General features: G+C 42.8%; 2 protein-coding genes and 1 pseudogene across 3 annotated transcripts; all 3 read right to left on the reverse strand.

Annotated features, from left to right (window-relative positions):
• Nucleotides 1-65600: 65600 nt before the first annotated feature.
• On the reverse strand, nucleotides 65601-98131 carry LOC147459303 (uncharacterized; annotated as a pseudogene). Its single transcript, XR_015187848.1, has 9 exons — nucleotides 97796-98131; nucleotides 97640-97717; nucleotides 67231-67415; nucleotides 67006-67125; nucleotides 66875-66931; nucleotides 66713-66775; nucleotides 66577-66639; nucleotides 66480-66497; nucleotides 65601-65897 (listed from the first exon to the last, which is right to left on the reverse strand). The product of XR_015187848.1 is annotated as an uncharacterized LOC147459303 (transcript).
• LOC147459304 (uncharacterized) lies at nucleotides 88967-90606 on the reverse strand. The gene is made up of 3 exons (XM_086510595.1): nucleotides 90418-90606; nucleotides 89430-89491; nucleotides 88967-89259 (listed from the first exon to the last, which is right to left on the reverse strand). The coding sequence occupies exons 1-3, from the start codon at nucleotides 90604-90606 to the stop codon at nucleotides 89202-89204; spliced, it is 309 nt and encodes a 102-aa protein (XP_086366721.1). The 3' UTR covers nucleotides 88967-89201.
• A 723-nt stretch (nucleotides 98132-98854) lies between the features above and the next one.
• Nucleotides 98855-100276, reverse strand: LOC147459305 (uncharacterized). Its single transcript, XM_086510594.1, has 3 exons — nucleotides 100088-100276; nucleotides 99100-99161; nucleotides 98855-98929 (listed from the first exon to the last, which is right to left on the reverse strand). The coding sequence occupies exons 1-3, from the start codon at nucleotides 100274-100276 to the stop codon at nucleotides 98872-98874; spliced, it is 309 nt and encodes a 102-aa protein (XP_086366720.1). The 3' UTR covers nucleotides 98855-98871.
• Between the last annotated feature and the right edge of the window lie 43903 nt (nucleotides 100277-144179).

Here is a 144179-nt window from a genome sequence, read left to right on the forward strand (position 1 = left end):
CTCACCAAAAAAAACATAACTCATATATAAGCGGCTCGGTTAACTCACGACGTCATTTGGTACTCCCCCTAGGTAGCACCCCTACACGCGTAGGTAAAATCGATTATGGAAGGTTTAATAACTCGCATACCCAAGGTGATAACAAAGACCTTAATACATTTATCATCAAGTTTTATCAATATTTTCAATTGTTTAAGTGGTTTTTTCCATCCGGTGAATCAATATAGTGGTTCTCCAAGGAGCTTGGGGTCCAAAATTTTGACAATGCAGTGGGCAGCAAGCGATTTTTTGATCATATCTCTTATCTCGTGTGCAATTTTCACATGAAATCTTAAAAGAAAATGTTCTAAATGATGTTCTTTATTTCTAATATAAAGGGTTCGGATTGATTCATAACGGTTTGTGAGTTATGACCAAAATAGTGTTCCTACCTTCTTTATGACGTGAACGAAAGTCCTTTTTACGCACGTATGTGATCATAAATACATCATGCATATATCAACATGTTAAACATGATGAAATAATCATGGGGAAACTTCATACGTACTCAATAATTCCATACATGCACTCGTATATAAAAAAACAATCACCGAGAGGGTAACTACTCAGAAAAACAACATAGCGAGAGAGATGATGATGACTATGGAGTTTAGAGCTTCTCACTGTGCTTTACAATCGATTAGGGACTGTCAAAAGGATTCTTTATTTTTTACAAGAGAGTGGTGATGAGAGTTATGTAGAGGTATTCACCATGAGAGCTTCCAGAGAGCACGTACATCGTGAAATGAGAGAGGAGATAGTAAGCAAGTAGAGTGAGAATATCCTCCTCCTCCTCCTTCTTCTTCTTCCTATTATACTTCCCGTATACAAGAGAGAAGAGCTTACGGAGATGGTGATGAACAGCTTGCACCACTCCGTATAATAGATACATATAGCCTTGCAGTAGTAGATGCAATAGATGGCACTGAAAACTGAGGCTTGCAGGTGATTTTATAGGCACTGCAAAAGGCTGAAGTAAGCCCTAAGCCACCTACTAGGGCCCCCTTCTTAGCTAGTAATAGCTCCATGCTTTTTGGAAATTTTCTAAAAATATGCCTTTGCTTTTGGTGGTCAACTCTCCCACTTACCATTCAATTTTTACAAGAAAACTGACCAATTGAACAGTATCCGACCAACTAATGAAACCGTGGCTAGACTGTGCCACACCGTGATGTCCTGACATAATTATGACCTTCTCGTGCTACCCTGGCATATTTACGGTACCGCTTCTTATAAAAATTATTCCCGTAAATATATATATATATATATATATATATATATATATATATATATATATATATATATATATATATATATATATATATATATATATATATATGTGTGTGTGTGTGTGTGTGTGTGTGTGTGTGCATATATCGTTTGGTCTCGTTTTACCTTCGAGTGGTCATTTTTAAATTTGACGGAAACTAAAACTAATATTTTATGTTTAGGTCATCCTATAGAGGTTGTGATAGCCGCTACAGTGATCTTCCTGCTTAAGGCATCGGCCACAAGATTTTCCTTCCCAGGTTTATATTTGATTCCAAAATCATAAATTTGCATAACAACTCCATTCATATTTGTTGCCGCATATTAAGGTCAGGTTGGGTGAGATCCACTTCAGGCTTTTATGGTCGATATGTAGTTCAAATCTCCTTCCAAGAAGATAATGTCCCCATACTTTACAGCATGCACAGCGGCCAATAATTCAAAGTCATGTGTAGGATAATTTAACTCATGTATATGTAACTTACAAGATTCATAACCTACTGGTTTTCCTTCTTGGGACAGAACGCCACCGATTGCTTGTCCACTTGCATCAGTGAGCACAATGAATGTCTTAGAGAAGTTTGGAATCTGTATTGTTGGAGCATTCATCAAATCTTCTTTGAGTTTCTCAAAACTAGCTCGCACACGTTCATCCCAGGTAAACACTTTAGCCTTCTTAAGTGTATTAGTCAATGAAGATGCAATCTTAGCATAGCCTTGAATAAATGTACAATACCATACTGTTAAACCAAGAAATCCACGTACTTCTCGTATATATTTTGGTGTAGGCCAAGCTATACCAGCTTCAATCTGACTTCGATTAGTAATGTGGAATGGGGTGGTCGGAGAATAAGGTGAGAGGAGTGGTGAATGAGTGAGAATGGGCTTGCTACTCGTGCATGTTAGTAAGGAAGATAATGAGGTAGGGGAAACTTGCGAGTATGCTCACTTATCATACAAGAGGTGGCGAATCCGCACACCTCAAGATGGAAGTAGCAAGATGATAGAATATGAGAGGGAGAGAGAGACTGTGTGTGTATGGTGGCGAATCCGCACACCTTTACATAAGCAGAAAAAAAAAGGCAAGGAACAAGCATATACCATACTCACAATGAGATGTATCCAAAGCGACACAAAGTATGGCACCGAGATGGAGTGTGTTGATTGCTTGCAAAAGATGAATACAATAGGTAGCGTATGGCAGGAAACTGAGAAGGGGACAAGATTGTAGGAGGCATAATGGAGAGATGGGAGTTGATGGCGAGGAATATCATGAGTGTGTCCCCCCTTCTTCTTCTTGAAATTGTGCCTTCAACCCTTAATTACAAGTGGTGTGGAGGTGTGGTGCTCATCTTTTGTGCATGGTGATGGTGTTATGATTATGTGATTAGGGTTCATGCTACAAGCATGTAGCACAAGAGTGTGTATGGATAGGTGTGTGTGTGTGTGTGTGTGTGTTTTTAAGTGAGCTCTCATGGCCTCCTTATATAGGGAAGGAGGGGAGGATTTAGCAATATTTCTATTTGAGGTGAGTGTCCCACTTTGGTGACTAGGAAAATGGGGTGCATGTGACTGTGGCTCCCATCTTTTCTCCTCATTATTTAAAATACCAAAGTCAATAGAGAGAGAAGAAGAGTGAATGTGGGTAGGATGTAGAGGATAGGAGATATTTACAATAGTCTAGCTTTGGCTAGACTTAAGCTTATTAGGGAGAGAAGAGGGAGGTAAGAAATTTACAAGAGAGATTGTCAAAGGTGGATAGTTGTTGATGAGGATGGATCCTCCAAAAATGGTGATAGAATCACTCTAGACTTGCCAAGACCTCATTAAAAGAGCCTTGTCTCTTGTAATCATGCTTGAAGACTTGTAGAACCATAGCCATTCTAGAGGGAAGAAAATTGGGGATGGCTTGTGTCACCATTACACGAGAAAACTGGGGTCCACTACAAAAATCATATCTCCGTGTTCATAACTCCAAAAATTCTGAAGAAAATTGAGCTAAAAGTTGAGATCACGAGCTACATCTTTCATGTTGAACGCTCCTTCAGATTCGGGGTTCTTCTCTACTTAAAAAATTCAGCCAAATAATGTATTATTTGTGGCTGCAAAGGTCTTTTGGTGGTCCCCTTTGAGTGGACTTCTCTCTTGCTTTCAAGTGTGAGCTCCTTCATGTGTATGAAAACATGACCTAGAGTTTTGAAAAGATTGGCAATCATCTAGATGGAGATATTATTGAAATTTGAAAATGAAAACTAGTGAATAAAATATTTGGTAGGGTGGATTAATATATATATGCATGAAAAATATATTAGAAAATAATAAAATATATAATGTAATTTGGAATATATATATTTAATATTTAAGGTCAAAAGAGAGATCAACAAAGAAAGCTTACTTATTTATTGTACATCGTGATTGATTTAGCATAAGTCTTATTTATTTAATAAAGGCTAAAACGTTTGTGAAAAAGGGAAGAAAAAATCAAAAGTAACTTATATAATAGGAAATATTTTTGGTAAAAGAGAAAAAAAATATGGGGGGTTCCCATGCATGGAAAAGCTTGCCTCATTAGCCCTCCCCCTAAGGCTAGAGGTATTCATGCCTCTAGCTCTGTACTTGAGCATGTTGAAATAGAGTAGGATTTCTCCTTGGTGGCTGGTAGATCCTTGTAGGGAATAATGGATCCCTTGGAAGCATGAGGCTCCCCAAAGTTTTTTTCGGTGTCCACCTGGGTCCCACACTATGCGTAAATCCATTGTATGCAATAATGCCTTCTTCATAAGATCACACTTAAAATGATTCTTGGGTCCACAAGCTGCACAAGAATTAACTCTTGCATAAGTGATAGAAGGTATGGAAAGAACTTGATCAGTCCTTGAAAGTATTCCAAAGTGGGACCATGCATGGCTTCCTCGTCCAGACACATAGCCAAAAGGGAGTAAGAAACCATAATCCTCATATCTTGCTTGTCCTTCTTCATGCCAAATTGATAGAGACCTGTTGCCCACATGGATAGATTGCATGGTTGATGCCTATTGCACAAGAGAGCCCACCATGTACAAAAGATAAACTACAAACCACATTTTGAAAAATGACTCCATGTTCCCACTAGTATGCAAAACCATTCTTCCTTGATTGGTGTGTCCTAGATTGATTCCACTGGTTGTTGATGTCAATCCTTCCACTCTTGTCGCAACCCAACTTAAAGAGATTCCCAAATTAATGTTACACACAATTTTTACAATTAGAAAGGAAAACCTAAAGTGCCAGTAGACCTCAATTGCATTTCTCTGCATGAGTCTTTCTCTTGAAATGACTTGCCAAGTGGTCGTCAATATAGCTTTTGGTCGTCTTCCACCAATCTCGTGCCATAGGGGTAGTTGAAGTGTCTTCACCACTTTCACCTGTGGTTGCAAATTTGAAGGGTCCACCTTGTTGTGGTTGAATGTGAGGCCCATTACCTCAATGGAGCTATCACTTCCTTCACTCCCTGTTGACTCCTCCTCTGAAGTGGTTGAAGAGTCACCACTAGAAAACTCATCCATAGAGGTTTCTAGATCCATGTCACATTGCCGACCTATCTTCATGTCTTAAAGTATTGGCCTCCCTTTTGCATCCTTCATCTGGATTATGCCGGTGTCCCAGTCCTGCTTAGCTCTCATAGCCATAAGCCAAGGCCTCCCTAGAATCATAGAGTAGCCCTCCCCTTTGTGTGGCATGACAAAGACGTCCACGTCTACCTCGATGTTGAATGCCTTTATCCTAACTGCATTTTTGACACAAACACATTGAACTTTTAAATTATTTGCCATTTTGGCTTGGCATGGTGCCGGCCAACTCACCTCTAAACCCAAACGGTGCATCATTTTTTCACTCATGATGCATATTTGTGCGCCACCATCGATGTAGATATTGGAGATGTGTTGCCCTTTGATGTAAGCATCCATCACTGGTAGTATGTCATCTAGATTCCTCCCAGAGATAGCCCCAGCTATCTTTGGCTTTGGTCGTCTAGCGCTAACCATCTTTGTCCATTGTCTCCTCACCCTAGGTGCTAGGTGGAGTAATTGGGGCCATGTGATTTTTGGGCCTTGCACAGAAACATTTTGAACCAAATCATATGGTTTAGAACATTCACCCAAAGAGAAATCTACAATGTCAATTTTACGTCGTGACTTGGACGGCTTTTTGCTAGATTCCCCTTTAGTCTTCATCTTTTCTTCCTTTTGGGAAGATTCACCTTGCGTAGCGCGTTTTATCCCTATGGCATCTACTGCTTTAACCTTGGTCTTATCCTCCTCCACTTTCTCCTTTCCTCGACCTTCAAGACTGATGACGCTTACTGTTCGATTGCCAATTGGTGGTGGGGGTAAGGGTGGAATGAGAGGTTGTGGTGGTGGTGGATGTGGTTGAATGGGTGGTTGTAGGATTTGCACGGGTGGTGCTTGTTGTGGTGCCCTCAGTGGTGGTGGTCCTGCTCTCGATGGCGAAACTTGGTTTTGCATGGCTTCTCTGTTGAAATTCTGCCTCCTTGGGTGTGGACAGTAGTACATGCCATGACCATCCTCCCCACAATTGTAGCAGTGGTATTCTTGGTTTTGCCTTCCTTGTCCTCTTCCTTGCTCTTTGTTGCGATTGTGTGCATGCCCTTGTTGTATCAAATAGACTGAAAGATTCTCAAGTTGATTGCTGATTCAGTTGAGCAGGTCTTGCTGATCTTCAATTGGTTCTTGTGGTTGAATCCTCTGGGCGGCTGTTGTAGGTGGTGCTAGAGGTGGTCAGGTCCTAACGGCTTCCTCTTCATCAATATTCCTGGCTTGTAGGCGTAACTTCTTGTCTTTAAGGCGGGCCACTTCAACTACTAGCTCATACGTAGTAGGAAACCTTCCGTTCACCTTCTCTTTAAGAGTTGGCCAGCCACAAACCGATCCTTCTTTAGGAAATCAAGTGCCCCCTCATCCTCTCTTAGAGATGCAACCCATACATAAATCTACAAACTTTGACTCATATGATGCGTATTCCAGCATACTGCCCTGCTTCAACTCTGTCAACAATTTCCATAACTTCTCTGATGTTGTGCCCTCTCCAAAACGCTTGACAAAGGCTGCTCTTAATAAGTCCCACCGTTCCTTGGTTGCTTGTGCCAAGGCATTGTACCATGATCTTGCCTCCACCTTCATTAGAAGTGGGAAGATGCACAAGCGCGAAGCATCATCATCTCTCACAGAGATGACACATGCTATTTCCAAGTTTTCTAGAAAGTCTGCAGCATCCTCACCCACCTTACCAGTAAAGGTTGGAAATGCTACACTTGCCATTGTGAGAGTGAGAAAATTAACTCGACTTAGATTTTTTATTTTTTATTTTTATAGAGATTCAATACATGGGTGCTCGGTGGATGGAAAACATACTATACAAGGATGAAAATAACTACATCAAAAGACACTTCATGATTAATCATAGGGAGGATAAAGGGTAGAGAAGAGGTGTTTATCTTTTGCAGTCATTCTCTACCAAACATGGTTGTAATGATCTGCTGAAAAACATCTTGCGGTCCAAGATTACTTTGATTGATTGAATTCGTTGTGGTCCGTAAGTTTGGTTCCTTGCAAAAGGCTGATGCGCTGGGTCCATCACATGATAATTCGGAAAGGCTCTCTCCTTCGTGGTGGAAGGTTATAGTCGGAGGTGTAGAGCTCTTGGTAGTCGAGGTCAAATTTATAGTACCACCGGACAAGGTTGTCTTCATCTTCTAGCTCTAGGACTGCCCCTCTAGCAAGCTCTTGGAAAATCTTGAACTCTCTCTCTTTGAGCAACTTCACTTTCCTGCAAGATAGAGTGCCATCTAGTGTATACACTGGTGTGATGAGGTAGGTGGTGAGTCTTACCACTTGTATTAATCCAAGTTGGATGGATACATAGCAAGCTGTAAAGTCGTCATCATAGCCTTGATTCACAAGCAACAGCCCTTGAAGGTGGAGGGTCTTTGTCTTTCCGCCAAGCAAAACCTATGTCAAAGACCTTGTCGATGACAAGCTCTGCCACTTCACTCAGTAGACGAAATAGAATCCATGCTGCTGTTTCTAGTTCCTGGCTCATGAGATGAGAGTGAGGTATAGAAAGACTTTGGAGGATTTACCCTTTTGTTTTGGAGACGGGGTGATTGTTGGCGCTGGAAAACCCTTGAATCTTTTGATGCAAGGGAGACGGAGGGACCACGTTGTCGAGAAATTTGCGGTCTTGCCAGGAAAGCACCGGGCTTATGGCTGTGAGAGTTTGTGAGAGAACTCAACAAAAACTATATGAAGGAGTTAAACCATAGATGCTGTAATGGAATTTGCCTATTCAATTTGAGAATAGCGGAATTTAATGAGAGTACTTTCAAGAAATGATTTTGTGAGCATAGCGGGTAGACATAATTGAAGATAGCAACATAATCATAGCAATTAGTTAACTTGGCATAGACAATACTTTTGCAAGAGAGAGAGTTTAGAGAACATGACAACAATTGAGGACCGGATTTATGTGGAGCCGGTCCCCCCTCCAATAGGCATTTGTATTATGATTTCTCCCATAAAGAGAGACTTGTTACAATACAGTCTTTGTGTTCCTTGTGACCTAGGTGATGCCATGAAGATGGAAGGCTTCATGCACCACAAACATAACATAAACTTGAAGAAAGCTTTAACTATCCCAAGCCTCAGTCCCAAGACCTCAAACACCTTCGAAGGTGGAGAGAGCTAGCAGGGAATGAGGGTAGGGAAGAGGAAGAAGAAACATTTCGTGGGAGAAAGAATTAGTTCCTCACTTATCATACTCTTGTTGCTAGCATACATAATAGCATAGTAATGAAGAAGAAGGAGATGGAAAGCTTAAGCATTGAAGCATGGCTCTTGGTTGGATTTGCACTCCATAGCCAAGAGTGTTGGTGTAGGCTCTCAACCTCTACTTGCTTGGAGAGGGAGCTCTTGCACTTTGCATATCACACAATGAGAGTGCTTGTGAGTGTGTGTGGGTGAGTATACCCCCTAGGCACCCCCCTAGCTTGCTTGGGTCGACCCCCCCTTGTAGCTCATGCCTGAAGCTCATTGGACCCCTCCAGGCCTAGCCAATCACAAGCAGGAGCCATTACAAGCAACATGGGTAGCCTTGGGACAAGTGTCCCCCTTTCCCCTTTGAGAGAGAGGACTTGATAAATGCTAAAACAATTAGATAATTCATGTAATTTATCATTGGACCCCTTTGAATCCTAGCCAATAGGCTTCAAGCAACACATGAAGGTAACATGGGTAGGGGCCTGACATGTGTCCTTGCTGCCTCTTCAAGATGGGCTTCCCTTGTGTGTGTGAGTGGGTGTTCTCTCTCTAGGCCCTAGGAAAAGGGCTCGCCCCCCCTCTTGTAGGAATGCTTTTGACTTTTAGGTGATCAAGCACCTTACTCACCAAGCATGACAAAGCACTTGAACTAGGGGGGTTCCCACAAGCATCTCAGGCAAGCTTCTCAAGGCACCTCAAGTACTTTAATCATGCAGCAAGTCAAGCACCTCAAGCATGGAGCCAGTCAAGCACCTCAAGCATCTTAATCAAGCACCTCAAGCATGAAAAACACCTCAAGCATGACAAGCACCTCAAGCAGGACAAGCACCTCGAGCTTGGGCCGGGTTCCCACCTCAAGCTCAGCCCTAGCTTACTTAAGGTCAAAAGGACTTTTACACACATTTATTGGAGGTCTTCAATGAAGCTAACCCTAAGGTCTTATGCTCCAATGGTTAGCCTTGCTCTTTGATAGACCATCTCCCTTTTGGGCCCCTTTACATTGGCCCCGTGTTGAGATAGATCTAAAAGCACATACCTATATCTTAACACTTGTTCCCGTTTATTCTCCCACATTAAGTGATCAATTTAATATGAGAAAATCATTTGGGTTAGTTAGATATTAGATTTTATGACAGATGCCATGAAGACTAGGGTTTGGAAAGAAGTGCAATCAAACAAGACTCACTCTTTCTCTCTTGCACTCACACACACAAAGAAAGAACACAAAAGAGAATGTCAAAAAAATACGAAGATGAAAACATCAAGGCTATGGTCATATCGTATCATGGGTAATATGAAAGGGTTAATGGATGAGTTAATGGCATTCAATCTTGGCTGACCAAATAGGCTACGAATTGTTCTTTGGAATTGTAGTTTTGTGCTTACCATAATATATATATTTTGTCTAGTGATTGGGATTAATTGTGTGTACAAATCCTCTTGGTTCATAGCAAGATAACTACGCTTACATCAAAAGAAAAATTATAGTCTATGAGAGGTAGTATGATGGGATCCGGTGATAGAAGTATTTCATTGAGCCTTTCAAGGTCGAAGAGAAACACTATACATTGTTGAAAGTGTATTTTACGGCTAATCCAAACGTTAATTCTAATATATCGTACAGAGTGAAAGCGATAGAAATGATCATCATGTGGGTTATTCATCTAGGATAGTATGTGAGAAATGTAGATATGAGAGAAGTGCAGAGATGAGAAGTTTCCCTCCCAAGCCCTATTCTTGCCCGTAGGCAATAAGGATACTGCGGGGAGAGATGTACCTGTAGCAAAGAGAACCTAGAGAGGATGAATTACTAAGAATGAGAGAGATAGGTTTGGTTAAGGAGATGAGATTAGATACATATATATATGTTGGATTAGAGATGAAAATGAAAACAACAAGAAATCAACACATCTTACTTGAAACCCTTTGGCACCGTTATTGATGGGAGAGAGAAGAAGAGGGGAGAATTCAACGTTGATTGATACGCCAAGTACAACACCTTCTTTGATTAGAGTTGATCTTCCAAGGATAGCGTACAAGAATGGCTAGTCTTCCTCTAGGAGAAAGTGTAGGCTTGGGCTTATGTTAATGGGGCTAAGTACAATTAGGCATTACTACTCACTCCCTCAAGAATTCCTCTCATCAATGGCTTGAATGCTTGAGTTCCTTTTCAAGGAAGAAGAGGTCCCCTTTTATAGGTGAAGGGAACCCCCAAGGGTTTACACAAGAAGAGAGGAGCCAGTGTGAATAGGAATTGGAAAAGTTGGAAATGAGCTGTCCCTGCATGATGTGGGCAGACTAGGGTCCAATATTTTGATCATATCTCCTCAAACATGGCTCCAAATAAAAAACTAAAAATATGGGCAGAAACTTCAACTCATTAGTTACGATTTTCATTTTAAAATCATTTTCCAATTTGGGTTGGAACCTTGTGTAAAAAATTCATCAAAATAGGGTCCATTTTTGGCAGCAAAAGTCTTCCCGTGGTCCCCTTAGCCTAGACTTTCATTTAATTCCAAAGGACACCTCATGCCATATGAAAGCATGACATTGCTCCTTGACAAATTTTTGTAATCATGCTTGCAATAATGCATTAAAATAAGTGTATCTTTGAAATCATGCCACCTAGTGTCCCACTAGGATTTGATTCCCTCCTAGTAGCTATTTAAAAAGAAATAAAAGAAAAGTATAAAAAATACATAGAATATATATATATTGGAGTTTACCCTAGATATAGGATCTAGCTAGGGTGTGAGATGATAGTGAAATAGTAGAAATAAAGAATCAATGCTTTTTGCCCCAAGTTAAAGAGGCGGAGCTATTGATGCTTTTCCCATAGTATTTTCTGATGGTAAAGTCAGGATAGGTTACCCTTGAGAGAAATAATACGATGAGATAGAAGACTTATTATTATACTTAAATATGCATATGAACAGTATAGGAAAGATAATTATGTATCTAAAAAGTTAGAAGATAGATCTTGTAGCATGCGTTCCCACTATGTACGTGTCACAGCACGACATCCACCCCCTCTAAACCTGCACATCCTCCGGTATGTGCCACATTATTTCTTTGTAAGATCAGCCCTGTTGTACATCTTCCTTGCTTTCTTCTTCACTGGATGATTCCAAATCTTCATCTTCACTTTGATCTTTATCTGTGTTTTGCTCTTCTTCCTCATCAACATCTTCTGGATCATTGTCTCCTCTTCTCTTAAACATTTTGATCCTTTTTCTGCAATGGGAATCTTTACTTTTGTACCATCTAGTTCAAACAAGCTGTAAGTAGCATTTTCATGCACATGCTCTACAACATACGGTCCAAACCATCTTTTTGAAAACTTACGCATGACTGTGTGCTGGTTATCAAGGCTACTATCATACACCAAAACCCAGTCACCTTTGTCAATTGCTTTGCTCCTGAGTCGATGTCGCTTATCAAAGTATTCCTTGTTTTTCAACCTTGCATTTTTGAGTCGTTCTTTTGCAGCTTCAATGTCTCCAGGTCTTCTCTCTAGCTGCCTTATACGCAGTGCAAGGAGATCTTCCCTGCTAAGCCCCTCTTGCCAAGGTAGTACATTCCATGTGGGAATTGTATCTTCAATCGGCATCACTGGCTTTTGACCATACATTAGCTCCACATGCATGTAGCCAGTTACTGAGCTATGTATTGTATGATCAGCCCATAAAGCATATGGTAACAGTTTTGGCCACTCACGAACTCTTCCTTCACAAGCCTTGGCCAAAGCTTTGATGATAGGAGGATGCCCTCTTTCACTCTTTCCATTGCCTTCAGGGTTGTAGGCTGTGGTAAGAGAAAGCTTGATTCCTAATCTAGAAAAGAACTCCCTTGCTTCTTCGGCATCCAGTTCACCTCTATTTGCAGTGATTTTTCCCACACAACCATAACGACAAATCACCTCATCAAGAAGGAATTTGCACACAGCTTCTGTGGTTTTAGCTCTTAATGCTCTTCCTTCAACCTAGTTAGTTAGGTCCTCTCGTGCAAGAACCAAGTATCTCATCTGCCAGAGTCCTAGAGGCATTGTGACTAGATCCACAACCCATTTATAGTGCATGGCTAGTGGATATGTAGGGTGCAATCCATCACGATGTCGGACATTTGAATACATTTGACAAGTTACACATGACTCTACAAATGGAGATACATCTTTATACATACCCTTCCACCAGTATTTTTCTTTCAACTTGGAGAAGGTTTCCCACACACCCCTGTGTCCAACCCATAGACTCTCATGAAACTCTTGCATGAGCTTTACTTGAGTCTCTTTTTTACATATAACCCGTTGTGGTGTAGCACCCTTTTGTTTAGGATGCTTCCACAAGTAACCATCCCTCAAAAAGTACCCATATGCTTTCCTGCGTATCCTCCTGAATTCTTGTTCAGACCAATCATCCTGTTTTGTTAGAGTACTCAAGTAGCTTCCAATAGAAAGCCAATCACCTTCATAAAGATCTTTCAAGAAAAATTCAAGTGAATTATTCATGCAGACATTGTTACCTTTGACATGAGAGAGAGAATAGAACTTTGTACCTACATCATCTCCCTCATCAATCATTTGTGACTCATCTTCATACCTTGCCCTTGATAGCATATCTGCCACTGTATTGTCTTTACCTGCAATGTGCTTAAACTCAGGATTTAAGGACTTAATGTAGGCAATCTACCGCAACATAGAAATGTCTGGAGTTGAGCAACTTGTAATCATCCCAAGAAGTGGTAGACAATCTGTTTCTACAACCACACATGCACCAGTTAGGTACTCTTTCCCACTTTTCAAGGTTGTAACCATACCCCATAACTCTCTCTTTATCTGTGGATAGTTTCTTTGGCGGGCACTTAGCACCTTTTCTCCAAATCTTACCACATACCTGTGTCCTTCTTTGTCATCTTGCCCTATTGCCCATCCAATCCCTGTAGGACTAGTGTCTACTGTCACAATTACTGGCCTTTGACACTCATAGTCTACCTTTCTCAAAGTTGTTGCTGACTGGAGCAACTCCTTTAGCTTTTTCATGGATTTTACATGTGCTTCTGTCCATTTAAACTTCTGATTCTTTCTAAACAGCTGATAAAGAGGATCAGCTACATGTGCATAATGTGGAATCCAAATAACATAGAAGACACATGCTCCCAGAAACCTTCTAACCTCAGTGATGCTAGTGCACATTTCTTTCATTCTTTGGATGGCATCTACCTTTGTTGGACAAGGTTTCCTACCATATGGCCCGCACATGTGCCCCACAATAAACACTTCATTGACACCAAACATAGACTTTTTTCCTGACAATGTAAGATTCACTTCTTCCAACCTAGACAAAATTTTATCATAATCATTTATGTGATTTACCACAAACCTGCGACATCCCTTGAGATCCAAAGCTTCATCTTTGTCACTTTCTTCACATCCTTTGATAGGCAAATCATCAATGAAAGGTATTGTGATTTGAGGAATAAAGTCACGTAAGACCTTATTCATCCCATTCATCATATGCGCAACCGAGTTGGTTGCTCCCTGTGGCAAGGTACACATCCTTACCAAACCCAAAGGTGTCCTCATGGTTGTCAAGTCTCTGCTTTCGATTGCAAGCTAAAATTGATCATACCCTGAGTAGAGATCCCCCATTGAGTAGATTGTCCTCCCTGCAAATGCCTCTGCAAACTCATCCACAATTGGACTTGTACCTACATTTCTAATTGTCACCTTGTTCACTTGTTGCATATCTTGGATGAATCGTAGAGAACCATTCTTCTTCGGAACTGTGAACCACCCGTTTGAGTATGGAGCACAAGAAGGCTCCAAGATTCCCACTTTGATTTTCTCATTCAGTAGCTCTACTAACTTTGGCAAATGAGCCTTTGGAACCGGAATAGGCCATAGATTCCAAGGCACATGAGGTATTGTGAAAATCACCATAGGAGCTACAATAGAAGGATCAACACATCCTATCTCATGTGGCTCAAATGCAAAAGCCTTACCATGCTTTGGAAGCATTTCTTTGAAGCACTTTGTCTCCTCCTGTGTTAGAAACTCCTTGCGACCAATCTGCAAGTCTTAGAAAGACTCCTTTGTGAAGGTATGCCCAATCTTTTTAGGATTCCTCAAACTTGGTTGTAAAGAAGCCTGCTCAATCTTTTCCCTGTTGTTGGGTGGTAAGGGTGAAGCTACTGGTTTCACCTTCTTTGCTACACTCTTGTATTTAGTTTCAACATGGAATTCTGGGCCAACTGTTTGGCTTTCTTTAAAGGCTTCTATTACTTGATACATTTCCATAGAGCAAACTTCCACAACTTCATTTTCAAGATGCAAATTAGACCCCATTATAGCATCAAGCTCACCCATAGTATCTACAAAAGAAACTTGTTCACACAAACCCAAAACATTTTCAGTAGGCTCTAGCAACCCACTCTTTTTCATGCCTATTTGTGCATTATGCACATATTGCCTCTCACATCTCTTCAAATCTTCAAGTTTTGTAAAACATACTGATCCATTCTTTGTTACCAAGGAGCTCATTGAAAACGCTTCACCTATTTTTAAATCAGGCGAGACCCTTTTTCTTTCTGTACCACTGCAATCCCGCTTTACAATGGTACTTGGCCAAACCCATCATTTCTCTATGATCATGAAACTCTTTGCTCACCTTTGGTAGAGGATGTTCTCTGAGGTTGTCACGATTTCTTTCATGGTTTACACAAACTGTGAGAAATTGGACAGCTCGTTTACCATCTTTGCTACGTATCCTAGCATATGTTGAACCATCATCCATTACCTTTGTTTCCATTCGAACTCCCACAATGTAGGGCTGTCCAAGGATGAGATGATATGAAGATGTATCCTGTACAAAGAAGTTTTGGTCAATCTTTACATCACCTATTGTTACCTTCACACCTAGACATGCTGCATACAATTCACCGGATGAATTGTTTGCCACTTTTACCATCCAGCCATGATCTGTGTCCATCGGCATTTTCACTTGTTTTAGACACTCTTTGACATTATGTTTATTTGTGAACCATGGTCAATCAAGGCAACAAATGTCTCTTCAAGATCACCTACCTTGACCAAAGTTTCTGTAGTAGCCCTTGCCCAATGATTTCGTGAATAGTAACTCCTAGGAATATCTTCAACTTCTTCATCATCATTTGAGAAATGCACTTGCTTCACTCTCCCACTAGATTGGTAGCATCCTACCACAGCTCCATCATTCTCCTTATTTTGCAAATGCCCCTTGTGTCTTTGAGGTTTCCCCTTCAACCTGTGGACGAGAAACTTCATCAAGGGTTTGCCTCTTCCTCTTGATGATGTCAATGATCTCCTCATGGAATTCACGCTTTGCAATGCCAAGAACTTCTCCCAGAGTAAACTCAATCTTGGTATTCAAGATCCTTTCCTCCAAGACTTTCTTTAAATCTGTAGCAACCTCAATATCAAATTGTAGTTTATAAGTTGGGCCTTTTGTCTTACCTTTTGTTGGCTCTTTCTTCTTTCCTGTTGTAGACTCCTCCATGAGTACTTCAGGTGGAGATGCTCCTTGTGTTGAGGGTGTTTGAGAAGGCATTGAGTCGCTTCTTCCCCCACCTCTAGAAGCTCTTTTTGATGGTCCTTCATCAGCATTCTCACGTCTGCGCTTCTCTTCTACAATCGCCTCATTTTGTTGGCATTTTGTAATGTAGGCATGCACTGACAATGAGTCCACTGGATCATTCCATCCTGTTTCTAGACGTATGCAATCACCTGCTTCATGTAGAATATCTTCTGTAAGCTTTTCTTTTTTAGCTAATTGCATGACATTTGGCCAAATTTGACCATGATGGTCACTCACCTCTTCATCACAAAAATGTTCAATTTTTACTCCATAAGTAGCTGCCCCAACTGAAGAGGTGGCATGCTTGGTTGCCATATCTTCAACTAAGGTTTGCATTCCCCCCTTCCCAAAGTTAGTTCTCAAGGGTAGACCTGTCTCTCTTAAGTGGATTTTACCATCCTTAAAAAAGACAACATCTTTTGACAAAGCATCACTAAAATCATCACAATCCCTTCTTACATGGTCTGTACTATCACACCAAATACATCTATTAACAAACCCTTCTTTGGGCTGTTGTCTTTGCCTAGGAAGTGGCCCTGATGGTTGGCCTTTTTCTTCAAGCTTTGGAAACTTCACCTTCAAGTCACGCATTCCCTTCACAAGCTCATCTAGCATGGACTCATCAAACTTAGGAGCGATAAAAGTAGGCTTTACCATTTTGTCAGAAGTTGAGGTGGAAGGACTTGTAGTGTTTACTACCATCTTGTCCCTTCTTCTTTGTCGTTTGGCAAGCAGTGAGACAGCACCTTCAACCTCATTCCAGTCGGTCTTTAGTCCTTGCTCAGCATCTTTATCTTCAAGAAGAAGCTCCAAATTTTCTTGAAACTCTTTACCTGCAGCTTGTAAGAAAAGATCTCTCTTCTCTGCATCTAGTGTGGCCCTTTCTGTCCTAGTGAGTTGTGCATAGCGCCGCTCAAATTCCCTAAGTATCTCTGTTATTGATAGTCCTTGCTTTGGCTTCACTACCCATTCTAAGAATGTCCTTTTGGTCACTCTCTTCGAGTCCTCCATGAAATATTCCTCCTTTAAAGCTACTTTGAGTTCTTCCCAATTTCTCCCATGCCCATATTTAATTGCCCTAACATGCTCCCTAATTTCTGGAGCAACAACTATCTCAAAGCTTTGAATCATCTCACCTTCTTACACGCGATGCAACTCCATCTCCTTCACATACTCGCGTAAGTACTTGGTTACATCTTTGCCATTGAACTGATCCATTCTGTTGACGACCACTTGTATGGCCTTCGTTGCAAAAATCTCCCTTCTTTCAGTAGCATGTTGTTGTTGCTTGAACATTGCAAATGCTTGAAACATTTGCATTGTTTCTGGGTCAAAATGCATACCATGTTGCTCAACATGATCACCCATGGTTACCCACAAACTCTCACCCTAGCAGATTCACGTCGGGTTCACCAAAAATATGTCGAGAAATTTGCGGTCTTGAATGTCAAAACAATACGAAGATGAAAACATCAAGGCTATGGTCATATCCTATCATGGGTAATATGAAAGGGTTAATGGATGAGTTAATGGCATTCAATCTTGGCTGACCAAATAGGCTACGAATTGTTCTTTGGAATTGTAGTTTTGTGCTTACCATAATATATATATTTTGTCTAGTGATTGGGATTAATTGTGTGTACAAATCCTCTTGGTTCATAGCAAGATAACTACGCTTACATCAAAAGAAAAATTATAGTCTATGAGAGGTAGTATGATGGGATCCGGTGATAGAAGTATTTCATTGAGCCTTTCAAGGTCGAAGAGAAACACTATACGTTGTTGAAAGTGTATTTTACGGCTAATCCAAACGTTAATTCTAATAGATCGTACAGAGTGAAAGCGATAGAAATGATCATCATGGGGGTTATTCATCTAGGATAGTATGTGAGAAATGTAGATATGAGAGAAGAGAAGAGATGAGAAGTTTCCCTCCCAAGCCCTGTTCTTGCCCGTACGCAATAAGGATACTGCGGGGAGAGATGTACCTGTAGCAAAGAGAACCTAGAGAGGATGAATTACTAAGAATGAGAGAGATAGGTTTGGTTAAGGAGATGAGATTAGATACATATATATATGTTGGATTAGAGATGAAAATGAAAACAACAAGAAATCAACACATCTTACTTGAAACCCTTTGGCACCGTTATTGATGGGAGAGAGAAGAAGAGGGGAGAATTCAACGTTGATTGATACGCCAAGTACAACACCTTCTTTGATTAGAGTTGATCTTCCAAGGATAGCGTACAAGAATGGCTAGTCTTCCTCTAGGAGAAAGTGTAGGCTTGGGCTTATGTTAATGGGGCTAAGTACAATTAGGCATTACTACTCACTCCCTCAAGAATTCCTCTCATCAATGGCTTGAATGCTTGAGTTCCTTTTCAAGGAAGAAGAGGTCCCCTTTTAAAGGTGAAGAGAACCCCCAAGGGTTTACACAAGAAGAGAGGAGCCAGTGTGAATAGGAATTGGAAAAGTTGGAAATGAGTTGTCCCTGCATGATGTGGGCAGACTGGGGTCCAGTATTTTGATCATATCTCCTCAAACATGGCTCCAAATAAAAAACTAAAAATATGAGCAGAAACTTCAGCTCATTAGCAATGATTTTCATTTTAAAATCATTTTCCAATTCGGGTTGGAACCTTGTGTAAAAAATTCATCAAAATAGGGTCCATTTTTGGCAGCAAAAGTCTTCCCGTGGTCCCCTTAGCCTAAACTTTCATTTAATTCCAAAGGACACCTCATGCCATATGAAAGCATGACATTGCTCCTTGACAAAGTTTTGTAATCATGCTTGCAATAATGCATTAAAATAAGTGTATCTTTGAAATCATGCCACCTAGTGTCCTACTAGGATTTGATTCCCTCCTAGTAGCTATTTAAAAAGAAATAAAAGAAAAGTATAAAAAATACATAGAATATATATATATTGGAGTTTACCCTAGATATAGGATCTAGCTAGGGTGTGAGATGATAATGAAATAGTAGAAATAAAGAATCAATGCTCTTTGCCCCAAGTTAAAGAGGCAGAGCTATTGATGCTTTTTCCATAGTATTTTCTGATGGTAAAGTAAGGATAGGTTACCCTTGAGAGAAATAATAGGATGAGATAGAAGACTTATTATTATACTTAAATATGAATATGCACATTATAGGAAAGATAATTATGTATCTAAAAAGTTACAAGATAGATCTTGTGGCATGCGTTCCCACTATGTACGTGTCATAGCACGACAACGTGTTCGTAGTAGCTTCCTCAAGTTGTGAAGGCTTGTTGTGGGCGTAGGTGGAATAGGTGGCAAAGATGTGGACGTAGATGTAGAGAAGCCTGGTGCTACTTGAAAGACTACCGTTGTGAGAACACCTGTGCGGATGTCGAGGGAAAAAATGATGGCCTTTTCTTCACTTTGGGTTGCACTCATGTCGAAGGTGCGGTTTTTGGCTACAATGTGAGCATGATGCAGCTTGTGCCTTGCTTTTACACTTGCGGGGATGATGAGAAATGTAAACAATTTGAGTAGGGAAAGAGGGTCTTACCACTTCTTCTATGCTAACAATACAATACCCTGGCAAGAGTGTCTTGATTACTTGGGTCAAACCTGCTTAAAGCTCCTCCTCTTCAGTTGTCCAATTAGAGAATTCAAGAAGCCACTCGTCCATGAAGAGAACTAAACATGTCAGCCTTGTAAACTGAAGGTTTCAAGAGTCCTCCTCCGTGGGGGCACCAAATGAGAGGCGGAAGTGAAAAAATAGACCCGGTGGCCTCTACACCAAGACTATGCACAATGGCCTCATCATGGGGGATACACAATAGGGGCACCACCTAGCAAGATATGCCGCTAGGATGCATACATATACACAATGAAGCATGCCATGGAAAACAATTTCAAGATCCACGCCCAAATGTGGAATGGGGTGGTCGGAGAATAAGGTGAGAGGAGTGGTGAATGATTGAGAATGGGCTTGCTACTCATGCATGTTAGTAAGGAAGATAATGAGGTAGGGGAAACTTGCCAGTATGCTCACTTATCATACAAGAGGTGGCGAATCCGCACACCTCAAGATGGAAGTAGCAAGATGATAGAATATGAGAGGGAGAGAGAGAGTGTGTGTGTATGGTGGAAATCCGCACACCTTTACATAAGCAGAAAAAAAAAGGCAAGGAACAAGCATATACCATACTCACAATGAGATGTATCCAAAGCGACACAAAGTATGGCACCAAGATGGAGTGTGTTGATTGCTTGCAAAAGATGAATACAATAGGTAGCGTATGGCAGGAAACTGAGAAGGGGACAAGATCATAGGAGGCATAATGGAGAGATGGGAGTTGATGGCGAGGAATATCATGAGTGTGTCCCCCCTTCTTCTTCTTGAAATTGTGCCTTCAACCCTTAATTACAAGTGGTGTGGAGGTGTGGTGCTCATCTTTTGTGCACAAGAGTGTGTATGGATAGGTGTGTGTGTGTGTGTGTGTGTGTGTGTGTTTTTAAGTGAGCTCTCATGGCCTCCTTATATAGGGAAGGAGGGGAGGATTTAGCAATATTTCTATTTGAGGTGAGTGTCCCACTTTGGTGACTAGGAAAATGGGGTGCATGTGACTGTGGCTCCCATCTTGTCTCCTCATTATTTAAAATACCAGAGTCAATAGAGAGAGAAGAAGAGAGAATGTGGGTAGGATGTAGAGGATAGGAGATATTTACAATAGTCTAGCTTTGGCTAGACTTAAGCTTATTAGGGAAAGAAGAGAGAGGTAAGAAGTTTACAAGAGAGATTGTCAAAGGTGGATAGTTGTTGATGAGGATGGATCCTCCAAAAATGGTGATAGAATCACTCTAGACTTGCCAAGACCTCATTAAAAGAGCCTTGTCTCTTGTAATCATGCTTGAAGACTTGTAGAACCATAGCCATTCTAGAGGCAAGAAAATTGGGGATGGCATGTGTCACCAGTACACGAGAAAACTGGGGTCCACTACAAAAATCATATCTCCGTGTTCATAACTCCAAAAATTCTGAAGAAAATTGAGCTAAAAGTTGAGATCACGAGCTACATCTTTCATGTTGAACTCTCCTTCAGATTTGGGGTTCTTCTCTACTTAAAAAATTCAGCCAAATAATGTATTATTTGTGGCTGCAAAGGTCTTTTGGTGGTCCCCTTTGAGTGGACTTCTCTCTTGCCTTCAAGTGTGAGCTCCTTCATGTGTATGAAAACATGACCTAGAGTTTTGAAAAGATTGGCAATCATCTAGATGGAGGTATTATTGAAATTTGAAAGTGGGGTTGAGGTTTGAAAATGAAAACTAGTGAATAAAATATTTGGTAGGGTGGATTAATATATATATGCATGAAAAATATATTAGAAAATACTAAAATATATAATGTAATTTAGAATATATATATTTAATATTTAAGGTCAAAAGAGAGATCAACAAAGAAAGCTTACTTATTTATGCTACATCATGATTGATTTAGCATAAGTCTTATTTATTTAATAAAGGCTAAAACGTTTGTGAAAAAGGGAAGAAAAAATCAAAAGTAACTTATATAATAGGAAATATTTTTGGTAAAAGAGAAAAAAAAAATGGGGGGTTCCCATGCATGGAAAAGCTTGCCTCAATACCATTGTTGAGTAAGAGATCGGTTAGTTACAAATATTCCCATTTTGCTTTGTGAACTATTGCATTATTGTACCCAAAGGAGTTATCAAAGTAAGCAGATTCTTTTGGAAACACATCCGGTGTGTCCTACCCATCTGAGCTACGTATATTTGCACAATCTGTAGGGAACTAGGGTATGTTCTAGGAATTGTATAAAACTTTTACATGGTGAGGATTGTGGATTAGTGACTTTCCAAATATGTCAAAGAACAACTTCCAAGGTACTAGGTTAAAGGAATGTTGGTCGTTGATTTGGCATTGACGTCCCCATACATTGAACAAAACAATGTTGAGACATCCTGTAGCCATTATTAAGGGGTATGTTCCTAGCTATCCATGTTTTCTTTGTCGGTATCAAGGTAAGTTCATAAGCATTTATGTACAACACTTGGTTAGTGATAGAAATCTCCTATCCCAACTTGGATTGTATCCACTCAATGCTCCCAACGGGTGACGACAGGCAAAGACACGGCCCCAATTCCTGTGGGAGAGCCCGAAGGCCTTGGTGTTTTCAGAATTTCATTCTGAGGTCATCTCGGCCACCGTTCGGCTTCGACAAAGCTCCGCGTAGGCCATTTTCGACTACGTGGTCTTGGCGGGTGCAGATCTGCAAATTTGGGGTTTCGGCCTATGACTGCAAGTGCTGAGTATATCTGCACTTCTAGAGTGCTGATTTGTGGCTGTCTACACAACGAAGGACGGCTCACAGTTCTTGGAGGTGTGTCACATACGACACGGGCGCACCTACACACAAACTGTAGGCGACATCCCCTAGTTCATCAGGTAGCTTGTGTTTGCTGCTTGATATTCCAGATTTCATCCTGACATTGCAGGTACTTCCACATGGGATGTATTGTGAGAGATGATGTATGTCTGTTGAGGGTTTGCTGGTGGTTGTGAGTCACGCAGCAAACAACCGTCGCCGCAGCGGTTACAGCATATAGTGGGAAATTTATGGATGTATGACTTTGTGGGAAGTCTATGTATTGTCAGATTTACTACAGCCTTTGTTGAGGGTCGAGTGAGGTTTTATTGAGCTGGGGGATTCTCAAATGTTGAGATCCTTTCGGTGATACAGGTCTTGGAGCGATCCCTTGAGCACCCTTAGATAGGCAACTAGAATGTATTGACTGTGAGTTAGACAATTGGGATTGCATATTTGCTTTATTGCCGTTGAGGCATTGTCGTAGTCTATGCTTACAAGACAACGACAGGACAGTGAGAGACAGTACAGGTGCAGGACAGGTTTACCCGCAGCTTACAGTGTTAGAGAGACAGTGGTTTTTTGAGCTGTTTTTGAGTACACCAGAGCCATTTTACAAAGGAGACTCTGCCAAAATTTCTACAGAATCTGAAGCTTTCTTGGTTCATTTGACAGGTTGATATTGGTTCAGAGGTCAGTTTACAGGGGAAACTTTGACAAATTTTTCCAAGGAAAGTAAACTATTGTGAAGTGTAGTTATGGCTGTATCATAGGACACTGCTCTTTACAATATCAAGAAGCTGGATGGAACCAATTTCCCTTTGTGAAAGAAGAAAATTTGGCACGTGTTGGTACAAAAGCAGCAGATAAAACCTATAAAGCTCAAGGGGATAAAACTAGAAGATATGGACGAAGATGAATGGAGCGAAATGGATGAATTGGCACTTTCTACCATTATGTTGACTTTGGAAGAAAACTTTTACTTCAATGTAGCACACGAGATGTCGGCTTATGAAGCATGGACAAAGCTAAGTGATCTTTATGAGAAGTAGAGTGCAGCTTCACAGGTATACTGGCTTAAGAAGCTTGTTGACTTGAAGATGAAAGAAGGGACACCTATGTCCAATCATCTGAATGAATTCAACACCATCTACAGTCAGTTGTCAACTCAAGGTGTCAAGTTTGATGAACCTGTTAGAGCTATGTTCCTGTTGATCACATTACCAAAAAGTTGCGACACTTTTCTCATAGCTTTGAGTAATTTTGCACCTCCAGATGGTTTGACCATAGTAGGTGTAGAAGGCAGTCTGCTTACTGAAGAAACCAACAGAAGACAATGGACAAAGGCAAAGGAACAGCCTTAGTTGTCAGGGGAAGGACCAAAGAAAAGAACAAAGGTGGAAAGAGGAATCAGTCTCGTAGCGAGTCCCGCAATGCTAAAGGCAAGAGTGACATAGAATGCTACCATTGTGGCAAGAAGGGTCACATGAAAAGAGACTGCAGAGAATGGAAAGCAGAAAAAGGCAAAGAGAAAGATGAAGACCATGGTGAGAAGAACAAGTCCTCAGTGAAGATTCAAGAAATAAATGTGACAAACACTGTTGCAGAGGATGACAGTCTAGTGTCAGGAGACATCTACTTCTTGAAGAATACAATGGACTCAGCTCTTCTTATAGCATCTGATGGAAATGCACTGAGTGACTGGATTATAGACTCAGGGGCATCACTTCATGTGTCTCCAAACAAGGAGTGGTTTACCTCTTATGTGTGTTAAGTATGGAGCCTGATTTACCCTTGTAATTTTCTGTGGTAAAAGCGTACATTTGTAAGGCCCCCATTATGAGGAGAAGCCATCGTGCGTGAAGGAAAATCACTCACCGGAAACCAAAATTTTCACGGACAAGAATCAGGGGCAACTTTAAAGGCCTCGGGGACGGAGGCCCCCGAGACTTTTTTTCGCCGGAATATTATGGCCAGACGGCGGCCGGAAAGTAGTCGAAAAACAACCGGTCGGTTGGCCGGTGGCCGGTAGTCAATGGCCGATGGCCGGTGGTCGGAAGTCAATGGCCGATGGCCGGTGGTCGGAAGTCAATGGCCGGTGGCCTGTGGTCGGAAGTCAATGGCCGGTGGCCGGTGGCCGAATTCAAAAGCGGACTTGACTTCTCAAGGGCGGCCACACATGGGCGGATTGGAGGGTCCGATTTGGACTTATTCGCACAAGGGCGGCTACACATGGCTGTCTCTCATTAGAGAGGGCAGCCCTTTTGGCCTATAAAAGGAGACCATTTCTACACACATTTTATAGTGTGAAGTTGATGCAACAAGGTGAGTGTGAGGTGGTGAGAGTGAAGCAAGGCGGGAGCTCCATTAAGGGTATAATCCCTTTGTAAACTACTTCTTGTTTTGAAGTACTAAAGCCATTGAGTGGCTGCTTTCCCGTGGACGTAGCCCACATTGGGTGAACCACGTATATCGTGTGTACTCTCTCTCTCTCTCTACTCTATAATCTCATGTATGTAAATCTGTCTCTCTCCATTAAGTAATCTACTCAATTATCTATTTAGCTACGTCTTATTTCCTAACAACTGGTATCAGAGCAAGGTTTGCTCGTAGCTAAATTATCTCAAGGAAAGGATTCCTTGAATTGAGTGGGAGTTATGGCGGAGGAAGGGAAGCTCAAGATTGAGAAGTTCAATGGCAAAAACTACCAACATTGGAAGATGCAGATTGAAGACTATCTCTACCAGAAGGACCTCTATTTGCCACTAGGCGGTCTTGCGAAGAAGCCCGCAACAATGGCAGATGAAGCATGGATTGTCCTTGATTGAAAGGCACTGGGAACAATCCGGTTAAGCTTGGCGTCAACGGTGGCCTTCAATGTTTCGGAGATGAAGACCACGGAGGACTTGATGAAGTCACTTGACGACTTCTACAGAAACCATCGGCATCCAATAAGGTATTTCTTATGAAGCGCTTGTTCAATCTAAATATGGCAGAGAATGGTTCAGTTGCAGAACACCTAAATGACTTTAACACAAACATAAGTCAACTTCGATCAGTGAAAATCAATTTCGATGACGAAGTGCGAGCTCTCCTTATACTATCATCTCTACCGAATAGTTGGGACAGCCTTGGGGTGGCTATAAGTAATTCTATCTCTGGCACAAATACTCTTAAGTTTGATGATGTTGTGGGTGTTCTCCTAAGCGAGGAAATGCGAAGGAGAAGCATAGGAGAATCATCAAGTGTTGCACTATCAGTGGAAACAAGAGGAAGGCTTAAGGAGAGGTTCAAAAACCAAAAGGGTCGTGATCGCTCAAGGCGGAGCAAGTCACGCACAAAGTCAGTTCTTGAATGTTGGAACTGCGGCAAGAAGGGCCACGTCAAGAAGGATTGCTGGTTCAAGAAGAAGAAGGAGACAGAGTCTCAAGACAACAAGCCAACATCGGAGGCCAATGTGGCAGGTAAAGTAGAGCAAGATGCTCTAATTCTCTCATTAGACAATGTGTCTAATTCCTGGATAGTAGATTCCGGGGCTTCATTCCATGCGACACCACACAAGCAACATTTCCAAGACTACACCAAAGGTAATTTTGGGTATGTATACTTGGGAGATGATGAAGCTTGTGAGATTGTCGGCAAAGGTACAGTTTCTGTCAAAACTGCTAACGGAAATGAATGGAAGCTTAAAGATGTTAGGCATGTTCCTTCTCTTCGCAAAAATTTGATCTCTACAGGACAATTGGACGATGAAGGTCACAACATTGCATTCGGAAACAAACGGTGGAAGATCTCAAAGGGATCTTTGGTGGTTGCCAAGGGTGAAAAAGTCGGTACACTTTACTTGTGTACTGTTAGCACGCAACCTTGAGCTTGTGCAGCAACTACAGAAGTTGACAGTGCGGTGTGGCACTACCAACTTGGGCATATGAGTGCCAAAGGAATGCAAATCCTTCAAACAAAGAAGCTTCTACCAGGTTTGAAAGAAGTGGACTTAGAGTTCTGTGAAGATTGTGTTTATGGTAAACAAAAGAGGGTAAAATTTCAAAAATCAAGAAATGAAAGAAAAAATAAAAAACTTGAGTTGGTTCATTCTGATGTTTGGGGTCCTGCAAGTACACCATCACTTGGTGGCTCATTGTACTATGTAACATTCATAGACGATGCGACTAGAAAAACATGGGTTTATGTCATGAAGAATAAATCCGATGTATTTTCCATATTTTAAAGGTGGAAAGCCTTTGTGGAGAATGAAACAGGTACCAAGGTTAAATGCCTCAAATCCGACAATGGAGGCGAATATTGCAGCCAAGCTTTTAAAAGCTTTTGTGCTAGCAATGGCATTCGGAGGCAAAGGACAACCCCAAGGACACCTCAACAAAATGGGATTTCGGAAAGGATGAACAGGACAATCATGGAACGAGCACGAAGAATGCGGCTACATGCAGGCCTACCGCTTGAGCTTTGGGCGGAAGCTGTAAGTACGTTTGTGTACTTAATCAATCGATCACCCTCAACGGCATTGAATGGGGGAGTTCGAGAAGAGGCATGGACAGGTAAACCGGTGAATTATGCATTTCTCAAAGTGTTTGGGTGTGAGGCTTTCATGCACATAGATAGAAGCCTAAGATCAAAGTTAGATGCAAAGTCCAAAAAGTGTTTCTTCATTGGCTATGGAGAAGGAGACTTTGGGTATCGCCTATGGAATCCTGAAGATGGTAATATCTTAAGGAGTAGGGATGTAATTTTTAACGAAAAAAATATGTACAAAGATTACTTGGAAAGAAAACAAACAAAAGAAATAGGTGATGAGTACATGGAGCTTGAGGACGGTGAAGAATCAAGGATTGCAAGCTGTGACAATGTGCAACAACGTCAACCAAATGAGGAGCCTCAACCTATTCCCCGAAGATCTACAAGAGCAAGTAGACCTCCAGAAAGGTTTGTTTCTTCCTTCAACCATCTCTTGATCTCAGATTCTGGAGAGCCGGAATCATATGAAGAAGCTATGCAACATGAATCCAAAGAATAATGGACGAAGAGCATGCAAGTGGAGATGGACTCACTACATCGCAACCAAACATGGGAGTTGGTTGAGTTGCCTAAAGGTAAGCGGGCACTTCAAAACAAATGGGTGTACAAGCTAAAGGAAGAAGAAGGTGGGAAGAAAAGGTACAAGTCTAGGCTTGTGGTAAAAGGTTTTTCTCAAAAGAAAGGTATTGACTTCAATGAAATATTTTCTCCTGTTGTAAAAATGAACTCAATTAGGCTTGTCTTAAGCCTTGTGGCTGCTCATGATCTAAATCTCGAGCAAATGGATGTAAATACGGCATTCCCTCACGGTGACTTAGAGGAGGAAATCTACATGCTTCAACCAAAGGGGTATGAAGTAAAAGGTAAGGAGAAAATGGTTTGCAGATTAAAGAAGAGCTTGTATGATTTAAAGCAAGCATCAAGACAATGGTACTTGAAGTTTGATCGATGGATGTTGGATCATGGATTCACAAGATGCAACTCGGATCACTGCGTCTACACGAAGAATTTGGGAGATGGGAAATTCATCATCCTAATGTTGTATGTTGATGACATGTTGATTGCAAGTGCTAACATGCAGGACATCAAAGACCTAAAAGAGGAGCTGTCCAAATCTTTTTCAATGAAAGATTTAGGTGCTGCAAAGAGGATACTTGGTATGGAAATATCAAGGGACAGGACGAAGAAGACAATAAAGCTATCTCAAGAAGATTACATCAAGAAGGTACTAGAAAGGTTTGCAATGCAAAATGCAAAACCAGTTTCTACACCTTTGGCTGGTCATTTTAAACTAACGAAGGATATGTGTCCAAAGACACAAGAGGAGATAGCCTATATGTCTAAAGTTCCATATGTTGCAGCGGTAGGTTCTCTAATGTATGCTATGGTCTGGACAAGGCCAGACATTGCACATGCAGTGGGAGTTGTGAGTAGGTTCATGGACAACCCAAGTAAAGAGCATTGGCAAGCTGTGAAGTGGATACTTAGGTATCTAAAAGGGACAACAACAAATGCTTTGTATTTTGGAGGAACTGATATTTTTCTAGAAGGGTATGCTGATGCAGATATGGCAGGTGACAAAGATACTCGAAGGAGCACTACTGGCTATGTGTTCACGGTTGGAGGCACAATAGTAAGCTATGCTTCAAAGCTGCAGAAAGTGGTTTCACTTTCTACCACGGAAGCAGAGTATGTAGCAATGACGGAGGCAAGCAAAGAAATTCTGTGGCTTCACAGATTCTTAGAAGAGCTTGGATTCAAACAAGACAATTGTGTCTTGTACAGTGATAGCCAAAGCGCTATCCATCTTGCGAAGAACTCGGCCTTTCATTCAAGGACAAAGCACATTGAGGTGAGATATCACTTCATACGCACTCTTTTGAAAGAGGGACAACTAAAGCTAGGAAAGGTCCATACAAGTGAAAATCCTGCAGACATGTTTACAAAGGTGGTCAACAAGGAGAAGTTGAGCTTTTGCTCATCTTCAATCGGCATTCAAGGATAAGAAGCCAGAATGGAAAGCAGTCACAGGTTTGGTTTGGAGATCGGTCTCCAAGTGGGAGATTGTTAAGTATGGAGCCTGATTTACCCTTGTAATTTTCTGTGGTAAAAGCGTACATTTGTAAGGCCCCCATTATGAGGAGAAGCCATTGTGCGTGAAGGAAAATCACTCACCGGAAAACAAAATTTTCACGGACAAGAATCAGGGGCAAATTTAAAGGCCTCGGGGGCGGAGGCCCCTGAGACTTTTTTTCACCGGAATATTCCTTTTCGCCGGAATATTATGGCTGGACGGCGGCCGGAAAGTGGTCGGAAAACAACCGGTCGGTTGGCCGGTGGCCGGTAGTCAATGGCCGATGGCCGGTGGTCGGAAGTCAATGGCCGGTGGCCTGTGGTCGGAAGTCAATGGCCAGTGGCTGGTGGCCGAATTCAAAAGCGGACTTGACTTCTCAAGGGCGGCCACACATGGGCGGATTGGAGGGTCTGATTTGGACTTATTCGCACAAGGGCGGCTACACATGGCTGTCTCTCATCAGAGAGGGCAGCCCTTTTGGCCTATAAAAGGAGGCCATTTCTACACACATTTTATAGTGTGAATTTGATGCAACAAGGTGAGTGTGAGGTGGTGAGAGTGAAGCAAGGCGGGAGCTCCATTAAGGGTATAATCCCTTTGTAAACTACTTCTTGTTTTGAAGTACTAAAGCCATTGAGTGGCTGCTTTCCCATGGACGTAGCCCACATTGGGTGAACCACGTATATCGTGTGTACTCTCTCTCTCTCTCTCTACTCTATAATCTCATGTATGTAAATCTGTCTCTCTCCATTAAGTAATCTACTCAATTATCTATTTAGCTACGTCTTATTTCCTAACAATGTGACCACTAAAGATCATGTTAGGCTAGGCAATGGGCAGACATGTGAGATCTTAGGTGTTGGAGATGTTCAATTGAAGTTTCAAAATGGCTCTTCTTTCACGCTGAAGAATGTGAGACATGTTCCTGCAATTACAAAGAGCTTGATCAACACAGGTTTACTTGATGATGCTGGCTACGTCACCACTTTTGGACAAAACATGTGGAAGATATCCAAGGGTTCTATGACAGTAGCACATGGAGTAAAGTCTGGAGGACTTTACATGAGTTATGTATCAAATGTCTCTAAAAATGTAATCAATGTAGATGAGCAGCTGAACGTTTCTTTGTGGCATAGCCAGTTAGGACATATGTCCAAGAAGGGAATGAAAATCTTGTCTCGTTCTGGTTATTTGCCTGGTTTTTCATTTAATGATTTTGAATTCTGTGAACATTGTCTGTATGGTAAGCAAACACAACAACCACATAAGCATGGAAGCAGTAGAAGAGATACACAATTGGCACTTGTTCATAGTGATTTGTGTGGACCTATGCCTAACCTATCTCTAGGGGGAGCTTCTTACTTTATGAAATTTATAGATGATTACTCGAGGAAAGTATGGGTTTACTTTCTCAAGCACAAGGATGAAGCGTTTAGTGTTTTCAAAACGTTTGTGACACTTGTGGAGAATCAGAGTGGCAAGAAGCTTAAATGCTTACGCACTGACAATGGTGGAGATTATGTTTCAAAGGCCTTTCAAGACTTTTGTGAGTCAAAAGGTATAAAACGTGAACTTACTACTCCTTACAATCCTCCTCAAAATGGTGTTGCTGAGAGGATGAATAGGACCATACAAGAGAAGGTCAGAAGTATGTTGTCTAATGCACAACTGCCAAATGGGTTTTGGGCTGAAGCTGTATCAATATCTGTTCATCTTATAAATAGATCTCCTAGCAAGGTTTTACAGAAGGATTCAGTGTGGCAGAGATGGTATGGTCATGCAAAATGCCCTCATAGAAGCATCTCAGAGTCTTTGGCTGTGAGGCATATGCTCATGTTCCAAAGGAATTTAGGAACAAACTTGAGCCAAAGAGTAGAAAGTGCATCTTTCTAGGCTATGGTAATTCTGGTGAGATGGGGTACAGACTTTGGGATCCCGAATCCAGAAAGGTTATCGGCAGCAATGATGTTCACTTTAATGAAGCCAAATATCATTCTAAACCAGAGAGGGTTGAGGAGATTAGAAGAGTTGTCTTCCAAGAAGATGGACCTGCACGTGCAAGACAAAATGTCAGGGCTCAAGAGGACCAAGGACAGGATAGAGTGGAACCACAGGTTGTGGCTGAGCCTCAACCACCTATTTTGCGTAAATCGAGACGGGTCTCACGACCTCCTGATCGGTTTGTTCCATCTATGAACTATGTCATGTTGACTGATTGCAATGAGCCTTCATGTTATAAGGAAGCAGTGCAAATGAAGGACTCCGAGAATTGGCAATTGGCAATTGGCAATTGGCCATGCAGTCAGAGATGAGAGCTCTGCATAAAAACCAGACATGGAAGCTAGTTAAATTACCACATGGCAAAAAGGCTCTACCTTGTAAATGGGTTTATAGGTATAAGATCACCGCTCATGATAGTCAGCCAAAGTACAAAGCAAGGCTTGTTGCCAAGGACTTTAAGCAAGAACAAGGCATTGACTTTGATGAATTCTTCTCTTCGGTGGTCAAGATGACTACATTGAGATGCTTTCTTGCATTGGTTGCCAGTTGTTAAAGAGTCTTTATGGCTTAAAACAATCACCGAGGGCATGGTACCATATGTTCCACAAGTTTATGCTTTCTCAAGGATACAAACGTAGTGAGTTCGATCACTGTCTATATACAAAGAAGGATAAAGATGGCAGTTGGCTGATCCTTATTTAGTATGTGGATGACATGTTGATTTGCTGGCAAGCACTTGGAAGAAATTTCAGCTTTGAAGTCAAAAAGGAAGGATGAGAAACCAATCGTGATCCACTACCAGTCATCCATACTACAAAGGTCTACACAAGTAATCAGATATATACAAGTATGGGCACCTGAGCAACTTGTTACTGTCCTCAAAAATCAACACATGGACTGTGGATTCCAAAACAAAAATTTCATATTAATCCCATGGAGACCACAATTCCTAGAAGTGCTTCAAAGACACCACAACACTTGCCAGAGTCAAAACCCACTATAATGATGTGGAATCCTAGACTTACGACACAAATTCAAGCCAAGAAGCAGCTTCAACCTTCATTGATTCAAGAGAATGTTGTTGACTTACATCAATTGTTATATGGTACGTGCTCATTAATGTAAATGCTCACCCTGACACACACCACTACTCAAATTTTCACTCTTTTTGCACCACAAAATGGGTTGTGGGCACACACTTCCACTTCCACCGACATAGACACACGCAAAAAGCAAGGAAGAAGAGAGGGAAAGGAGGAAACAACACCAAAAAGAGGCGGGCAATGGCGTTCAATTGTCTCTTATTTGATTGGTCCCTTAGGACCTTTAATTTAGCATTTTTTCACTAGCTTGGAGCCCTCAAAATCAAGCTCCTTTCACTCTCTCACACTCCACTCCCCTGCTTTCACTTTTGACCCCGAGGCGGGGGGGGGGGGGGGGGGGGGGGGGGGGGGGGGCACTAGCGTTAGTGCTAGTGCCTTATGTTCCCTTGCCTTCAAAAAATGTTTGGGGGGATGGCCCCACTGGAGCATATCCCCAATTGAGAAATCTTGCCATGTCATCAACTTGCACAAGCCGCTAGAATTTCACCCTCTGCCAACGCGCCATCCACCACTGGGCCAAAAATGCCACCTGCAACACCCCGTACAACGCGCATGTAATGCCAAGGTTCCACCACAGGAGCACCCATAGCTCACAAGCTCAAGGGAGCACACTCTCCACTTCACACACCAAGTAATGCTCATGTTCTCGTGTATATAACGTGCACCTCCAAGGACCCACCTTGCATATGGGATGACCCTTGTGCCACGTGGAGGGCCTACGGTGCTCCAGCCCCTTAAGGTCCAAAAAAATCACCCCAAAATTTCTTAAAAACACCATTTTTTTCCCCAACTTCTACCTCCTGCAATTTGATACCTATTGACCCGATGATCAAACCGTGAAAACCGGATGGAAGCTCTTCTCCTTGCCTTCAAACTTGCCAACTCTTACCATCTTTCAACTTTCCCGTGCATGCAAGCCGCAAAAACAGAGGAAAAAAATTTGAGACCGCTTTGCCGGCAACTACCGTGGTCCAACTTCCAACTGGCATAACTTGATCTCACAGGACTTTTATTGTCACAAGCAATCAATTCTTTTCAGCTTCACATGATAAAGACCACCATCTGAAACCTGGTCAAAGCTCAAAAATATTCCAGATTGCACGACTACCAATGTTATCAAGTGGGTACACACTCGACCCTCGATAATACTTCAACTAGCTATAACTTTCCCTCTCAAGTTTTGATTAGTGAACCAAGAAGATTGGCATGCTCCACAATCGAGCTTTACAGCCTTATCAACTCACTTCAGCTCTGACCACCTGGCCATACCTGCCATGTCCGCCGTCGGGTATCCACATGACCTTCTAACTTTGGATAACTCTATCTTCACACCGTGGCTCATCTTGACGAGCCATCTAGATGGGCTTTTAGAGCATCTTAAGAAATACACTCCCAAGCATTATTATTGCACTTCAAACACTTCAACCTGCCATCCCAAGTGGCCCCCTTTGGAGCCTCTTTGACCTAAAAAGCCGCATATACCATACATTCTCGCTATCCTTTGCTTGCCCAAGTCCTCGATACTTGCTTAAGCCTTAGTCTTGCCCCTATATGCACTCATATCACTGCATGGAATCACTTCTAGATTTGTCTAACTTTGCATGTACCATCATTGCACAACCCCCAAACATTCATGTTTGACCAAAAGCATATTACAAACTTAAAAACTGACAACCCAAGGCATTTGCAAACTTCAACCATATGTACATGCTATGTAAAAATCTTTGTCTCCTCCACATACTTCATGATCTTAGGTGGGTTTCCCACCCCCTCTCGCTACAGTCTGAAGCACATCAGGCACCACTCCTCTATCAAAGTAAATCTTGAGCCACACACCATTTACCTTCTACCTCAGAAGCTTACCATTGGCCCTCACCAATTGATAGGTCCCATTTGGAAAGGTTTTTCTGTACCTTATACAAACCCGTCCACTTCTTCTTGAACTTATTTTGAAAGGTGAAGTACAAGTATCTCTTGTACTTCATCATTAGGTCTCCTTCTTCTATCCTTTTACTTGGAAGACTCTCATTAACCTTGGCCACTCTCTTCTCCCGCTGCTTCACATAGTATTTTGTTTCTGATTCCTATCTATTTGCAATGCTTTAAGATTGAGAGTCCTATCCTATAAAAACTCCTATGGAGTGGCATTGATGCACCACATACCCTTCAAAGCACCTAGTTGTGCATGCACTGGCAGCACTGCCTCTTTACCAGACCAACTCGAATGGAGTAAAGTTGGTTTCCACTTTATAGGATGTCCTCTTGTACACCCACATACACTTCTCTAGATTGACCTCTCAATTTGTCTCCTGCTTATACTCATACTTTGTTAGCATCTTAATGATTTTCCCATTGGCACTCTCCACAAGACCATTACATTGGGGATGATAAGGCAAGGAAAACCAATGTGAATCTTTGGCTTCTCCACCAATGCTTGCATAATCTTGCTCCTGAATCCTTGGCCTCTATCCAAAATGAGGGAGTGGACCAATGGCGTCCAAACCCCACTTCTCAAAAGAATTCTAAGCAAAAATGACTCCCTATGACTCGGCTACCAAACGCCTCTCTCCCATATTTTGACATTTATGGCAGGTCTTGCACTAATAGTGCACATCCTTTACTACTGAAGGCCACCAAAAACCCACTCTCAACACACAAAATAGTACGTCCATTTTCCCTTGGTTTTCTCTCTCCTCATGACATTGCTCCAGCACCAAGCTAATCTCTTCTTTATAGATCACTCTAATTAGCACTCCATCTCTGCCATAGGTCATCAAGTCCTCACCTACTAGTGTAAACTTGCGAGCATTTTGTACTATCCTCCTCCTCTGTAGCTTGGATAAACCTTGAGGAAATTGTCTTGTACACAAAAAACCTCTATCTCCTTTGATGAATGGAGATCCACCTTGTGTACCAATGGCGAAATATGTCAAGGCTCATGAAGAGGTGATTTCAAGGTTTAAGAACTATATAAAGTTCTGGCAAAATTTAGGAAATGGCTCAAATGTACCACGGTATTATAGACCCGTGATAGATTAATGGAGCAAGTTAATTGAAGAGATTGGAAAACCAATCATATTAGAGGGAGTCTTGTATGAAATATTTTGGCCAAAAACTCAAGAATTTGGTACAACAAGGAGCAGAACAATTCCTAGGCCTTGAGAAGTTGAATGACCATTTTTGTGGGCCTCATTGAGATAGATTTTTATCTCCTGTGAGTGGGGGTCTGCTCACACAAGCCATTTCCCGCAAACATACTTTGAAGGGAAGGGAACATAAGAGCGTTAGTGCCCCCCCCTTGGGTCAGAAGTTAAAGCAGGGGAGTGGAGTGTGAGAGAGTGAAAGGAACATGATTTCAATGCCTTCAAGCTAGTGGAAAAATGATAAATTAAAGATTCAAATAGCCCAACCAAATAAGAGTTACCAAAAAGGGCAGGGCTCCCCTATAAACCCCTATTTTTCATTATTGTATAGGTCTTTTTTCCCTACTGTAGGAACATTAAAGCATTAGAGAAGACAAAAGTGAGCTCTTGGGGCTGTTTTTTTGGCAAGCTCATCGTATGTGGTGTATGAAATCTAATGTACTCTTTGGTTAAGCAATTGAAATCCATTGCCCCCCTATTTCTAGTGTCATTTCCCCCTTCCCCTCTATTTTCCCTTGCTCTTTGCATGTGTCAATGCCAGTGGAAGTGTGTTCTTGTAGCTCGTTTTGTGGTGCAAAGAGAGTGAATATCTGAGCGGTGGTGTGTGTCGGGTGTGTCAAAGCAAGCATTGGTAGAGTAAAGTGTGAGCTAAATTGAATTCTTGATATGTTGAGAAGTGTGCACGCAATAGCAGGCTATGAGTGTGAATCCTATTTTTTAAAGGTGTTTTTGAGAGGATAGGGATGTTGTGAATGCCCTCAGCTATAGTGACACAAATGTGTGTGTTCCCAATTCCCCTCTCCATCTTCTAGTGCCCCCATGGAGGAGCACGTTGATTGATCCCAGTTAGACAAAAGGACACAATTTTTGGTGTTGGTCAACATGGCGTCTCAAAGCTATGGACAAATTTTCACAGGTGAAAAGATTCCTGATGAGTGGCCTTCTGCGTTTTTTTTTCCAAAGGGCCAAGGCGAATACTCCCATTCCAACTTGAAACACCTACATGTGCCTTATAATGCATCATTGGTGTCTCATCATGCATAAAGAACCTAAATTGAAGTGGCTTGGAATGACCAACAAGCATGTCTTGTCCATCACAAAGATAGCCATCATAGTATTGCTTAAATTTGGGGGTCTTTGTTGTGAGCAAAAATGGAGATGAAGATGAAGATGAGCTATTTTGTAATGTATCCATCAAATGTGGCATAGTATAGGTTTGTGTAGCTCTCAACTTCTCTAAAAACCTTTTGAAAACCTTCTGAACATAGCATCTATGTCCTCATGTATATGCCCAACCATTAAAAATCCTACCTGTATGATTTTGAAAACCCCCCTTGCAACAAGCATTGACAAATAGCCAAATTAATATTGATTCTTGTTTTCCCCTGCACAATTATCCAATTGTAGCATTGAGTTCTCTGGCAGCTTGCAAAATGTTGATCCCAATCCCTCCTTTAAAATTTTAGATGATTGCACAATGGGATCTTTTCCATCACTCAAGTTGTGGTAGTCCAAAGCTTCCCTCGAGTTCAAAGCATTTAGTAGTGAAACAGTGCCCCTCAAAAGTTCATTTGTTACTAGGTCACCAAGAGGGTGCTCATCTTTCCTCTCTAGGTTATGTAAGCAATTAGCAATTGAGCCAATTGTAAGATTTGGATCAACTGGCCACAAAACATTCAAGACAAAGTGGTTGTAATGACTTTTTCTCCATGTCCATGAGTGATCATGCCTATCAATGCCACCTGTAAATTGTATCCTGAATCCGCACCGTTAAGAACAATGTGTAGTCTCAAAATGGCAGTCTTCTTTTGATCCATCTTATCATGGATTATGCATACATATTTTTGTGGTTGAGTTTCAAAATATGTGCATCATGCATAATATATACTCTTGAAACTTTGTCGTTGTGCCATGTGAACTTCTCTCTCCCTCAAGAGAAGAGCTCTCTCCTCTAGAGAGGGCTTAGCTTCTAACCTTGCTTTGATTGAGATATAGATATTGCACTTAGAGAACTCACTTTTCTTTGTTAAATTGACATGTGGATACTCTTTCTTCCAAATTCTACCAAAAGAAGACTGGGATAACTTATTCTCATAGCCCATTTGGCCGAGTTTCATGTTTATTTCACTATACACTTGTTTGTATGTTGATGGAATCACTAATTTAGTCTCCCTTGAGCCATCTAGTAGTGTTCTACTTCTATGTGGCATCTTCTCTGAGTTGTTATCCACAAACTCATTTAGCAATGCTCGTGCTAAACTAGTATGTTGAAGTCATCTTCTCAATGTACATGTGTTCCCATGCACATAGTGGCGTACACCATTTTTGAACTTTTCCTTGTAGCGGTAAAATGATTTCTTTGGTATTCCATGTAGCTCATACCATGCTCTACATCAAACAATGGAGCCATATACCCTGAAGTGGTATTGCATCTTCTCATCTTTCTGATAGCATATAGAAGGAATATCATAAACATAATTAGTGCGTGCTTTTTGAGACTTCCCAAAATGCCAATAACCTTGTCACGATATCATGATCTACAAGCTGGCAACATTTTTTTGCACCAACAATCAATGCATGAAACTCTTTGAATTGATTGATTTCATAGATAAAAAGTATAAGTTGGTGTTGCTCTTGTTTTTTGAATCCTACTGATGAAAGTATATTGTCTCTTCCTTGACAACTAGACAACATTACTCCCATCAAGGTTTCTCCCAGCATTGTCATCATTGGACACATCCTCACGTCTTGTATGCATACCATCAATTGGAACGAAGCATTGTAAGGGGCTCCCATTCAAGATTTTGTCTGCTTGATGGGTCACTTTATCAAAGTGATGCTACACCCACTTTTGTCACATCCTCAATGCTTATATTTGCCCTTTCAATACCCACACCCACACAATCATGACCAAGTTCTTGAAAGTTGTCATTATCATGTGGAAATACATATAAGATGGTCCCTTCATTCACAATTTGCATCATTGTATCGTCCTTTAAAAGGACCCTTTGATGTCTCCAAGATTCTCAAATTGATGTCTCCAATTCTGGGCTTGTTACAGGTATTGCATCTGTAACTAGAGGATCAAAATGATCCCCTTCTTCATCATTATTGTAGCTTTCATTTGTGTCAATCAAGTTTCCATTTATTATAGAAGATTGCAAAAGAATCTTTGGCCACCGAATGGCACTCCATAATGAGCTTTGGAGAGATGAAGTATCCATTGTAGGAGATAGTAGGACCACATCCTTCAAGAATTCCTCCACTAGTGATGGATACATTTCATTGCCCTATATGTGTACCACCACAAGTGGAATCTAGATCTAGTCTACACACATAACCAATTCCAACAGTTTCATTGTCAAGGATCATATGCACTTTTTCCCTAGATTCAAAGTCCATCCTGTAAGTGAGAAGATGACCTTGTTAAATCCATATGTTTCATTGTCAAGGATCATATGCACTTTTTCCCTAGATTCAAAGTCCATCCTGTAAGTGAGAAGATGACCTTGTTAAATCCATAGTCATAGATAAATTACCTTTGATCAAAATTTTCATTCTCCATTACACAATATACATGAGGATATGAATACTATAAATCCACCATAGACAATGGGATGAGTGTCAATCAAGTCTACACTAAACAATTGGCTAATCTTGCTCTTCAATTGTCTCAATTTAATGGCGCTTGACTTGGATGGGTGGAGGACCTCAAGTACTAATCCCTCATGCTACAACATGCACATTATTTGCATAGGTAGGACAAGCGGTGGACTTTGAGATAAACAACCCATGGTGCAACAATGGATTGAAAGCTAGCAATCTTGTATCAATGCTCAATACCTTATTTTAAGAAGTGATAGCCCTTGCTCTTTTAATGGAGTCAATATTGGAAAAGTGGTGGACGAGATTGTGCTTACAAAAAAGAGAATCCCCTTGTTATAATAGAGCATAAATAGCACAAGTATTGAACCTATTTTTAATGCCCACTGCCACCAATAAACTATTGTAGGACCTGTTTATCAATGTCCAAGTAGCCCTTGAGGCTTTCAATGGAAGCAAAGCTGGAGAAGTCCTAGGTCTTGGAACCAAAACCCCCTTGATGTATTAAAACATACCTTGGATAAATGGTGGACCTATGTGTAATAACCAATGTCCAAGGTGAACTATTGTACACCCTTGCTTTCCATAGCAAGATTGGACAAGTGGTGGACCAAGTTTTGAATCTTGAGACCAAAAACCGCTTGATGTATCAAAGCAAGTGTTGGGTATTGAGACCAAAATATCCTTGATGTTTTAGAACGTAGGTTGGACAAGTGGTGGACCTAGTTCAAATGGCCAATCTCCAAGGTTAGGTGGACTAATATATTAGAGCATAGCTTGGACAAGTGGTGGACCTAGTTGTAATTACTAGTGTCCAAGGTGAACTATTGTAGGACCTTCCTTCTCAAAGCAAGGGTTGGACAAGTGATAAACCAAGTGGTGGATATCTAGAGCTGTAGGTTGGACAAGTGGTGGACCTAGATATGATGGCCAATGGTAAAGTAGGTGAACTACTATAGGAGATTTACAAAGCACGGCTTGACAAGAGATGGACCAAGTGATGGATCTTGATACAAGAACCCCCTTGATATATGGTTTTTCCACGTTTCAATAGAGCTTAGGGTTGGACAAGTGGTGGACCTATTTCAAATGGCCAATCTCCAAGGTTAGATGGACTACTACAAATTTGGACTACTGTATTAGAGCATAGCTTGGACAAGTGGTGGACCTAGTTGTAATGACTAATGTCCAAGGTGAACTATTGTAGGAACTTCCTTCTCAAAGAAAGGGTTGGACAAGAGATAAACCAAGTGTTGGATATCTAGAGCATAGGTTGGACAAGTGGTGGACCTAGATCTAATGGAAAATGGTAAAGTAGGTGAACTACTACAGGAGTTTTCCAAAGCAAGGCTTGACGAGAGCGACATCCAAGTAATGGATCTTGATACAAGAACCCCCTTGATATGTTAGAGCATAGCTTGGACAAGTGGACCTAGTTGTAATGCACAATATTTTATAGGTCCACTTGTCCAAGCTAAGTTAGAGCAGCACCCCACGCTTTTTTTTATAAAGGTGCTTCTTATATTAGAATTACACATGGCGTGGACTCTTCATAGCCAAATTGGATTGATTTTGGTAGCCTGTGAATTGATGTCTCACACTAAATTATGGTTTTAATTGCTTACGTGACATTTATCTAAACCTAATACACAGAAAGAGCATAAGCGTATAGCGGATCACACACAGAGAAAGAAACAGAGCATGCGAGCATTGTACACATGTAGAAACCCTCACAGGTAGGAAAGCCTCACATGAAGCATCACATACAGGTAGCATCACACACGAGCACCGCACATAGGCGACATCATACACAAGCAGCATGGCACACAAAGACAGCGCACAAGCATCTCACACACAAAAATTGCACACAGAGTACAACATTTTTGCGCAAAGTTTTCCCATGAAAATCTATCCAGAGTGCGAAGGAGACATCACACGCAGGCGTGTACGGAACACAACATCCTACATACAACAATCGTGTAATAGCAGGTTTGTCTCTCCCTCCCTCTATGTCTCCTTGTTTTTGGTGTTTCTCCCTAAATCTGTCACCCATGCTCTCTGGCCTCTTGTCTCATTGTGCAAATTCATTGATTTACATGTATTTGCCTATATTACATGCACATATGATGTGATTTATGCTTGTGTATGTATTTATGTGTGTTACTTCATTCTCAAATTCATGCTTGCATAATGTAGATAGATGATAAGATGCAGAAAAAGCATACATACATAAGGAGAGATAATTAAAACATTGAAATACTTGTAAACTTGAATAAGTGAATTACTTGTGTGATTTGTTAAGGTTGTTTATTGCACTGAAGTGATGGATCTTTTTTGAGTTTCTTTTCCTCTAATATGCTTGTAAATCTGATTGCAACTTTTTCTTCTCAACAAAAGTAGTGTAGTCTACATCTATGCCTATTGGACATAACTCATCTAAATGTGGGAAAACAAATAATAATACATGTAAACAAAAATGGCATTCTATTGGGATATAAAGAAATGGTTCTTTTTCTCTTAATGAATATATACACTAGAAGTTTCTCCCTCTTTGATAATCTAGGCTAAATATGGTGGCATTTTTCTCTGGGATATGGCTTGTGCAAGTAGTGGCTCTTGTGTAGGTTGGAAAAACGGTGGACCTTGAGGCAAGTAGATTATAAGGATCTCAAAACAACACATTGTATATTAATTCCTTCTTTGTGTATAGGTTGGACAAGTGGTGATTTGAGGTGAGTTAATTTGAATTTAGGCGGGATAGTTACATTGAACAAAGCTAGCTTCTACATGTTTTGAATTTAGTGGGGATAGTTACATTAAACACAGTTCAAATCTAGGTGCAAAATTTTAAATTAAGGCGGGATAATCAAAGAGCATTGGGGGTTATATTTTAAATTTAAGCCGTAAAAATTAAAATTGGGCGGAAATTTTAGAAATAAAGGGGGAGAATTTGAATTGAAGCGGGATAATTTATTTGAAGGTTGGACAAGTGGTGGACCTAGTACACAATGCAATGAAATATAGGTTGGATAAGTGGTGGACCTTGATGTACAACATATGATGTACAATAAATGTTTCAAATGAGCCTAGCTTGGACTCTGGGGGACCTAGCTTAGATAGGTGATTTTCCATGCTCCATTGGAGCATTGTGGAGCTTGCTTCTATCCCATGTTTCAATAGAGTTAGTTTGGACAAGTGGTGGACGTAGTTTAGACAAGTAGTAGGCCTACATTTTAAATTAAGTACACCTTGCATCTCTAACGGTTGGACAAGTGGTGGACCTTTGGATTTAGCCACACATTGTTTATGTAGCCTAGCTTGCACAAGCAGTGAACCTTTGCTTACCTCCATGTTTTAAGGTAGCCTCGATTGGACAAGTGGTTTTCCAAGTTCCAATGGTTAATAGCTTGGACACTTGGTGGAGCTTGCTTCTACCTTATATCTTAGTAGAAATAGCTTGGACAAGTGGTGGAGCTTCGAACTAAAACCACCAATGTACAACATACCATGGATTTTCCAAGTGGTGAGAAATAATATTGTAGCTTGGAGATAGCTTGGACAAGTGGTGGGCCTCATAACAAAATTCTCCACGTACAAGCACATCAAGGGTTTCCCAATTGGTGAGAAACAATATCATGGTTGTCCCTACCTTCAACAAGTGGTGGAGTTCTAGCTTAGAAAAGTGTTTTTCCATGTTGCAGTGGTGCCTAGCTTGGAGACATGGTGGAGCTTTCTTCTATCCCATGCTTCAATAGAGTGAGGTTGGAAAATTGGTTTCCCATGTTCTAATGGAGCCTAGCTTGGACACATGGTGGAGCTTTCTTCTATCCCATGTTTCAATAGAGTTAGCTTGGACAAGTGGGGGATCTTGGAGTAGAACTCTCTATGTACAACATATCTTGGGTTTTACCAATGATGAGAAACAATATCGTAGCTTGGACAAGGATAAACAAAATTTTTCATGTAAATTACACCATGATTTTCCAATTGGTGAGAAGAAATATTATTCAAGGTTTTCTGTAGCTTGGACAAGTGGCCGATCTCTGCTTCTATCCATGTTTCAAGGAAACCTAGCTTGGACAAGTGGTTTCCCATGTCCTAATGGAGCCTAGTTTGGACACATGATGGATCTTGCTTGTATCCCTTGTCAATAGAGCTAGCTTGGACAAGTGGTGGAGCTTGGAACTAAATCCCCCATGTACAATATATCATGGTATTTTTAAATCATGAAAAACAATAGTCTAGCTTGGAGGCAACATGGATAGGAGATGGACCTTGTTAAAAAATTATTCAACTGCAACATATTATGGGTTTTCCGATTGGTAAGAATAAATATTGTTTAAGATCTAACCTTAAAGGTTGAACATGTCATCCCCAACTTGGACAAGTGGTAGAGATTTGTTTTTCTCCATGTTTAAAGGGATCCTAGCTTGGACAAGTAGTTTTCCATGTATGAATGGAGCCTAGCTTGGACACATGGTGGAGCTTGCTACTATAGAAAATAGGCTGTACAAATGGTGGATCTTTTGCCATTTTCTTACACCTAGTTTATACATCTGGTACACCTTGTATCTCCAAAGGTTGAGCAAGTGGTGGCCCTTTGGATTTAACCACTCATTGTTTATGTAGCCTTGATTTCCTCCATGTTTGAAGGTAGCCTTGATTGGACAAGTGGTTTTCTAAGTTCCAACGGAGCCTAGCTTGGACACTTGTGTTAGGAATTGGATCATGCTATCTAGGGTGGATGAAAGAGAAACATGGTGCAAGTGTGTGAGTGTGTGTGTGTGTGTGTGTAAGCAAGAAACATGGTGCAAGTGTGTGTGTGTGTGTGTGTGTGTGTGTGTAAGCAAGATTATCACTCAAGTGTGTGTGTGTGTGTGTAAGCAAGATTATCACTCAAGTGAATTAGGTTCCAAGATAGAATTAGCTTCGACTCATAAACACAATCGTGAGTATTGACTTAGCTTAGCACAAGCTCATCGTAGACAAGCATGTAGTGCAAAACAGAGTTGTGTTTATTCATTCATGAAATGAGCTTTAAGTAGCTCTACAGCCTTGCTCCACAACATGTGGGATACTTCCACTCTTGTCTCTTTGACTCACACTTTAGGACAAAGCTCACATTTTACAATATTGCCCTTGAGGTTTGTACTATGACAAAGTACTGAAGATGCAATATCCACACAGGATGATAAGTCGGTATCCACACAGGATGGTAATATCCAGACATGCTGACAGAAAATCCACACAAGATGATAATATCCACACAGGATGATAAAGTCCACAAAAGAAAATAAAAGTCCTCCCCTACAAGTAGAGAGGCTGCATCTTCAAAATGGGTCTTCATAAAAGACAAGGTTGTCCTCCCCTTCATCTTCTTTGTCTTCTACCATGTGAGATAATCCTTTGATAGGTCTATTCCCTTCGTGGCTTTTGCTGCTACTTCTATTGCTGTTGCTTTATCCATTACTACTGTCTCCATTTGAGCAACATTGAGAAGGAGGGCGTCCCTTCTTACCACATTTGTTGCAAGGTTTTTTTGTGTAGCAGTCTTTCGCTACATGTCACATTCATAACACTTTCTTTTGGTTGATGATATCGATGGAAAATATCTTCCACTTGACGATGTTGTGATAAAAACCCCTCTTGGTGAGGTTAATGGTCCTTTTTGCTTCCTTCTTCTGCTTGGATTAAGTTGATGACATCTTGGAAAGGCCGGGCCGGTTATTTTTCTTCAAGAATTGTGACTAAGTGGTCATAAGAAGTTGGAAGTGCACTTAATAGTATGTCCACTTTGTCATCTTCTGGTACTTCGACTTGGATGTAAGTGAGCTGCATGACAATGCTCTTAAGCCTATTCACTAGGCTAGCAATGTCCTGCCCTTCAGTCATAATGATTTGTAAAGCTTTCTTTTGAGACTAACTTTACTTATTTTGGCCCTCGCTCCAAAATTAATTTCTAGGACATGCCATGCATCATGTGCATGTTTACATTCGTCTATGAAATGCATGTATTTGTCATGAAAGCTAGGTGATGATGATTCCTAACGCTTGTTCATCTTTGGCCAAATTCTATGCACTTGCTAAGAGCGTAGTTGCCCTAGTGTGCACTCCATCAAGTTTGGTTTGTTGCTCTAAGGTAGTGCTGATGACAGACCATAACTTTGTGTGCCATGTGTGAAATCCCTCCTCGTTGAATTTTTTTATTCCCTTGTCCCCCAGTTTTGCTAATAGAGGGGTCTTAGCTTAGGAGACTCTCCTAGCCAGTGTCTACCTCTTTACATGAGGGTGAAAGCATGTTAACGTGTCGCGCTTTTTGTGCTAGTTAACATATGCCAACAAGCACATATTATAAGAATAACACATGGATAGGACAGTCATGGTTTTTCAAGTGTGTGGGCCACCATCATGAACTATACAAAGTGTAATACTTGGACTTTGAAAAAATGAATCGTAATACTTTTAAATATCTAACAGTTAAGCTCAGTCGATTGAGGTAGTGGTGTAGTCATGAAGCATGTAGGGAAGCACAACGGAGGTCCCACAGGCTAGAGAGAGGGAGGAAAGCGATTGCGAGCTGGAAGCAGGTCTGTAGTCAGAGGCCAGCCATCAGCCCAAGTGGAGGATAGCTCACCACTAGAGCTATCCACCTCCGATAGCAATCTTGACAATACTCCACCGAGAAGGAAGTCGAGGGGCAAAGGTTCTATTGCTTCTCCTCTGCCCTGCAAAAGATTGAATGCTTCTAATTCCCAAGGATCCCCAATGACAAAGTACATGCATGCAGGGAAGGGGAAGCAAGACTCAGGTACTCTCTCTCTCTCTCTCTCTCTCTCTCTCTCTCTCTCTCTCTCTCTCTCTCTCTCTCTCTCTCTCTCTCTCTCTCTCTTCCTTCAATGAGGGGGCCACATTTGGAAGTTGTAAATCAAGCAAAGCATGACACATTTCTCCAACATGCCCCGACTACTAATCTGTTAGTGAATCCTCTCACCCATGAGAAAATTGTGTTGGTAAGCATATGCTACAATCAACAACGAGGACTATGCATTCAGCTTATATGCTTGTTTTTATAGTAGCCCCTAGCTGCAATCTGGTTGTGGATTCTCTCACACTAATCAGGTGCTTGTGCATTGCCTTAGGCATTCAAGGTGCATGCTTAGATTATTGCATCTAAGGAGAGCCCGTGCAATTGCCTGTGTATAAATTACTTGACAACCCTATTCTAGTGGGGTTTTGTAAGGTTTTAATCTTATAATCCTGTGTGACATGTTGCCTGCTGGAAAGCTCCCAAGCTGAACATCCCACTGCAAGAAAAGTTTTGTGTAATAGCAGAAGAGTTTGATGTTGTCCATGGCCTCTCCATGGACGGTGACGACGCCAGATTGGTGAAGTGGGAGCACAAATTTGGAGTGGTTCAGTGTATTCAGAGAGGCGAAGGATCACAACAAATATTTCTTCAAATGTAGTAGCATTCGTGGCGACATGTATGACCGAGTACTTCAGCTGCACTACAAGGTGTACCAGAAGCCCCCCACCAACATGGAAATTAATTCGGCTTTGCGAAGGGTTTTGTAAAACAATTTAGTCCAGTGGCAATTGCAAGTGGCTCAATCATGCAGTTCAATTGGGCTGAGTTTGCTATCTAGCATTTGCAGGACCTTCGAGAAAAAGGATACTACAATGCCCATGTTGAAAAGTGGAGGGAATACCCACCCCTCAAGTCAAAAAACAGAGGAGGGCTCCATGGAAACAAAGGATGATTGTGATGGCCAAGTATCTCCGAACGTTGTTTCTGCTGCCAGGGAAACACCCCTCTCTATTAACAGCTCTCACAAAGTGACAGCAAGCATGTCATATTTCAGGCTCTCTGAATTGCAACACATCATGAGTGCAAATGACCATCTCAAAAATCGACTGCAGGGGATGCTAAACAGTAGCTCAAGAATGCGGGTCAGGATCTTGAAGCTGCGAGGGTTCTGAAAGAAATCCATGATATGGTCAGCCTTGTAGTACTTGATATGAGACATAAGATTCATGATGTTGAGAATGAATTGCGGTGTTTAGGGCTCACTGAGAGTGTGGATGCAAGGAGAGAAATAAAGCTCAAGGTAAAGATCGAGACACTGAAGGAGACACTGGATGGTTTGGGGTTTCCTCACAGTGAGGACACCCCCACTGTTGTTGATATTGACATAACATGTCTTCATGTAAGTGCCGATAGTTTTTGTGATTGAACCTTATGTTTTGAATATGTGCACAACTATCCTATGTACTTACCATGTGATTGAACCTTATGTTTTGAATATGTGCACAACTATCCTATGTACTTACCATGCCTCTGTTTTGATTGGTTTGTAGATTAATGTGGAGGTGCAGGAAGCAAAATTGCACGCCTGTGATAGTCAATTGTAGCTGCTCATGCAGATAAGTAGGACGATACAAGGCTCCTTCATCCCCACTGCCCTATGCAAGATAGCTATGGACACTTTTATAGAGTGTATAGGAGGGGTACGCGATGGGACAACAAGCAACATGTGTACTAGTTGTGGTCTGCCACTAGAAATACACAAAATCAGTGCCATGGTCAAAATTCCATGTGAGCATACCTATCACCTAATCTGCTTTGTTGCTGCATGCTCCCTGGGGACCGAATGTAGAGCTTCCACCTGCCAGTAGAGGATACCAGTTGAATGGTGTGGCAAGGTCATAGGGCAAGGACCTCCAATCACACAGAGTTCTGGTAAGATAATGTTAAGGAACAGTTATCCAGCCTTGATTCCTACACTAGCCCTGTGTATGCTAGTTAGCATAGAAGGTATGCTAGTTATCTTAGTGGGTATGGTGTCTAGCATATTGTGTATGGTAGTTGTCAAACCTAGTTATGCTAGTTAGCATAGAAGGTATGCTAGTTAGCGTAGAAGGTATGCTAGCTAGCATATAAGGTATACTAGTTAGCTTACTGGGTATGGTATCTAGCATATTGTGTATGGTAGTTGTCAAACCTAGTTATGCTAGTAAGCATACTATGAGATATAGCTATCATACATTGTCATGGTGGTAAGCATACTGTGTATGCTAGTTAGCACAGATAGTTATCCTAGCTAACATATTGTGAATACTAGTTGGTACTTTTTGTATGCTAGTTAGTATATTGTGTATGCTAATAAGCATACCTTCTATACTAGTTAACAAAATATGCATGCTAACTAGCATAGAGAGTTTCCCAGCTAGACACAAAGTATGCTAATTAGCATACCCTGTATGTTAGTTAGCATTGTGAATACTATTTGGCATTTTTTGTATGCTAGTTAGCATATTGTGTATGCTAATAAGCATACCCTATGCACTAACTAACATATAGGGTATGCAAATTAGCACACATAGTGTGCTAACTAACATACAGGGTATGCTAATTAGCATATATAATATGTTAATTAGCATACTTTTTATGCTAATTAGAATACTCTATGATGGCTAACATGCATAAGCTAATTAGGAAAAAGGTATGCTAATTAGCATGCATAAGCATACCTTTTCTTATAGTTATCATTCTTGCATGCTAGTCATCATACACAATGTTCTAATTAGCATAAAAAGTATGCTAATTAGCATATTTAATATGCTAATTAGCATACCTTGTTAGCTAGTTAGCACACATGGCTAAACACAATGTTCTAATTAGCATAAAAAGTATGCGAATTAATTAGCATAAAAAGTATGCTAATTAGCATATATAATATGCTAATTAGCATACCTCTTATGCTAGTTAGAAAATTTAGTATGATGGCTAGCATGCAAGTATGATAACTATAAAAAAAGGTATGATAATTAGCATACTCTGTATGCTAGCTAGCATTTGGTGCATGCTAACAACCATTCAAAGTTTAGTTAGCATACCTTCTTTGCTATCTAGTGGAATGTGTATGCTTTTTAGCATACCTCTATGCTAGTTAGCATACATTAAGGGATAAGAATTAAGAAGAGAATTGGGTTCCAATAGCATTTGAGAAGAGAATTGGGGCCCAATAGGAATTAAGAAGAGAATTGGGGTCCAATAGCAATTGAGAGGAGAAATGGGTCCAATAGCATTTGAGAAGAGAAATGGGGTCCAATAAAAATTGAGAGGAGAATTGGGGTCCAATAGGAATTGAGAAGAGAATTGGGGTCCAATAGGAATTGAGAAAAGAATACCCACCATTTCCTATATAATCACCCCCTCTCCTTTGTAATTTTAGACACACAAATTGCTAAGCTACTTGCATACTTGCCACGCTCAAGATTATGCTTAAGTAAATCAAGCTTTCCATTAAACTTTTCTCTTGCTCTCTCCCTCTCTTGAAGGCCAAAACCTCAACTCTCTTCTTGTCTTGAAGGCCAAACCCTTGAGGGTTTTGTGAAGAAGCTCCTCTCTCCTTCCTCTTCATCATAAATCCCTTTCCTTCTTCCTTGAACCTCACATCTCTTCAAGAACGACTTCAACCCCATTTCCCTCTTGTTTAGAGGAGGTAATCTTCATTTCTATTAGGATTAATTAATCCATGTGTTTCAATACTAGGAAGGTTTATGTGTATCATTTTAGGTTTAAGCTTTAATGAAAACCTTGCAATTAGGGTCAAGTGATAAGAGTATCTATGCATCATAGAGTTAAGCTTCAAAGGTAGATTTTCTCTCATAAGCTAAGCTTTAATGGTAACTTTGCACTTAGATGTAAGCTTTAGTGACTACCTTGCATTTTTATGTTTAATCTTTAATGGAAAACTTGCAATTAAGGTCAAGTGATAAGAGTATATATGCGTTATAAAGTTAAGCTTCAAAGGTAGATTTTCTCTCATAAGCTAAGCTTTAATGATAACTTTGCACTTAGGTGTCAGCTTTAGTGATTACCTTGTATTTTGGGTTTAAGCTTTAATGGAAACCTTGCAATTAGGGTCAAGTGATAAGAGTATCTATGCGTCACAAAGTTAAGCTTCAAAGATAGATTTGCTCTCATAAGCTAAGCTTTAATGGTAACTTTGCACTTAGATGTAAGCTTTAGTGACTACCTTGTATTTTTAGGTTTAAGCTTTAATGGAAACCTTGCAATTAGGGTCAAGTGATAAGAGTATCTATGCATCATAAAGTTAAGCTTCAAAGGTAGATTTGATCTCGTAAGCTAAGCTTTAATGGTAACTTTGCACTTAGGTGTAAGCTTTAGTGACTACCTTGCATTTTTAGGTTTAAGCTTTAATCGAAACTTCACAATTAGATTAAGTGCTAAGAGTATCTATACATCATTAAGTTAAGTTTCAAAGGTAGATTTTCACTCTTAAGATAAGCATTAATGGTACCTTTGCACTTAGATATAAGCTTTAGTGATTACCTTGCATTTTTAGGTTTAAGCTTTAATGAAAAGCTTGGAAACTCATAAATTATAGGATGACCTTCTAGCTTCCTAAAATGGAAAGCTAGGTACCATAAGAAAAGAGTAGTTGTCTAAGCTCGATAGAAGTAGTTCAATTTTTGGTATTGAAGAGTATTTCTAAAGTTTTCCATTTCAAGTTTGTTTGCAAATACGGGATGGGGGAGATAGGGGATAACTTTGCGGAATTGATCTCCGTGTTGTTTGAACCGAAAACTCTACAAGCTTCCATGGAGATACCCCATGGATGGCAAAAGATTGCAAAAACCTCGGAATCGAAAAAACGGGGATTGAACTTAAAAAGTTGGCATTTCCAAAGAGACATTAACCATCAAATGCCTATGGCAAAAAATCGCTTGTATTTTCTAAATAAACTTGGCTGGTAGATAATTAATGAAAGTAGGAATTAAGGTTGATAAATGAATGAACCTGGAAATTACCAACTAGGAGTTAAAAAGGAATCTCGAGAGGTGATAGGGATAGCCCATTGCAAAACATAGATTTAACTAGGAGTTTTGAAGATTGTCTGGAAATGACCGGGAACCAAGATGGATCTTCTTGGGGTCAATTTGATTGAAAGGCCGGCCCATTGAGAGGATTCTCTTGGGGAACTTGTTGGAGATTGGCCTTTTTCGGCTAGGGCAGCGTAACCGGCAAGTTGTTATACCTAGGTTATTCATGCCCGAGGGATAAGGGATGAATGGGTTTGTTTTATTTTTTCCCGGCCGAGTGAAGTACCCGTGGTATCTTATTGGAAATTGGCCATAATACGGGTATGGCCTAATGCCAATAGTTGGAGGAGATGATGTGAGTTTAATTAAGGAAATTTGTTTGACTTGGTTGCTTAAAAAGGAACTGGAAAGGCTAGCAATATAGGGGCTATCCAGTGCATCTGTCACCAAATGGTGCTATACCTCTCGAAATAAAATGCTTAGGAAGGAATGATTAAATTACTTGATGAGCCTTTTCCAAACACTTAATTTTGGGAAATATTGTGGAGGTGCTGCCATTTTGATGGCTTGTAACCGATTATCTTGGCCAGAATGGGGAGGCAAGATGAATTGGTTGAAACTAAATGTGTTGCATGATTAGTTAGGAAATTAGTTACAAGCTAATTATAGCAGATAAAGAAAAGGAAATGAATTAAAAGTTTCTAAATAAAGATCTGGTGGAAACAACCATATGAATTTCCTTGAACGAGGGTATGCAACAGATTGCATGTTGTTTGATGATGTCTGATAGACTGTTGTCTTCCTGATTTTGTAGTAGTTAAGTACTACCTCGGGAAGGGATTTTCATGAAATGGTTTGGTGGGTGGGCGGATCCGGAGGGTCAGATGGCCGGATGTTGATTTAAAAATTTTATGTTAAACGCCAGGACTACGTGGGATAAAAATGGGTAATCGGGGATGAGCAAGACCAGGTAGGATTGCAAGATCCCTCTTCTTAGGGGAAAGTGATAACTGCTGTGCCTGCTTGTCATGAAAAAGGGGTTATCACCATGAACCAAGGGAGAACAAGAAAGCAAGAGCAGATCCTCAAGTTAAAGATAAAGAGAATCAAGACTAAGGACCACAATTCTGGGTGCGGAAAGCTTTCAAGGACAGATTGATTATGAGAAGCGGATAGAATCGTTGAATGAAGGGATGTACCCCCTTGGGTTGGCATTTGAGATCCTATCTAAATGTCGGTCCCAAGTGGGAGGGATACCTACAGATAGATCTACGTCATTCCCTAGAACGGCCTGGAGGACTAAGGGAGGTGAGTAGGGTCGAGTCTGGGTTTGGCCCTCACATAATTAGCATACAATGTATGCTAGCATAGATGGTATACTACTAGAGGATAAGTTATGCTAATAAACATAACATATCTGCTTATTAGCATACCATTTTTTTTTGTTAGCATATTGTGCATGCTAACTAAAATACACATTACGACAACTAGCAAAGAGGTATGCTAACTCTTTCAATCAAGTTAGTCCCTTTTTTCTCCCAGTTCTCGATCTAGATCAGTTCCCACGCGGCTTTTGACAAAGAAGTATAAAAGTATCTTAATCTTTTTGGAAAATATAGGGATGACGTAATTTGTTTTCCAAAATATCCTTGTCTTTTCATTCTGGAGTAAAGTATCGTTGTCCGCATGACTTCTTTGTCGGTCTTGCTTTTTCTAAATTATTTTCTAGGTTGAAAAAAGTTCTAAATGGCTCTAGGGTTTAGGGAGGGACCTTACAAATTAGTATACCATTTATGCTAATTAACATAGCATGTATGCTAATTAGCACACCAGCAATCATAAGCATACCATTAACATACACACAATTTTGCCTATTGACATTTTATATATGCTAATTAGCATACATTCTCTGCTAGTTAGCATACACACTATATTTACACTTCCTTGTTAGCATATTTTGTATGCTAGTTAGCAAACTAATCATGGTGGTTAGCACACTTTGTATACTAGTTAGCATAGTTAGCATAGACAATATGAATGTCTACAAGATATAGATGCCTACCATACATGGAATGCTACTTGTCACATTCTGCAAACAAGCAGTCATAATGGTATCGATGAAAATTAACGAGTGAATGGAATACACAGGTATCAATGATGCAGGATATGAACCTCACAAGACACCTGTCAATCAAAGGAAAGAAGAGAAGCTCTGTAATGATGAATCTGATGAGCTGGATAGACAACAAGAAAGGGCAGATGTAATTCCACAGCATGCGACAACGCACGAGGCTGCTGTAGATGGTAAAGAAATAGATGATGATGATGAAGATTTTATCATGATTACTCATCCCAAACCTAAGCCCCCTACAAATGATCAAACAAGAGTCTCAGAGGAAACAATTAGGAGTGTGCAGGAGGAAGGTAGGAGTACTCAAGAGGAAGGTTTCAGTACTGACACTGGGCTGACTGCGCAAGACGCCGATGATGATAGCCCTCTACAGGGTTTTGTAAACAAAGTGAAATTAAAGAGAAAAGGTGGCTTGGAACTGATTCTGGAAGAACCTGGGGACGAGAAATGTGTTGCCCCTCCGAGCACCATGGATGACATAAATGACCACAGCAGAGGTGAAAAGAAAGCCATTCACTCACGTGCTTGCAAGAAATTATGTTGAATCTTTTCCCTATTGTGTCCAAGTTATGTAGTGTTAGCAAGCTCCTCACCCTGTGGCATGTATCTCTCTAGATATTTGTAATGGAAAAACTCTTTTCAATATTATTTTACTGTGCAACAATTCAGTAGTTTTTGCTTGTCCTTTATGATGTCTTTATTTGATACCATTTCTATGTCACAGGGCAAGAGAAATTGCAGTTAGTTGCCCTGCATGATTTGAATTATGCCATTGAATGCAAAACCATACGAAAGCGGAATATTGCCAAGGCTAGACATCTACAAAAAGAAAAGCCGAGATTGAGAAGCACCTGGCTAGCTATCTTAAACACTTAACAAAAATAAATGAGTAATACTTCAGTTATGTTCATCCCTCGGGGGAAGTTATTTATGCTGAGTGGTATGCACTGCCATACCCAATATGTGTGCCAAAGCCATTGCCAGACGAGGGGCGCGCTTTGGTTCTTGATTTTAATGGCGTGCTTGTTCAAGTTGTAGAGCCAATGCACAGTGACATTCCCCCTAAACATGCAAGGGAAATGATAAAGTACAATGTGCAAGATAGGAGGTTGGTATTTTGTCGCAAAGAGAACCACAAATTTTTGGATTGGTGCCTCCATTGTTTCCATGTGTATATATGGAGCACCAACATGGCACTTAAAGTGAATGCAATATTAGAAACAATATTCAAAGAGCAGCGGGATAAGCTGAGAAGTGTTTTTATACACAGTCATTGTTTTGGCCAGCCTTGGTAGATATATAATAAGCCTGTATTCTTGAAGGATTTGAGATTTTTTTGAAAGAATTGCAACTTTGGGCCACAAAACAGTCTAATTATTGACGATAGTATGTACAAAGTGTGCCAAAACCCTGAAGGAAGTTGGCTTGTTACTCCTAAGATAGAGGATCAGACCAAAGAATGGACCAAAGAACAAGGGGAAAACTTCTTGATAGATACTTTGAGCAGCTGGCTGTTCCTATGGCTGCAATCAGAGGATCGTGCAGCGTATACAGCTGAAAATGCGTTTGATACTGCCCCAAATTTTATTTCACATCAAGTGATCAAGAAGCTGGAATCAGAAATGCATCGGCATACAGTAGCCCTGCGTAATGAAGCCATGCGTAGGAGACAAAGGGAGGCTGATGAAGAAGCTGAAAGACATAAGAGAGAGAGGCTACAGAGGGAAAAATTAGAGAAGCAGCAACAAGAAGAAGAAGAAAGAGAGTTGTAAGAACCAAAAGCTCTGCAAGAAGACGAATTCCAGTGAGACCCAAAATCTCAGCAAACAAAGAAGCAAACAGACACTGGGCAAAAGCGAGTGTACAAGCGCGCTAAACCACAATCCACTACAAGAGGTTGTGTGCTCTTGTGACGTTGTTACCGACGGAAATACATTGGGTTTTTATAACCCCCAGTGTCGCTAAAACCGTCGCTAACAGCATCGATACGGGAACGTCGCTATAAGCGTCGCTATAACGATCGCTATATGCGTCGCTATAAAGGTTGCTATATAGCGACGATTATAGCAACATTTGCAGGCCATCTATAGCGACGTTTATAGCGACACTGCAGAGCCTTATATAGCGACGGTCATAGTGACACGCGAGAGGAAATTTTTTTGGTGGCAAGGCATTGAATGCCCTGCCACCCATCAACCATATTGAATGTTTCATTAATTGATTCACCTTTGAAAAAAAGTGCAAAGGTAGATATAGACCCAAAATAGTTGCCCACAAGACAATATAACCATTAACTCCATCATCCATAGTATCTATTGTTTGCAAAATAAAGATACAAAACTGACAAGCGTGAATTGATGAAAGTAAATCAATGACAATTGTACACATCATAGGCAAAATCACTTGATTGTTAAACTTTGCAAATGTAATAGTTACAACACCATTGTCATTATTGAAAAAATATACATGTTTTTTAAAAAGACGTATAAAAGTCGTCTCATGATACATAAGCTATCACAAAAAGAGACTAATGCTATTTAGCTACGGCTAGACTGACGTCGTCTAATGAGACGTCTCATCGCATCTAAGCGGCGTATCTGTCGAATTCTGCAAAAAAAACAAGAAGACAGCTTTCTGTAAGTATAAACATATAGCGACGCTTATAAAACAATACAACAAATAGAAAAGAATAAACCCTAATACTAACCATGCTGCCGCGAGAACTCAGAATGTCCATAAGGGCATTTAAGCCCTTCCAGCCTGCATACTCGTGCTCGTACGGTGTGGGATCACGTCCTGTCATCGACCATTGTCAAAACATACAAAGAATCCATTATGTTAGAATTTAAAAATCCATAAACCCTAAACTATCAAACATAAAGAGCAATGCAAAAACACTTACAAAATCAGCCTCAAATGATGCCCACCCGCCGCTCCCCAAGTGGTGCGAGCTCCCTGCCTCTACTTGCGCTCTGGCTGCCTCCTTTTGTTGCTTCCACTTGTCGGGATTCTTGCGCGTTGCTTTCTTCGCATTCTTCCGATATTCTTTGGCCAGCCAATCTGGTATGTTCCACCCATGCTTGATTGCTTTTTGCACTGCGGTATGCTTGTGCTTGCAGTATTCGCGCATTCGAACCTTCATCATGTCTTCATTGAAGCGCTCATCCCGTGTTGGAGCAGGAAACTCGTCATGAATCATACTAATGACTCTGTCTTTTAAATCACTCGGTACTTCACTCCAGGTGTTTAGTATGTAGTGTCTAAACACCTGAGAGAAAAGACCGCACATGCGCGAAATCACCTTCTTGCCTTCATCATCCAAGATGATGCCGCCGCTGAAGTCGACGGAGTAAGGCAAGCCCTCTCGCCGCTGATGCATGAACTGGGTGTCCCGGCAGGGGTCTCTAGCGGCGTTTTGATGGGGATACGGACGTCAGGTGTCTCCACTGGAGCCTGGGCCCTGAAGCGAGGAGTGTCCACTAGAGTGATTCCTGGAGGAGTAGCTAGTGGTGTGTAGCCACTAGGAACGGCCGTCAACCGTGCAAAACCTCGTGTCGATGGCGATGTCGTGGCTGGCGTCGGGGCAGGCAAAGAAGGGGAGGGCAAAGAGCCTCATCGAACACAAGGTGGTGTCGAAGCATCGGCGGCGGCATCCCCAATACAACCACCACCGCCACCACTAGAGCGCCAGTGCCTAGACGAGTGTGAAGATCATCTCGTCGACACCGAAGCTTTGAAGCGCGCTGAATGCTCCAAAACACAGGGAGATGCGGCTGGAGTAGGAACGTGCGATGGTGCGCCAGAGCGATGACGCTCCACGTACCACTGTCTCTGCTAGGGTGACAAAGAAGAAAGAAACTCCTCATCATCCATACCTGCATTAAATACACGAATATTTAAACTTAATATTGAATGAATGGAGTAGAAAACATGGACAATTAGAGAGAGAGAGAGAGAGAGAGAGGAGGAGGGATTCCTTTGTAGAGAGTTTTCGTTGAATGAGGGTGAATTTTTAAAAGCACTGCGCTCCAGGTGCGATGGAGACTGAAGCTGCAATCACGAAGGAAGTCCGTATCTGCTCATAGATGTTGCTTGCCCCACCACTAAATCTAGTTGATCGGGTGAAAGAGACGCTAAGAAGCAGTAGTAGTGCTTCTTATCGTCTCTTTCACCACTAAATCTAGTTGATCAGGTGAAAGAAACGCTAATTAAGCAGTAGTAGTGCTTCTTAGCATCTCTTTCACCTGATCAATTAGATCTAGCGGTGAGACGAGCTGCATCTATATTGAGCAGAGACAGATCACTCCCTTCACGATTGCAGCTTCAGTCTCCATGCACCCGGAGTGCAGTGCTCATCGTCCCTATTTATGAGAATATACATATAGCATACGTACCTGGAGTGGATGCAAAGACCATTAAATACAATGACGCATATAAATAGAAATGGACAAAAAGCCACGTAAACACAATATATATTATAAAACGAAACAAAATTGTTCAAAACGGAGAATACTACAAGAATCCCAACCATCTCTTTCTTTTTTGACGTAGAACTTGAAGGTGCTTGTAGCTTTGGAATGTTCAAAGACTAGCAGCAATAGAACACGTTCTTCTTCTATTCAACTTGAGTGCTGGAAGAGGCAAGTCAATAACTCAGAATGGTCAATCGAAAGAGAGAGAGAGAGAGAGAGAGAGAGAGAGAGAGAGAGAGAGAGAGAGAGAGAGAGAGAGAGAGAGCGTGCACACAATCAAATCTTGCAGTCGAAAAACCAGGTGGTTGAGCTGCATGTGGCCATGGATTCCCCAAGATGTGAGTGCAAAATCAAAAGAGCATTATACAACATGGAAGGTACTTAGAGAGCCAGAGTTTTTACAAAACGGAGCAAAATTGTTCAAATACAATATTTATGGCTTTAAAAGGTCTCTCTCTCATCCTCGCATAGCTCATCATAAATTCCTATATCTATATAGAGCTCTCCATTTAAACAGATGTCCTCCGTTTCATTTTGTAGATCCTTTGCATGCACCCCATAGAGTAGTAGCTTGATGCTTGTCTGGCACTACCTCAACGGCTTCTAACTGAGCATCTTCTCCAATCTCCTCCATTGATGCCGTTGTGATTGGCACATGGTAGCCTTCATACGTCCGTGCACTATGAGGGTCTACCTCTATGACGTACCACCGGTTTGATGCAGACTTTGTAGGATGAAATATCACCTGCTAGAGCCACATAACTTACATGAGAGCTTCCAAGCACATAAATTCTAAAATGGGATGTTAACTATTTACATACTTACTTGTTCACAATGCTCGGGTAGTACGAAAGTGTCTCTTAGGTCATTCCATTTCTTAGTTGAATCCACCTCAAGAAAACCAGACTCTCCTCTACGCCCAGTAGCGTTGCAACCCTCCATGATTATCTTGAACCATTGCACATCGAACAAGTCGACAAAAAAACCTCTATAATCGATCCTCAAAATCTCTTGTAGCATGCCAAAGTAAGTGAGTTCCGCCACCAAAGGATCTGCATCAGAGGACCATCATCGACTACACTGTTCAAATTTTTCCATGATTCCACAATCTTGAGTAAAACGCTTTTTTGTCGATCCGTTCCACCCTAAAATGTTGACCTTTACACCATGCTGCTGTGTATGACTTATACTACAATGAACAAAGATTATGAGTGGCAGTTCAAACATCTAGAAAGTCACTAGTCGTACATTGCAAACTTACCTTGGTCGCGCAACGTCGAGAGTACTCCCACTCTTCCTCAGTCACTTCTTCACCGCACTGTTGTGCGCTTTTCAATTGGTTGTACAACCATCTTAAGCTCATGAATGTTGGTAGGCTCTCCAAACCCGTCGGATAGTGCATCGGTGGTCGTCTTCCCCGTCTCCACTCGATTTGTGCCCTTTGTCTCTCTTGCTTTGCATCCTCATATTGTGAAATCCACTTTTGCATCACTGGATTGTGAAGCATGAAAAATCGGTTGATTTTAGCCTCTAGATCTTCCGTCGTCTTCTTCTCAACATCGAGATTGCACATGACAATCCCAGATATGATCATCTATGGTTCGCTATAGCGTGTCCCGGGCTTTATCAAATCCGTCTAGCCACTCTCCAATGTACACTAGGGACTCTGATACCAACCAACCTTCTGCCATGCTACCCTCTGGACGTGCCTTCTGACGCACATATCCCTTGAGCGTTTTCATGAAACGTTCTAAAAAGAACATCCATCTGGAATGCACTGTGCCAGCTATTTCCACCTCATCAACTATGTGAACAAGAAGATGCACCTGAATGGTTAGCATGGTAGTAGGAAAATGTTTCTCAAATATGCACACAACCTCCGTAGCGTTTAGTTTGGCGAATGGTATGGAGTCTATGTTGATCTCCTTTTGTGAGATCCATTGCACCAACTTCGCAAGTTTGTAGATTGTGTTACGGACGTCAAGAGACAAACATCCCTCAATGGCAACATTACAAGGATTCTAATTTTGATTTTACCTTGAATAAATTTGTTACTTGGAGCTCTACATGTTAAAATGGTGAATTAAATTCTAGTGATTTTTTAGAAACCAATGTTATGTGTGATTTCTTAGATTCAAAGATTGGGATTGACAAAGCCCCTGTGAATCAATCAACAATTGTAGAATCTATTGATTCTCTCATTTTTGAAGTGCCCAAGACGGATGGTATTTTTATACTAGAGTCTAGTGATGTGCAGCTTGAGCAAGCTTGCAGTAATGTGGACCAAGAAATCAGTGCTCCAAAAATCCAACCTACTTCAAAAGAGACAGAAACATCTACTCCTAAGCCATTTCCAATTATTGTTACTTCATCTAGTATAAACAATGAGAAATCCATGCTTACAAATATATTGGATTTAAATGGTCTATTATTGAAGTGTTCCCCTCAGACATCCTCACATCACAAGTTAATGCAAATAGTCCAGGTTGCATATATTTTTTGGTGACGACTATATTACAAAATTTTAATGTTGCAATCTGGTCAACAGCTACTAATGACAATGTGCTTCAAATCCTTAGAGCACTAAACAAATTAGCTAGGAATACATTACCTTTATTTGCAGTCTGCTGGTATTAAGAGGCTTGCTACACCGCTCAAAGCTAAACATTATTTATACGTGACAATCCAAATGTTGAGGCAATGTTCAAGCCTTTGGCCAAAATTGCCATGGGGTTTGAATGTGATCCACAAAGAACAATGCTAATTGATGACTCTCCTTACAAGGGATGTATTTCACCTGCAAACAATCACATTTTTCCATCACAATTTGATGGTGAAAAAATGGTTGACAATGTGCTCTTGGGGGAGCTGCTTCCCTACTTTCTTTAGCTTGATGAGAGAAGGGATGTGCATGATTTTATTGCTTCTAATCATTATGGACAACCTGAAGTAACAAATAACAATGAATACAAAGAAATCATGAAGTATTGGAAGCATAAAAAGGATACGTGGTCAGTCTTTACGGGAAGAATACCACCTGCAAAATATGACAAAGGTAAATCTACCCTTCAGGAAAAACTGTACCAAGCAAGTGACACAAGCCACCAGTGTGAAATGAGAAGATCCCAAATACAAGAAATATTGGCAAAGGAAGGTACACGCATTGAAATCATGAAGGTACCACAATTGATCTCTTTAGCTAGGCAATTGGGTTGTAGCACAAAAGGACCATTGAAGGCAACTACTCAAAAGGCGTATATAAATAAGGTGAAAGCTTAGAACAATCTTCTAAAGCTCGATATAAAAAATCCCTAAGGTACTATTGAAATGTCTTCAACCTTGGTACACATGGTAGATTGGAAATTCATATCCATGGTATCTGATCGATATTTCTTTTTTTTCCTACTTGCAGGGTTCTTATAGAGGGTATATCTTGATGGAGCTCAATTGATTCAAGTTTTGATATTTTTTTCTTAAATTAACAAAGTAAACACCTAGATTTTGTTTATCAATTTCTTGAGAGATGTTTTCTCAGTTTGTAACACTACATATGAAAATGAAAATTATGCGTCTTCTTAAGATCACCTATTTTTTGTCTTATAGACACTTCAATTATAATTTAAATTTTTGTCAACATTAGATTGTACTTGTTTAGTTTGGGAAAAAAAAGTCAAAGATTCGTGTAGTTTTTCTTTGATTAATTCATTGATTGCCTCATTTTTCTATAGCTCTACTCCATCGAGAAAGTTAGAATCTATCATAAACCAATTAAGACTCTTTTGGAGCCTAGATTAAACAAGTGGTGGACCTTCAAAATTTTTATGATTGAGTTAGAGATTGGATTAGACAAGGGAAAAGCCTTGAAATCAACACTTGATTTTCCTAATTAGATGATTTATTTGTACAAATGGAAGCTAATATCCAAAGGCCTTGTAGGCTAGCACACTAGATACCTACTTATAGCCTAGTGTGGATGATTAGTGAGTGCTTCTTCTCATTATGTTTTGGTAGGTTCACCACCTACCCAAACCCTAGTCCATTGATGCTTGAAGAGAAGGAAGGTCCACCACTTGTCCAAGCTATGCTTCCTTAAAACACATAAAGAGTAGATTCCATAGTTTCTCCAAGCTTGAAGAGACATAAGGTCCACCATTTGTAAGAAACACCACACATTATTTATGTAGCCTAACTTGGACAAGCGGTGAATCTTTTCCTCCCTCCATGTTTCAAGGTAAGCTCAATTGGACAAGTGGTTTTCCAAGTTCCAATGGAGCCTAGCTTGGACACATGGTTGAGCTTGCTTCTACCTTATATTTCAATAGAACTAGCTTGGACAAATGGTGGAGCTTGGAACAAAACCCCTCATTAAAACATACCAAGGATTTTCCAAATGGTGAGAAATATTATTGTAGCTTGGACAAGTGGTGGGCCTTGTAATAAAATTCTCCATGTACAAACACATCAAGCATTTCCAAATTGGTGAGAAACAATATCATTTATGGTTGTCCCTAGCTTTAACAAGTGGTGGAGTTTTTTGTATGCTAATGTTTCAAGGGATCCTAGTTTAGACAAGTGGTTTCCCATGTCTCAATTTTTTCTAGCTTGGACACATGGTGGAGCTTTCTTCTATACCATGTTTCAATACAATTAGCTTGGATAAGTGGTGGATCTTGGAGCATCCATAAACCAATTAAGACTCTTTTGGAGCCTAGATTAGACAATTGGTGAACCTTCAAAAATTTATGATTGAGTTAGAGATTAGCTTAGATAAGTGAAAATCCTTCAAATGAACACTTGAGTTTCCTACTTATATCATTTATTTGTACAATTGGAAGCTAATATCCAAAGGACCTGTAGGCTAACACATGATATACCTACTTAAAGCCTAACTTGGATGATTAGTGGATGCTTCTTCTCATCATGTTTGGGCAGGTTCACCACCTACCCAAACCCTAGTCCATTGATGCTTGAAGAGAAGCAAGGTCCACCACTTGTCCAAGCTATGCCTCCTGTAATGGAATTGGCCTATTAACTTGAGAATAGCAAAAATCAGAGAGAGTACTTTTGTAAAATTACTTTGTGAGCATAACGGGTGAAACATAATTGATGGTAGTACCATAAATATAGCATTTAGTTAACTTGTCATGAACAATACTTTTGCAAGAGAGAGAATTTAGAGAACATGACAACAATTGAGGACCATATTTATGTGGAGCCGTTCCCCCCTCCAATAGGCTTTTGTATTATGATTTATCCCATCAAGAGAGACTTGTTACAATACAATCTTTGTGCTCCTTATGACCTACATGATGAAATGAATATGGAAAGCTTCATGCATCACAAACATAACGTGAACTTTGTGGAAAGCATTAACTATCCCAAGCTTCAGTCCCAAGACCTCAAACACCTTTGAAGGTGGAGAGAGCTAGCAGGGAATGAGGGTAGGGAAGAGGAAGAAGAAACATTTCATGGAGAAAGAATTAGTTCCTCACTTATCATCACTCTTCTTGCTAGAATACATAATAGCATAGTAAATGAAGATGGAGAAGATGGCAAGCTTAAGCACTGAAGCATGGCTCACTCTTGGATGGCACTCTTGGATGGATCTGCATTCCATAGCCAAGAGTGCTGATGTAGGCTCTCAACCTCTTTACTTGCTTGGAGAAGGAGAGGGAGCTCATGCACTTTGCACTTCACACATTGAGAGTGTGTGTGGGAGAGTATACCCCTTAAGCAAGCTCCTAGATTCCTTGGTCGACCCCCCCTTGTAGCTCATGCTTGAAGCTCATTGGACCCCTCCAGGCCTAGCCAATCACAAGCGGGAGGTAAATCAAGTAACCAAGGTAAAATTGGGACAAGTGTCCCCATTCCCCTTTCAGAGAGGGGACTTGATAAATGTAAAAACAATTAATTAAATCTTCTAATTTATCATTCGACCCCTTGGCTTGCCAACCAATAGGCTTCAGGCACACCATGACGGCAACATTATGAGGAACTTGACAAGTGTCCCTTTTGCTTTGTTTGTACAAAGCATGCCTTGTGTGAGTGTGTGTGTGTGTGTGTGTGTGTGTTCTCTCTCATCCCCCCTCTTGTAGGGCTCGCCCCCTCCTTTTAGGGATTAGCTTTGACTTTTGTGCCACCTCAAGCCCCTCAACCTTGGGCTTAGTTCTCACCACAAGCTTGGCCCTTAAGCTCCTCAAGCTTGGGATGGGTTCTCACCTCAATTACAACCCTAGCATCTCAAACATCTCATTCATCAGGCACTTCAAGCACCTTAGTCATCAAGCATGACAAGCACCTCAAGCACCTTAAGCTTGGGCCGGGTTCCCACCTCAAGCTTAGTCCAAGCTTATCTAAGGTCAAAGGACTTTTACACTAATTATTGGAGGTCTTCAATGAAGCTAACCCGAAGGTCTTATGATCCATTGGTTAGCCTTGCTCTTTGATAGACCATCTCTCGTTTAGGCCCATTTACCATTGGCCGTTTATTCTCCCATATTAAATGATCAGTGTAATATGAGAAAATCATTTGGGTTGGCTAGATATTAGATTTTACGACGTTACCTCTCTCTTGAAATCATAGTCGTTGGTGCAGCTAGATTTGGTTGGCCCAGGGAGAGCTCAAAAGCCGGTACATGGATATTTGCAAGCGGATGGCAAAGTGCTTTAGTGGCTATTTGATGCAAGGTGTGGCCGGAACTGTTGGGAAATGCATGTCATATGTGACGTGTAGCAGGTCAAAGAGTATTTTCTAACTCAATTGGTGGTCGGAGAGCACATCAACCAATTGAGAGTTATGGTGGCACAGGCTAGTCAATGGTCATGTCGGTCATCACCCTTCTAGGCGAAGACCTCGTCACCCAGGACTACTCTTGTGAAGCGGCCTTTGTTTATTCATGGCCATGAAGACTTGGAGTTTTGTTTTGATAGCGGTATGGCATGTACACGAACTCGAATCAGCTGGCCGACCAGAAGCATGACCATTCTCGTGGCTAAAGAGAGAGTTGTGGTGAACGCATGAAAGGGGTCCAATATCACCAGGAGTTTTAGACACGTTCTCATGATATGAAAATAGGGTAGAATGTATGTTTTCATAGACATAAAGATCAAGTTCAATCACAATTTAGAAACTTTAAAATGAATGTTCTAGTTCCTTCATAAAAATGCTTGTTCTAAAGTTAGAAATATTCCCTTGACGTTTCATTCTTAGAAACATCATTGCATTGTGAGAAAGTAATTCATACGATGAGAAAAATTTACGATCATTACTATTTTTCATTTAAAATTCTAAGTAAGAAAACCTACTTTACATGGTTAGAAAGTAAACTTTTCATGGCTAAGTGACTAACATGAGAAAAATTCATAGGACCTTTCTAAGATAATAAAGTCATTTTCTCACAACATAAACATCATATTCTCATCATCGTAAGAAAAATTTCATTATGATAATACAATTTTGCTATTTTTATGATTAAAATAATTTTCTCTATTTAAAATTATACTCTTGAATAATATACTAGCTAAGATAAAGGGGCCATATTAACAACCTTTACGGTGGTGTCGAGTGAAAAACGTGGTTGCTACATGATTTTGATGACTTTGTGCCCAAAAGGCCGATGAGACAAAGATCATGTTGCTACAAAGATTTGGGCCATGATGGCGTCTTTACAAACATGGACAACAGAAAGCAAAAATTTTCTCGTGAAAAATAAAGGGGTTCAAGATGCGAGACAAGCATAGGCTTATTCACAGATGCGGACTCACATGGACTCGAGCCTGCTCTCAACCAATAAGAGGTTGATTTAGCTCTCAAAAACCATCCCACCAAATAGCACTCGATGTCTTAGAATTGGTGCTTTTATTTAAGTTGTTTTAAGCCCCGTCCGTTTTCCTACAAGGGACCATCCCATTATTGGCCCCCGTACCCTAAAATTGTATATTTTGATACCAAAAAAGTCAGTTTCTCTCTCACACCTTTCTATCACCCAAGTGTGGTAGATTGGTAATGCCACTTCCCTCTTGAATAACAATCTCTCTCACACACACCTTTCTATCACCTAAATGTGTGGTAGATTGGTAATGCCATTTCCCGCTTGAATAACAGGTCTTGAGTTCAACTCTCATCGTGTTGGATAGATCTTTAAGGTCTCTTGGGATAGTTTCCCACGACGTTTAAATACTCTTCTTCTTTTCTCTCTCTCTCTCTCTCTCTCTCTCTCTCTCTCTCTCACACACACACACACACACACACACACACATACACATACACATGCTTTTATGGATTATGTATGTATTTCCTCAAAACCATCTTACATATTCTACCTATCTAAACAAAATCTCCTAAGACCTAGAAATTGTTCAAAAATATGAGCACACTTTACTTTTCATAAGATTCTTCAGTACGCCATTTAACATCTTACAAGATAAAGAAACCAAAAGTGAAACACAATTTTACAGAAGTACGTTAATTTTGATTGGTAATTTAAAGCAATATATATTGTAAAACATTTACTGTAACAAAGTTGGAAGATATACCATAAAACTTAAATCAACATTATAACTATCATTCAATTCCAACATCAATTCTTACTATGAATTGATTAAGATAAAAAAATCACGTCTTGAGTGGCAACAAGCCCTATCCGTTGATTTACATGTACCTTTCCCAATGCAATTACCCAAGAAACTAATGTGTCCAACATGACAATCTTTGATGTAGACCCTTTTACATCCACAAAATGTACGTTGTTTGCTTCTTATATTAGCTTCACCTTAGAAGATAGGTTTCCATACATGGCATCCACATCATTTTTCCCTGAGTACTTCATGACAATTGCTTCCTTGTCCTCCTTTGTAAGGACATCTAAATCAACACTACTCTTGCTTTTGATGTCACCCTAATAAACACCCAAAGAAGTAATTATTTTTGTACAGGTTGAAGATAGCAACCAAGTAAATAAACACATAAATAACAATACTAAACACAAATTAAATCACACCCCTGTGTAAAAAAAGATAACTTCCATACTTGAGCATCTCTATGTCTTTCTTGTCTCACTTTCCGTTTTAGTGTTGTTTGCTTTGTAATGTCAATATTTACAATCAAAGACATTTGTGTAAGCTTAACCTTCAACTTTCAAGCAAAACACTTATAATCAAAGCTCCATAATACACTACAAAAGTAATTCTTGTTACATAAGTTTACTTAAAGAAGGAACCTCTAAAACTTTGAGCGTTTAAGTATAAATTCATAAATGTAATACTCAAAAGGAGTGAGAATTCAGCTTATATGTATAAGCATGCACAAGTGGCAATTTACTATAGCATGCATGAGCACCTCATTTATAAACGCACTAAAAATATATCCTTCATACAAGTCAAGTCTCAAAAAACCAAGGTAAAAAGCCATAAAGATAACTCCAATCTCAATCTCTATATCTAGAAGGAGCTTTCACAAGACGTCCACGTCTTCCTCTTACAATGGATACTTGTGATTCCTGCAAAAAATTGGATAACTTACAAAACATTCTTTATACAAAACAATCTATATTCAACTTAAAGAGAATGAGCAATCACCTTAGTATCTTGTTTGGAACTTTGAAGACCCTTGTTGTTAGCATTTGTGATATCACTCAACGCCTACAATAAAACATTACTTTAATCCACTTGCACTTGAAAACCAAAGAAACAAACTCAATCTACAAGTAGAAACCTTTTTCTTCACACTCTTTTCAAGCTCTTTTGAATTTGTCCTCTTTTTAGAGCTACCTTCAACCTACATGTGACATGTAACAAGACTCAAGTCGAGAGTTGACTTGTATTTAAATACATACGATTCTAAATTTTGATGTATACAATAAAATAGAATTCTTACGAGGTTAGAGTTTAAGTGAAAAAACTTTTTCCTCAAATTTTCGTCTACTTCAATGTCCTACAAGATTCAAAGCAAGAAATCGTGTAAAGTTCCAAGACACTTTACATAGATGTACATACTCTTCAAGTTACATTCTCAAAATCACTAGAAGCTTTAATTTCTTGAGCTGCACTCTCATCATCTTCTTTCGTCTTGAAGGCCTCTTTTTTGCAAAGTGTTGCTTGTCTTGCAAGATTAGAAGTCATATCAATCTATCAAAGAGAAATAAAAACACATGATGTTGAAAGAAACTAAGACCATAAATCAACCCAAATAAGCATCTTGTAATTCATGATTGCATGCATGCTACACATTACCGAGTGATATTCATGAACTAGCTCATCGACTAGGATGTTTGATCTTCCAATTTGCTTCTCCATAACTTTGAAGTATTGGCAAACTTAGCATTGTCGTCGTTGACAACATTCTCTTCACAAGTCCTTGAAGCTATGAGTGCACACGAAGACGTGATACTCATTTGACCATGAGTGAAGTGATCATCCTAAATAAAGGAACAAGAGTTTGACAAGTAAATAGATAAGCAAAACAATATAAGAGTAAACATATTATTGCTTTTCACATTATAATAAGAGATAGAAACCACTTGAAACACGTATCTCATTATTTTGCAGATGAGAGAAGCTCTCTTTCTCATTCTCATTAATGCTCGGTTCATCAAAAGTCTAGACAAATAGCATTCTCATTAATGCTCGGTTCATCAAAAGCCTAGACAAATAGCATTATCACTATCTTTAATATAAGATTATCCTCGCACAACGAACTCTTTTGCAAAGCACTTATAACAAATAGCTTTGTCCAAGAAAACAATGAAATCAAGATCTGTAAGCTAAAGTTCAATACCTCTTTGATTGTTACACTTTCATGGCTGGACATTTTTTCTTCACTTTCGCTCAAGCCGGTCAATATCTAAACATTAAACACTTTGCATTCATGTCTAACATGTGAGATGTATCTAATGGTTTAAAGCAAGTAGAAAATTGCTCTTGCTTTGTGCAATATCCTACCTACCCTCTCATGGACGATGCAATGTACAAATGTAATTTTACACATTTAGAAACAATGAACTTTGGCAAGCTGCATACTACTTGAGTAGCACTACCCATAATCAACAACTACATGTATTATTACCTCCTCCTTTTCAAGTTTGTCAATATTGGCATCACTTAAACATACACATGTTTCATTATTTTCCTGTAACATATCAAAATGAAAGTATTTATTAAATCAAAATGTAGTTTTAATTAACATTCCATTATGAATATTTTTCCATTGCATATACAACATAATGCCAAAGCACTCCAAGTTGCAAGCATAGGTGATAGTCTTGATAGACATCTTCACGTCAAGGGCCTTTTGGTATGAGTTTAAAACCAAAGATAGAATGCAATGCAACATTTGTAGCACTTACAATGAGAACAAATATAGGAAAACACATGTCTAGAAACGAACGTATCTGCATAAATTTGCATGTGAGATCAGCCTCAACAGACCAGCTGATTCCCCAATTGAGGGTGCCTATACCACAACCACCTTGGCCTTGAGAGCCTCATCAATAGCTAGTGTGAGGTTCCAACGATGGGACCAATGGTGGCTTTTGAATTAGGAGCCGCATGAGATCTGAGAATTGCCACACTAGAAGCCTGCCACATATTTGATTTTAGGAATTGACAAATATGTGGGAGAGTGGTGAAGGAAGCTGGCTAGGAGGAGGGAAGGAGGCTGCGATTCCCAGCCAACCAAAACTCGACCATTTAGGTCCTGCCAAGGCTATCAATCCTGTCCTCTCCCCTATCCAACTTATAGTTGAGGCCTTTAAAGTCTCTCCATTTAGAACCCTTTTTAGGCTTTCTTTCGGCAACCAATGATTTGCAAACAAAAGTAAAGTAAATGCCAATCTAGCAAGGTGGGGCAAACCTCTAAAGGGTGGTTGGGACTCCGTGCACATGTATAAGCTTGAAAGAGAAGCGAAGAGAGAGAGAGATTGCGACAAGGAACAACTTCATCATCATATACAAGATGTGTACAAGGAGGAAGCCGAACGCTTCTTGTTGTTGCGCTTCTCCCCTTTGCCTGCCCTTGCCATTACTAAACCTCACCCCCCTCCCCCCTTGTTTGCACTGCCAACCTCTCACCTCCTCCGTGTGCGGTGTCGTACAACACCCCCCGCTGTCTGCTGCTTGTGCCCCCCTGTTGCTACATGTTCCCCTCCCTCACGCTGCCATTCCCCTCCCACCCTGCTTGTCACAGGCTTGGGCACCCCAAGTCGAGAAATCCGACATGACACACGAGAGAACCACTTAAAATACTTTACAACTTTAAAAACTTGAGTCGACACGGCCCGACGTAGTTCCGTGCCCAGAGATATTGGCCCCAAAACCTGGCGTCCCTTTCGGTATTCTTTTATTATATTAATGCTTAAGCAAAGTAAAATTACCGAAAGGGGTCCTCTGCTCTCAGACTCCGCGTCCAGATGCTCTGAAGAGTGAGGCCCCTTGGGCTTTATTTATTCTTACAAGGGATGGCCCCAAAAGCAGTAAACTCAAAAGCAAATTATCCCAAAAGCAACTTGGTTCAAAAATTGCCAGATAAAACATTAGTGTAAATTTCAAAAATCCGTACAAGCCACATCATCAGCCACCTCAAAAAGCTGGATTCCGTACAATCTGCCACGTTAGCCTACCAACACGTTAGGATTCCATATTGCTGCCTGTCAGTGCATTTCGCATGCGTCCGTACTACCAGCTATCAACCAACGTCCGTATTGTCCTCTACTCTTGGGTGGTCATGCCACGTCACCATCTCCATATGTGTGTGTGTGTGTGTGTGTGTGTGTGTGTGTGTGTGTGTGTGTGTGGGCTTGCTTTATTTTAATGCCTTTATGTCACTTGGGTCCCATCGGACGGGGTCTCATAAGTTGGTGGGAACTTCTTCCGCTTCTTCTTCTTCTGTTGTTCTTGCTTCTTAGGGTTAAGGCCCCTTAGCCGGGATTTGCAGGTTGGTGGGAACTTCTTCCGCTTCTTCTTCTTTTGTTGTTCCTGCTTCTTAGGGTTTAGGCCCCTCAGCCGGGATCTGTAGGTTGGCTCCGTTCTTCTGTGACTTGACTGTCACGTGACACATCCAACCCTATGTGTCCGTGGACAAGCTACAGCATGATCAGGGTTCAGTCAATACAGTCAGTCTAGATTAGAAGTGATCTGGCACTTTTGTGAGTCTATTCGTAGGCCGTGCATGCCCAGTGACTTAGTGTAGATGCATATCCTCTGGTTGCACACAGCATGATCATCAATATTTCCATCAGAATCCATTAGAATCTGTTAGGGGAATTTTTCCAATGCATTTAGCCTATTTTCCCTATTTTTGACATTTTCACTTATTATTTTTAAGCAACTTCCCAACAAAAGTAGGTAGGGCAATTTTGCTAAGAAAATATATAGGCAAACCCAAGTTAGCACTTTCTGGCAGAAGAAGCAGCAGGAGCTCTCCGCTCAACAGGCATCTTCTCAGCAAGAACCCCGCAGTACCCTCAGCATCCCTTGGCGTTTTTGGTTTTCCCTCATCGCCCACACTCAGCCCTAGAGTTTTTGCAGATCGCTGGCACCTCCCCCTGACCTGGCGTTTCCAGTTTACCACCATCGCCAGCACTTCCCAGATTTGCCTAGCGTTTTTGCTAACGATTACCAGATCTGCCAGCGTTCTCATTTTTAGCCTTAAGTGCAGCAAATGCAGCAGCGTTTTCAGCCTTAAGAATAGCAGCAGATTCAGCCCTAAGCACCTGCAGGTACCCCCATTTTCAGCATCCCAAAAACGCAGCAAACCAGCGTTTTTTAGCAGTCTAAAATCAGCCCCAAAATTCAGCAGATAGAAGACCACAGATTTCAGCCCTAAAGTCGTCGTCATCATCCCCGTCGTCGTCACCGACATAGTCCCAGGTTGCATCAGTCCATTGCATCGTCATTGTACCACTTTGTGCAATCAATAGTAGACCACTCTCGCCGACGAGAGTGGGGCCTTCGGAGGAGGGTTTTACAACGTCTCTGGTGTCGTATCTCTCTTCTCTCTCTATCTCTCAATCTCATTCACTTGCACACACAGTGTCCATTCACTTTGTTTGTGATCATAGCACTTTCCATTAAGAACGGAAGGCTCTCCCTTCCATAAGAACTAAAAGGAACCTTGAGCACAGTTCGGAGCACTCATCTTGAGCAAAGCGCAAACAATCATTCCGCTGCACCTAACATTGACACGTCAGGAGTTTGTGACATCCCCCCTTCTTGAAAGAAAGTAATCGTCCGCGATTACAGAGCAAATCTGCAGAACAGCTCAAGTTAGCTCAAAAATTTCCGAGGGACATTTCGAGGGACAATCTGAGGGTGAACTCTTCAACTTTTGACAAATTGGGCACTTGTGGACATAGTCATACACATCCTTCCTTAATTTAGGCCGAAAGAATGACCTCTCAAAGCTTCTCCAAAGTACTGTTGATACCTCGATGACCCCCAACAAGTGAATCAAGAGCACCATGAAGGAGAGCCGCTCTTTGTTTTGTTGTGATGCAAAGGCGACCCCTGTATAAGAGCCAACCGTCCTGAAGAGTGTAATAACCTGGTTCTCCTGCCAAGGCCAAATTGTAGAGAGTGCTAAACTCAACGGAGTCACGATACTCCGCTTTCATGCTATCCAAGTCCATGCCCTAAATCTCCAAGATTGTGGCTGACTAGATGGCCTCTACTATGTCAGACTTCCAGCTAAGAGCATCTACAATTGGGTTGTGCTTGCCAAGCACATACTCTATCATGCCACTGAACCGTTGAAAGATGTGTCTTGACAATCGCTCCAATCAGCACTAGGCATGTTCTAAAGCCATTTGAGGGCTTGATGGTATGTTTTAACTGTGAGCTCTCTACCATAAATAAAGTGCTTACAATGTTTGAAAGCCGAAACGATTGCGAACAAATCCTTGTCGTAAATGTCATGCGAAGCAGATAGAAATAGCTAACAAGATCTAGCTTTATGCTCTTCACAAATCCTTTACACCCGATGGGGTCCCAACCAACCCTCTCAAGGGCCCCCACACCGTTGCCGATGTGGTATTTGCTTTTAATTGCAATGATGGAATGTACACAAATGTTACTTGTATACAAGACTCTAGACTCTGAGAATGGGGAAGATGGCACCAATAACTCTCCGAAATGGAATACCTCCGGGGCTGATGTGAATTGTTGATGTTGCGACTCGATGGAGAGGCCAGGAATGCACCGGGAATTGCCGGGCTGAATTGGCCTCACCAATTGAAGAGGCAAACCTAGCTGAGATCTGGACTGGTATTGGAGCAGGGAATGGCTCCTGATGTGGCCCAATGATGGCTGCAAAACAGGCTGAGAATTGCCTGATTTGGATGAGGAAGAATGTCCTTCGAGATGGGGAATCGGAGGAAAATGAGAGGGGAATGGGACAGCCACAAATGGGCTGCCAATAGTGACCTCAATGGGAGATGGAAAACTGAGATGGCTCCCAATGTGCAGCCGGTGAATGGGCTGCAATGAGGGGCTTCAATTGGCGTTCCGTAGGGCGATGAAGGCCAGCCAGGAGGGGCGCCTATGGCTGCTGAGATGGATCGCCTACTGGTTGCTCAAACGCCATGGGAAAAGGCAGGAAACGCAGATCGCCAACTGCTCGAGAAGACGCAGCTCTCAACCCTTTTGAAAACGCCAACCATGAGCAATAAAAGAGGGCACCCAAACTTCTGGGAAATGGAGGGGCAGGCATCCTTTAAATAGGCAAGGGGTTTTCCTTTTATATTTTAGGAAGGGGATGCATAAATCGAGATTTGACAAAACCAAATCCCTAAAAATAAATAATGCACATTTATGCCAACCTTGGGACCAATCTAGTCCTTACTTGGTGACCCGGTGATCTGATGGACTTAGGAATTCAACCACAATTGTCGCCCAAGAAGCTTCTAACTTCATGACCATTCTTCAAATCGGGCCAATCACGTATAGTCTAAATCTTGGCCGGGTCCATTTGTACTCCTGCTGTGGTGAGACGATGTGTCCCAAAAAGTGTATCTCCAGTAAGAAAAATTCAATCTTCTTGGCATTGATTACTAACTTGTGATCTCGCAATGCCTGAAAGACCTGTAGCAGATGTTGTCTATGTTCTGCCTCATCCTTGGAGAAGACTATAATGTCCTCAAAGAAAATGCCAACAAAAGATCTGTACTCTCTGAAAATCCTATCCATCATTCGGTTAAAAGTCGATGGAGCATTCGTAAGGCCAAAAGGCATCACCAAAAATTCATATAAACTGAAGCTCGTCCGAAAAGTTGTCTCGTAGACATCTCCCGACGCAATTTGGATCTGATGATATGCGCTTTTCAAATCGGTCCTGCTGAAACAAGAGGATCCCTGTAATCTATCAAGAATATCATCGATCCTGGGAATCGAAAATCTGTTTTTGATGGTGATTTTATTGAGAGCTCTATAATCAATGCACATTCTCCAAGATCCGTCTTTCTTTAAAACCAACAACTACGGAGAGCAATAGGTTGAAGTACTTGGGTGGATAAGACCCTTTTCCAAAATGTCTTTCACTTGTTCATAATCTCTTCATTTTGGGCTCGGCTCACACGTTAAGGTGGCCGGTTCGGTGGTGTGTTTCTAGGTATCAAATCAATAGTATGATCCTCAGGACGAGATGATGGCAACTCGCCTGGCAGGCCCTCTGAAAAGCAATCGGCATGAGTGTGGAGAAAAATCTTGGCATTCTTTATTAAGGTCAAAACATAGTCGACCTTCAATCATCATTCAGTTCTCTCTAGAAAATCGAGTAAAGAAACTGAATTTCATCAAGTACGATCTCTTTGCCCTTCATTTGTCAAAGTCGCTTTCTCAGCTCGATAGTCAACCATGGTGTTGTTCTTGTGGTACCAAGGGATTTTGAGGAGGATGTCACAACCTTCCTAAGGGCATTACGTAGAAGTCCTCGTGCCCTAAATAACCCTGATATTGCAAACAAAGTTTTCCAATGATTAGTGTAATGGCAACATCCCATCCGGATGCCCCTAGAACTTCCTCCGCCAATGGCCTCAGCCTGTCAGGTGTAATTCCAAGTCGAGCCGCCAATTTAAGTGAAAAGAAGTTAGCCTTGGCTCCTCCATCAAAGAAAATAAGGGCTTCCTGATCTTTCACTTTGCCCTAAGTGCAGCAAAGTTTTGTACTTTCATCCATCCGATTCGGATCGGGCCCCATGCAATGTGGTACCAGTTTTGTTTTCATCTGCCTTTTCTGCCACGTTCCTCTGCTGCTCTAGAACTCTCTGGCCTATCTTCAGTCTATTCTTGCTCTGCCTTTTGGGGCACTTTAAGGAGATGTGTCCAAATTCCCCGCAACCAAAACACTTCCCCTCTTTGAGATAGATAGCCCTTTCTCTAAGAGTTAGTCGAGGGCGTGTATCTTTCTTTTCTTTGTCATGGGAACTCTTTCTCTTTCTACTTTCATTATGAGAGATCTGTTGGTTCTCTGAGTCAAGATCTCATCAGTGGGGTAAGTCAAGTTTCCCAAATGTATCGCAAAACCCCGTTTCGCATTGACCCATCAATTCTTGAATAGAATTCGATTTTTGTTCCAGGCAGTAGTCTCGGAACTCTGTAGGGAGTCCGCAGCAATACGCTCAATCTGTATAAAAGAGACTTTATAAATGAAGAGGTTGGTAAAAAAGAGTTCCAAAATGTAAGGTGCAGCGGAATAAATGTTGTATTTTCTCAAGATTAGTGATCTTTACTGCTCAATGTTCCTTTTAGTTCTTAGGGAAAGAGAGAGCTTTCCGTCTGTAGAGTGTTGTGGTCACGAACAAAGTGAGTGGATTGTGCGTGCAAGTGAATGAGACTGAGAGAAGGAGAGAGAAGAGATACGACACGGAGAGGTTGTAAAACCCTCCTCCGAAGGCCCCACTCTCGTCGGCAAGAGTCGTCTATTCTTTGATTGCACAAAGGTGTACAATGCGTATGCAATGGACAGATGCAAGTTGGACTATGCCGATGACGATGACGGTGATGACGACGACAACTCGATGGTGGCTGAAATCTGTAGGCTTCTAATCGTTGAATTCGGGAACTATTTCGGTGGCTGAAAATGACTGTTTTGGCTGCGTTTTTGTGGCTGAAAATGGGGGATCAAACTGCAACTGAATGGGGGCGGATCGGCTAATGTTCTACTGCTGAAAACCTGCGTTTTCTGCTGCAGTATGGCTGAGAATCAAAAACGCTGAGGTTTCTTGCTGCTGGTCAAAAACGCCAGGCAGCTCTGCACTTGAAAACCAAAAACGCTGGTATGCTTGACTTGCTGATCTGCTAGCGTTAGCATACTGCTGAAAACGCTGGGAAATTCAGCAATGCTGGCATTAGCAAAAACGCTAAGGGCTGGGCTGATGCTGAGGTTCAAAACGCTAGAGATTGGTGTGGTTCTGTCGCGTAAAAAACACCGAGGTTGGCTGATCTACTGTTGGGACTGTCGCCAGAAGAAGGGGAGAACTTCAGGGCGAGGATACTCTATGAAAAACGCCAAGGTGATGGGAGGTATGGCGATGGGGGGTCATGAGGGGGAGGTACTGCTGAGAAGTTGCCTGTTGAGCGGGAAGCTCGTGCTACCTCTTCTACGAGAAAGTATGAACTTTGGTTTGCTTATATATTAACTTAGCAAAATTGCCCTACCTACTTTTGTTGGAAAGTCACTTAAAAATAATAAGTGAAAATCCCAATAAATAGTAAAATAGGCTATATGCACTGGAAAATTCCCCTAACTGATGCTAATGGATTCTGATGGGAATTCCGATGATCATGATATGTGCAACCGGAGGATATGCATCTATGCTAAGTGACTCGGCATGCACGGTCTACGAATAGACTCACAAAAGTGCCAGATCACTGCTAATCTAGACTTGATCGGACTGACTGAACCCTGTTGTGGTGTAGCTTGTCCACGGACATATAGGGTTGGGATGTGTCACGTGACATCCCCTCCTTTTCAAAGCGAGGTACTGGTACCGAACTGTATGGCGTCGAGGGAGATCGCCAACAGCATCCGGAATCCTGGAAGGGACTCTTCGCCGGCCCACTCTGATGTGTGGGATGTGCGGTACTTGAACTCCATAAAGGTCTGCAACGCTTGCTTCTTTGGGCCGCGCCGAAAGCGACACAAAGTCTTCTGAATCTCCTTTGATGCTTCAACTTCGTCGAGTATCCTGATTCTTTCGTCTTCAAGAATCTCCATGGCTGAAAATTCCTGAAACCATCTCCAACACAAAACCATGAACATACCCATTCCATGTAAAGTGAAGGAAAAAAATCTTGTCTTCACTAAAGACTGTGTATGCAATGTAGATGAACATAGAGACGGAGTGACAACCCGTTCATCAAACACATGCAAACAATGCGGTCGAATCTTTTCTGTATGATCGAAATCAATCAACTATGGCAAATCACCATGGAAATGCCCATGCTTTGTGCTCATACAATCATGTGCTCTTTCGGAAACTGTGTCATGCCAAGGAAGAAACATGAAATGTGACTTCCTGACATACAAACTTTTCAACTTTTCACGAACAATCCGCATACATTCGTGCTCATCCATGAGAGAACGTGCTCAACATACCATATGTCATGCCTAGAAAAAGGGATCACATAACGATGCTGACTAAAATACAGGAAACCTTCACGAATGAAACACTCTAACAATGCGTGCGTATCAATCATGCGAACACATAATACTTCCTGTGAGGGTTCCTTGGACCAAGGCTCGAGAGTCAAGATCGGTTCGTCCTGAATGATCGACTCGTCCTGTGGGGATTCTTTGGACCTCGACTCGAAAGCCAAGATCGGATCTTCGTGATTGATCGAATCTACAACGAGGTTAGCTTTGCTAGGAAAAGCATCCACTAACACATCATCCTTGTGAACAATCACATCTTGTTCATGCAATTCATCATGCTTGTCTTTATCATCCAAATCATCATGCAAATCATGGTCAATCAAATCATCATCATGCTTCACACAATCATGCAAATCCTGTGTCATGCTGTGGAGAAAGAGAGACTGAGAGAATCTCCTTATCCTGAATCCTTTCAACCTTGTCCTGCATATTAGCAATGAAGATGGAGAAGGAGAAGTATCCACTCCATGAAAGACAGTAGGAGAATCACTTTTGGCATTGAGAGTTAAAGTGCTAGCCTCCCAATCAAAGAGAGGGTTTATTTCAAGGAACCATTTCATGCCTAAAATCATATCACATCCTGAGAGAGGAGAAACAACAAATCTTCTAGTGAAGGCAGTCTGTTGAATTGCAAATAACACATCAAGGCACTCCTTCGTGATGAGAGCGTCCATACAAGGACGAAAGCCAGAGACCTCGATAGGAGATCTCTGACTAACTTCGAGACGGGCTCTGTCAACAAGAGAGGGACTGATCACATCATGCATACTACCTAGGTCAAACAATATGACAAAACGGTGTCCCGACGTACGACCATACATTTAATGATAGAATCATCAATGGGAGGGTCCTGAGAAACTTTAGGCACAATCGTGTTACCATTCATTGCATTGACTGATGTAGTGGGTGTTGTGGGTTCTTTAGATTCATTCGATTCAAGGTTAGGACATGTTCTTTTTATGTGACCCTTAATGTGACAATGAAAACAACGACCTTCCTTAGAATAAGTGCTTTGTTCTTCCGAAGTGATGTATCCTCCTACAATTCCTTGTGCTACCTTTTCATATGGAGTAAGCTTAGGTTTAGAAATTGTGTTAGCCTTACCCTTAGATTCATTGGAAGAATTCTTTGATGAAATACTGTTGGAAGATTGGTTCGAAGAGTTATCATTCTTACCGTTCTTACCGTTCTGCGGGTTCTGAGAAGTCTGCGAGGTACTTGTGGAAGTCTTGTTCTTCTTAGGCTTTCCTTTGTTGTGCTTCATCTCGTGGGCGAGAGCAATTGAAGGGGATCGGGGAGCACCACAGACAGAGAGAGAGAGAGAGAGAGAGAGAGAGAGAGAGAGAGAGAGAAGGAGACACACGACACACAGATATGGGTCGGGAGACTCAAAAGAGTGAGCAGCCCCCTATACACTTATGCTATGTATAAGGTATACAAGTCAGTGGGCGCCCAGACTCTGGGCGGCCGGACAAGGCACAGACGCCTATACCCCAACAACCTCCCACTTAAAGGCGATTGTGCCTTTAAGCAAGGGAACCTAGTCTAAAGACTACAAAAGGTGAGAGAAAACCGCTCTCAACCGATGCCCACTGGCTGGCTGTGATCGTGTGCATCCGGCTGTCCTACTCCCGTGTAAGTCCATACACCACCAGACGTACCGCACACGTACTGCAAGTATGTACGCAATACCTGCATATCTCCCTCGTGCACTATGCCATCATCAATCAACAAACGACTGACAACCCCAACTGCAAATGCTCCCACTGCAGCTGCGATATCCGGTCTCAAGATCAACATCTCATACATGAGACCACCGAATGCCGATGCAATGCTAGCGGGCCCTGTTAGCTCTACGGAGCATGCATCAACATATATATCCCTGGCAATAGACATCTCTGACTGACAAGGCGTATCAGACACATACATCTCCTGGCTGTCCACAAAGACGCATCAACCTGTCGTGCAACCTCAGAGCAAACCAGCTACTCTAGATGTCTGCTAGAAGACATATCCTGCACAACTATATCTCCATGCTCACTGTCCAGCATAGAAAGGAATGATTGCATAATCGCTGACGTCTCAGCCTCCTCTGCAATCATCCACTGCAAACATGACCACTCAATCTGTTGTGACTCACTAGAGCTCTCATGCTCTAACTCCGTATGCATAGACTCTTGCACAACGTCCTCCTGTCGTGACTCACTAGAGCAAGACCGCTCTACCTGTCTATCCTGCATAGAAGTATCTCGCACAACTGACTCTCTGCTTTGCTCAGTCACTAGCAAAGCATGCATGTCTGACTCTATCACCTCTCTGTGTGACTGCTCAAGTCGTGCCCCAACTGTGTGCACAACGAGCTCACTACTCTGCACTCCATGCAAAGTACCCTGCAACCCATGAGCAAAAGAGACTCGCCTGCTCTCTCGCTCTCTACCTGGCTGCATGATCATAGAGACAACACCGTCTCTCCCGTGATCCACATGCAATGGGTAACCTGTACCACTCCTGGCACCTCTCGCAATCACTAGCGAACCCAAATGCATCACAAAATCTCGCTCTCGTAGCGAAATCTGACATCCACTATCCCGTAACTGTCTGACTGAGATCAAATCCCGTCTCAGATCTGGCACATAACGCACATGACGCAGGGTACATCTCATACCACTGGGCAAGGACAAACATACGTCTCCTGCACCCTCAATGTCATACACAACACCATCAGCCATGTGCACACAACCAAGTCTCCCACTAGAAAACATGCTAAACCACTCACGATGCGACGTGACATGGAAAGTAGCATCTGAATCTAGTAACCAATGTGAAGAAAATGTGCAATCCGATATGCAATCCATAGACATAAGATCGTCTAAAGACAAGCTAGATGTAAATGTGACATCGCCGTCACAAGCATACTCAGTAACCACCGTACTGATCTCACTAGCATCTGTCGTGCCCAAATCTGCATCACGCATATGTCGCCTCCGTTGTCTCAAACGCCTGAAACATCGACGCCTAATGTGCCCTCTATGTCCACAATGCCAACATGTCAAGTCTCTATGCCGTCGAGACTTGCGTGTGGGATCAATCTCTCCCATGGACATAGAAGTGGGACTAGACTTCCCTGTAGACATGGATGTCGCGTACATAGCATGTAAACTCTGCCATAAAGCATGAGTTGTAGTCTCCCTCGAGACCTATCAATCAACAGACTCAACCAGATGCAAACGAATCGTAGACATTGCTAACTCATCAAGATCCTGCCAATCATCATCACGCATAGACTTGGGCTTCGCCGATAAACCACGCAAGGGTTTATCCTGCCCCAAATCCGCCAATGCAACAAGCATATTTTCCTTTCAAGCAACAAAATTTGCACCATCAAACTGTGTCAGACCATAACGCTGGAAGTCAAATGAAAAATCAGCCATAATGCTCGCAAAAGAGCAACCAACAATGAGTAGCAAATGTCAACCAAATCAGCCCTAAACTGGCTCGAATCGCATCAACAAAAGTCTGCAAAATATGGCTCAAAACCTGATGCAAAGTTGCACCAATAACCATGCAAAACCTTGCACAAAATCACAAGTCAATATGACTTAATCGTACATAAATATCTGACAAAATTTTGGCAAAGTCTCCTTTGTAACTGGAGCAAAAATCTCAACAGTAAACCTCAAAGAGACAATAATATATGCCACAATGGCCAATCCGGGAATAAACTCGACCGGAATCACCTCACAAAGTCATACATATGAGCATACCCGCTCTTGCCGGAGTACCACTCAACGGCACCTCAAATGACATACATGTGAGTGATGATTGCTGCCAAAATACCTTTCAATCGATGACCAAATGTCTGCCAGATAACTATAGCAACATTTCGCAAAACCTTGCAAGATCTGTCGCTATGCGCAATACGAAATACGGCACACAAGGGCATACACAAGTGACTCCAAACTCCAACCAAATGATGACTGAAAATCACCTTTCAAAGTGGGAGTAAACTCAACCACTAAACTGTCAAAGAGCAACCTACGGATACGTAGAAGCTATGGCGAGAACCTGGATAAAATCCAACAGAGTTTCTTCTATAAATTGAGCCAAGTCTCAAATAATCTCAGCCACAAACAACTACACAAATCCATATATGGCAGAGTGGAGCAGGAGCAGGTTCAAGACTGTGTGCAGCTCGTTTTTGCCATTTTCGGGCTCTAAAACGCAGTTTTTTGCGTAGCTCCATCATACAGAGTCAGATCTACATGATCCAGGAGTCTAGGTCAGGGTTTTGGCACGCTCCGGACGCGATGGTGATGTCTATTTGCTGAAATTATGCTTTGAATTACAACAGTGGGCGCCCAGACTCTGGGCGGCCGAGCAAGGCACAAACGCCTATACCCCAACAGCAATGACTACAGCTTTGTTGAGATCGATTGGATCGAGTACCTCGACATCATACTTGATATACTCGTCCAATCCGTAAAGAAATGTCTCCTTGCGCTTCGCATCCGATTTGCGTAATTGAGTGCCAAGCTGTAAAACCCGATTAGAGAAAGACATAACCGGCATACCATTTTGCTTGAGAGCTCGCCGATCGTCCTTCAGTCGTGCAAGGTACTGAGGTGGCATAAACCACGCCTTAAGCTTGTCTTGGAAATCAGCCCAACTAAAAGAGAGGGGCATGAAATCGTCGACTGCCTCTAGGTGCGGGGCTAGTTGTGCCTCTTGCCATGCCTGGTACCAATTTATGGCATCCCCTACAAGGTACATAGCTACCGTCAAAACTTTGCTATTGCCTGTTTTCTTAGTTGTCGCAAAATAAGTATTAAATTGATGCAACCAAGAATGAATAACAGTAGCATCCATCTTACCGTCATACTTACTGAAAGTCAACTTCTCTGTGACAGGATTGTGTGAATCCGCATCGTGGCTTGTGCCACCTGACGAACTCCCACAATCTTTGGGTGGTTCGGTCTTCGAGGCTAGGATTTGGGCTATAAATTCTTGATTACGAAGCTCCCTTTGAGCTTCACGCTCAGCCTCCTTTTCTGCTTTGCGTTCTTTTTGTTCAGCGTGCTCGCGTTCGAGAGCAAGTCGCTGTTCTTGTTTTTTTGCGGCAAGAGCAATGCGCTCACGTTCCTGAGCAAGTTGTTGTTCTTCTTGTCTTGCGGCAAGAGCAATGCGCTCACGTTCCTAAGCAAGTAGATTCTCTTCTTGTTGTGCAGCAAGTTTGTCGTTTCTTTCATCGCGTTCGCGGTCCTTGGCTTCTTGTGCACGGTCCTTTGCTGCTTGTTCATCTGCTTTGCTTGCGAGTTGTGCCAAGGCAACTCGATTCGTTTCTTGTTGTTGTGCAACCATGTCCAACATCGACTTGACCATCATCTCCATAGGAGTGAGGACAACTCGTGGCGTAGATGGCGAAGGGGGAGGGTTGGAAAAATCTCCTAGTGGGGAGAATCCTTCGTCGCCTCCCTCATGCTCATCACCTGAATGCGGAGTATCCATGCCGCTTCGGGTGACGACCATGCACTAGGATCTTGGGGTCTTAAGCTCGCGAGGAACTTGGGTTCTTGAGGGTCTTGAGGTTCTTGAGGTCCTTGATTCGTGAGAATCCTCGGTTCTTGAGGTTCTTGAGTCTTGAGGGTCTTGGGTTCTTGGGGTTCTTGAGGTTTTCTTTCGCTTGCAAATCGCGTTGGAGAAGGATCTTCTCTTCACCGGAGTTCTACTCCTTTCTACGGGCGCACCCCTTGGCGGCCTTGCGTTCACACCAAGGTTGCTTTTTCCCACCTCACGTCGATTGGCCGGCCGCTAAGTGCACGGTCCGCTCTCAATGAGTGAAAAGAGACACAAGGGGAGGCTGGACAAGCCCTTCTTTCTTGGGATTCCTGTCACTCTTCAACAAAACACGATTAGGAATCGCCACGCCCAAGTAAACTTGGGTTCGTGCGATCGCAACAAGCAAAAAAAAATTCTTGTGGTTCTTTCCTTGGGTAATGCAGAACACTTCCAAAGCTCTGATACCAATGTTAGGTGCAACGGAATAAATGTTGTATTTTCTCAAGATTAGTGATCTTTACTGCTCAATGTTCCTTTTAGTTCTTAGGGAAAGAGAGAGCTTTCCGTCTGTAGAGTGTTGTGGTCACGAACAAAGTGAGTGGATTGTGCGTGCAAGTGAATGAGACTGAGAGAAGGAGAGAGAAGAGATACGACACGGAGAGGTTGTAAAACCCTCCTCCGAAGGCCCCACTCTCGTCGGCAAGAGTCGTCTATTCTTTGATTGCACAAAGGTGTACAATGCGTATGCAATGGACAGATGCAAGTTGGACTATGCCGATGACGACGACGGTGATGACGACGACAACTCGATGGTGGCTGAAATCTGTAGGCTTCTAATCGTTGAATTCGGGAACTGTTTCGGTGGCTGAAAATGACTGTTTTGGCTGCGTTTTTGTGGCTGAAAATGGGGGATCAAACTGCAACTGAATGGGGGCGGATCGGCTAATGTTCTACTGCTGAAAACCTGCGTTTTCTGCTGCAGTATGGCTGAGAATCAAAAACGCTGAGGTTTCTTGCTGCTGGTCAAAAACGCCAGGCAGCTCTGCACTTGAAAACCAAAAACGCTGGTATGCTTGACTTGCTGATCTGCTAGCGTTAGCATACTGCTGAAAACGCTGGGAAATTCAGCAATGCTGGCATTAGCAAAAACGCTAAGGGCTGGGCTGATGCTGAGGTTCAAAACGCTAGAGATTGGTGTGGTTCTGTCGCGTAAAAAACACCGAGGTTGGCTGATCTACTGTTGGGACTGTCGCCAGAAGAAGGGGAGAACTTCAGGGCGAGGATACTCTATGAAAAACGCCAAGGTGATGGGAGGTATGGCGATGGGGGGTCATGAGGGGGAGGTACTGCTGAGAAGTTGCCTGTTGAGCGGGAAGCTCGTGCTGCCTCTTCTACGAGAAAGTATGAACTTTGGTTTGCTTATATATTAACTTAGCAAAATTGCCCTACCTACTTTTGTTGGAAAGTCACTTAAAAATAATAAGTGAAAATCCCAATAAATAGTAAAATAGGCTATATGCACTGGAAAATTCCCCTAACTGATGCTAATGGATTCTGATGGGAATTCCGATGATCATGATATGTGCAACCGGAGGATATGCATCTATGCTAAGTGACTGGGCATGCACGGTCTACGAATAGACTCACAAAAGTGCCAGATCACTGCTAATCTAGACTTGATCGGACTGACTGAACCCTGTTGTGGTGTAGCTTGTCCACGGACATATAGGGTTGGGATGTGTCACGTGACACAAAATATCTCGCAATAAGCGTCCAAAGAATCTCCTTGGGCATCTGAAGATGATTCCAAGCGGCACGTATATCTCATTTGTACTCCCGAGTCAGCCAAGAAGAAATAAAGAGCCTTCAACCATTTAACTGGAGCTTCCTTCCTCAGAAGAAGAGTGGACTTCCACACCATGTTCGAGCATTTTCTTTGAAGAAAGATGCAGCCATCCTAATCTTGGAGTGCTCTGAGTAGTACCCTCCAAAGAAGGCTATGTCAAACTACGGAAGGAAGACCAAAGCCCTCGGAGCATCTCGGAACCCAGAAAAGGATTCAAATGTAATTGACTTTCCACCTTCTTTAAACTCTTTTGTTTTCTTGTCTTCGAGGAAGTCATATTGGTTGGCTCTGTAGAAGTGCTTCTTTTCAAGAGTGCTTGTCCATGTCTTTCTGCAAGTACAGGTTCCGCTTTTCTGCACTCGTCTGTCTTTTCGGCTTTCCTCCCTACTTGAGAGGAGAAGCAATGGCCACACGCCATCTCGAGTAAATCTTATCAATCGGGTAATTCTTCAGGTGTTTCGCCAATCTCAGGTCCCTGGTCCCTGGAGTACTTAATCAATCTATTCACACATATGCAAAAGACCTCGGAGCATCTCGGAACCCAAAAAGGATTCAAATATAATACAGGTTCCGCTTTTCTGCACTTGTCTGTCTTTTCGGCTTTCCTCCCTACTTGAGAGGAGAAGCAATGGCCACACGCCATCTCGAGTAAATCTTATCCATCGGGTAATTCTTCAGGTGTTTCTCCAATCTCGGGTCCCTGGAGTACTTAATCAATCTGTTCACACATATGCAAAAGACCTCGGAGCATCTCGGAACCCGAAAAGGATTCAAATTTAATACAGGTTCCGCTTTTTTGCACTTGTCTGTCTTTTCGGCTTTCCTCACTACCTGAGAGGAGAAGCAATGACCACACGCCATCTCGAGTAAATCTTATCAATCCGATAATTCGTCAAGTGTTTCACCAATCTCGGGTCCCTGGAGTACTTAATCAAACTGTTCACACATATGCCGATCTGCAGTTGACGTTTGTACTTCTTTCAGGCAAACTTGTCCAAAGAAAAATTTGCCCAAATCTTCATTCTTTTCTTCAGTTCTTGCGCCGGATTTTCAACTTTTCTTTGTCTTCCCATTGAGAGGTGTCATCTCTGTCAAATTCTTCACGAGAACCCATGTGTAACCTGGGATTCTTTATGGCTTTATGCCCTGTAAGACAGAGCGATGAAGATGGGAGCGCACCCGATGCGCGATGTATGAAGGGTGGGAATGGCTAATAAGTCCGGGGTCGGGACACGAAGATTCTTTCCCAAAAGCTGTGTGCTCTACAAAAAGGATCGGATCCTCCGTAGAAGAAGAATCTTTATGTGCACTGATACCACTATAACAAACTTGGACACCCCAAGTCAAGATTCTACCGCGACACAACAGTGATTCACTTCAAAATAGTTCACAAAATTGACACGGCCCGACGTAGTTCCGTGCCTAGAGGTATTGGCCCCAAAGACTGGGACCCCTATCGGTATTTCTTTTTGTATTAATCTGTGTTCAAAGTACAAGAGAGCAGGTAGGTGCTCACTCTCAAACTCTGCGTCCAGATGCTCTGAGAAGTGAGGCCCTGCCCGCTTATTTATTAAGTACAAGGGATGCCCAAAAGAAGAGCCCCAAAAGCTATTTAATTCAAAAGCAATTGTCCCAAAAGCTGCCAGCAAATTCAGCCAGCGCAATTTACAAAAATCCGTACAAAATGCCATGTCAACAAACCAGCACAAATTGCGGAGGTCCATACTGCCTGCCACATCAACCTATCAACCCATTTTCCGGCGAGAATTGCAGCACGTTTTTCGGTTGTTGTTGCCACGTCAGCAAGGGTTGTGTGTGTGTGTGTGTGTGTGTGTGTGTGTGTGTGTGTGTGTGTGTGTGTGTGTGTGTGTGTGTGTGTGTGTGTGTGTGTGTGTATCCAGGGACACTGCCACGTCACCAATTTGTGACATTCTTGCTCCGTAGTCAACACATAGCTGGATTGACTTGTCCTTCTTCATGATGAAGAGGACGAGTGTTACGAATGGTGAGGATGATGGGCGGATAAATCCTACCTGCAAGAGGTTTGCAATTTGTGTTTCCAATTCTCCTTCTAATGCTTTGGATAAGCGATGGAGAAATTGGTGGGGTGGTTTTGCACCTATAATGAGCTCGATCTGATGGTCTTCAGGTCGAGAGGATGGAAGCTTTGAATTGAGCCACAAATTGATGGATGAATTGATTGACTACTCCATGGTTGGTCTTACCGTCATACTTTGTGAAATTGGGTGAGTTATGAACCAATAGTGTGTTGTTGAACCGTTGTTGGGAGCATGGGGAGCCTTAATCAGTATGACGGAAAGATCAAGCGTGAATCCAAAAGCATTTGCTCTCAAAAGCTACCAGCATGAATTGCAAAAATCCATTCAACCTGCCACGTGGCACAGTTAGCGCAAAACGGGGAGTTTTCGTACAATTGTCCATGTCTGCACTCCACGCGATTTAGTCTTTTGGCATATTTTAATGGCCTTGTGTCCATTGGGACCCATTCGAAAGGAACCATAAGTTGAAACAACTTTAAAAATCAATTTTATCTCATGTTCAGGTAGTTGTGCCACGTCATCACTTTGTGAAATACACCCCTCTTAAAAGAATTGCAATCGTCCTCGATTACACCTGCAAAATTTGACATAAGCCATAAACCAGTTCAGTAGACACTAACTATAAGTTCTGACGTGTTAAACGACACAAATCAAGCACTTGCACAAAGACGACAGTCACTGAACATCCACATCACATTCCAATCATATCTATAGCGCGGATAATGTGTCGTGCTCTCTACAGTGGGTGGTCCTCAGTGCAATGTGCGTGACAATCTCACTCAAACAGACTGAACAAACAGACTGAACAGAAAGGAAACAATAGACATCAACAGAGCTCACAAAGTCACAACAGCAGACCAGAACATATGACTCGACTATCTCAAAGACTGATATAGACTCTGGCGTGGTAGCACACTCAGCTCCAGCCTAGGACTCACAGGTACAATGGGGTGTTGAGGCTCAAATGTGCAGGGATGGTGAAGATGTGCTCTGTGAATAGACTCACTCTAGACGACTACGTACAAGATAATCCCCCTGGCCCAAAACAACTACTCATATGTACAATCATCAAGAGCCACCAACGGCTCATAAAGAACATCATCTAAGTCTATCCCCACTGGGTGGCGGTGTGACTTGGCCACGATGTCCGCTAGACCACCATATCCCTACCACGTGTCTCTGCCCAGCGAGTCCGTCTAGTGTGAACCGACCAAACCAAAGACCAACTGTAAACTAATTGTCCTGTGAAAGTAACACTCTAGCCTGCTACAGGTTGCCCGCCACAAGACCGCTGCCCATCCCGGAGAGCGGAACTGAAGAACTGAAATATAGGCGATCTACTATTGGTGGTCGGATGATGGAGGAGGAGGAGGCTGATAGAAAGGTGGGTAAGGAGATGGAGGCCAAGTGTATGGTGAGGGGTAGTGGCCATGAGGAGGGTACATCGGGTATGGAGTAGCCACCCCAGGAGCAACAGCAGGCTGCGTAGGGTGAGAAGGTGGAGCTGGTGGAAATCCAGGAAAAGACTAAGTAGGCTGAGAGGGTGGAACAGGTTTTTGGAATCCAGGGAAGCCGTAGAAGTGCTGAGGAAAGGATGGGGACTCGGAGGGGGAGGCCATAGAGGGTCCATGAAATTGTGATGAGACCGATCCTGCTGGTTTAGACTCCATATTGGTGGGATTTGCTTTCTCTGCTGTTTGAGAATCCCCTGAATGGGCTTTGGAAACGTCCGTCTGTATCTGTGTTGCCATAGCAGAAATTTGCGTAGAAACCGGGGTTGTAGTTGTAGTTGTAGCTGTAGCTGGAACTTTCTGTGAAATGGCCACAGCTTGGTATTTGGCACATGAGGGACACAGTGTATGTACCACAGGAGAGAGGTCCTGAACTGTTGCGGCCATATCATTTGCCTCTTTTAATTGTTTTTGCTAAGTGTGGACGATATGTTTGAGGTCCACTACCTGTTGAGTTAAGATTTTTATGCGATCTTGAGCCCTAGCAATGAAATTGTCCCGATCCGTCGCTCATTGACAATGAGCTTGCACTTCCCTTTGCATACCGTCATAGCAAGCCCGATGCAGACCGTTGGTACCTTGCAATGAGAGGGCTACATTCATAATCGTCGCAATGGCTCTTCTGTCCGCATCTAAAAGTCTGTCGGCCTGAGGTGCAAAATTCTCATATAAGCATGAGGTGTTCCAGAGCTAGATGCCCCTGCAGTACCTCTAGGTGCCCCTGCACTAAGAGTAGTACGTGGTGCTGACGACACCACTGGAGGTTGTGTTTTAGTGACTGCAACACTACTCACAAGAGGTGGTGTGAAAGTTGAGGTGGCCACAGAAGTAGACATACGCACTGTTGGTGTTGTAGTATGGACGTCAGAGATTTTGACCTGTGATTCGGAGAAGGGTAGTGTTGCTAGTTGCTCAGACGAATCTTTTTGTACCTTTGCCCTCTTGCGCAAGATGCCTTTCCCTTTGGCCATTTTGGAACGGTCTTGTTCTTTTGGATCATCTTGAAGGGTGAGCACAGCTGTTGCATCTGCCTTTTGCTGCATAATCTGCACTACCCAATTCATAATAGGGGCTGCATAGCAATTGAACCTTTCCGCTTTCCCTTTACGCCGAGTCCGAAAACGCTTTGCCCTGTCCTGTAGCGCTTTAAACAGCAGATGGTGAAATGGATACGGCAGGCAGTGGCAGAGACAAAAAAAAAAGCATCGCATATTGCTAGAGAACTTGGAGAAGATGGAACCCCTGTTCTTTCCGGTGCGCGCAGTAAAAAATAATACTGTAACACTAAATACAGCTGCTGACTCTTGTGATAGTCTGGATGTGAGTCAGCAAAAGTTCCTGACAAGCATTTGCAGTTTCCTCTCGGTAAAGATTCGAGAAGGTTGTGGTTGCGGGCAGAGGTGAAGCATGCTGACCTTGATGAAGATTCATCTTTCTTTGCACCCAACCATATAATGCAGCTCTGTGAGATAGTTGTTGTATTCCGAATTGCTTCCAATCCTCCAGTTGTGCAAGCTGACCAAAGTTTGTCCATTGACATTGTGCATTTTCAAAGGCTTGCTGTACATGTCTGTACCTAGTAGCTGACTAGCAAAGTTGGACTCCAATTGCAGATGCTCTCGACGCTATCAAACTCCATTTTTTACTACAAAACAGAAGCTATTAGATAGCTGTAGAAAGAATAGAGCCAAATCCTAATGCATTCAAATAAAGTTTTTTGAATCTAAAGCAAAAGCTGGAGATGAGAAGATCATCCTGAGTACGAATGAAACAGGTATTTGAGAGTCGTGATGGGTACAGCTAGACCACTCTCACCTTTTGACTTTCACAAGTCCGAGTAGCAAGCAGGTTGAGATTTTCTGTGTCTGTTCAACTAGCTGCATAAGAAAGAAGAGAGATGCTAATTGCTCGAGTACTTGAAAGGGGAGTGAAGAGTGATCACAAGCTAGGCCTATTGACACCTCCTTAGCCTCCATCTCGATCCCCAACCTCTAAGACGTACGCTCGCTGTGTTTTGAGTTTAAGGCAAGTAATCATAAATCAAAATGTCGAGTGTTGGGCGCCAATTACTTTCCTTTCTCAAGTCACCTTGAGCTTCATATAATCTGTTTTCAAAGTGTTGCCACCAATTTAAAGCCCCTTTTTATGACGAATTCACGCAACATGCATCATGTTCGCTCTTACCAAAGAGCCAATCCTATACAATTTCATTTTGAGCCAAGGGAGAGAAAGCTCGCGAGCAACAGTTAGAGGGACCAACCCTTCATGATGAGGTGTGGGAACGTAGACATGACACAGTAGGACATCAACCCGGATGCTAGTGGTTATAGATCTTGTAGTGGGTGGCGAGTTGTAGGGTGGAGCTATATTGGTGAAAGGCATATGAGGCCCTGTGAGACGGGGACGCCGGAGGGCGCCTTGATATGTAAAATTGGGCTCGTTCCTTGTCACATTTGGCGGATAACAATTAAAATTCTATTTTTTGACTTGGACATTCGTCGAATGGGTGCAGCCCAACTAGTGAAACGTTTGCCTTTGACGTGCGATATTGTTGGCTCGAATCCTAGCAATGCCCTTCCCACCGCCTCTTTTGAGCATGTCCGCCATGAAGCGGGGATGGGTGAGGGGTTTGCCTCGGGTGATTTCGCACAGCAAAACGGACACATTCTTCGATGAACCACTTTTTGCCACCTCGGTCTCACACACGTCCGGGCGGAAGTGTGACATAGGCTTCACAAAAGTGGAACTCGATGGGAGCTGGAAGTTTTTTAAGGCAGCGAGTGGTGTAGGCCTCATGATTAACCTTGCGAGGCTTCTCCACTCTCAGTGTCTCTTCGGAGAGGACTTTCGGAAGGTACGTGGCAACATATGCACCCTCTGGCTCCTCTTCCATCTTTTCCCTCTCCCACTCGACTAGAAGGACTGTGTGACCAGTGACCACTAAGCGTCCCTCTCTAAGAGCACCGTTGTACGAAGAGGGGGCAACCTCCATCTGGCACTTGAGAGAGAGAGAGAGAGAGAGAGAGAGGGTCCGACACTTCAGCAAAGAGAGAGCAGTCACAGCAGCAGTTCAGAAGTTCAGTATGTATATATATATATATATATATATATATATATATATATATATATATATATATATATATATATATATATATATATAGAGAGAGAGAGAGAGAGAGAGAGAGAGAGAAGAAGAAGAATAGAATTTTAACGACGGCACTTCAATAGAGAGAGAGAGAGAGAGAGAGAGCTCTGCGCCGATTTCTGCATAGAGAGAGAGAGAGAGAGAGCTTTGATCGTAGCGGTTCACCGCCTGATCCCATATTTCCACTCAGGAATTTCAACAGACCTCGCTTTGAACCTCCTCCATGTGCCACATGGCATTGTCTGAATTTGGGCCTCCGTAATAGAGTGAATACATAGGCCATGTCCTAAAATTACAATGCAACCTTGTATTGCCCTCCCGTGGCTTTGATGGAGTTGGAATCCTTTTTACTTTTTTGCCTGTAGTCAATTATCCTAGAGCAATGGAGTGCATTTTTGTCTTGTCTCTCAAGTATTATGAACAAGCTTCTCATTTCAAAGAAATTTGTTAAGGAAAAAAAATTCAAAGTTAGAAGTATTGTGGAGTTAGAAGTTTGCAGGAATTTTAGGGTTTCTGGCAGAAATTAGGGTTTTTGTTGTCCGCCACGTCATCACTTTGTGACATACCCCCCTCTTGAAAGCATTGTAATCGACCGCGATTACGCCTGCAAAACCGACAAAAGCCATAAACCGTCTTAGCAGACACTGACTGTTAGTACCTACGTACTAGGAACACACATCTAGCACATGTACAAAATCGACAGTCACATCACACGACATCACAGGACATCACCAGACATCACAGGACATCACATGACATTCAACATTCATTCGGATCTTAGACCATGATTTATCGGCAATGTAGCTAGCAATCACATCTAGGTCCAATCGGGACCTCATCGATGTCCGATTGACTAACCCCTATTGCAACCATGTCTATTCGAGATCAAGTAGACCAAAATGCTGCAGTCATTTCGTCTATCAGTTCCTGCACTCACAAGAAGTCAAGAACAAATCAGTATCATAATCAGGAATTCCATTTCATAAAGTCATCCAACAGAATACTGTCAGCTCTCAGTATCCCTGAAGCCCAAAGAGACATCAGTGACTTTAGTATCAAAATGCAGGCATCTGTTGACAGAGGAGTGGAGTGACTCCCCTCTTGTGCATCCCACTGCACCAAATCTCCGGCCAAGCTGAATTCTGGGTTCCGTTTGGAGTAGACTATGCTAAACCAAAACATCGAGGTAAAGTTTCACAATCCGAGGAGTATTTGCTAGGTCCTCCTCCTCCATCCACTTCGCATCAAATGCAGGAAAGTTCTTGAACTTAACCAAGAACCGCCTTCAGACTTTACCTTTCTTCGTATCATTATGTGCCAAAATCTGTTCAGGAAGGATCTCCTCGTTTTCTTCCACTTTGGGTTGCTCATCAGGCTCCCCATCATCAGGCACATCACCCTTAACAGGGTTCAAGAGACTCACATGCAATGCATTATGAATCCTCCAAGTATCTGGTAGTTCCAATCGGAAGGAGACATCATTTATCTTGTCAGTGATCTGGAAAGGTCCGTAGTATCACATACTAAGCTTTGGAAAAAGCCTCTCCTTTCCCTTTTTCTTTCTTAGGCGTGCCTTCTCAAAAGTAAGAGCACCCAATCATCCTCCTTCAGTTTCCAGTCGCGACGATGGCAATCCGCTGCCTTTTTCTGTCGTTCTTGAGACTTCTGTAAAGTCTCGTAAACCTTGGCAAAAGCCGTATCCAAATCTCGCGAATATTCATCCGCTTCAAATTTCTAATCTTTCGTGCTCAGGAAGGATGGAACCTTCGCAGCAGTTTCAACAATCTCTCATGGCGTCTTCCCCGTCGAAGAGTGTATCGTGTTATTGTAGGCAAATTCCACCAAAGGTAAGTTCTTTTCCCATTGAGTCTTCTGATGCGAGATACAAGACTTCAATAAATCTAAAACCACTGAATTGGCAATCTCAGATTGCCCTTCAGTCTGCAAGTGGAACGATGACGAGAACTACAACCGCGTGCTCATAAATCTGGGGTCTCTGTCGGAGAGAATCGTCTCAGACGTGCCATGTAATCGGAAAATCATCGTGATCATTCTGTATTCTCGGGAGATCAAAAAAAATGAAATCCATTTCAATATTTCCCAGGGGCGGGTGGGTATGGGTCATAGTTACCAGGAACGGGAAACCGGAACGGGAACGGGGAACGAGAACGCGGAACAAAATGCCATTCCCTGTTACGGGTACTCACGTTTGAAACACGGAACGGGGATTCGGAACGGGAACTTGGAATGGGAACGGGGAACGGAGACCTGAAAACGACCATTCCCTGTTACTATGGTATGGGTAAAGGCTGTAACAATCCCTATGCCTTATGCCTGTCAAACTTGACCTTCTGGCATACCAAGCAACTGCGCACAAACTCTTCCACATCCTTCTTCAGTCTCCGCCAAATAGCTATGGGAAGAGGTTGGAGTCAGGAGTACGCTTGGCGCTTCTGATATGAAGAAGTTGGAGGCTGATTTACGTTCAAATTGAAGCTAAAGCCACGTAAGTAAGCTTTCGCTTTCTAGATGTTTTCTTTTTTTTTTTTATGTGCTTTTCTGGTCTTTGCTTTTTTTTATTTTTGATTGCCTTTGGCGCAGCAGCCAGGAGGCAAGGGCACTCGGAGGGCGAGGGCTGAGGACGGCGAGGGACTTGAGGGGCTTTAGGGGTGAGGGCGAGGGGTTAGGTGAGGGCGAGGTGGAGGGTCGAGGGCGAGGGGAGGGAAAGGGCGAGAAGCGAGGGCGAGGTGGAGGGTCGAGGGCGAGGGGAAGGGGAGGGCTAGGGCGAGGGGAAGGGGAGGGCAAGGGCGAGGGCGAGGCGGAGGGAAGGGACAAGGCGAGAGGCTAGGGGGCTAGAGGCGAGGGCGAGGGGGAACAAGGGCGAGAGGCGAGGGAATGGGAAAGGGCGAGGTTATAGGGGCGAGGGCGAGGGCGAGGGTATAGGGGATAAGGGTAGCGAGGGCTATAGGGGATAAGGGGGGAGAGGGGAAGGGGAGGGCTAGGGCTAGGGGCGAGGGAATGGGAGAGGGCGAGTAGCGAGGGAATAGGGGATAAGTTAGGGCGAGGGAAAGGGGAGGGCTAGGGGTGAAAACAGAGGGTGGTAGAGGAAGAAGAAGAGAGTTTTAACGTGCAGGAAACTGTTCAGAAATCATAAAGATCAAGCCGAGGAGTTGAACGCAAGACCTGCTATTGAAGAGGGTGCGATTGAAGAGGAAAAGGAAATGGCATAGCCAATCTTCCCCACGTGGTTATAGAAAGACCGTTACGGCAACAATTCATCAGGGTTAGGTTAGGTGAGGGGTTAATGGTATTTTCAAGGCACTCACAAGCAAAGAGAAGAAGAAAGCAAAGGGAAGGAGTGAGATTGTGGGTTCGGGTCCCACCGTGATCGCCAAAATGAGAGCACCTGTAGCGCGGATAATGTGTCGTGCTCTCTACAGTGGGTGGTCCTCAGTGCAATGTGCATGACAATCTCACTCAAACAGATTGAACAAACAGACTGAACAGAAAGGAAACAATAGACATCAACAGAGCTCACAAAGTCACAACAACAGACCAGAACATATGACTCGACTATCTCAAAGACTGATACAGACTCTGGCGTGGCAACACACTCAGCTCCAACCCAGGACTCACAGGTACAATGGGGTGTCGAGGCTCAGATGTGCAAGGATGGTGAAGATGTGCTCTGTGAATAGACTCACTCTAGACGACTACGTACAAGATAATCCCCCTGGCCCAAAACAACTACTCATATGTACAATCATCAAGAGCCACCAACGGCTCATAAAGAACATCATCTAAGTCTATCCCCATTGGGTGGCGGTGGTGACCTGGCCACGATGTCCGCTAGACCACCGTATCCCTGCCACGTGTCTCTGCCCAGCGAGTCCGTCTAGTGTGAACCAACCAGACCAAAGACCAACTGTAAACTAATTGTCCTGTGAAAGTGACACTGTAGCCTGCCACAATATCGCATAAAATCCATCAAGATCTCAGACCATGGTCTCTCGGCAATCGCATCTAGATCCACACCGGATCTTACTAATGTCGGATTTTGTTAGATCTCACTGATTTATGTCCCTGCTCGACCCAACCTGTGCCTCCTATGTAGGCAGCCCATTGGGCACTAGGATCAACAGAAGCGGAAGAGAAGATAGCCAGCGTTTTCAGCCTCATCTCCTTGACGTTTCCAACCAAGATCAGCCAGTGTTTCTCAGCCTCTCCATCAGCGTTTTCAGCCCTAGATGGTCAGCGATTTTTCGGCAAAACAGCCAGCACTTCAAGTTGAAGCTCCAGCAGAACCGCAGCCTAGCCTCGTCGTGGTTGCAAACCCCTTGCCATCAACACCGCTAGTAGATCCCGGCATTCAACCTTAGCGTCGTCGTCGTCGTCGTTACCTTCGTCAACACAGTACCCCAGCACCCGATAACCCTTGTGCCTTGGCTCGGCATAAGGATCCACAGAACCTCGTCGTTGTTGTCGTCGTTGTCATAGACTTATCAAATATCAATACCTCGTCGTCGACATCTGCACCTATTGAGGCCTTCTGCTGCCCCAATCCAGCCCCAGCCTATTGCTGCATTTTTCAGCCAGTTATCCTCTCCCACTCAGCCCCTCCCTTGGCTCTAGGAGGTGGTTCCAATTTGCTGCAAGTTTCAGCCCATTTTTGCCGACTATCGTGGTGGTCGGAGGGTGTCAGAGAACCCCAAATCTACTGCGTTTTTGTGTGGACAGTTTTCAGCCAAGGTGGTCTTCACATCTGAGACGTTTTGTTGGCCTCCTAACCAATCTCCATTGGTGGTCATAGGTAGCCCACATCAAAGGTCTATCGCAGGTACATCAGATCAACCCCAAAGGCCCATTTATTGAAGAGGTATCAAGGCAGTATCATCTCCCTAGTCTCAAGTCAAGTAGTAGTCATGCATCAAGCATCAAAGGGTGTATGTTCACTTTATGCAATGAAAAATTATTACCATTCTGGTAACGGGATGGGGGGCCATTGAGAGGGTATTGGGACCCTAGTTGGTGTGCGGTCTTCTCTCTCTCTCTCTCTCTCTCTCTCTCTCTCTCTCTCTCTCTCTCTCTCTCTCTCTCTCTCTCTCTCTCTCTCTCTCTCTCTCTCTCTCTCTCTCTCTCTCTCTCTCTATCCGCATTCTCTAAAGAAAACTTGAGATCTAAAAAGAAGCATAATTGAAGCAAGGAAGGGGTATTTGGTATTGTGTAGCATCATGTATACGGAGAAACTGTCTGAAGAAGTAAACTTCAAATTCGGAGTCCGATGCGGTGACTACAAATGTTCTTGCTTTTACTTCAAATCTACCTTCAACTTCATTAGGGACTTGTAGAGAGTTGCATTTTAATAATACTCTTGATAAATTTCTTTATCAGCACCAAGCTCACTAATGGCTCTTACTTCCTTGGCAGGACTTAGAGGACCTATTCAGTCTCTAGAGGATGGGGTGGCTAACGAGTCAAAGGTTGTTGGCCTTCGTGAAACTCAAAAATGGGACAAGAGTATGTTTCCCTCTTGCATTGTGAGCCAGACTTTGGAGCAAGATGGCTCGACTGGTTCTAGGAGGCAAGGCCGACCTCCAACTTTTCCATATACCTTACAACGGTTGATAAAGCATGCCCCAAGGCATGGTGCACATGCGGAGGAGCTCTAGCTTTTACTGTTGATAGGCTCTTGGAGCCAAGGAGACACTAATGATGTTTGTACCTGCTTGGTTGTCATTGGTGGATAGAATTGTCTATCCACGTGCCCTATGATGTTCTATAGAAAGGTGAATTTGATGCGGTGGTGTATAGAAAATGTAGATTATTTCCTATACCTATGTTTTAAATCTTGGAGGCCATCTAGTGGCAGCATCTTTGAAAACGATGGTTCATATGTATATCAAGATCAAATTTACACAAGAGTTTTCCTCATTTGACACCTCTCTTGAGGTTCCTAGAGGCAAGGCCATCCCCTGCACACCACTTTACAATCAGCGCTTTTTGCATCAGCATTGTTTTGCAAATCTGGAGTAGATATGCGTGCATCTACCCACTTTTGGAGCCAGTCTACAGTGCTATTTGGACATGTTTTTCAGCCCTACCTCACTGCAAACCAGAGGAACACCTCTTTCTGGACTCTATCGCACCTCAGCATATCGATCGAGGAGATTTGAGCACACTGTTTTTTTTAGTATAGCAACAAAATTCAGCCCTGCAGCAGTAGGTGGTGGGCAGCAGCACTCTACTTATGTTTTCATGGATATCAAAATTCAGCCAAACCTGTACTGTGTTTTCTATAGTGATAGTAAACAACATCAATATCTTCGTCATCCAGTGACACCGGCCCCCATGTCCGTGCTTCATACATCCGATGGAAAGGTATTCCACTGCTGTCTAGACCTATTTTCAGACCCCAATAGGTTGCAAAACAAAGGAGCACATAGATCTCCACCTTCTGGACTGTACAACGGTCAAAACAACGCTATCATTACAAGTATTTAATGGTCTAAAGATCAACAAGTCTACTGATTTGGAAGGCTGATAAATAAGTATTTCGAACTTTTCTTTTTCCTCGACCTGTGAGATGGAGTGAAATCGCAAATTTATGCACAAGAGCATGCACATGGGCTTTGGGAAAGATTGGTAGAACTCTTTAAGAACAAGTTATGTCTTTGGCCAGAATACTGATTCCTGTAAAAAATCCCAAGCTCATTTCTCAATTCGTAAGTCAACCAAATACGCATGCCACCTATCTCTCACAAACTGGCTACCACAAGAACCACTATCCAACCTTGTCGCCTATAACCAACGATATGCAAGCAAAGTATGGCTCAACCCCCATTTATAAAACTAACAACAAGAAAAAGTATAGACATCTTACTTGTACATGCCCAACCTCAGATTATGAGATGCTCTCAGTCAATAAAAGATACACAGCAAGAAGAATCAATCTCTCACCCTATGATCAAAATTGGTTCATAGTGAGGTCATAAATCAAAAAATTACTTCTTTAGTAGAAAATAAGCTATTCACTTACCACTCTTACGGAACTTGCCACTCTCCTTGTTCCCGGAAGCAACAAAGTACTCATACCAATACCAATGGCTAAGTCAGTAACTTCAACCTCCCACATTTCATAAGGACCTGTCAAGATTTTTTGAACAAAAGCACCGCCTCCGAAGCCAACCATTCCTTCATCCAATCCTTTAAGGCATGTGTACTATATTGTTGCACCTATAGCTGCCAGCCTATCTTGGCGAAATTGGATCACTTGCTCCGGAATGAAGAAGGAACTACCAAACATGGCGACACAGAGAAAAGAAGCATCTTTTGCTGGGATCGGAAGAATCATGTCCTCTATTGATGTTGTCATTTTAAATTGAGTTGCACTGCTTCTTTCTTCTATGGTTGGAACGTAGACTTATTCATGATGGGAATGCAAAAGCAAACTTTTTGCTATATTTGATGAGGACCCTTTCTCTACTGGTTGTGTTTTTTTCATGTAGTTTCTTTGCGTGAGTACCTTGGAAAATAGCTCCTCCATGCTCCAAGCACATTCCTTCCTATCTATGAATACTGATGTGAGTTCCCCTTTCCTCATCTCTATTACTTCAACTATGGCAGCCCTCAACTCTGGATTTTTCTTTAAGTTTCCACTAAGAAACTCCTCCCTTGAAAATCTTCCAACACCATTATCGAACCATTTTCGCATGTCTTTAATATTGTCATTGCATATCTTTGCTTGAGATCTATAGCTCTCCTTCAAAATAGCTTTTGCAGGTACCTTCTTTTGCTCCTTGGCTTCAAGTGCTATTTGTATGTCACTTTGTTGTGTGAACTTCTTTGTATTGAGGGTTCTTTTGTGTATCCTCTGGCTTCATTAACTGCTGGTTTCGAGCTTTATTTGTTGATTCCATGGAGAAACGGCGAAGCATGCTGACCTTGATGAAGATTCATCTTTCTTTGCACCCAACCATATAATGCAGCTCTGTGAGATAGTTGTTGTATTCCGAATTGCTTCCAATCCTCCAGTTGTGCAAGCTGACCAAAGTTTGTCCATTGACATTGTGCATTTTCAAAGGCTTGCTGTACATGTCTGTACCTAGTAGCTGACTAGCAAAGTTGGACTCCAATTGCAGATGCTCTCGACGCTATCAAACTCCATTTTTTACTACAAAACAGAAGCTATTAGATAGCTGTAGAAAGAATAGAGCCAAATCCTAATGCATTCAAATAAAGTTTTTTGAATCTAAAGCAAAAGCTGGAGATGAGAAGATCATCCTGAGTACGAATGAAACAGGTATTTGAGAGTCGTGATGGGTACAGCTAGACCACTCTCACCTTTTGACTTTCACAAGTCCGAGTAGCAAGCAGGTTGAGATTTTCTGTGTCTGTTCAACTAGCTGCATAAGAAAGAAGAGAGATGCTAATTGCTCGAGTACTTGAAAGGGGAGTGAAGAGTGATCACAAGCTAGGCCTACTGACACCTCCTTAGCCTCCATCTCGATCCCCAACCTCTAAGACGTACGCTCGCTGTGTTTTGAGTTTAAGGCAAGTAATCATAAATCAAAATGTCGAGTGTTGGGCGCCAATTACTTTCCTTTCTCAAGTCACCTTGAGCTTCATATAATCTGTTTTCAAAGTGTTGCCACCAATTTAAAGCCCCTTTTTATGACGAATTCACGCAACATGCATCATGTTCGCTCTTACAAAAGAGCCAATCCTATACAATTTCATTTTGAGCCAAGGGAGAGAAAGCTCGCGAGCAACAGTTAGAGGGACCAACCCTTCATGATGAGGTGTGGGAACGTAGACATGACACAGTAGGACATCAACCCGGATGCTAGTGGTTATAGATCTTGTAGTGGGTGGCGAGTTGTAGGGTGGAGCTATATTGGTGAAAGGCATATGAGGCCCTGTGAGACGGGGACGCCGGAGGGCGCCTTGATATGTAAAATTGGGCTCGTTCCTTGTCACATTTGGCGGATAACAATTAAAATTCTATTTTTTGACTTGGACATTCGTCGAATGGGTGCAGCCCAACTAGTGAAACGTTTGCCTTTGACGTGCGATATTGTTGGCTCGAATCCTAGCAATGCCCTTCCCACCGCCTCTTTTGAGCATGTCCGCCATGAAGCGGGGATGGGTGAGGGGTTTGCCTCGGGTGATTTCGCACAGCAAAACGGACACATTCTTCGATGAACCACTTTTTGCCACCTCGGTCTCACGCACGTCCTGGCTGAAGTGTGACATAGGCTTCATTAAAGTGGAACTCGATGGGAGCTGGAAGTTTTTGGTGGCAGCGAGTGGTGTAGGCCTCATGATTAACCTTGCGAGGCTTCTCCACTCTCAGTGTCTCTTCGGAGAGGACTTTCGGAAGGTACGTGGCAACATATGCACCCTCTGGCTCCTCTTCCATCTTTTCCCTCTCCCACTCGACTAGAAGGACTGTGTGACCAGTGACCACTAAGCGTCCCTCTCTAAGAGCACCGTTGCACGAAGAGGGGGCAACCTCCATCTGGCACTTGAGAGAGAGAGAGAGAGAGAGAGAGAGAGAGAGAGAGAGAGAGAGAGAGAGGGCCCGACACTTCAGCAAAGAGAGAGCAGTCGCAGCAGCAGTTCAGAAGTTCAGTATGTATATATATATATATATATATATATATATATGTCCTAAAATTACAATGCAACCTTGTATTGCCCTCCCGTGGCTTTGATGGAGTTGGAATCCTTTTTACTTTTTTGCCTGTAGTCAATTATCCTAGAGCAATGGAGTGCATTTTTGTCTTGCTCTCAAGTATTATGAACAAGCTTATCATTTCAAAGAAATTTGTTAAGGAAAAAAAATTCAAAGTTAGAAGTATTGTGGATTTATATCTTGTCTCTCAGAGTTAATCTGGAGATGTTTCTATTGCAATTAATACCATTTCTAGGAATGTCTTTAAATCCATTGCTAGGATTGCTAGCAATCAACACGATTGCTAGGATCTCCTTCTTGGAGCAATATGCTAGGAGTGTTTCTTGTATCCATTCAAAAAGGTCTATGTGGTCCACAAAAAGAAATTATTCTCATTTGCCCACACATGTATAGGTACTAGTAGACTCCCTCAATGGCCCTTTTCTTTAAGTTATAACAATTGCCTAAATGCATGTCATCTTCTATGTATTTTAGTAGGCTCCTCCGAAAAAACAAATTATTTGGCTTGGGCGAGTCTCCACAGCTAGCCGCCAAGTTGGAGTGTAGCAAGTAGCCCTATGTGTTGGATGTTGATGGATTCACATCAGACATTCGCACATAGATCACGAAAAAGGCAACTCAATTACAGTTTTCGGTTCAACAGCCACATTTCAGCGAGATGTCCTTGTTGCACCACTCACAGGTTGAGACATTCGTCTTGGGAATCCTTGATTTGCTATTCATGTTCCAGTAATAGATAGTAAATCTGCCATGTTTTGTCAATGGACTGATATAAAGCTAATGATTTGATCAGACAATAGATCCCTCGAAAACTTCACGATGCAGATAAAAGGGGGAATCGTAAACGCGTACGGGGCACTACAGTCTTTGAAAGAGGGTCGTAGAGAGGAAAAGGAAAACTTTGTGTCCCCACTTTGTGCAAACGCCGGACCTTGTGAAAGCCTCAGATTTGCTGCCAGATTGGATGACATAGGAGGGTTTGCAAGTGTACGTTGAGCATTACAAGAACTCAGATTGGATGGTAGAGGAGGATTTGCAAGTGTATGCTGTCCATCATCGCTGTCAGTGAGATTTGCGTTTTCAGCTCTACTTTATGCAAGAGATCTGCTGTGTTTTTCATTGCAGATCTGCGTTTTTATAGCCAGCTTTCAACTCCTCATTTCTCAGATTCCCGGGTGGACAATTGTGCAGTAGTTTCACTTGAAACTTAGCCCTGGTCAAAACTTATTAATAAATCGCTTTTATGATTTATTTGTTGGGTCTGGTGAACAATTTGCCCTACCTAGCCCTTAAGTGGATTATAACCTGCAAATCTCACCTATAGAGGGAGTCTCAAATGTGGATAGCGCTAGTAGAGGTTGAAGAGCAGCCCAACGTTTTCCAGCTCCCAGATTAGTCAGGCGTTTTTGGGCAAAGCTCCCTAGCATTTTCAGATTTCAGCCTACCGCCCTCCCTAGCAGCACATCAGGCCCTAGCATTTTCAGTTTTCAGCCCTTTTTTTGCTGGATCGGCCTCAATCTGCACTTGCTAGGTCTTCCCATTGCGGTCTGGTACTTCGGCAGTCCATCGAGCCTCCCCTCGGTCATTCTGTTACACCGGCATCAAGTGCTCCACTACTATCCATCATCGCCGTCAGCGAGATCTGTGTTTTCAGCTCTGCTTTACACAAGAGATCTGCTGCGTTTCTCATTGCAGATCTGTGTTTTTATAGCAAGCTTTCAATGCTTCAGTCCTCTCACATCACGAGCACAATTCAGCCCCAGATCTATCCTCAATGGCCATCCACAATCCCACATCGAGAAGGATCCAAAGGTGCATCAAATCAGCCCTGGACGTGCCTCTTCTTGAGTTACTGCGGCGACAATCATCATTCAAGTTAGTAGAGTCTGCACTTGAGGTATTGCATGTGTGTAGATTCCATTTCAGCGATCAAAAGCAAATACCACATCGGCAACGGTGGTTGGGGCCCTTGAGAGGGTTGATTGGGACCCCTTGGGGTGTCATTCTCTCTCTCTCTCTCTCTCTCTCTCTCTCTCTTTCCCCTCTCTCTCTCTACACATCTACTGCTCTCTCTCATTCCCTCTCTTAAGGGATAGTAAAAGGAATCATCGTTCAAGCTAAAAGGAAACCCTGAACGCAACGAAAAGAAGGAAAGGAATTGTGGAAGTGTAAAACCTAGATCTTCAGCATATTTCAATTCCATTGAACCTAACATTGGTATTAAAGCTTTGAAGATTTTTCTCTAATCCACTAATCTTGGAATTTTTTTTTCCTCTCTTGTGTTTGAGTATGTTGTAGCGTTTCACCCAAGGACGCTTTTCTCACTCAAGGAACTGTAGGACTTGCCATTGTGCATAGAATTGTGTGCCTTGAGCATAGGAAATGCAAACACTATATACCTGTTAGGTGGAGCGGAAGTGAATGTTGAACTTTGCTCAAGATGAGGGCTCTGAATTGTTCTCAAGGTTCCTTTTACTTAGGGAAGGGAGAGCCTTCCGTTCTTAAATGAGAGTGCAAGTGATCAACAAACAAAGTGGATGAACACTATGAATGAAGGTGTTGAGACTGAGAGATAGAGAGAGAATACGACACCGGAGATGTTGTCAAACCCTCCTCCAAGGGCCCCACTCTCGATGGTGAGAGTGGTCTACTATTGATTGCACAATCTGGTACAATACTTGGACTTGCCGACAATGTCGACGACGAGACGGGTTGAAATCTGAGAATGCTATGGCTGAAATCTGCAAATCTTTATCCACTGAACTCTGACTCTATGTAGGTGACGACGGCTATGGTGACGATGCGACAACGACACGTTGAAAACACAGATACTGAAATTTGCATTTTCCGGGCTGAAACTGCAAACTACGCTGGATCTGACCGTGCGGCGAGGATTTGCTGCGGGAAGTTGAGATCTGCCAGGTTCGGGACTTCTTCTGCGGGTACTGACTGCTGAAAACTGAAAACGTTGGTCTATGGGCTTGTTCTGTCGTGATGGAACTACAAAGCGCTAGATGTCCTGCTGCTCCAAAAACGCTAGGGCTGATGTAAGGTGCAGCGGAATGAATGTTGTATTTTCTCAAGATTAGTGATCTTTATTGCTCAAGGTTCTTTTTAGTTCCTTAGGGAAAGAGAGAGCTTTCCGTCTTGTAGAGTGCTGTGGTCACGAACAAAGTGAGTGAATATTGTGCGTGCAAGTGAATGAGACTGAGAGAAGGAGAGAGAAGAGATACGACACCCGAGAGCTTGTTAAACCCTCCTCCAAAGGCCCCACTCTCGTTGGCGAGAGTGGTCTACTTTGATTGCACAAAGGTGTACAATGCGAATGCAATGGACTGATGCAACTTGGACTATGCCGACGACGACGACGGTGGTGACGACGACAACTTAATGGCTGAAATCTGGGATCTTCTATATGCTAAATTCTTGGACTGTTTCGGGGCTGAATTGGTCTACTTCTATCTGCTGTCCAAAGGGGGAAAACTGCTGATGTTCTGAGTGGTCTTGGGGCTGCTTCACACGGCTGAAAATCCCTGTTTTGGCGAGGGACTTAGGCTAAATAAAAACGCTGGAAAAACCAGGCTTTGGCTGCGTTTTTAAGGCCATTACTGTATGCTGAAAACGCTGGTTATGCAGGCACATCCATGTTGAAAACGCTGGTGTGAGAGGGTCCTAAAGCTGAGCAAAACGCTGATGTTGCTGGTGATCTACAATCCCAAAATTGCTACTGTTGATCTGCTTCAAAAACGCCAATAGGCTGTTGTGGAGAAACGCCAGCAAGGCTGATTCGAAAACGCTATGATGGGGCTGATCTGCAAAGGAATTATCGCCAGAAGGGAGAAGACTTCAAGCGATGGATGATCTGTGAAAACGCAAAGGAAGTGGGAGGTATGGCGATGGATCTGATGCTGTGGGGGGTACTGTTGAGAAGTTGCCTGTTGAGTGGTAAGCTCTTGCTGCCTGTCCCAAGGAAGTGCTAACTTTGGTTTTCTTATATATTAACTTAGAAAAATTGCCCTACCTACTTATGTTGGAAAGTCACTTAAAAATAATAAGTGAAAATAACCAATAAATAGAAAAATAGACTAAATGCACTGGAAAATTCCCCTAACTGATGCTAATGGATTCTGATGGGAATTTCGATGATCATGCTGTGTGCAACCGGAGGATATGCATCTATGCTAGTGACTGGGCATGCACGGTCTACGAATAGACTCACAAAAGTGCCAGATCACTGCTAAATCTAGGCTGATGGACTGACTGAACCTTGCTGTGGTGTAGCTTGTCCACGGACACATAGAGTTGGGATGTGTCACGTGACAACTGAATTCTACTACTGGGAGAAATCTACTAACGCTAGGGCTGATCTGTTGTCGTAAAGTGGTTCTGTTGTGTCTGCTAATGTCGAAGCTGCTCTGCAATGCAAAAACGCCAAGGCTGATATGTCTTGCAAAAACGCTAGGCCATGCTGGGGGGTCTTGCTGAGAAGGTGCCTGTTGAGCAAGGTACTCTTGCTGCCTCTTCCTCAAGAAACTGCTAATGCTAGGTTTCTATATATACAAACTTAGCAAAATTGCCCTACCTAGTTTCCAACAAAAGTCACTTAATAAATAAGTGAAAAATGTCAGCCTCTTAGCTATGGAGTCTGGGCATTGTTTGAAGAACCATCTCTCCCATCTGCTTGGAGAATACCATCATTCTAGAGGAGGCATTGCATCGTCTATGATGTGTACACATCTTTGGCAGCACATCAGGTCCGCACTATTTGCATCTTCTTAGCAATCGATAGCCATTAACCTGGAGCCAAAGGGTTCCAATCCAAGGCAACCACCACGGGAGTTCGCAGGCATCGTGAGCCTACATTTGCAGCCACATCCGTTGCAGAGACGAGGATTCATCTAGGGCTTTTATCATATAGCAATCTAGTCAAAGCCCCAAGAGGAGCCTCTATCTTTGAGGAGTTACTTGGCGGTCTCATGAGACATCATAAAGAGGACTTGCCATGGTTCATGGGCACTCCAAAGGACATATCCATTTTCATCTCCCATTCGGCGTTGCTCTCACCAATCTTTCCGCGTAGGGGCAGTATAGGCTGGTCGGTAACCTTAGTCGACATCAGCGTTTGCATATCTAGCCATTCGCTCTACAACCATCCATCCGGTTTGCGGTTTGGTTCACACCATCCGAGTTGGGGCAACAAAGGTTATTACTTGCCGGTAACCAACAAGGGCATAGTTGATCCAAGATGCCGTCCATTGTTTGCGAGTAGATGCATCATCACCATCCTTGTGTTTTGGACATTTCCACATCACCTAGGGGAGCCTCTCTCAAAAGTCGCCGTGGAGGACATCATCTAGAAGGAAATTCATCTGAGACCATCTTATAGTGTGCATGGAGTTTGATACCAGCACCTCACCTTAAGCAAGAGGGGATACTACGTGCACGTGGCTCTGCCACGTGGACAGGCTTCATCGACTTGTAGTACCAATTTTCCAGTTTGAAACCCTCTTGCACAAATGGTTTGTAAAAGCGTTTTGACAAATGTTGTTACACTATGGTGGGCATCTAGCATGACATACATATAGTTCTAGGCTAGAGGAATCCAATGAGCCATTCTCCACATCGATCGGATCCTTGGGTGTCCCGGACATATGTGATAGTTTTACCCGAAACTTAGTCTTGGTCAAAACTTATCAATAAATCATTTTTATGATTTATTTGTTGGGTCTGGTGGACAATTTGCCCTACCTAGGTCCTAGCTTTTAAGTGGATTATAACTTGCAAAACTCACCTATAACTGATTATCATTAGATGTGGATAGCGCTAGCAGAGGTTGCAGATCAGCCCAGCGTTTTCCAACTCCCAGATCAGCCTTGCGTTTTTGGGCAGAGATCCCCATCGTTTTCAGATTTCAGCCCAGCGCCCTCCCTAGTAGCAGATCAGCCTCTAGCATTTTCAGTTTTTAATCCTTCCCTCGCCGGATCGGCCTAGATCTGCACTTGCTAGGTCTCCCCGTTGCGGTCCAGTAGTTCGGCAGCCCATCGAGCCTCCACTTGGCCATTCCCTCACCGACATCGAGTGCTCCACTACTATCCGTCATCACCCTCATAGAGATTTGCGTTTTCAGCCATGCTTTACGCGAGAGAGCTGTTGCGTTTTTCGTCTCGCAGTTTTGTGTTTTTGCAGCCAGCTCTCAGCCCTCTCCCACATCGGGAGCGCAATTCAGCTCCAGATCTACCCTTGGTGGCTATCCACAATCCCACATCAAGAAGGATCCAAAGGTGCATCAAATCAACCCCGGAGATGCCTCTTTCTGAGGAGTTACTGTGGTGATAGTCATCATTCGAGTCAGTAGAGTCTGCACTTGAGGTATTGCATGTGTGTATATTCCGTTTACGCAATTGAAAGCAAATACCAGATCGACAACAATGTGGGGGGCCCTTGAAAGGATTGGTTGGGACCCCATCGGGTGTCATTCTCCTCTTCTCTCTCTTTCTCTCTCCCTTTACACATCTCTATCGCTCTCTCTCATTCCCTCTCTATATGGACAATAAAAAGAACCATCATTCAAGCTAAAAAGGATCACTAACGCAAGGAAAAGAAAGAAATGATTTGTGGAAGTGTAAACCCTAGATCTTCACCATAATTCAATTCTGCTGCACCTGACATTTGTTCATGGAACTAAGACCATCCCATATCAGCTAAAGATGGAACCTAGGATGCAGACACTCATTAAGCGGTATTAGCATATTATACTGTGAGATGGCCTTCGTTCAAAGCTTCCACCCTCTCGACCAGAAGACTATCATATCGAGCTTATTTCAAGCACAGAACCACCCAGCCAATTTCCCTATCGCTTATCCAAAGCATTAGAAGGGGAACCTAGGATGCAGACACTCATTAAGCGGTATTAGCATATTATATTGTGAGATGGCCTTCGTCCAAAGCTTCCACCCTCTCGACCAGAAGGCTATCATATCGAGCTTATTTCAAGCACAGAACCACCCAGCCAATTTCCCTATCGCTTATCCAAAGCATTAGAAGGGGAGTTGGAAACACAGAATGCAGACCTCTTGGGGTCGGATTTATCCACCCATCATCCTTACCATTCACAACACCCATCCTCTTCATCATGAAGAAGGAAAAATCGCCCAATTATGTGTTGACTACAAAGCAATAAACAAGTTGACAATCAAGAACAAGTTTCCCATGCCTCGCATCATTGAGTACATTTTGGAGCAACTGGATGGTGCAAAGTTCTTCACCAAAATCGACTTGAAGAGCGGCTACCACTAGATTCACATTTTTGAAGTAGACATTCCAAAAACGTTGGATGTGGAGAAGGTTTTCCAGATTCTTGAAGCAAATCAACTCTATGTCAATGCCAAGAAGAGTACCTTTGGGGTACATGAGGTTTCCTACCTCGATTTCATCATCAACAGCGAGGACATGAGATTGGACCCCGAAAAGATCCAAGCCATTTTATCTTGGGAGATTTCCTAAACCGCCCAGCAGATACACTCTTTTGTGGGTCTTTGTCAGGCCTATAGCAAACACATGTAGAATCTTTCAGAAATTGAAGCACCACTTATAGATTTACTCAAGGGATGCAAGACCAAGGGCCAGAAAGTGTAAGTAGAGGGAAGGTCTTTGGAGGCTTTCTATGCACTCATTAGTCGGTTCGGTAAGTTTGTCATGCTGATCCCTTGCAAGCATATATCTTCAGCAGAAGACGTCGCTCGACTATTCATCCGGTTTTGGTATCCCATTGCTGGGTTGCCCAAGACCATCACCTCCAATGGGGACGCCAAGTTTACTTCCTAGTTTTGTGTAAGGTGCAGCGGAAATGAATGTTGAACTTTGCTCAAGATCAGTGCTCTGAACTCTGCTCAAGGGTTCCTTTTACTTACGAAAGAGAGAGCCTTCTGTTCCTTTAGTGAGAGAGTGCAAATGATCACAAACAAAGTGGTAAACACTGTGAATGAAGGTGCTGAGATTGAGAGATAGAGAGAGAAGAATACGACACCAGATGTAACTAAGTCAGACTTTGTAAATAATTAATTTATTTACGAGAAAAGAATTATCTAATTAGTTGTGTGCACACCAGAATAGACCTAGCAGTTCTAAGGCCTCAGGTGAGCCTAAATGTGGGCTAGAACACCTCAGAGGGACCTCAACAGAAATTACCCTGAAGCCCTAGTGATTGGGAAATCGGGTCTTCAGAAAGGGGTAAGCAGTAGCCTCAGATTTTAGGCTCAGGAAAAATACGTGCGTCAGTACAAGCACATGAATGAGATGGGGTCCTTAGAACAGTGACCCTAAGGCTAATAAAGCTAATAAAGCCTTAGGGTAAGTTTCGTGAAATTAAATTTAACGGTCCGTGCCCGGGGGGGTGGCCGGACAAGTGTGAACAAGTAAAGGCGGTGCAGTGCCCGTGCGGCATTGTGCCGGCAGACCTTTGGTGTTCTCGTAAAAGAATCATTGGTAGCAGTTGTTAGTTAGTTGCACATTTTTTTAATTAATGAGCTAGAAGTTTTTAAAGTCAAAAGTTGAATGGTTTTTAAGTTTTTAAAGTAAGTGTGCCAAGTGGCACACTTACCAATGCAAACTAACTCTCTCTCACTCTCACTCTCACCCTCTCTCTCTTCCTAGCGCCCCCTTTCCCTGATGGCTATTTAGGAGCCCCCCCTCCCCCATTTTCAGGGCTGGCAGTGCACCTACCCCCCCTAATGTGAGCGTGCTCTACGCGGTGGAGCCCTCCATTGAAGCTTGAGAGCAGCCCCTTGCGACATATGTGGTAGCCTTGTGCTCCCATTGTCAAGAACAAGGGATCTCACAGTCATAGACACCTTCTGGTGAAGTTTCATCGCGAGAAGCTGCCGTAGACGCTCTCTTAGCAGAGTGCGGCTGCTGTAATTCTCTGTTTTCAGCCCCTAATCACCTCGATTAGGGCTGTTTTCAGCAGATCAGCCATAGAAATTCTCCTCTCTCTCCTTATCCTAAGTCTACATCAAGTTTGGCGCGATTCCATCGCGAAGAAGACCTCTGTTTCGGCATAGGGGTGTGCACAGGTAAGAATTTTAGGTTATGTGCAGAAAATTACAGCAAGCATGTGCGTGTGCATTTTGCTTGTTTCTCTTTTGTGTTCGATGCATGAATGAATGAGCATGAAGGCAACACATAACGGAAGATGGACTCTCCTCTGTGAGAGCTTCCGATGAGCTGTTTCGGAAGATAGACTCTCTTTTCGAGAGCTTCCAACCAGTCTCGCAGAAGAGGGGAAATCCCCTAAGCAGTAAGAAAGTGGAAACACTTTCTCAGTCAGTAGTCAGAACAAAACAGAAGAAAGAATAGAGGACGGGCGTATGCCCCGTTCCTGTGCTTGTAAAGATTCTCCCTTAGTAATAAAGATATTCTCTTTATGGGGGGGGACCAGCCCATCTTCTGGTCCCCAATGAAGTGTCAAGTTTTCTCGCTCCCTCTAATTCTCTTGAGTATTTGAAGTGCAATTAAACGTCTGTTTACGCTTCCGTATTTTTGTGACAGTGGTATCAGAGCAAGGTCCTCTCTCTCTTCCTGAAGGGATTGACGACTCTTGGCAGACTGCAGAAATGAGAGGACGCGAGATAGAGTTATCTCTCCTTCAACAGCAGGTGGAAGAGTTGCAGAAAGCTCTCTCCCATCCAGAAGTCCAAAAGATTCTCCATACTCTTGAAAAAGGGAAGGAGAAAATGCCGATGGGGTCGGGAGAAATCCCGCAGAACCCAAAGGCGCCACAACCAAGAAAAGATCCTTTGATTGGAACTTCCCGCATGCACGAGAGGCAGAAGAAATCTCTAGAATGTCATGTGCGGTTAATCCAAAAGTTCAAGAGCAGGACCCCCCTGATTCCCCTGAGTTCTCTTTCATGAAGGATCTGGAAGACATAGTTTCTCTGGAAGACATGTTTCTCGACGATCCGTCGCAGCAAGAAGTACATTCAAGGGAAAGGACTCCTGTCTCCAAGGAGTCTAAGCATCGAAAGAAGGAGCACCATAAGAAGAAGCACCACAGGTAGAAAACATTCAGGTCGGGAGATAAAGATGTGAAATTCGACACCTACAATGGACGGCGTGATAATGACAAAGCTTTGGCTTTCATCCGCCAATTTGAAGTTGCATTTGCTGAAGGGAATTTTAAAGAAAGATCCAAGCTTCGCCATGTTAGTTTGTACCTGAAAGGCACTGCCAGCAATTGGTGGTTAACCCTTATCCTGGAAGATCGCAAACCCCAAGATTGGACCGCTTTCAAGAAGGAGTTCTACGCACAGTTCCTTCCTCCAGACTATGAGGAAGAGGTAAAGAAAGAATGGGATCGACTTTCACAGTCAGAGAACGAAACTGTTCCACGCTATGTGGATAGGTTTTGGGACGTTCTCTTGAAAGTCACTCCATTCAAGAAGATTGACGATTCGGAGAAGATGCGCAAGTTTGAAGCAGGTTTGCATGAAGTCTTGCAAAAGGCTATGAAGCTTTACCCTCGAGGTAATTTGCAGATACTTATGGAATCAGCCCGCATAGCTGATGGAATACATGACAAGGGTACTCCGAGGAAGATGGAGCAAAGCACTTACCATGCTAAGCAGAAGGCTCTCCATGAGCAGCCTACCTCTTCTACTTCTTCTCAAAAGAAGAAAAGAACCGCCTCCGAAGCAGAAGCAAAGCCAAATCAGCCCAAGAAAGGGAGATATCTCTCTCCTGCTGAGTTGCGAACATACATTAGTGAAGAAAGATGCTTCAAGTGCGGAAAAGTTGGTCATATGAAGGGTGACTGTCCTACCAACCCTCCACAACCACCCTCTTCCAATGCAGTCCTAGATGTATAGGGAAATACAACCAAGGATGGAAAAGAAAGATCTCTTCTCAAAGCATGGGGTAGTATCAACAACCAGCGGGCTCTTATTTTGTTTGACCCTGGTAGCATAGACAACTTCATCTCTACCAAGCTAGCTGACGACCTGAACTTGCAGCCCAATCGTTTGGGAGTCTCTATTCAAGCGCAATCTGCTTTCAAAGGGCAGAACTCAAACTCCACTCCAATCATAGGGAAGTTGAATCTAAAGGTCGACGACTACAAGGATCAAGAGTCTTTCTTACTAGCTTCACTTGAAGGATGCGATGTTATCTTGGGAATGCCTTGGCACTACAAGATGCATCCCATTCCTGACTATGTTCAGAAAACCTTATCTTTTGCTCATAAAGGAAAGGAGTATCTTGTACTTGCAGATGCAGGTGATTGGTGTATTCCTATCGCCAACCACATTGCCATCAAGAAAGAAATGAAAAAGTGTGTTTCAGCGTACTTGATTTTTGCAAGAGAGAGAGATGTGTCTGTTTCACAACTTTCTTCCTCTTTAGAGCAAAAACGACTTAAGTTAATAGAAAGATATAAAGATTGTTTTGCAGATGAACTTCCAAATGAACTCCCACCTTCGCGACCTGAGGATCATACCATTGATTTGATCCCAGGAAGTTCTCCTCCAAATCAGCCCCCTTATCGAGTTAGTCTAATGCAGCAAGAGGAAATTCTCAAGCAGGTTAACGAACTTTTGGAGAAGGGCTTAATAAGGCCTAGTACTTCTCCATATTGTTCACCTGTCTTGCTAGTACAGAAAAAGGATGGCACATTCCGCATGTGCATAGACTATAGATCTCTAAACAAGATCACAATCAAGAATCGATTTCCAATCCCTCGGATTGACGACATTCTTGACAAGTTACAAGGAGCAAGTGTCTTTAGTCGTATAGACTTGAAGAGCGGTTATCATCAAATCCGCATAGCTCCTCAGGATGTGCATAAGACTTCATTTAGAACAACCTTCGGGTTGTATGAATTCTTAGTGATGCCTTTTGGACTCACTAATGCACCAGCTACATTCAACAGAATGATGGATAGAATCTTCCACTCATACAGAAGCTTTACAGGCGTTTTCTTTGATGACGTCTTAATCTTCTCAGAGACGGAAGACGAACACTATAAGCATCTCGCCTTAGTGTTTGAAGAATTACGCAAACACAAATTATTTGTGAATGCTAAGAAGAGTGAGTTCTTTCTAAAAGAAATCCACTATTTGGGCCATATAATATCTCACAACCAGGTGAGAATGAACCCTGATAAGATTCAAGCAGTTGTAGAATGGCCTACGCCAACTACGGTACATGATGTACGAAGTTTCCTTGGCTTCTGTTCTTATTATCGGCGTTTCATTCGAGCTTTTACCGCGATAGCAGGTCCCCTCCATGACCTGACAAAGAAGCGGATTCCATTCCATTGGGGGTCTGGACAAAAACAAGCTTTCGAAAAGCTTAAGTATCTACTCAGTCACGGACCTGTTCTCATCGTCCCTGATCTTCGCAAACCTTTCGAGGTATACTGGGATGCATCTGGAGATTGTGTAGGAGCAGTTTTGAACCAAGAGGGTCACGCGATAGCCTATGAAAGTCGGCGCCTTAAAGATGCAGAGTTGCATGCCTCCATATACGAAAAAGAGCTAATGGCAGTAATTCATGCTCTTTCCATTTGGAAACACTATCTATTAGGAGCTGATTTTATTATCAAGACAGATCATCAAAGTCTTCGCTACTTTCTCACACAGAGAAAGTTATCAGAAAAGCAGATGAGATGGGCCAACTTTCTTTCAATGTTTCATTTTCAGATTTTACACACTTCTGGAACAAAGAATGCAGTTGCAGATGCTCTCTCCAGGCGTCCAAAGATCAATGCACTAACAACAATTTATCATGAGGAACTAGAATCTCTCAGCGAGATGTATCCTCAAGATCCAGACTTCGCCACAATTTGGGCAGATCTTCAAGCTGGTCACTCAAAGCCACCTTATTCTATCAGAGATAATACACTCTATCGTCAACAAGCAATATGCATAGCTCAGCCCTTACGACAAAAGGTGATGGATGAAGCACATAATTCTCCTTATGCCGGGCATCGGGGAATTGCTTCCACCACTAGTGCCCTCAAAAGATATTTCTTTTGGCCAACACTCCGTGCGGACATTGAAAAATATGTACGTGAGTGTTTAGTCTGCCAAAAGGTAAAATATGACAGACATAAAGTTTATGGCAAGCTTCAGCCGCTCCCTGTGCCTAACACGCCATGGGAAAGTATTGCCATGGATTTTATTACGGATCTTCCTCAATCCAAGAATGGAAATGATGCAATCTGGACTATAGTAGACAGATTCAGTAAGCAAGCCCATTTTCTTCCAGTAAAGAAGACGATCAAAGCTGATCACATGGCTAGAATATTTCTAGCTCAGATTTTTAAACACCATGGATTGCCAAAGACTATTGTCAACGATAGAGATCCCCGCATGACTAGTCTATTTTGGCAGGCATTGTTTGAAAACTTGGAAACTAAGCTTGATTTTTCATCAGCTTATCATCCTCAAACAGATGGTCAAAGCGAAATCGGTAATGCCACTGTTTTAGATCTCCTCAAGTGCTATGTTTCGGAACGACAATCCAAATGGGAACAATACTTACCAATAGTTGAGTTTGCATATAACAATACCATACATTCCTCAACTGGTAAAGCCCCCTTCGAAATTATTTACGGGAAGCCACTCTTACTTCCTATTATGGTGACCAAAGAAAACATCTTCGCCGCAGATGAATTTGTGTGCAATATTGATATTGCCCATCAACAAGTAAAGCAAGCAATTCTTCGTACTCAAGAGCAACAGAAGAGAAAAGCAGACAAGCACAGAAGGAATTTCAATCTTGAAAAAGGACAATATGTCCTGCTTCGGTTTGAGAAAGCTAGATTGAAAAAGCGGGTCGGCAAAGGGAAGGTTGTCAAACTTTCCCATAGATTTTACGGCCCTTTCAAAATTACAGATAAAGTCAATGATGTGACTTTCAGACTGGATTTTCCTTCTAACTGGCGCATCCACAATGCTTTTCATGTCAGTCTCCTCCGACCATATGTTGGACCTCCTCCAGTGGCGCCCGTACAAGAAGATCCTCCAGAAGTCGAAGAGACTGAGGAAATTCTTCAACCTGAACAGATAATACACCACTCGGAGAGACAACTCAAGTCGGGGAACAGATAATACACCACTCGGAGAGACAACTCAAGTCGGGGAGTCTACATCGAAAGTATTTAGTCAAATTCAAGAATTACACTCCTTTAGATGCAAAGTGGATGACTGAGTCCGATCTTAAGGACTACCCTGACATCTTGCATAGTTATGTTGACGCTCTACAGTTGAGGTCAACTGTTTAGAACCAAGAGGGATGTAACTAAGTCAGACTTTATAAATAATTAATTTATTTACGAGAAAAGAATTATCTAATTAGTTGTGTGCACACCAGAATAGACCTAGCAGTTCTAAGGCCTCAGGTGAGCCTAAATGCGGGTTAGAACACCTCAGAGGGACCTCAACAGAAATTACCCTGAAGCCCTAGTGATTGGGAAATCGGGTCTTCAGAAAGGGGTAAGCAGTAGCCTTAGATTTTAGGCTCAGGAAAAATACGCGCGTCAGTACAAGCACATGAATGAGATGGGGTCCTTAGAACAGTGACCCTAAGGCTAATAAAGCTAATAAAGCCTTAGGGTAAGTTTCGTGAAATTAAATTTAACGGTCCGTGCCCAGGCGGGCGGCCGGACAAGTGTGAACAGGTAAAGGCGGTGCAGTGCCTGTGCGGCATTGCGTCGGCAGACCTTTGGTGTTCTCATAAAAGAATCATTGGTAGCAGTTGTTAGTTAGTTGCACATTTTTTTAATTAATGAGATAGAAGTTTTTAAAGTCAAAAGTTGAATGGTTCCTTATCCTAAGTCTACATCAAGTTGGCGCGATTCCATCGCGAAGAAGACCTTTGTTTCGGCGTAGGGGTGTGCACAGGTAAGAATTTCAGGTTATGTGCAGAAAATTACAGCAAGCATGTGCGTGTGCATTTTGCTTGTTTCTCTTTTGTGTTCGATGCATGAATGAATGAGCATGAAGGCAACACATAACGGAAGATGGACTCTCCTCTGTGAAAGCTTCCGATGAGCTGTTTCGGAAGATAGACTCTCTTTTCGAGAGCTTCCAACCAGTCTCGCAGAAGAGGGGAAATCCCCTAAGCAGTAAGAAAGTGGAAACACATTCTTAGTCAGTAGTCAGAACAAAACAGAAGAAAGAATAGAGGACGGGCGTATGCCCCGTTCCTGTGCTTGTAAAGATTCTCCCTTAGTAATAAAGATATTCTCTTTATGGGGGGGGACCAGCCCATCTTCTGGTCCCCAATGAAGTGTCAAGTTTTCTCGCTCCCTCTAATTCTCTTGAGTATTTGAAGTGCAATTAAACGTCTGTTTACGCTTCCGTATTTTTGTGACACCAGAATGTTGTCAAACCCTCCTCCGAAGGCCCCACTGAAAACTGAAAACGCTAAGGGCTGAATTTTGCAAATCTTGTATATGCTGAACTCTGACTCTATGTCGGTGATGATGGCGATGACGACGCACTGAAAATGCAAATGTTGAAATCTGCGAATAGCAGGCTGAAATTGCAAACACTGGCTGGTCTGACCGTGCGGTGAGGATCTGCTACGGGAAGGTAAGATATGCGAGGTTTGGGGGCTGCGATGCGGAGGCTAATTGTTGGGGTATAGGCGTCTGTGCCTTGCCTGGCCGCCCAGAGTCTGGGCGCCCACTGACTTGTATACCTTATACATAGCATAAGTGTATAGGGGGCTGCTCACTCTTTGAGTCTCCCCACCCACATCGTGTCTGTCTCCTTCTCTCTCTCTCTCACTCTCCGTCTGTGGTGCTCCCCGATCCCCTTCAATTGGTATCAGAGCGTAGGTGCAGAGGGAGCGCATGTGTGCACAGTCACGACTACAGCGGAGAGCCAGTTTCATTCCCGAAATCGCGTCCGCGCGCGTGCACTTTCAAGAGTGCAAACAGGGTTTCGACTTCGGCATCGGCAAATTCAGCTTTCCGAGAGCGTTTCCAGGAGGTGTCTAGACGTTTTACCCCCCTTTCGAAGCCATTCGAGCCATCAAAAACTTCATTCGAGCTACGGTTGAGGAGCTGCATTTTTCAGCCCTCTTTTGGCAGTTTATGCTGCGTTTTTTGGGTCGAAACGGAGGTTTTTGGCATAGCTTTCACACTCGGACTCGGATACATGTGATCCAGGAGTCTACCTTGGGGTTTTGGCATGCTCCCAACGCGCTCGTCATATCAGAATTTTAAAATTCTGAAGGCTGAATTTTATGTAGCAGCAGCAATTGTTTATTGTGTGTCGAGGATTCCACACATGGTTTGCTCTCAAATGTGAGAGTGATATTTGCTGCAAGTTTCCTCACAAGTGGGAGGGTACGATGTATGCCTTATGTGGTTTGATGCTCAGGGAGACTAATGTGATTGCATTTTGAGCTCGGCAATGTATGCCTCGAGCATATTTTTTGGCAGTCACAGGTAGAGCAGATATTTGTGTACTAGATTTGCAGGTATTTGCAATGATGTATGCAAAGTGTGGAGATTGGTGCATGCATTTGGAGTGCGGTTTGATGCGCTTTGGTTGCTCATGGTTTTGAGCGTGCAGTCAGTTTGGTTACTCGTTTTGTGGCCGTTTTACTGGCGAAACTCTGGCGAAATTTTCCCAGGAGATTTATGCGCATCATTTATGCGATCTAGGTAGAGATTGCGGGTTGCACTCAGCATTTGCGTGCGGTGTTCTCTGCAGGTGGGAGATTTGTGCGTGTGTATGCATCGATACCACACAGTGTGGGCTTGGTGATTCGCTCACAGTTTGACAGGCGTACAGCTATCTTGGCACACTCACAGGAGTGAGTATTGTGATGTATGCTTGTATGGCTACGAGCTAGGTAGCCGGATTCGAGCACTAATGGCTTGAGGTTTTTCATCAGGATTCAGCTACAGGTTTACAAGTTTACAGGCAGGTTTGAGGGCTTATTTGGACGCTGAATTTTCAGCCATTGTTTCCTCTTTGCAGGTGTCCATGTATGGCTCAATTGTAGGCTGATTTGGGACACATTTGTGACTTGTATATGCAACTGTTTAAGAGCTGAATTTTGGGGCTGATTTGCAGCCATATTTGCAGACTTTTGTTGATGCGATTCGAGCCAGTTTAGGGCTGATTTGGTTGACATTTGCTACTCATTGTTGGTTGCTCTTTTGCGAGCATTATGGCTGATTTTTCATTTGACTTCCAGCGTTATGGTCTGACACAGTTTGATGGTACAGATTTTGTTGCTTGGAAGGAGCATATGCTTGTTTCATTGGCAGATTTGGGGCAGGATAAACCCTTGCGTGGTTTATCGGTGAAGCCCAAGTCTATGCGTGATGATGATTGGCAGGATATTGATGAGTTGGCAATGTCTACGATTCGTTTGCATCTGGTTGAGTCTGTTGACTGGTAGGTCTCGAGGGAGACTACAACTCATGCTTTATGGCAGAGTTTACATGCTATGTATGCGACATCCATGTCTACAGGGGAGTCTAGTCCCACTTCTATGTCCATGGGATAGATTGGTCCCACACGCAAGTCTCGACGGCATAGAGACTTGACATGTTGGCATTGTGGACATAGAGGGCACATTAGGCGTCGATGTTTCAGGTGTTTGAGACAATGGAGGCGACAGATGCGTGATGCAGATTTGGGCATGACAGATGCTAGTGAGATCAGTACGGTGGTTACTGAGTATGATTGTGACGGCGATGTCACATTTACATCTAGCTTGTCTTCAGACGATCTTATGTCTACGGATTGCATATCGGATTGCACATTGTCTTCACATTGGTTACTAGATTCAGATGCTACTTTCCATGTCATGTCGCATCGTGAGTGGTTTAGCACGTTTTCTAGTGGGAGACTTGGTTGTGTGCACATGGCTGATGGTGCTGTGTATGACATTGAGGGTACAGGAGACGTATGTTTGTCCTTGCCCAGTGGTATGAGATTTACCCTGCGTCATGTGCGTTATGTGCCAGATCTGAGACGGGATTTGATCTCAGTCAGACAGTTACGGGATAGTGGATGTCAGATTTCGCTTCGAGATCGAGATTTTGTGATGCATTTGGGTTCGCTAGTGATTGCGAGAGGTGCCAGGAGTGGTACAGGTTACCCATTACATGTGGATCACGGGAGAGACGGTGTGGTCTCTGTGATCATGCAGCCAGGTAGAGAGCGAGAGAGCAGGTGAGTCTCTTTTGCTTGTGGGTTGCAGGATGCTTCGCATGGAGTGCAGAGTAGTGAGCTCGTTGTGCACACAGTTGGGGCACGACTTGAGCAGTCACATAGAGAGGTGACAGAGTCAGACATGCATGCTTTGCTAGTGACTGAGCAAAGCAGAGAGTCAGTTGTGCGAGATACTTCTATGCAGGATAGACAGGTAGAGCGGTCTTGCTCTAGTGAGTCACGACAGGAGGACGTTGTGCAAGAGTCTATGCATACGGAGTTAGAGCATGAGAGCTCTAGTGAGTCACAACAGATTGAGTGGTCATGTTTGCAGTGGATGATTGCAGAGGAGGCTGAGATGTCAACGATTATGCAGTCATTCCTTTCTATGCTCGACAGTGAGCATGGGGATATAATTGTGCAGGATGTCTTCCAGCAGAGACCTAGAGCAGCTGGTTTGCTCTGAGGTTGCACGACAGGTTGATGCATCTTTTGTGGACAGTCAGGAGATGCATGTGGCTGACACGCCTTGTCAGTCACAGATGCCTATTGCCAGGCATATATATGTTGATGCATGCTCCGTAGAGCTATCAGGGCCCGCTAGCATTGCATCGGCATTCGGTGGTCTCATGTATGAGATGTTGATCTTGAGACCGGATATCGCAGCTGCAGTGGGAGCATTTGCAGTTGGGGTTGTCAGTCGTTTGTTGACTGATGATGGCATAGTGCACGAGGGAGATATGCAGGTATTGCGTACATACTTGCAGTACGTGTGCGGTACGTCTGGTGGTGTATGGACTTACACGGGAGCAACACAGCCGGATGCACACGATCACAGCATGCCAATGGGCATCGGTTGAGAGCGGTTTTCTCTCACCTTTTGTAGTCTTTAGACTAGGTTCTCTTGCTTAAAGGCACAGTCGCTTTTAAGTGGGAGGTTGTTGGAGTATAGGCGTCTGTGCCTTGCCGGGCCGCCCAGAGTTTGGGCGCCCACTGACTTGTATACCTTATACATAGCATAAGTGTATAGGGGGCTGCTCACTCTTTGAGTCTCCCCATCCACATCGTGTCTGTCTCCTTCTCTCTCTCTCTCACTCTCCGTCTGTGGTGCTCCCCGATCCCCTTCACTAATTGCTGAAAATGAAAAACGCTGATGCAAATGCAAGAACCTGTTGCCGGAAACTGCAAATGCTAGGGCTGAAAACGTGTCTGCCGCAGAAAACGCTAGGAGATCTGCAAACACCAGGCTGTTTACAAGTGGCAAAACGTTGGGGCTGATCTGCACTTGATGAAAACGCCAGGATGATTCTGATGGTTGAAAACGCTAGATGTTCCGCCGGGGAGTCTTGTTGAGAAAGACTTGTGGTCTCTGTTGCCTCTTCTCCAGAAAACTTCTAGCGCTAGGTTTTCTTATATATTTGCTTAGCCAATTTTCCCTATCCAGTTTCCCAACAAAGTCACTTATTAATAAGTGAAAAATGGCTAAAATAGGGAAAATGGGTTCTATGCACTGTAAAATGCTCCTGATGGGTACTTACTATAATCTGATGATCATGCTGTGTGCAACCAGAGGATATGCAACTACTCTAAGTGCCTTAACATGCACGGTTTGCGAACAGACTCACAAAGATGCCGGAACACTTCTTAAGCTAATTGAACCCTTGTCATGAAGTAGCTTGTCCACGGACATATAGGGTTAGATGTGCACGTGACATCCCCTCCTTTTTAAAGTGAGGTACTCGTACCGAATTGTATGGCGTCGAGGGAGATCGCCAATAGCGTCTGGAATCCTGGAAAGGACTCTTCGCCGGCCCACTCTGATGCGTGGGTCATGTGATACTTGAACTTCATAAAGGTCTGTAATGCTTGCTTCTTTGGGCCGCGTCGAAAGCGACACAAAGTCATATGTGGCTGCGTCAAAGCTCCAACTTCGGCTATAGTCGTGGATCTACTTTCTTCAAGAATCTTCGAGGATGAAAATTCTTGAAACCTTTTTCAACACAAAAACATGAACATACCCATTCCACGTAAAGTGACTGGAAAAATTCTAGTCTTCTCTCAGGACTGTGCATGCAATGTAGATGAACATATAGACGGAGTGCCAAAATGTTCATCAAACACACGCAAACAATGGAATCAAAACTTGTCTTTCTGATCTAAATCTATCAAATGTGACAAATGACAATGAAAATGCCGATGCTTGATGCTAAATCCTTCTTGTGCTCTTTTGGATACTGTGTCATGCCAAGAAGGAGACATGAAATGTGAATTCCTTGGGTGCAAACATATCATTCTTTTATGAGTAATCTGTATACATCCGTGCTCATTCATGGGCGAATCGTGTTTATCGTACAATATGGCATGCCTATGAAAAGGGATCACATAAAGACGGTGACTAAAATACAAGAAACCGTCACGAATGAAATACTCGATCGTCATGAATCATCATCATTGTGAATAATCACATCTATATCATGCAAATCATGTGTGTCGTGCTTTGGAGAAGACAAGACTGAGAGAATCTCCTTCTCTTGCTTCTTTTCAATCTTTGCCTGCACATTAGAAATGAGAGATGAAGAATGAACAACTTGCTCCCCACGAATGACAATGAAGAGTCACTCTTGGCATTGAAAGTGAAAGTATTAGCTGTCCAATCAATGAGAGGGTTATGCTCACGAAACCATCGAATGCCTAAAAGCATATCAAATCTTGAAAGAGGAGAGATGTAAGGTGCAACAAAAGTGAATGTTTGAACTTTGCTCAAGATGAGTGCTCCGAACTGTGCTCAAGGATTCCTTTTATTTACGGAAGGGAGAGCCTTCCGTTCCTTTAGTGAGAGAGTGCAATGGACACAAACAAAGTAAATAGACACTGTGCATGAAGGTGCTGAGACTGAGAGATAGAGAGAGAAGAGAATACGACACCAGAATGTTGTCAAACCCTGCTCCGAAGGCTCCACTCTCTATGGCGAGAGCGGTCTACTTATGATTGCACAAATCTCTACAATGCTTGGACTTGCCGACGATGTTGACGACGATGAGGACGACGACGAGACGGGCTGAAAATTGAAATCGCTAAGGGTTGAAATATGCAAATCTTTATCTGCTGAATTCTGACTCTATGTCGGTGACGATGTCAATGGCGACGATGCGACGACGACACGCTGAAAATACAGATGCTGAAATCTGCGTTTTTCGGGCTGAATCTGCAAACTTCACGAGATCTGACCGTGCGGCGAGGATGTGCTGCGGGAAGGTGAGATCTGCGAGGTTCAGGGATTCTACCACGGACTGCTGAAAACTGAAAACGTTGAGTCTAGGGCTGATTCCGTCGTGAAGATTTGCAAAAACGTTGAGGTTGATCTGCAAACCAAAAACGCTAATGCTGAAAATGGGTCCTGCTGCAAACATGCTGTGGATCTGCTGGTGAAATCCACTAATGCTAGTGTTGATCTGTCCTTTGCTGTCGCTAGGCTAATGTAGATGCAAAAACGGTGGCTGATCTGGGTTCTTGTCCAAAAACGCTAGGTTATCTGTAATCTTGCTAACCTCCAAGCGGGCTCTTTCGACAAGACAGGGATTAACCACATCATGTATACTACTAGAATCAAACAAGACTGTTAGGTGTAGCGGAATGAATGTTTGCGCTTTGCTCAAGATGAGTGCTCCGAACTGTGCTCAAGGTTCCTTTTGTTCTTATGGAAGGGAGAGCCTTCCGTTCTTAATGAGAGAATGCTATGATCATAAACAAAGTGAATGGACACTGTGTGTGCAAGTGTATGAGATTGAGAGAGAGAGAGAGAGAAGAGAGATACGATACCAGAGACGTAGTAAAACCCTCCGAAGGCCCCACTCTCGTCGGCGAGAGTGGTTTACGTATGATTGCACAATCTGGTACAAATGGAATGCATGAGACTGATGCAAGTTTAGGATATGTCGGCGATGACGACGGTGATGACGAGACCGACACTAGGGCTGAAATCTGCAATCTTTCTACTGCTGTCCAAAAACGCTATGGGCTGAAATCTGCTACTAGTCCAAAACGTTGATTTGGGGGACTGTTTCTGTGGGTCTTTGTCGCTGAAAATCTGCAGGTTTAGGGATGCATACTTTTCAGCTTTTCATGAACAATCCGCATACATTCGTGCTCATTCATGAGTGAAACGTGCTCAACGCACAATATGTCATGCCTAGGAAAAGGGATCACATAAAGACGCTAACTAAAATACAAGAAATGATCACGAATGAAACAGTCGAACAATGCGTGCTGACTAATCATGCGAACACATAGTACTTCTTGTGAGGGTTCTGTGGACCTAGGCTCGAGAGCCAAGATGGGTTCTTCCTGATTGGACGAATCTTCCTGTGTGGGTGCTTTGGACCTCGACTCGTAAGCCAAGATTGGTTCTTCGTGATTGATCGAATCTGCAATAAGGTTAAGAAACAGTATCAACTAACTCATCATCCTTGTGAACAATCACATCATCTTCATGCAAATCATCATGCTTGTGAGAAATCACATCTTGATGCAAATCATCATGCTCATCATTATCATCCAAATCATCATGCTTCTCATTGTCAATCAAATCATCATGCAAATCTTGTGTGTCATGCTTTGGAGAAGAAGAGACTGAGAGAGTCTCCTTTTCCCGAATCTCTTCCATCTGTGCCTGAACTTGAGAAAAGAGACGCAAGAATTCTTTCATGTGTTGGTCGCTCTTTTCTTTGATGGCTTTGTTCTCGCGATCAAATTCTGCTTGACTTTTTTTATTCTCGCGATCCAATTTGGCTTTTCTTTCTTTCTCTTCCAAGTTGTACTTACGCTCTATGACTGCCATGCTTTCTTCGTATTCACGATCTATGTTTGCCATTTCTTCTTCATAGGCCTTTTTGTTTGCTTCTCTTTCTTTGCGTTCTAACTTTCCTTCCAGAAACAACTGCTTCAAAGCCTCCATAGGAGTTAGTGCAATCCTTGGCGTAGATGGGGAAGGAGGAGGGTCGGAAAAACCTCCTGGTGAGGAAAATTCTTCTTCGCCTCTCTCATGCTCATCACCTCTAAGCGAAGTATCCATTCCGCTTCGAGTGATGACCATCCGTTGAAGTCTTGGGTTCTTGTGGGTTCTTGTGGTCTTGGGTTCTTAAGTTCACGAGGAACTTGGGTTCTTGCGGTCTTGGGTTCTTAAGTTCACAAGGAACTTGGGTTCTTGGTTCTTGGGATTCATGAGTTCTTGAGGTTCTTCTTTCGCTTGCAATCTGTGTTTGAGAAGGATCTTCTCTTCACCCGAGTTCTGCTCTTTTCCGCGGGCGCACCCCTTGGCGACCTTGCGCTCACACCAAGGTTGCTTTTTCCCACCTCACGTCGATTGGCCGGCAGCTAAGTGCACGGTCTGCTCTCAATGAGTGAAAAGAGGCTCAAGGGGAGGCTAGACAAGCCCTTCTTTCTTGGGTTTCCTATCACTCTTCAAAAACACGATTAGGAATCGACACGCCCAAGCGAACTTGGGTTCGTGCGACCTCAACAAGCAAAAAAAAAAACTCTGTGGTTCTTTCCTTGAGTGATACAGAACACTACCAAAGCTCTGATACCATTGTTAGGTGTAGTGGAATGAATGTTTGCGCTTTGCTCAAGATGAGTGCTCCGAACTGTGCTCAAGGTTCCTTTTGTTCTTATGGAAGGGAGAGCCTTCCGTTCTTAATGAGAGAATGCTATGATCACAAACAAAGTGAATGGACACTGTGCGTGCAAGTGTATGAGACTGAGAGATAGAGAGAGGAGAGATACGACACCAGAGACGTTGTAAAACCCTCCTTCGAAGGCCCCACTCTCGTCGGCGAGAGTGGTCTACTTATGATTGCACAATCTGGTACAAATGGAATGCATGGGACCGATGCAAGTCTAGGCTATGTCGGCGATGACGACGAGACCGACACTAGGACTAAATCTGCAATCTTTCTACTGCTGTCCAAAAACGCTATGGGCTGAAATCTGCTACTAGTCCAAAACGCTGATTTGGGGGGCTGTTTCTGTGGGTCTTTGTCGCTGAAAATCTGCAGGTTTACGGTTGAAAACTGAGGTTCTTACTGGGCTGAATCTTGCTGGTCTTTTCTACTGCTGAATCGCTTGATGAATACTACCAAAAACGCTAGGTGATGAAGCTCTCAACAACGCTAGCTGCTATGTGTGGCGATGATCTTCTTCAAAAACGCTACTGGCTTGAAGCGGCGGTGAAGATGATCCAAAACGCTAGGGGTGCTTGTGGAAGGAAAACGCTAGGCTAGGGGGACGGTTCTTCTTTGCTTGGAGGAAATCCACCAAGGGGTCTTGTTGAGAAGTTGCTTGCTGAGCTTGGCTCATGTTGCCTCTTTTGCCATTTAGTGCTAGCTCTAGTTTACTTATATACAAACTTACTCAATTTGCCCTACCTACTTTTCAACAAAAGTCACTTAAAAATAATAAGTGAAAAATGTTAAAAATAGGTAAAATAGGCTAAATGCATTGGAAAATTCCCTTGAAGGATTCTGATGGGAATACTTATGATCATGCTGTGTGCAACCAAAGGATATGCATCTACACTAAGTGACTGGGCATGCACGGTCTACGAATAGACTCACAAAAGTGCCAGATCACTTCTAATCTAGACGGATTGGAATGATTGAACCCTGATCATGCTGTAGCTTGTCCACGGACACATAGGGTTGGATGTGTCACGTGACAAAGACCACCATGTGTTGACCGTTCACATGACCATAACACTTAATGAGAGACTCATCAATGGGAGGATCATGAGAAACTTGGGACACATGAGTGTTCTTATTTATGACATGAATAGAGGATGTGGGTTTTGTGGGTTCTTTAGATTCATTAGAGTCAAGCTTAGGAGATGTTCTTTTTATCTGACCCCATCGGGCGTCGCTCTCTTCTTCCCTCTATCTCTCTCTCTCTCTCTCTCTCCCTCTACACCTCTCTATTGCATTCTCTCAAACCCTCTCTTCAGGGGAAATTAAAAGGAACCATCATCTAAGCTAAAAGGAATCACTAACGCAAGGAAGAAAGTTGAAGGATTTGTGGAAGTGTAAAACTAGATCGTCACCATTTCAATTCCACTGCATTTGATACCCAGAGTCCGTAGTCACAGTTCGCAGAGGGATCGGCATTCCATGGTCCACAAACCGGGACCCACATTGCGCTTGTCAACCCCGCAATTCATATGGTATAATTGTACCATTTACTAATACAGTAATTGCGGGTTAGGTAACCTTGTGTTATGATCATTTCTCTCAATTTGTATATTGAGTTTTCTCTCTCTCCCCTCTAATCGGTTTTTCAAGTGGGCAACGGTAGTAGTTCTCGGTGGTGTGTTATACATAGCCTTGGACCTTGCTGTCTATGGAGGATTGCTTTGCGACATTGAGGGCTAGAGTTACCTGAGAGAAAGGTTCTGGTGTTGCCGGTGTTTCTTCAAGATCAAAAGCTCGATGCTACCAACCATTTGGATTGGAAGGGTGCCTATGGAGGCAGTGTTGGAGACCTACAACCTTATCTTGATGATGCACGTCGAGATTAATCGGCCAAAGGCTCCTACATGCATGTCTCTCTCCCACCCATGTAATCGAGGAAACTTACAGGCTCAACTGTCTTGGGATCAATGAAAAATATGGTTTCGCTCATTTATCTTTCTCGATGGAAGAGACAAAGCACTTGGATGATTGCTTTTGACAAGAGCTTACTTGGAGGTACAATTGCACACCATGGACACTTGACAATCGGCAGCCATGAAGGATCACATTCAAAAGATGCAAGAGATGCAACAGGTGCTTCATGCAAGGAAGCTGATCTCTTTAAAGGATATGGCTATCATCTTGATGACTGTTTGACTCCTAAGCTCCATGGTGTTCGATCAGGAGGACCAATTATGGAGCTCTAGATTAAGAAGAAGAAGAAGAGTATTTTAACATCGTAGGAAACTATCCCAAAAGACCATGGCATAATAGTCATCCATGAAAGAAAAGTAGAAGCAAACGACACAAAAAATGATATAGTTTTTTTTGGTGAGAGAATCAAGGAAACGATACGTCATATGTGTGCATATTCAAAGGAATTGTTTTGAAGAACTCAAATTCAGATTTGAATTTGGATCAGTCAGAGGAACCTCTGCTATATAAATACTAGCCAAGGTGTAGGTGTAGGTAGTCTTTATTAACTCTCTCTCAAGAGGATTATCAAGAAGAAAATAAATACACAATTCTCTAGAAATACACATGCCAAAATCTTGTTGGAACGAGCCTTAAAGAGCCTAGAAGGTAGAGATGTTAATGCTCACCTAAGGATATAACTAGCAAGTTTACACCTTTGAATTTGAAGCATGAAAATGTCAAAAGTAGTCAAAAGTCCAATAAAGTAACTTGTAGTGTGGATGAATTTTTTTAAAGACTTTTGGTTGTGAAGTAATTGTGTCAATCCTATTTGTGGCTTTATGGTTTTTCTTGGTGTTTGCATCTTAGGCTATGTTTTATCTTGATGGAGTGTGTCAAGTAACCAGGCAAGAAATAGCGTAGTTAAACACCAAGAAGACTTCCTAGTAGTAACATTGGTAAGGTTTTTAATATAAACTATAGGGCCTTGCAAGAGATCCATTTATAGGGTGGAGGTTATAGAGGATGTTGGGGTTGAGAACATAGAGGTCAGGGTTGCGAGCATGGTGGGGTTTGCCAGTTGATGAGAACCACACGTGCCCACATTGGTTTGCAATTGGGTTAGAGGCAACAACATTCATAGTCGAATTGGTTTATTCACACAACATGTCACGTGCGCACTTCCCTTGCGCTACGTGGACATACTTCTGCTATAATCTAGCATGAGTCATTAGCTTAGGACAGAGACTGGAACCTTTGTGAGTCTCTAGCAGGACATGCATGTTGAGACCGGTTATAGTTGCATACCCTCTCTTGCACAGGACAACATTTCATCATGTAGGTGTTTTGCCGCATGTGAACCACCTCTTAGCCTGGCTTATTTAATAAGTCACTTTTCAACCTATTATTTAAATGGTCGTGGGGCTGAATTAAACCCTGCTCGATCCAACGTTGGTACAACTGAAGGTGGTCGGCTCATGGAAATGCCAGGAGCAGGTGCATGAAGCTTTGCAGGAGGATATCTGAATACTTGGCCACGTACTAGATGTAGATGGGAACAAGTGTTCTTGTGATGTGTATGTGTGATATGTTGATGGTCGAGTCATGGATTTGAGCTCTATTGGTCGGGATGCCTCAAGTGCGAGGACTATTGATATTTTTGGTGGCTTTTGATATGCTGTGTGGTTTGGGTGTTACGGCTTGCCTTGTGCAGCTCTTGAGGGGAAGCTATGCTTGATCGGTGGACGAAATCAACCAGCTCGAAGTTTGTGATGACTGTGGCAGTCATCGTCTCTTGGGACTGGGATCGACCAGGATCTCGCCGACCGGGGACTACCGTCGTAAAGACATTTGTGCATGATTGGTATCGAAACTCTGATGCCTACCACCAAGCACAGCATTGGCATCGACATAGCCGGGCGAAACTCAAAGTGAATCGATCACCGATCACCTTGTGCCGGAATGCTACCCAATTGGGGACGTTAAAATTATAAAAAAAAGAACTTTTGAAAAAATCCTGCAACACAACAGAGAACGAGCAGCACAGGGAAAGTGGCGCCACCTGGTGGCCATGCAAAAGCAAAAAATGAGGGCCATAAGGAGATGGCGTTAACTGCAGAGGTGGCGGTCTGAGAGCGCTGGAAGGAGGGCTGCGGGCTCTGTAGCTTGCATGGGAAAGTAGCGCCACTTGGAGGTTTGCATGGGAGGGCGGTTAGTTTTGGACAGAGGCGGACGGGGTTTGATCGGGCTGCTGTTGCAGGGGGCCGTAGAAGTGATAGGAGGGGCTGCAGTTAAGGGCTACAGGGAGGATGCTACAGAGAGTAAATATGATTCAAGGTGTATGAGAGCTAGCCAAGGGCTGGCCGAGCAGCGAGAAAGGAGGACTAGGAAAATCCGCGGGCTTTCTGGAGCAAGCAGTACGGAGGGGGTGCCTCTGAGGACGGCGGAGTTTGCATGTGTGGAGCTTGGGAAGACCAAGGGGGCATTTATTGGAGTCATGACGGGCTGCAGAACCGACAGAGGCCGCCATGAAGAGGGGGCTAGCGCTGAGAAGGTGAAGAGACCGCCAGCAAGGGAGGCTCAAGGCTGTGACCAAGGGGGGTCCATCCAAGGCCATCACTGAGTAAAGAAGCAGCCAGAGAGGTGCTGCGTGAGGTGGCGGGGGCTGCATAAGGCGAGAGAGAAGAGCGCCATCTGGTGGATAGAGGAGGGGCGTCCACTTGTGGAAGGGGCCGACTGGTGTGGAAAGAAAGGTGCCGTGAGCAGAGTAACACAAAGCCATGTTAAGTTTTGGGGGAGTGCGCTGGTTGGAGGGAGTTGTTATGCAAAGGGCTAGCATGTCGGGGATGCCCATAAATTGAAAAGGTGCTGCCGCAAGCTGCGGATAGCTAGACGCCAAGGCACATGGAAGCACGAAGGAAAGAGTACAAGAGGAAACATGAGCAGGGATAATCTCCAAAAGCTGAGGAAGGGTACCAGGTTGCACCAAAGCACGCAATTGACAGTCACCATCATTGTATTGGGATTGTGTTGATGTGATACATAGTTGGTTTGTGTTTTTTGTCGAGCTTGCCATCGATCTCATCTACGGCTCGTCTTTTTCCATATGCCCGTGGTAGCATTGGCTCCGGGATTGTGTGTGTGTGAGCAAAGAGGGAGGGAGAGAATGATTGAGTGAGCAATTATATGTGTGGTCGAGGCGTGTGTCGCCTCCCTGTGTGAGTGTGTTTACAGTATTGGGATGAGTGTATGCATTGGTGGGTACAAGTGTGGGATGGTGGTTTGTTGACAAATGTTTGCGGTTATGGTCGAGTGTGTGTAGCCGTGATTGCTCGTAGGCGAGTCGGTGTACGGGAGATTGGCAGATAGTGTGTGTTTGTATGTGATTCTGTGTGGTTAGGGGTGCGGAATTTATCCTGGGCTATAGAGAGGCAAGTGTAGAGTGTGCTGGGTTTGTTCCCTCTTCCCCCTTTCCAACGTGTTAAGTAGCCCATAGGGCGCTTGTAGAAGCCAGAGAACCAGGGAATTTGTAGGGCACCAAGCCGTGCCGTAGTAGCCAGTAGCAACCCAGCGTTTTCTCAGCAGGACAATCCATTATGACCAATGTTTTTCAACCATAATGACCAACGTTTTCAGCCATGATGATCGGTGTTTTCAACCAGCATGAACGACGTTTTCAGTGAAGACAGCCAGCGTTTTCAATTGTGAAGCGGCAACAGACCTCAACCTAGCCTCGTCGTTGGTTACAGACCCCTTACCATCGACACCGCTAGAAGATTCCGGCATTCATCCATAGTGTCGTTGCCGTCGTTACTGTCGTCCACACAATAACTCAACACCCAGTACCCCTTGTGCCAGACCCTCATCGTCGTCGTCATCGTCGTTGACATAGACTCCATCAGTACCTCGTTGTCGACATCATCGTGGTCGACATAGACCCCATCGATACCTGGTCGTCGTCGACATAGATCTATAGAACCTAATCGTCGACATAGACCCCATCAGTACCTTGTCGTTGTCGACATCATCGTCGTCGACATCGACTGCAACAATACCTCGATCGTCATTGTCGATCTTTACCAATGTGGTCACTCAAGTAACAGAATCTGAACTTTGGTGTTTTGTTTGCTAAACATTTGGTGTTGAGAGGGCTAGATCAGTGTGACATAAAAACACGTTTTGTTACTCTGAAAACCCAAAACCCTGAAATAGCCGAAATGTTTTGGCGAAACTGCACGAAACATTGGGTTTTTAAAAAAAAACCCGTTCTTGTGGCATCCTTGTCAACTCCGATAGCATCTTGTATGTGACCCTTGAGTGGTCTTCTTTATGTGTCCTTTTACATAACATTTTCTTTTATGTAGATCATTTTTATTCTCTCCTCACTTCTTTTTGCACACATGCACTCTCATAAAACCCTTAGTTGAGGCTTTAAAAGGAAAACTAGCTCTCTATTAAAGTGCAAAAGGAGGATAACATTTGTTCATAGACGACAGAAACTTGTAAATATCTATGTTGGCACATGGTATCAACTCATGCGTAGAGTCACTCGCTTTCTGTTTGAGGTATGTTTGTATAATACAATTTACCTTTGTTGTCTAAATCGTGTGTATAATACAATTTACCCTTGTTGTCTAAACCGTGTTTGCAACTAAATTTTTTCATGTTTTACTCATGTGCAGGTTTTGTATTGGGATGACTTCTTATTTTGGACATTGAAGTGTTCTCTATATTTTCTTTTAGTTGAGAATGTTATATGAGTAGTGCTTGTAGGTTTGAAATAGGTTTGAAGTTCGACTTAATGATATAGCTTTTTTTTTTAATGTACCTTTGTTTAGATGTTCTTTTCTCATTAGTGCATTACTTGTTCTGTGGAGTAAAGATGATCTCCCATTTTAAAATGTAATTAGTGGTTGGCTTTTGAGATTCAAAATAAATAGGTAATACACTACAAGAGGTTGTGTGCTCTTGTGACGCTGTTAGCGACGGAAATACACTGGGTTTTTATAACCCCGGCGTCGCTAAAACCGTCGCTACGAGAGCGTCGCTATATGCCTCGCTATATAGCGACGCTCATAGAGACGCGCATAGTGACGGTTATAGCGATGTTTACACAGAAGACTATAACGACGCTCATAGCGACGCTACAGAGCCATAAATAGCGACGCTTATAGCGACGCCCGAGAGAATTTTTTTTTGGTGGCAGGGCATTTCATCAACCATATTGTACTTGATTCACTTTTAAAAAAAAGTGCAAGGGTAGATAATAGACCCAAAATAGTCACCCACAAGACGCATTGTTTGTAAAATTGACAATTGTACACATCATATGCAAAATGAGTTGATTGGCAAATGTAATAATGACAATTGTACAACATCATAGGCATAAAGAATTGATTGGCAAAAGGAATTGCGGTGACAAATGTAATAATATACATGGTTCAAAAAGACGTATAAAATCCGTCTCATGATGCACAAGCTATGAGAAACCCTAAACTAATGCTATCTAGCTACGGCTAAATTGACGTCGTCTAGTCAGACGTCTCATCGTGTCCAAGCGGCGTATCTGTCGGATCTGCAAAAAAAGACAATAAGACAGCTTTCAGTAAGTATAAACATATAATGGCATTTATAAAACAATACAAAAAATAAAAAAGAGTAAACCCTAATACTAACCATGCCACCGCGAGAACTGAGAATGTCCATCAGGGCGTTTAAGCCCTTCCTGCCTGCGTACTCGCGCTCGTACGGTGTGGGATCACGTCCTGTCATCGACCACTGTCAAAACATACAAAGATTTCATTATGTTAGAACTAAAAAACTCATAAACCCTAAACTATCGAACATGCATAAAGAGCAATGTGAAAACACTTACAAAATCGGCCTCAAATGATGCCCATCCACCGCTCCCCAAGTGGTGCGAGCTGCCTGCCTCTACTCGCGCTCTGGCTGCATCCTTTTGTTGCTTCCACTTGTCGGGATTCTCGCGCGCTGCTTTCTTCGCATTCTTCCAATCTTCTTTGGCCAGCCAATCTGGCCTGTTCCACCCATTCTTGATTGCTTTTTGCACTTCGGAACGCTTGTGTTTGCAGTATTCGCGCATTCGAATCTTCATCAGGTCTTCATTGAAGCGCTGATCCCATGATGGAACGGGAAACTCATCATGAAGTATGCTGATGACTCTGTTTTTTAAATCACTTGGTACTTCACTCCATTTGTTTAGTATGTAGTGTCTAAACAGCTGAGAGCAAAGACCACGCATGCGTGAGATCACCTTCTTGCCGTCATCATCCATGATGATGCCGCCGCTGATGTCGACGGAGTAAGGCAAGCCCTCTGGCCGGTGACGCATGAACCTGGGTGTCCCGGCAGGGGTCTCTAGCGGCGTGTCGATGGGGGTACGGACGTCAGGTGTCTCCACCGGCGTCTGGGCCCCGAAGCGAGGAGTGTCGAGTGGGGTGGCTTCTGACGGAGTAGGTAGAGGTGTGTAGCTTCTAGGAACAGTCAGCCGTGCAAAACCTGGCGTAGATGGCGATGTTGTGGCTGGTGTGGGGGCGGGCAAAGAAGGGGAGGGTAAAGAGCCTCGTCGAACACGAGGCGGTGTGGAGGCATCGGTGGCGGAATCCCCACAACAACCGCCACCGCCACCACTAGAGCGCCGGTGTCTAGACGAGTGTGAAGCTCGTCTCGTCGACGCCGAAGCTTCGGAGCGCGCCGAATGCTCCGAAAGAGAGGGAGATGCGGATGGAGTAGGAACGCGTGATGATGCGCCAGAGCGATGACGCTCCACGTACCACTGTCTCTGCTGCGGTGACAAAGAAGAAAGAAACTCCTCATCATCCATACCTGCATTAAACACACGAATATTTAAAGTTAATATTGAATGAATAGAGTAGACAATGACGCAAAGACCATTAAATACAATGACGTAATGACGCATACAAATACAATGACGCAATGAATTGAGTGATAGAAGAGGCAAGTCGAAAACTCAGAATTTTCAATCAAAAGATGTGAGCGCGAGTAGAAAAGAGCGTTATACACCATGGAAGGTACTGAGAGAGCCAGAGCTTTTACAACACGGAGCAAAATTGTTCAAATACAATATTTGTGGCTTTAAGAGATCTCTCTCTCATCCTTGCATAACTCAACATAACTTCCTATATCTATATAGAGCTCTCCGTTTAAACACATATCCTCTGTTTCATTTTGTAGCTCCTCTGCATGCACCCCATATAGAGTAGTAGCATCTTGATGCTCGTCTGGCACCACCGCAGCGGCTTCTGATTGAGCATCTTCTCTGATCTCCTCCATTGATGTCGTTGTGATTGGCACATGGTAGCCTTCATACGTCCTTGCACTACGAGGGGCTACCTCTATGACGTACCACCAGTTTGATGTAGACTTTGTAGGATGAAATATTACCTGCCAGAGCCACATAACTTACATGAGAGCTTTCAAGCACATAACTTGTAAAAGGGGGATGTTAACTATTTACATACTTACTTGTTCACAATGCTCGGGTAGTACGAAAGTGTCTCTTAGGTCAGTCCATTTTTTAGTAGAATCCACCTCAAGAAAACCAGACTCTCCTCTACGCACAGTAGCGTTGCTACCCTCCATGATTATCTTGAACCATTGCACGTCGAACAAGTCGACAAAAAATCCTCTGTAATCGATCCTCAAAATCTCTTGCAGCGTGCCGAAGTAAGTGAGTTCCGCCACCACAGGATCTGCATCAGAGGAACGTCGTCGACTAGACTGTTCAAATTTTTCCATGATTCCACAATCTTGAGTAAAACGCTTTTTGTCGATTCGTTCCACCCTAAAATGTCGACCTTTACACCATGCTACTGTGTATGACTTATACTACAACGAACAAAGATTATGAGTGGCCGTTCAAACGTTTATAAATAAAGTCACTTGCTAGTCGTACATTGCAAACTTACCTTAGTCGCGCAACCCCGAGAGTACTCCCACTCTTCTTCAGTCACTTCGTCACCGCATTGTTGTGCGCTTTTCAATTGGTTGTGCAACCATCTTAAGCTCATGAAGGTTGGTAGGCTCTCCAGAACCGCTGGATAGTGCATCGGTGGTCGTCTTCCCCGTCTCCACTTGATTCGTGCCCTTTGTCGCTCTTGCTTTGCATCCTCATATTGTGAAATCCACTTTTGCATCACTGGATTGTGAAGCATGCAAAATCGGTTGATTTTAGCCTCTAGATCTTCCGTCATCTTCTTCTCAACACCGAGATTGCACATGACAATCCCAGATATGCGCTCATCATCTATGGTTCGCCATAGCGTGTCCCGGGATTTATCAAATCCGTCTAGCCACTCTCCAATGTACACTAGGGACTCTGATACCAACCAACCTTCTGCCATGCTACCCTCCGGACGTGCCTTTTGACGCACATATCCCTTAAGCGTTTTCATGAAATGCTCTAAGAAGAACATCCATCTGGAATGAACTGTGCCAGCTATTTCCACCTCATCAACTATGTGAACAAGAAGATGCACATGAATGGTTAGCATTGTAGTAGGAAAATGTTTCTCAAACATGCACACAAGCTCCGCAGCATTTAGTTTGGCGAATGGTATGGAGTGTACGTTGATCTCCTTTTGTGAGATCCATTGCACCAGCTTTGCAAGTTTGTAGATAGTGTTACGGATGTCGAGAGACAAACATCCCTCAATGGAAACCGGTAAAATAAACTGTAAAGTATGTGCAACAATGATATTAAAGTCCACATTTTATGCAATGATATTAAAGTCCACTATGAACGTACCTGACACATTTTATGCCAATCGTGTGACTTCAAACCGGTAAGCTTTCCTTCTTTAGTAAAACATGTTCGGAGCGAGTGCATTACGCCAGTGGGGGTCCGCAAAGATCGAATGGTCTCTTTTACTTTGCGTTCTTGGGCTCCTGTGAAAATCCATGGTGCTTTAGGGAGTTTTATCGATCCATCAGACGCTGTTTGCGGCCAATATTGCTCCATACGATCCACATTTCTAAGGTCAACTCTGGCTCCCAAAGTATCTTTCTTGCCGGTCAGATGGTCCCATAGTAGATTACCCACATTCTTGAATATGTGCATTGGATCGAGCAAGTGATTGATCATGAGTCGGGGCCAGTATGGTAACTCGTACCATAGAGATAGTCTCTTCATCCCTGGAGGCAATCCGTCATCGCACATCTCCTTCTGCTCTAACCATGCTTGTGCAGACATCCTTGGTGGCTCTCTTCCCAAAAAGCCGTCGCGTAACACATGATTCTCTGGAAGATACACTTGATGACCTTCGTAGATTTGCTTCTTCAGTGAGGGTGCCCTACGTGCATTCAGTCTAGGTCCACATGTGACACATGCTCTGTATCCGCTTGTTTGAAGCCCTGCATGTATACACATGATAATAGATCAACTATGGGAAAAAACAAGATTTACAGTGTCTGAGTGAGGAGTGTCAATAGATCACCTGAGCATTCTGTTAGCCCGGGATAGTCATGCATGGTCCACATTAGAATGCCTCTGATCAAAGCATTCCGTCGTCCTGTGTGTCGGCTCATATCCACCACCTCTATGCCAATCCACAATTGTTGTAGCTCTTCCAATAGTGGACGAACATACACATCCATATTCCCCACTTTATATCGCCCTGGCACAATCAAGCTTAGCCATAGGTGCGGTGCCCCTTCTTCGTAGTCAACCACGGGGGAATGTTGTAGTTGACGATGACAACGGGCCATACACTGTAAGATGTTGATCTTTGACCAAATGGATTTACGCCATCCATAGCCAGGCCTAAGCGCAAATTTCGAGCTTCCCTGGCAAAATCCGACCATGTTCCATCTATATGTTTCCACGCTACGCAATCTGCAGGAATTCGTTTACACCATCCGAAGATTTATTCTCCTCGTGCCATGATGCTAGGGCGGCCATGGACTTACATTCGAAGAAATGCTTGATGCGAGGAAGCAGAGGGAAATGTCGCAAAACCTTTTGTGGAATTTTTGTCCCGTGGAGATCTACTCGATATCTTTCGGAATCACATTTTGGACACTTCTCCATGTCTATGTATTCCCCTCTGAAAACAATGCAGTCATTAGGACAAGCGTGGATAGAATTGTAATCCATCCCCAAGTTTCGCAAAATCTTTCTTGATTCATCTCGGGAATCTGGCATCACATTGTCAGCTGGTAGTATGTGCTCTTTCAGCAATCTACACAACATAAAAATATGATACAGTCGTGTAAAAATCTATCAGATCATTATACATTTAGAGTTTTATTAAAGTAAACTAATTGTAATAGATCACCTGAAAAGCGCTGTGACGGTAGTGTCACTCCATCCAAACTTTGCCTGCATGTTGAGAAGAACCAGGAGTGCTTTCAATCTAGACATACGTGCTCCATTATACAATGGCGTATCGGCTTCACTTTTCATATCATCATAGATAAGCCTTTCTGAATCCATGATCGTCTCGATCATTTCATCAATCTCGGGCTCAAACATTGCCTCGTTGGGAATGTGCTCTGCATGATCATCCCCCGAGCTATCAGAGGCTACATCTTGTGGCCTCACATATGCTGCTTGACCAAAGCGCCTGCGAACACGTCTATTGGGTTGCAAGATTGCTGCTTGTTGGCCAGCGTCAGAGTCCGACGAGTTATAATTGGCAACAACTCGATCTATAATAGATGGATCGAACTCGCCAAATTCGCGAACGTGCTGCAAAGAAACACGTCTTGTCCGTCGCACAGCATGCTTGCATTGATTACAAGGACATAAGACCCTCGTTGAGAGATAGGTGTTTCGGTTGGACGGTCCCACATCCTCGTCGCTACTCATAATGAGGATAAAAAACTTATAACCTGGACAACAAATTTAATATTCTATTGGCATTCTCCGTCTTATCTCTCTCTCTCTCTCTCTCTCTCTCTCTCTCTCAGTCTCTCTACCTCACATTCTCTAGTCATGTCCAATCCCCGCACACCTCGGTCTAGAGGTGCGCGGAGATCAGAACCACCGTGTTATAATCTCGTCTTTATTGGTCAATACCTATATTTGTGGGTACAAGAAATCTACACACCCACATCTACATGATACTGCATGTAGTGGACAAAACCCCTTTGCCTCTTCTCTAGCTGTAGCACTTCACAGCATCTTAACATCTTTTCACAGTAGATCTTTTCACTGTTCGTCTAACTCTAAACCCTAAACCGTAAGTAATTCTTGCGTGGACTCGATCTAACGTAAATAAGCGTAAATCTAAATAAACGTAAATCTAACTAAAAATAAAGCTAAATCTAATTTAACGTAAGTCTAATGACTAGAGGTTGTCTAGATGGTCATTGTGTCGGGGATGTAGTGACTCTTGCCGCCCTGAAGATCCACCTTCTTCCCTATCTTCTGAAGACATTTCACCAGTACTTTTGGATCGACGGAGCCCACCATGAGTGAAGGCAGCAATACCCTATATTCCATTGAGGGCTTTCTTCACCCGCTTCATGCAGGCATCGCAGTCTATGGAGACCTAAATCTAATCTAATATAACGTAAATCTAAATCTAGCGTAAATAAACGTAAATCTAGTTAAAAATAAACCTAAATCTAATTTAATGTAAGTTTACATATAACCTAATCTTTAACGTCTTTTAAGATAGTATCCTACGACGTTATAACTCTCTTCTTCTTGTGTGTGTGCGCGTGTTGCCAATAAAAAGAGATAAATGGTATAACCTTTCTATCACCCATGCCAAGTATGATAGATTGATTATGCCATTTCCCTCTTGAATAATAGGTCTTGAGTTCAACTCCTCGTCGGCTAGATCTTTAGGTCTTTTAATTTTAATTAGTTTCCTACGAAGTTAAATTAGTTTCTCTCTCTTTCTCTCTCAATGTGTGTGCGTTTTTTTGGATCGTATGCATGTTTTCTCTCTCTTTTCCTCTCTCAATGTGTGCGTTTTTTGTTTATGTATGTTCTCTCTCTCTTTTCCTCTCTCAATGCGTTCGTTTTTTGTTTATGCATGCTCTCTCTCTCTTTTTCTCTCTCAATGTGTGTGTGCATTCTTTGTTTATGTATGTGTGTGTGCGTTTTTGTTTTTGTTTGTACTCTCTCTCTCTCTGTCTCTCTCTCTCTCTCTCTCTCTCTCTCTCTCTCTCTCTCTCAAAAACACTATGTGTGTGTGTGTATGTGTGTGTGTGTGTGAGAGAGAGAGAGAGAGGGAGAGAGAAAGAGGGGAAGGGAACATGAGAATGAGGAGAGGGAAGGAGCATACCTGGGTCTCCTTCCTCTCCTCGTGTGTGTGTGTGTGTGTGTGGAGAAGAAAAAGAGAGAAAGAGAGAGAGAGAGAGAGAGAGTGAGAGAGAGCGTTACCTGCTCCTTGCTTGAGGGCGCCGAAAAACTCAGATCTGAGATCTGAGTTTTTGGGCGCGCTCGGTTATTTTTTTAGCCCAGCTGGCGTCGCTATGAGCGTCGCAAATTTACAAAGAAATTTGCGACGCTTATAACGACGCCGGTAATTTTTTTTTTGAGCGTCGTTGTGTGAGCGTCGCTAATATGAATAGCCTCTTGTAGTGATAATAAAAGAACTGTAAAGTATTCTTGTGGCTATTCTCTATCAATTTTAAATCAAGCCTTTTCTTTTAGACTATGGTTATTTATTTTAAAATTTTTCATCAAGTTTGGTTCTTTGAGTCATAAAAAATAATGAAATGTAATCTAAGAGAACGTGTCACCTTATGCTTATTCGAGGTTTTTTTTTTGAAATGACATATAAGTTGATCATAACTTTTGAAAGATAAGTCTAGTTCGTTTGAATGTTGTCTGATGTATGTCTCCACCAAGATTCAAATAGATAAAGGATTTTGGAAATTCATAAAAGTGGTTTTTTTTTGAAGTAATGGAAATCACTAGCCAAAGAAATTTCATAGTTTGTGGGGAGAACAATCTTAATTCAGTTTCCTTTAATAGCTTTGGCACAATTATCAAAAGATTAATTTTTCTCTACAATTTAATTTTTTGGGCCATACCTTTGATGCACTTTGTATATTTGAATTCAAAATGAGAGTTACATTGTAGTTAGCGACCTTCATTAGATATATGTTTCTACTTTATCAATTTGTTAAAAGAATGAAATACACTTCAATTATCATTTTTGTTAAAACAATGTAATACACTTCAATTGTCTAATGATAGAAGTGACAACATAAGATTTCTTCTTTGATAAAAAGCTTAAGGTTATTAAACCTCAACTTTATATATCTATCTCTCTCATCCAAAGAGGATAATACATAAGCTATAATCAAACTATCTAGTCATCTCTAGCAATCCACAAACAATTTGTTAGAGAAATAAGTTGGATGAAGTAGTCAATGCTCGTTTTGTATAGCTGTTAGAAATGTTTTCATCTTGTTAATGTCAAATTTTGGTTAAGTGAGATTTTTGATCTTGTTATGTGAATATATTTCATATGATTTTAAATTAAAAAATTAACTAGAGATTAGTTACATCTTCTATTTAACACAAAGAACCACGAGTCATAGGTTTAAAATGTTCGTATAATTTAGGGTTGCAAGGGCTTGTGTCATCTTAATGGCTATTTGATGCAAGGTGTGGTCGGAACTGTTGGGAAATGTATGTCATATGTGACGTGTAGAAGGTTTAAGAGTATTTTCTAACTCAATTGGTGGTCTGAGAGCACATCAGCCAATTGAGAGTTATGGTGGCACATGCTAGTCAACGGTCGTGTCGTTCATCACCCTTCTAGGCGAAGATCTTGTCACCCGGGGACTATTCTTGTGAAGCAGCCTTTGTTTATTCACGGCCATGAAGACTTGGAGTTTTGTTTTGATAGCCGTATGGCATGTATACGGACTCGAAGCAATTGGCCGACTAGAAGCATGACCATTCTCTTGGTTAAAGAGAGAGTCATGGTGAACGCATGAAAGGGGGCCAATATTAAGCCCAAAGTTTTTTAAAGTTATTAATAGGTGGAGCTGCAGTTCAAGGAGGTGCTGGGCTGATTTGCCAGTAAAGGAGAAGCCGCCATTGGCCATGCATGCGAGAGGAGAAGGCAGGCACCTGGTGGCCATACAGAATGTGGTAAGATGCATGAGGGTGCAAGGGGCCAGAAAAGGAAAGGGAGCACTGCAGGGGAAGAGGGCGGGCCGTTTGAAGGCAGCGGAAGAGGGCATCTGAGAGGGTGGCGGGGGGGGGGGGGGGGGGGGGGGGGGGGGGTTTGCAGGCCACCGTGATACAATGCAGGAAGGAGAAGCCGGCTACAGACAAATCCAGTGCTGCAGTTACATGGTTGGGGGCTAGTGAGGGGATTTGATTGAGGGCGGCTGCATCAGGGCTATCGCCATCCGGTTGTAGAGTAGAGAGGAAGGGGTCGCTAGAGGGGTGCCACGCAGGGGAGCTAAGCTGCAGGTAGTGGCCGCCATATCACAAGGATGGTGGGACATGGGCAGTGAGTTGGCAAAGTCCTGCAAGGGCCATGTGAAGGAGGGGTTTGGTCATGAAGAAACGCCGCGAGGGCTGCAGGCCTAGTGGATGGAGGAGAGGCTTTTGAAGAAGCCGGCGAGAGAAGAGACCTGTTACAGAGAGCTGCTTCAAGTTGCGGAGGGCCTCTGGTACGGGGTGTTGAGGGGAAAAAAAGGTCTTGCAGTGGATGGGAGCCGGCCATTTTTGCAGAGGGGCTGAGGGGTGTAAAGAGGAAGAAAGAGAAGCTTACGATCAGAGGGTGTCGGAAAAGAATAGCGTAGATGTTGGTTGTTGCAAGCAAGGCTGCATGTTGAAAACAAGACCAGTTTCAGGACTATGTGAGAAGGTACTCATCGGATGCTGCACCAAGGTGGGAGTTTTTTCTCAGATAGATCCATCATTGTACACGTTTTTTTGCTAATCAAATCAACTCGAAACGCCATATGCTCGTTGTTTGAGTGATCAATACAGATCATATTTCTCCTCACTCTCTTACCTAATGTGATCGTGTATATGTGAGCTTAGGAGGGGTGGCGAATGTAGCTAGGGGTTCTCTTTATGTGGATGCAAGGTGTGTCATAAGGGTGTAAAGTTGTAAGCAAATGCGTGTATGTCAAGGATCATGAAAAGTATCTGTACATGTTAGCATGTCTTTGATCACCTATATGCAGGGGTTAGAAGCAACAGCCGTCATAAGGTGCTTAGTGATCGAGTCTATGTAGTTGGGATCGGTTGGGTTCACGCTTGGATAGCAGTCGGTTTGCAGATTGTGCGTCTAGGTATGTGTTTGCTAGGGGATAGGGGTGTTGTGAGATCACTGGGCTATAGGGAGGCAGTTACTGAGTGTGCTGGTGGTTTCCCATTTCCCCCTTTCCATCATCCTCGACTATGAGGTAGAAGAGATAAAGCCTAATTCATTAGTCAATCTTACTTAGCGGGTAGAGGATCCTTTTTTACCCTACGACATCTTTCCAAGATGGATGACTAATCCATTTGGTGCTTGGGAGACATAACTACCATAAGCATGTCTGCTCTTTAGTCCATTTTATTCTCCCAAAGTAGAGTGACAAATTCTACTTGGTGTTTGAGAGACGTCGTCATCACAAACATGATTCTAAGCATGCATACTATTTAAATTTGTGTACAGTTAAAAAGAGAACTAGTCTTATAAGACAAAAACATGGGTCATTTTAAATAAATTTGTACATTTGTTTACTCTAAAGTAACATTGTAAGCATTGACAAGATTCATACTATCCTTAAGCTGTATTCCTTGCATCCATCTAGCATCTTCAAAAGGATAATTTTTGAACTAAAAAAGACACCGCCAGATAATCTTACCATGTTGTAGTACCTTGTCTTCATGAAAAAGAATAGCTTTGGGTTGTAGCACCTCTTCTTGGTCTTCAACTTCGGAAGGGTCTTCAATAATTGGTTCACTTGGTGGATCTCCTTTGTAAGGCTTGAGTAGGCTGACATGAAAAGCATTGTGTATGAGCCAATGGTTGGGCAACTTGACTTGTTAAGCCGTCTCATTGATAGGTTTCAAGATTTGGAAAGGACCACAGTATCTTTTTGCTAGCTTAGCATAATACTTTTGATGGCCCGTAGGATGTTTGCCCATTGTTTGCTTTAATCGAGCCTTAGGAAACTTAAGTAAAACCCAATCATTTTGTTTGTACATTGAGACCTTCTGTGTTTGTTAGCAGCAGCTTTTTGCCTTTCTTGAGAGATGGATATAGCCTCCTTAATCTTTTGAAAAGATTCTTGTAGGTCACGGCTATACTCATCGGCAGTGAAGATCTTCTGCTGTACTTTGAGTAGCAAGGGACTTTTAGGTCTTCTCTCAATTATCTCAACATGTTCTTTCCCCGTAGAAGTATGCACAGTATTATTGTAGGCATACTCTACAAGAGGTAAGTAATTTTCCCTTAGTGAGCATTGATCTACTTCCATAACATAAGTCTTGAGTAGATCGAGTATCCTAAGATTTGCTATCTCACTTTGGCCATCTGCTTATGGGTGATATGAAGAGAAATTCAATCTTGTTCCTTGTTGATGGCTAGGTCAACAATATGACATAACTCAACAAAGCCTTATTCTTTGAGATTTATGGAATCCTGTGGATTATGGTCATAAACATCATTTGTAATAAGTAGGAAGTTGAGTTGCAGAAGCTCGGGTGCAATGTCACTTCTAGATTGTAAATACAAATCCATTTGACCCTCGAACTCTATTTTAGGTTTAACCTAAGGTGACCTTAGTATATAAGGTACCTAGGTCATTTTTGTAAATACACAACTATTATCATAATCATAAGTTTAGTGCTGTTGTCGACTGCGTGTGAGAGAGGAAGAGAGACAGCGTGAGCTTCATCCTGGTGCTACTCCCCGCTCGTTCATCACCATTTCGATAGCCCCAGTAAGAGCTACGTAACAACGCCAAGCATTCATCGCGGAATGGAGCATACGCGCTCGCGCATCTACGAGCTACTCGTGGTTGTAAGTATATCAAATGATGTATGTTTTCTGCCTGCAAGTAGTCATTAGAATTGTGGCGACATAAGCTACGCATAGGTACCCATGGATTTCAGTTTTGGGTACTTGCAAAATTCTGCTCTGTCTTTATATACGCGTTTTTTGCAGATGGGTCTAGAGCTAGGGTTTGAGTGTAGAGGCTTAGGGACAGGTGTATCCTAGTGAGGGGATGCTGTTCGTTAAGTTTCGTACGATTTTGGTACAATTTGATGGGTTTCCTTCCGTTTGTGTGTATGTGGATAGGTGGTGTAGTTGAGAGTAGTTAGACTCTAGGTTGGGGTTTAGTTGGCCTTCTAGAATGTTGTATGTGTAGGATGATCTCAGCTTGACAAGCTAACAAGAGTTTTCTCCGTGCACCTATTGTGTCATTTGTGTCCTTGATTGACATTATGTTGATCTAGGCTTTGTTACATGCACTTTATGGGTGGTGTGATTCGCTCCCGCAACATTGGCACCCTTGTCAGGGATACAAGGACTTAGGTAGGTATTCCTACTAACACTCATGTGATGGTCGTTTGCTTTAGTTTCGGCTAAAGAAAACATTTTTCTTAAGGTGGATCTAGAATAGGTTATTCCGAGATCAAGTGGATAGCCAGGAAGCGTGTGTCTTACCGAGGGTCTACGACTAGCTAGGTAGATTTAGTTAGGATTTGTAGATTAGAGTAGTAGTTGGTGGTTGAGTGGTTTGTGAGGTGATAAAAGCGTTTGCTATTTTGTGTGTGGTATTGAAGCGTTTTTCTACTCATAGATGCAAAACCCCATATGATTTGTAGGAGTAGCTTTAGGTAAGTGATTTGATTTTGATCTAGAGCTGTTCATCATTTATTTATTTGCTAGAGTGCTTGGTTGCATTAATGATCTCTAAATGCAATAAAAAGAGCTATGTTGACATTTTT

This window comes from Adiantum capillus-veneris, chromosome 4, assembly GCF_014529385.1.
Source record: "Adiantum capillus-veneris isolate H3 chromosome 4, ASM1452938v2, whole genome shotgun sequence".
NCBI lineage: Eukaryota > Viridiplantae > Streptophyta > Polypodiopsida > Polypodiales > Pteridaceae > Adiantum > Adiantum capillus-veneris.

What these genes read in the sequence shown, in the direction of transcription:
- LOC147459304 (XM_086510595.1), bottom strand. Translation starts at nt 90,606, where the DNA reads ATGGAGGTTGCCCCCTCTTCGTACAACGGTGCTCTTAGAGAGGGACGC. An exon ending in GAGTGGAGAAGCCTCGCAAG is followed by an intron (nt 89,492 to 90,417) that starts GTTAATCATGAG and finishes TTTCTTATGCAG; the next exon opens with CTAGTTGAACAGACACAGAA. An exon ending in GGACTTGTGAAAGTCAAAAG is followed by an intron (nt 89,260 to 89,429) that starts GTGAGAGTGGTC and finishes TCTGTTTTGTAG; the next exon opens with TAAAAAATGGAGTTTGATAG.
- LOC147459305 (XM_086510594.1), bottom strand. Translation starts at nt 100,276, where the DNA reads ATGGAGGTTGCCCCCTCTTCGTGCAACGGTGCTCTTAGAGAGGGACGC. An exon ending in GAGTGGAGAAGCCTCGCAAG is followed by an intron (nt 99,162 to 100,087) that starts GTTAATCATGAG and finishes TTTCTTATGCAG; the next exon opens with CTAGTTGAACAGACACAGAA. An exon ending in GGACTTGTGAAAGTCAAAAG is followed by an intron (nt 98,930 to 99,099) that starts GTGAGAGTGGTC and finishes TCTGTTTTGTAG; the next exon opens with TAAAAAATGGAGTTTGATAG.